Source organism: Melitaea cinxia, chromosome Z (genome assembly GCF_905220565.1).
Source record: "Melitaea cinxia chromosome Z, ilMelCinx1.1, whole genome shotgun sequence".
In the NCBI taxonomy this organism is placed as follows: Eukaryota; Metazoa; Arthropoda; class Insecta; order Lepidoptera; family Nymphalidae; genus Melitaea; species Melitaea cinxia.
Genome location: NC_059424.1, coordinates 10,664,803 through 10,808,981, shown reverse-complemented (window position 1 = coordinate 10,808,981; position 144,179 = coordinate 10,664,803). Strand labels below are relative to the sequence as shown.

At 33.4% G+C, this 144,179-nt stretch overlaps 3 protein-coding genes, 1 long non-coding RNA gene and 1 pseudogene across 4 annotated transcripts in view; 2 read left to right on the top strand and 3 right to left on the bottom strand.

The window, feature by feature from the left end:
• Nucleotides 1-36,205: 36,205 nt before the first annotated feature.
• LOC123668967 (neurocalcin homolog) lies at nt 36,206-116,538 on the bottom strand. The gene is made up of 5 exons (XM_045602655.1): nt 116,356-116,538; nt 37,701-37,854; nt 37,200-37,318; nt 36,506-36,694; nt 36,206-36,400 (listed from the first exon to the last, which is right to left on the bottom strand). Exons 2-5 carry the CDS (start codon nt 37,768-37,770, stop codon nt 36,206-36,208), a joined length of 573 nt encoding a protein of 190 aa, XP_045458611.1. The 5' UTR covers nt 37,771-37,854; nt 116,356-116,538.
• On the bottom strand, nt 42,189-68,961 carry LOC123668968 (neuronal calcium sensor 2). The gene is made up of 5 exons (XM_045602656.1): nt 68,743-68,961; nt 43,273-43,391; nt 43,046-43,189; nt 42,643-42,771; nt 42,189-42,533 (listed from the first exon to the last, which is right to left on the bottom strand). Exons 2-5 carry the CDS (start codon nt 43,381-43,383, stop codon nt 42,357-42,359), a joined length of 561 nt encoding a protein of 186 aa, XP_045458612.1. The 5' UTR covers nt 43,384-43,391; nt 68,743-68,961; the 3' UTR covers nt 42,189-42,356.
• LOC123668969 lies at nt 75,409-77,302 on the top strand. The gene is made up of 4 exons (XR_006745649.1): nt 75,409-75,545; nt 75,780-75,970; nt 76,148-76,322; nt 76,882-77,302. It is a non-coding gene; the product is annotated as an uncharacterized LOC123668969 (long non-coding RNA).
• LOC123668783 lies at nt 98,174-99,046 on the bottom strand (annotated as a pseudogene).
• Nucleotides 116,539-126,936: 10,398 nt separating the features above from the next.
• Nucleotides 126,937-144,179, top strand: part of LOC123668966 (activated Cdc42 kinase-like) — a 25,693-nt gene continuing 8,450 nt past the window's right edge. Inside the window, exons 1-17 of the mRNA XM_045602654.1 lie at nt 126,937-127,138; nt 127,213-127,291; nt 130,059-130,250; nt 130,474-130,642; nt 131,766-131,915; nt 133,733-133,881; nt 134,573-134,713; nt 134,870-135,029; nt 135,207-135,338; nt 136,171-136,268; nt 136,356-136,452; nt 137,223-137,432; nt 139,567-139,735; nt 140,682-140,761; nt 141,360-141,455; nt 142,070-142,126; nt 142,851-142,931. Of these exons, the coding sequence (XP_045458610.1) occupies nt 127,135-127,138; nt 127,213-127,291; nt 130,059-130,250; nt 130,474-130,642; nt 131,766-131,915; nt 133,733-133,881; nt 134,573-134,713; nt 134,870-135,029; nt 135,207-135,338; nt 136,171-136,268; nt 136,356-136,452; nt 137,223-137,432; nt 139,567-139,735; nt 140,682-140,761; nt 141,360-141,455; nt 142,070-142,126; nt 142,851-142,931 (2,064 nt within the window). The 5' untranslated portion in view covers nt 126,937-127,134. The remainder of the gene's footprint in view (nt 127,139-127,212; nt 127,292-130,058; nt 130,251-130,473; nt 130,643-131,765; nt 131,916-133,732; nt 133,882-134,572; nt 134,714-134,869; nt 135,030-135,206; nt 135,339-136,170; nt 136,269-136,355; nt 136,453-137,222; nt 137,433-139,566; nt 139,736-140,681; nt 140,762-141,359; nt 141,456-142,069; nt 142,127-142,850; nt 142,932-144,179) is intronic.

Sequence of the window (144,179 nt, the reverse complement as noted above, 5' to 3'; positions counted from 1 at the left end):
TCACTCTCCTTTTGTACTATGCTACAATAAAAAAAACAACCGTTGTAAATACTATAAAGCTTTCATTGGGCGACTAATTCAAAAATGATGAATATAAAATACATACGTAGCCACTATTTCAGATATAAAAAATGTGTACAAATTATTAGAGATATAGTTTAAATCTGTCTTGATAATATCCAACTATCACAAAGTCTCAATTATTATCTTTATTTTTAAATTTATGGTGTCTCATCGAGAGCACATTAATCGAAGAAATAAAGTTTAATTTTCACGATAAAACTGACGATTTTTTGCTTTATTCCTGTACCTATACGATATACGTATTTTGTTTGATAAAATTATTAACAACTAAATTTTGACAAACCTATATTCTTCGTAACTCGAACGCCGTATATGAGTACCTTAATAAATAAATTCCTATATCATATCTTTTGAGAGATAGTAACGAGTATTCAATACATAACCCCACAACCGTTCAAACGGCGGGTTCCTACAACTGTCGGTTATAAATATGAATTTTAATAATAAAATTTGTTAATTTTTTAAGCCGACATTTTAAAGTAGTATTTTTTAATTTAATATTTCCATTACTATTCTCCCATAACTTATTCTTTTTACTTAATAAAATTTAAAACTATAGAACGAAAAACTTAAAAAAAAAAACAATAAAACTTGAAAAAACTATTGACAGTGGAAAGAAAGAAACTATTTCTTAAATGGCTCTACAGCTATTTAAGAAATAACTTTTTTTATTTTCAGTTATATCAAATAATAGAATTTATAGAAAAAAAAATCAGAAATGATTAGTACGTTGGAAATAATTTAGATAAGCAAAATGAAAGTGTTGATAAGGCAGGAAATAAGCAATAACAATTATTTGACAGAGATAAAATCTATGTATGTATACAATGATTCACTTAATCACTTTACTATCTACACTATCATTTTATGGCGATAAACTACACATAACTCTTTGCTATAGTTTATCTCACGAGTTGAATGTTTTATCACCAGCTATTATTGTATTTCTTTCGTTTAGCGAGAACTAATAACAAACAAGTTTTTGTGATTTAAAATAAATAAGTATTTTATTTTTGATTGGTGTACTTACTCGACACAAAGTTGTTTGTTCTACCCGTATGTTTTTTATTATTATGTGACTGGATGTCACTCCACCCGCTTAATATATAATAGATAAATATCATCATCATCATCATATCAGCTAACAACGCCCACTACTGAGCATAATAATGCTTTCCACGACGATCGGTCCTGCGCAGCACGCATCCAGCGCCCGCGACCCTGACCAGATCGTCGGTCCACCTCGTGGAGGGCCTGCCAACGCTGCGGTGCCCGGTACGCGGTCGCCACTCGAGAACCTTTCTGCCCCATCGGCCATCTGTGAGAGGTCTCGTTCTCGAAGTTGGACTCACCTAGCTGTATTGATTGTCCTAGATATATGTATTGGTCAACAACTTCGAGAACTGTGTTCCTAATGCGAACTGGAGCGGGTGCGACATGGACGTTCGACATAATTTTCGTCTTGTCCATATTCAGCTTAAGACCCACTCTTTGGGAGACACTGTTGAGATGCTCGAGCATTGTGCTCAGGTCTTCCAAGGTCTCAGCCCTAAGGACGACGTCATCGGCAAAACGGAGGTAGGTAAGGTACTCGCCATTGATGTTAATGCCGAATCCTTTCCAGCCCAGAAGCTTGAAAGCGTCCTCCAACGCAGCGGTAAACAGCTTCGGGGATATAACATCCCCTTGCCTCACGCCTCGCTGAAGTGGTATTGGCTTCGAGCTCTGGTCTTGTAATCTGACCGACATTGTGGCATTAGAGTATAAGTACCTCAGTACCTCAACGTACCTGCAGTCCACTTGGCATCTCTGGAGAGCCTGCAGCACAGCCCATGTCTCCATCGAATCAAAGGCCTTCTCATAGTCCACAAACGCTAAGCGTAATGACAAGTTATACTCCTCGGTCTTCTGTATACCCTGCCGAAGCGTATGTATGTAGTCTATGGTGCTAAAACCTTTACGGTACCCGGCTTGTTCGGGAGGCTGGAAGTCGTCAAACCTACGTGCGAGACGGTTTGTAATGGCTCTCGAAAACAATTTGTAAACATGTCTTAGAAGCGAGATCGGCCTATAGTTTTTAGTAGGGTTTTATCGTCCTTTTTGGAGAACAGCACCACGTCGCTTCTACTCCATGCCGTTGGCGTTTTGCCCTCGAGGATGACGGAATTGAAGAGTCTTTGGAGGACCTCGAGTACTGCCTTACCAAGCACTTACAAAAGCTCAGTTGCGATTCCGTCATCACCCGTTGTCATTGTTTTTAAGACGTTTGAGAGCACTACTAATCTTGTACAGGCTGACGTCTGGGATTTCTTCAGTTTCGTGCCTTGTTAGTTAGGCTCTGGGGTCGTTTGCCTTGATGTTGACGGGTTTCCGTCTGGTGTATAACTGGCCGTAGAAGCTCTCGATCTCCCTCAGGGTTTTAGGCTTTGATGAGATGACGCTGCCATTGTCGGCTCTCAGCTGCGCTAATTGGCATTGTCCAGTAGACCGATCTCGTGTTAACACTTTCGAGCCTTTGTTCCGCTCTACGGCCTCTTCAATACGGTCAGTATTAAAGCGGCGAAGGTCGTTTGTCAAGGACTTGGAAATCTGTCTATTCAACGGTAACGGGTAGCATCCGCCGAGGACTACAGCCGCATGTCATGCCTTTCTGCCATGAGTCGGAGTGTCTGGTTGGAGATCTTCTTTATTTTTTGGAGGCGGGTCTTGAAAAACTTGGACCCCACCGCGCGGACAATTTCCACCAGCCCGTCGTTGAGCTCGTCCACACCTACGCAGTCGGCCAGGCTTTCAAAGCGATTTTGGAGTTCGAGTTGAAAGCTCTCAGAGTTTTGAATATGATCAGGCACAGGTCTGAGCGCAAACCCTATCACCCGACCCCTCTCAAGCTTGACATCGATATTCAATGTGCCTTGGATAAGTCGGTGATCACTACCTGTTTTCACAGCATTGATCACTGAGACATCATTAAATATATGCTTTTTCGTCGACATGATAAAGTCCATCTCGTTCCTCACGGTGCCGTCGGAACTTAACCAGGTCCATTTGCGCTGTTCCGGCTTCCCGAAGAAGGAGTTCATCATAAAGAGTCCCTCCTTCTCCATGAAGTCAGCCAGTAGCCAGCCCCTGGAGTTCCGTTGCCCGTATCCAAATTGCCCCACTCTCAACTTATCACTGCATCGTCTGCCCAGCTTTGCGTTGAAGTCCCCCATCACCATAGTGTAGTGGCATTTAGAGCTATGTATGGCTGTAGAGATTTTCTCATACATAGCTTCCACATCGTCATCTGGATGTGTCGAAGTCGGTGCGTAAACTTATATGACCTTCAGCGAATACCGCTTGGATATTCTGAGTGTAAGGTACCCCACCGCCACCCTACTCGATACGCTCCTGACGACGTTGATGCTGTTGACGAGATACTTGCGGACGATAAACCCGACACCATCTGGGACTGTTGGTCGCCCTCCCGGTAGTACAGCAGGTTGCCAGACTTGAGGGTTATCGAGTCCTCTCCCTCTCTTCGGACTTCAGATAACCCTATAATATCCCAGCGCAACCTGCTAAGAGCTTCTTCCAGCTCAATGAGCTTCGCGTTGGTTCTCAGCGTCCTAGCATTATATGTTGCCAGGGCCAAGTGTCGTCGTTGGGTGTGGTGGCCTGGCTTCTGCCGGAGATTATGACAAGCGCAAGGACAACCCGAAAGCACATGCCTGAGTGATTCGCTGGGATGACGACAGGCTCATCAGAAGCCGGGAGTGTCATCCTTCAGGATGTGTTTTCGGTAATTGTTCGTCTTAACCACCTGTTCCTGTATTGCACAGGCAAAACCTTCGGTTTTCCTAAAGAGGTCGCCGAAACGCAGTCACTGCACGGAGACTTTACTGTCCACGTGAGGCGCGTGAAGCGCCTTGCAGAACCGTTCATGCAGCTCCTTCTCCATCCATACGGTTTCCCGGTCAGAGGTACTCAGTAGGACCGGTTTCTGCCAATTTTCTTTGACCAAGGACAGGAGAGGTCAGTACATTGTCACACACTACAACGTCATCGTTTTAAAGAAGGCCCTGAAGCTGAACACCTTGCGGTTATGCATGGTCTTAGCACTTAACATGCCCCGACCACCACACTTCCGCGGGATGTACAGTCTCATGCTTCATATTTGTACGGACTCTTCTGTCCAGGGCGTCAAGTTCAGTCTGAGTCCATCTGAGAATGTCAAAGGTGTATAAGAGAGTGGGCATGACCCAGGCGTTATAGGCCTTGTTGACTCCAGACAAATAGCTCCGAAGAACTTTTGTCAGCCGTCCAAAAAAGATTTCGCAAACTGCCTGTTTCATGTCCACTTCCTTCACCCCTATGCATTGTTACATATCCAGATACCGGTAAGATTCAGCTTCGGAAAGGGTCTGGAATAATGTTAATTCGCGAGTAAGCTGCGATTATTATTATTAATATTATTATTTTTATCGGGCGACAAAAAAACGTACGACTCACCTAAAGGTAAGCGATTGCCGTAGCTTTTAGATGTCTGCACCCCTTTTTTTACCGTGGGTGTCGTAAGAGGCGACTAAGGGATAACACAGTTCCACTACCACCTTTTAACTTAAAAAGCCGACCTATGGCGATATAACCATCCAACTACTAGCTTTGAAATACACAGGCCGAAGACGGGCAGCAACGTCTTCGGTGCGACAAAGCCAGCCCTGCGGTCACCAACCCGCCTGCCCAGCGTCGTGACTATGGGCAACAAACGTGAGTTGAGAGTTCACGCCATTTTTGGCGCGAACTTGTGGAGTCCTATGTCCAGCAATGAACTGCAATAGGCTGAAGTATGCGTGTGTGTGTGTATGTGTGTTTGTGTGTGCGTGTGTGTGTATTTGTGTGTTTGTACGAGCGCGCACGTGTGCCTGTGTGTGTTTGTGTGTGTGTGTGTGTGTGTGTGAAAAACGCTAGCGAACACATATCTATTCTTTTTTTTCGTGTACGTTATTAGTGAGGTCAAATTCGTACAAAAAAAAACACCAATAGCCAGTATTACGGATTTTAATTCAAAGATTTTAGTTCAAATTATTTTAGCTTTCTTTACTTCATCGTGTTCGGTATATATAATAAAAAGCAGCTAAAATCATTTGGATCACCTAAACAAATTAAAAAAAAATACTTCTTGTCTATGTGTCTATATTATAAAACGTTTTCATACTGATATAGTCATCATACTGAGAAATGTTTACGGCTTTAAAACTTTCATTCAGTCTATAACATTCCACTGCAGGGCATGGGTCCTTTTCTCTATGTGAGAGAATGATCGAAGCGTAACATACAACCCTATTTCACATAGTGAACATCTTATTTTACATACTAAGCACAGCCTAATTAAATGTAGTAACGATCGCTATCAGGTGTATAAGATACAAATAAATAATAAAAACAACAGGAACAACAACAGGAAGTTTAACGCGCTCTCTGAGACACAGCGGGTAGACCCACAAGGGTAGACATCCAGACCGGAAACTTATTTGTGTAAATACAATTATCCACTCCGAGCGGGAATCGAACCCGCGACCGCTCGTGTTCATGTGCGTACAAGTCCACACCACCAGTCCACAGCTACTAACTGTTTAAAAGCATTTTATATCGGGAAATGAATAATAAAAATCTGTCCAGTTTTTCACAGTTCTTCTGATAACAACAAAGAAAACAATCCTCTTCAAATTACTAACGCAGATACACATGTTAAACTCATTACCCATTCCTTGATACAGTTGGAAAAAATTAACAGGTCTGTATGGCGTCGTAATACAACAAATCGCCGACAGTTTTGAGCACTAATTAGATTCAGTCTCCGCTTTGACTTTAGTGTTGAGGTCACATTGATGGAACAAATTCTAAGAACGCTCCCGTTCAGTATAACACGAATTGACCAGACATGTTATTATTTAGTGATTACTAATAACTATTTATATTAAGCTTTTAACATGGCTGGTATTCATATAAGGTATATAAAACTTGTTACGTATAGACGCGTCGAACATTTTCCTCTTTCTTTATTAACATGTTATAGAATCAAGGCTATTTAGATTATTATTTATATAATAAGGATTTAAAACAGAACACATAATATTAATGTTGAAATACATGTAAGATCTATAAACAACGATTATTCTACTTCTTTTACATCTAACGATTACACGCTAAACTCATTATAAATCAAACTTAATTTATGTCAAAGAAAATAGTACACACATATATATGTAATTGAAAACAATAAAACAGTGTATGTTTCAACTCCGACACGCGACTGGAGTCTCGTGATATATAAAAATTATAATGTTCTATTAAATTTACCATATTAATAACAGGAAATACCATGATCAATTTGGAGCAGCCCGATAGAGGAAATACTTCAGTCTTGCAGAACATCATCGGTAAATAATACTGCTCTCGTCCCTGTCGCCAGAAAGGTAGCCAGAGCTCCCACGAACGGTAAGGGGTTAGGATCTACAACGTACTAGTAATGCAACTAGTATTAAGAATGCCTATGGGCCTAATTCCTAAGCCTATATTCCTACTCCTAGGCTACGGTATGCGCTTACCGCCAGTTGAACCGTTATATTCCAAATTAAAAAATTCAATTAAATAAATTAAATTATAATTCATTTAATATAATAAAACTCTAAAATAAAAACACAAATTGAGGCTGGCTATTCGCATCGGTACTACTGTAAATTTACTAATACCGATATGTATATTTACAGTAGATATATCTATACCTTACTTAAACACCTAAAAGCGCTGTAAAAAATCACTTTCAGCGTCTCTGGGTCAACGTCGCTGTGTATTCGTCAGCGTTATCGTTGTTTTACACGATTTTACTTACCGTATTATTTCATACAATTAGCCCCATATCGTTTCTTAAGGATTAAACTTAAAAACACTTAAAATATTATACAACTTATTATACTTTAATCGAGCTATGATCACTAGTGTAAAACGAAATAATTGTGGTATTATAACATTACTGTTTGCGCACAAACGAAAAAAAACACCGACCAATTACATCGACAAATAACGCAAAGTAGGTGAAAAAATAGTAAAGTAAAAACGCATTATTAGAGATGGCTCAAAAAGCTCTTATTAAATCTCGATCAAATTTATAAGAATCATTAAAATCGGTACACCTAGTAAAAATTTCTGAGGTAAAACACAGAAAAAATACAGTTGAATTGAGAATCTCTCCCTGCTTTTAAGTCGGCTAAAAACGTTGAGAATAAGATTGGAAATGATTAATTTGACCAATTTGACAATTTCGTTTGCTTTGAATTATTCGCACTGAACAAGTATATGTTCCATGTCAGTGTATAGGTACGAACTTATTATCTGAACATATAACAACATAATAAGTTTCTTATAAATTACATCCACCATTTTGTACTTATTCTATTTAATCGTGTTATACTTTAAACTAAAATCGCTTTAATAACACTTTTTTGTTCTATATATTTTGCGTTACATTAGGTACTAATAACAGTAGATACTAGTAGTAAATGCAAATGTGCTAAAATCGGGAATGAGTTTTGTAAACCTGTTCAAACAAAAGAGCATAGAACTTTGAATCATAAGAAACACAAATGCTACGAAACAAAAATTGCGACGTTGTCAAATTTACTAGAGTGCACCAAAAAAATGCAGCTAGCAACATCGCACGGCCTCCTACACCACGCACACAAGTGCAATAGCAGGTGTGATATAGTAAAGAAACTCACACAACCACAAAACTTGCACCCCTTATTGAAGTTTTCTAAGAAATGCTTTCACACACAAATGTAGCTGCGTTAGTGTGCATTTATCTATTAAAAAAATCCTAGCTCGGCCACCCGGCGCCCGAAGAATAATAATAATAGATTTGGACGTCGACATTTGCCAAGAATTTAAAGTTCGTAAGAATACGTGGTATATTGTGTTGCACCAGCTAATACATACTCTTTTATCTGTTATTGAATATTGCGTATCATCATTTGTTAGGATATCAAAAATATAGGTTTTAGGAATTGGATCATATGTAATCATAGATGCGTCATCAATCAAAGCGGTGCATTTTTTCTTTAATCATAATCAAAGTTAATTAACACAAGCATGTATATAATGTACACATATTGTTTTTAAGCTTTGATTATGTAGACTACATTAACAAGCCACATATTTTTAATTAGGTAAAATTTATCGCATTGATTAAAAATACGAAGAAAATCTAAGAATTAACCATTCGAATCGTGTCAGCGTCACTGTATTTATTCAATGTTGAATCAGTTGAAATATTCACGAAACGGACAAAGGGATGGGGTGCAGAGGAATGCAGCGGAGGTAAAAAAACGATTTACAGTTAGCGGCGGGGGTGGCTGCTACAACCGGTTTCCTAACTTCGAGGTACTGTCAAGTTAAACAACAATGTTATGTTTAACATTATTAATTATTAACGATAAATTCGTTTCATACTCATTACAAAATGTTTTAATTTTACTGGTTAAAGCCAACATTCAATTAAGGGAATTAGGCAAGGCATGGCTTTTTTTTGTATAAAATATGATGCAGCAAACAGTATCAGAAATTTGTAAAATTTATAAAAATATATTTTAAGTTATAAAGTTTTTGGATTATTAGTATATTTATTAAGTATTTATTACTCTAAAGGATCTTCCTTCTAGCTATGCTCGTATTATTTATTTATTTATTTATTACTTACATTACTTTGATCCTAGACTTAAAAAAACACTACGACTTATCACTATTGAGTGCCTACTTAAAACAAAATTAGAAATATTAGCGATTAGTTAACAGCGTTAGTTATTAAATATGTAAAGGCGAAGAGACTTTTAAATGTTTGCTCAAGCTCACCAAAATCTAATTATATAATTTTAAAAATTATTATTTTGTAGTTCCGTTTATCGGTGGAGTGGGGATTAGCATCAAAGCATTTTGGTACAATGCATAGACGCAGAAGTGTGCGCCATTAAAATCGTGTTTATTGTCAGGCAGCTAAAGCAAAATTCTAAATGGCTTAAGCTTTCTAAGTTATAATATTTTCCGTTAAGTAATTAACCACTAATAATTATCCGTCCAGTCAAAATGTTTTCATCATTAATTTTACCTTAATATAAAATTTAAATAGTTTTAAACTTGAAAAAGTAGTTGTAGTACAAGTATATGGCGAGTTAATTCATAAGATTCACACCAAGACTGATACACAGAGATCCATCTTATATCAGATTAGAGATGTTTAAATAGACTTTAGACGTTTTTTAACTTTTTGTTTAAAATACGTAGTACTTAAAAGCAGCTACTATTGCTAAAACCAAAAGTAAATTAATGAAAAAGTAATTAATATTTTTTGTTCTTGTGACGCAAAAAACGCAAGCAAAAATATTTCTGTAAAGTTGTTTTTTTTAATTGTCTGTTTGATTCATAATTCGTCAAATGTTTCATTAAATTGGGAGGCCAGTCCATCAAAACATGTTTAATGGTTATATTAATAAATGTACCGCACATCTAGATACTACGTACATACACGTATACGCCTGTTTTATATATAACATAATATAGGTATATACCATTCATCATTACTTTTAATTAATTATAAGATTTTTTTTAATATCTTGTAAACGTGTGATTACACAACTCAAATAAGAGAACAAAACTTCGGTTTCATGATTTCTTTCCTTTTAAAATTAATTTTAAAAAAATCTATATCCTTTTTTAAGTTGTTTGCAAAGTTATATTAAAAACTTCCGATTGGTTTTTTTTTCTGTAAAGTATTATACATTTTAGACGAGAGTTTAAACTTAGTCAATTTGCTACGCTTTATTGAGATAGTGATTGTGCGCTTAATTCATGAAAAGATAAAGTATTGTACTGAAAAAAAGTTAAAGCATTAAAATAAGTAAAATATACAAGTAAATATTTCAAATTTTTTTATAACCATAATTACTGACAGATATAGAATACTCTTATGTCATAATTTATTACTATTTACAACTATTCTAGCATATCAAACCTTCAATAATATCATTTAACCTAAAATAATTCAATGATTTTAAAATATGCATTGTGTATAATATAACTAAATAACGTGCTAAAATAAAATCGCGAACACAATGTGTTAATTACAAATCCGCAAACAGGATAAATCTGTTTTAACACACACTGCAATGTAACAGCTCGACTGCTGGTTACAGAATATACCTACATATTAGTATTTCTCCACAAACAGGCAATTTTTATATCTAACAATAAGCTGAACACATATGAATTTATATGTCAAAGTACTATTTCAGATGAAATCGAGTACAAGGTTGACGTCGTCTGGTATTATACATTCACGTGTGCTGCCCTCTGAACCAATTCAGGTTTCATGTAAAATATAGAAATTAAGTTTACATATTCATGACTTTTATACAACTAAAAGACTATATATATATTATCTCATAAAGTATATTATATAGATAAGTACTTTGTTTCTTGACAGTTTAACGTTTGCGTGGCTTTAAGAACTATGCCAGGACCTATTGCAACGTGAAAAGTTATAAAAATAGTAGTTATATGCCGATGATTACTCACGGCAAGGAAATTTATTTTCCAACATACAGTTGAGCATCGTGGTGTCTCTGAAGTTCCGATGTTTCTCCTATGTGGATAACTAGCCTAATAAATACGTTATGCCAATTTAAAGAATCACGTTGAATATGTAAAGTATTGTAAAGTAACCATTCCACGCGGACGAAGTCGCGAGCACTGCTAGTTTCTAAAATAATCTTAGTTACTAAATGTGTGTAATTCGACTGGTGTAAAATGTGTATTTTTTACAGAACGCCAATTTCACATGCGTGGACAAGAATTACCAAAAGTATATATTATACGTATATGTTACTATGATAGAAAATAATATTGCAATCCTAAGTCATTGAGGTAAGGCTGAATATATGTTCATCGAAATCTTGAGCAGCCAGACTTGGGATGTACTTCAACCTTAAAAGAGATCACACTTAAATTTATTCTCAAGTGGTACTGTGTTCCTGTAAGGCGGGGCTGATTAAGGTGGGGAGGGTTGGGGGTAGGGTCGGCAACGTGCTTGCTATGTTCAGGATAATGCAGGCATCCATAGGCTATAACAACTACTAACCATCGCTCTGGTGTAGTGCTGTGTGTAGTGGCCTAAAACACCGATGGTTTGCGGGTTCGATTCCCGCTACGGATGGATATTTGTATTTGTACAAATATTTCTTTCCTGTTTGGATGTCTGTCCTTGCAGGTCTCCAACATCGTGCTTCGGAGAGCACATTAAGACATCCATCCCGGCTATTATCGTAAATAACTGGTAGCGATCGTTATAGTTAGGGACATTTCCGCTAACCTGCGATTGAGCAGCGTGGTAGATTAAGCTCCAATTATTCTTTTACTTCGGGAAAGAGGTATATGGCCAGCGGCGGAATGTTACATTGTAGCTAATAGTGAGTGGGAATAAAAACTACATAATTATGTTAGTCATCCGACGGGAAAAATTAAGTAACTTTTTACAGGTGTCTTCGAATATCAAATCCAACAATTTGACTCCATCCATCGCCAGCTAGTTTGCACCGTCGACGATTCCAAACTCACGGACGGCTTAGAACCTTTAAGTGTAAGAAGAGAAGTTGGCTCTCTGTATGTTTTCTCGTCCGTATGGGGGTTGTTCTGAAGAACTCTTTGATATGAAGCTACCGTCACGTTTCTACCATTACACCCTTCGCCGCAGGATACCATTCACACCACATACCTGGTTTACGTTCAATCCGTAGCGTGCATTTCATATAAGTAGAAAGGCAGTGCTTACTTTGGCATGTTACTAAAAATGATATACGAGTATAAAACATGAACATTACATATTTTTGAAAAAGACATAAACCATAGTTCAATTTAAATCCCGCCGTCATATATGTGATATCAGCGCTTCGCGCTAATCGACGACGGGCCTTTTATGAAACTTCTGTCTACAATCGCTAACAAAATGTTAGTAATGCTATATAATCCTACAATTTTATAATGTCGTGCGTCATATACGAACAAAGTATTGTGTTTTTAACATTGGTCTATTTAACAATGACAGGAGGCACAGCATGGAGGCATGAATAACCTGTCAAAACAAATTGTCTTTAATTCGATGCCATTTCTACCAATAATTATAATTTTTGACATGGTCGCATAATCGCATCCGCCATCCGAATCATTCCATAGCCTAACATTGTGACAATTCACTTTGAATTTTTCGTTTGTGCGTTTTTGTTTTCAATGAAAATGTTAATATATTAGTGATGAATAAGTTTACTTGTGAAATATGTTACCGAGATGTGTGTCTGATGAAAGTAAATAGTGCATCCCAATCCAACACGTTCGATTTTAGGGATAAATTTAAAATTGTTCAGGCGTATCGATTTAACATATAAATAACAATGACTTTATAATTTTTCATTTATTAATAAATAAACAAGTACTTTCATTAAGCATACAATTTCGTAACTAATAAATAGAATTGTCAATGATTTCCACACACACGTTTGACACAAACGAAATTATCAGAGTACCTTATGAGGTCACTATGTCTATCCAGTAACTGATTCGTTTGATAAGTATCAGTTGGTTGCTGTATTTATGCCTGTTTGTATGCCTCCATTATTAGTATAAATGCACTTTATGTGTCCAATAATTTACTTGTCTGTTCTTGAAATTATCTAAAAGCCTCTTTTCCCAACAAAATTGAAATAAATTAAGAAAAAATTACGAAAAAGTAAGTGCAGTGTGGCTGATCATATTTTTTTTACTGGCTACCCTCTCTCAAAACTTTATGCACGCCACTGCGTTCAATATAGGTGTTCATAAAAACTGTATAGTTACCTTCCTCCTGGGTTTTTCCATGAGCGCCGTATTTTGGGGATTTACAAGGGTCAACTGTACATTTCATCATGTAAAAAAACTAATGGATTAGTGAAGTTGCTAATAAGTACTAAAGGCTAAGCGTCCCTGGGACAAGGAAAAGGAAGAAATCACGAAAGGCGCACGAGTTTACGTTTTAGTGCGAAGTACATCTGACTACTAATTGTATGACAAATACTGCGAAGTACATCTGACTACTAATTGTATGACAATACTTTGCACCAGTGCCTCACTTCTACAATAAAGAAATCAAAATTCTTTTCTGCGCGGGTTAAAGGTTAGCGCTTAATATTCGTACCGTCTACTAACCATACCTTAAGACAAAATAAATTTCGCCTTCACACCAATAGATGGTGACACTATTATCCGTAATAGTCCGCATCAATTCTATTTAGATTAGAATATTATTTTTTTTTATTTAATACTTAAAATGTAGTTATGTATAGTATATGCTGTGTGGTTACGGCACTAAAGAATATAGTCACCCCTCTTTTCCCGTGGGTGTCGTAAGAGACGACTAAGGGATAATACAGTTCCACTACCACCATGGAAACCTTAAAAAGGCATATCCAACTGCTACCAAGTAGCTTTGAAATACACATATCGAAAACGGGCAGCAGCGTTCTTGGCGCGACAAAGCCTCATATGATGACTATATCACAGTCCACTGTTGGACAAAGGCCTCCACAAGTTCATCCCAAAAACGGAGTGAACTCATGTGTTTTGCCCATAGTCACCACGCTGGGCAGGCGGGTTGGTTTTGTCGCACCGAAGACGCTGCTGCCCGTCTTCGGCCTGTATATTTCAAAGCAAGCAGTTGGATGTCTATCCCACCATCAGGCGATTTAAGTTCCAAGGTGGTCGTGGAACTGTATTATCTCTTAGTAGCCTCTTACGACACCCACGGGAAGAGACGGGGTAGCTATATTCGTTGCTGCCATAGCCACACAGTCTATATATCTGATACATCTGTTACGAATAGACTTAAACAACAGGAGGTAGTTTACGCCATTACGACCTGTTTCTCTTTTGTTAAGGAGCTACAACTTTTAGATTTACCTTTGCGAATAGCAATACTGTGAAAAATATTATAAAGTTAAAGAGTTTGTTGGTTTGGACGCGCTTATCTCATGAACTACTGGTTCGCATTGAAAAATCTTTTTCTATTGGATAGTTCATAATCCCAGGCAGGCTAGGCTGTAAAATAATCGCGGGGCACAACAAGTACTTAAAATAGTGGAATATAAATGTAGTGGAATTCCCTAGGCGAAAAGAATAATATAAAATAAACTTTTATCTGTTGGATAACGTTATCCGTCAGATAAAATTATCCACAACTGGTAAAACAGGCATCGTATTATTTAAGACGCCTCGCTTCATTCGCATACCATTATTAAACATATCGTTAATTCTGACCAAAGTTGGTAATAAGTTTGTTCTGTCGGAATTTAGTTACATTAAAATTTGTTATAAAATAACTAACGTTTATTTCTATTTAAAGTGCAGTTTTATTTCAAAACGAAATTAATTATACTTATAAAATATAGTCGGAATTGAAAACGAAACAAATATTTAGATTTTTGGTAATATAAGGATATTAATAAGAAAGAATAAGGCTTGGAAATGTTTTACTTTTAAATACGATATATGTTAAATTTGAACCGATCTCCCTGCGGGTGGACGGTCATCAATTTGGCAAGGGGGGTGCGGGCTGGGTGAGCTCAGCCTCGACTAACCCCTTATTTTACATTTCACACTCCGGGAAAATCGTTAGAGAAATCTGCGTAACGTGCATGTCCGAGACATACGCACACAGACTTACGCACTGTAGGCGCGCGTCCGAGCCACCCCGACCCATCCTCTGCGATATCGACTAAACTTCAAGAAATCCTCTTACCTATACGCACATGTGTGTAAATCGAAATTAGATACGGATGCGTCCATTTAAAATTTAAATTTCGCGTATTGCTATATATTTTACATTTTATTTTGTATAAATATGAGAATGTTAGTTTTACTTTACTGGCATAGTATAGTAAGAATTTTATGACTTAAATTCCCAACCTACTTTTAATACTACGGTCGTTATTATTATTATTAGATAGAAAAAGTAAGGCAACGATAGAGTTCATTTTTATTGCTGTTACTAAAAATAGACAGTTGTTTGTTTATTTTAAATACAGAGGAGTTAGGATAAGAACGAGCAATATTACGAATCGCTTCGCTTCTAAATGTGAATCGTGACAATCTATTGAAAGATGTCGTTAGGACGTTAGGAGGCGGCGTGTAGAGTGGTCACATACAATATTACCATACAATGTCACTATGCAAATGTATGTAGGAAGGCTTTGTGCGTACACACTTACGAACACGGGAGGCAGGAGTCTTCTCCACATAATCCTGGCTTCCCCCTGCAGCCTCGCGCCTGCCGGTTCTTGCCAAAGATGATTCTACGCATGTGAGTGTACACACGCGGCACTTTCTCTTGAAACTCGCCACTGGCTTTTAAAGAGGGTGGCAGGCGTTCGAGGAAGGGGGAAGCGGGCGAGTCGTTCCAAGCGGGTGACTACGGTGGGCGGCGAGCGGACGCTACGCGGACCAACGTGCGTCTCTAGCGCCGGCAGAGCACGCTACCTGTGCCAAAGACATCGCAATTCCTACAGCACTCCATTCTCTTCGTGACTGTCATGTGCCACAGGTAGTCAGCACTCTCATTCTTTATTAACGTTTAGCCGCAAACTTCGAGAAATTAAGGCAGCGTCATGTTAATTATCACCCAACCTGTATTTGGATAGCGTGGCGGAAAAAGTCCCAACCCTAAGCCGTAATAAAAACAACGAAGAAGTTGACCAACAGTACGCTGTGCGGCGTTTACAGGCAGTTACCCTAAAGTATAACATATTTTTAATTAATATTCGTCTTGTTGGTCCTGACATCTGCACGTACACAACGAGTTAGTTGCCAATGCTACCGCACAACCCATACATTTTTCTTAGGTGTTTTCCCAAGAATTAAGTAAGGAACTTCTATTACTGGAATTTTATAAAATTATAATATACTTAAAATTTCATCAATCGCCAAATGTACAGTACATAAGCTATTAAATAGCACAAACTATTTTGTGTAATAACAAATGTATTGTATTCGCTTACATTAGTATTAATACATAGTGTACCACCTTACATACATTGACCGATATCTTACCAACATTATGTTAGCTGTTCATAACAAAACATTTATTTTATTTAGTAACAAACTGTAACCGCGTCTTCGTTCCTTTTAACACACTTTGAATCTATTTCGTATGTATGGACTTAAATAGTGCCGTAAAGTTCTAAAATATATTCAGTAGTTTTGACGTGATATTTGGTCTAAATACAGACAGACAAATAAATAGCTAGATAGATAGACAGACAAAAAACAAAAAAAAAACAATAGACTATGTAGGAAACTGTCGGATAAAGAGTAACTAAAAAAAAACTATTGTAATTATCAACACAAAAATATATGTACTTAAGAAGTCAGTAAAATGAGTCAAATTATGTACAACATTTAATTTGCAATAATAAATATTAAGATCAATAATTGAGATAAAAACTACCTTATCTTCCAAGTTGGACCAAATTACAGATGCTTAAAAAAATTGATAAAAATTGGTTCAGAAGTTTCAAAGTGTATCGCTAACATACATCGTGACACGAAATTATATATATAGATTTCAGAAGAGTGTAGCACCGTCAGTGCACATGCTATGCCTGATGCAGAACGAGACACAGATCAATGTGGCTCGACAGTGAAAAATGACTGCTGGCACTTTCCACAATGGCACTGTCTAAAGTATTTCTGCATTTATTCATTTACCTACAAAGTTTCAAAGAAAAGGCAGTTTACTAAAAGAAATTCGATGGAGATTAGAAAACCGCAGAGTCAACGGGTTCCCAGTATAAATTAAAGTAATAACTACAACCGTAATTTTTAATATGGAATACATAGACGGGTAATATTTATCTATGGAGTCGCTGGTATATGAACCTCAGAAAGGTTACTGAGCTATTTCAAGTGGAAAATATGCTATATATACTGTAGTAAGAATTCAAATATAAGTCATGTAAAAGGGAGTTATGAAATCATTTTAATTTCTTATATTTCTCGTCCTTTAAAAAAACAGGAGCAGTAGTGGCTGCGCGCAGAGAACCAGACGGGTCTCGTTTAAATGAGTGTACTCAGCGCCCTCGCTAAATGATAATCCCCTGGTCCCGAAATACCTGCAATAGATGTTAATTAGAGCTCTACTCTGTAGGGCGCAAAGAAAAAATAATTTAAACAGGTAATTAAAGATGTTTACATAACAGTAAAACAAATATTTTCTTGATTTTTTTCCGGCATAGGGTCGGGTTTAGGTATATTTATCTTTCTCCAAAGATAAAACAAAAACTAATATTACATTTAAAACGGGAATAATCATTATACAAAGGAGGAGAAAAAAATATCGAATACTTTGAAATACTATTTGAAAATATGAAATTTTGTTATGATGATTCAATTTCTCGTTTTAAATATGTCCGATTTGGATACAATTAGTGTGCATATAGTAACTAAATGTATAGACTTGAATAATAAAATCGAACGGGGTCGTGATGGGAGGCTACGGCTCGTTTAAATCGAACGCACGTCCGGGCGCTCCACCCGTGGGGTGTGTAGTGGACTTTTCGCTCAGCTTGATATATATATTATTTTCCATTTCTCCCAATGTAGGCAACTGCGGCTGTAAGGATCCAGAGCGCGGCAGTGCGTCCGAATTTACATGCGTCGTCCGCGCGCCCCCTTCCTTGTCAACGCCGCATCGCAAGGATCTCAACGATATGGGTACGAAAACCAAATTAATCAATCGTAGCTCTCGCTATATTATAGTTTACATTCTACCTTAGAGCTAATATAAACTTTCGTTAATTTTATTATTCGGTTATAAGAGTTTGTAGTGTAAAAAACTGATAACATTTTAAATTTAAGTAATTAGTAGTTTAATAAATTATACAAAAATAATTCTATAATATCATTTTATTTGAAGAATCCCTAATATTTAGTAGGTATAAAATACTTTTAAAATTTTATAAAAGATAAGAAAGAGCGTAGGAATCATAATAATGAAATAGACCGACATTTCCATATTCAGTTTTACGAAATATGTTTAAATATATTATAACTGTTTTCGGTCATAATAAAACTAAACTTCTATTATTTTGCTAATAGTCGTAGGGTATAATAATCGACACTTCATGTCCGAAAATTCCCCCTCGTCATAGGTAATTCCATCAAGAGGCAAAACTGTAATTAATTTGAACTATAAATATTTTATAGATAATAACTCTAAAAAAGCACTAGATAACAATTAAAATAATTCATAATTATGTATACTAAGCTATACGATAAATGATAAAAGACATTCAAAAAAGATCAAATACAAGAACAAATGAGAGTAACAAGCTTTTTAATTTAAAGTATCTTTAACAGAAACGATTCGACATCCAATATATTTGAGCAAATTCCCAACCTGTTCCATTTCCTATGTCTGCATAATAGACAAGTTTATATACGCACATATGTAAATAAGTACTCTACATTACATAGTATAGGGACCGATATATAGTTTAAAGCTATAGTTATACATTCACTTGACAATACTAGGCTCCCCCATACCAGGATATTTTACTTTCTCTGGACGAGGCCCTTTAGGCGCGTTGAACACCTCCCAGTAAGGAGAGCCACCCACCCCCCTTCGCTTCCTCGGACCCACCTCGCGCATAGTACACACCATACAGAGAGAACTAATTCCGCTAACCTCCATAAACTCATATGTGTATATAGACTTATTTAAATACGCAATTTGGAACGTACCTCTACTTAAACACGGAGGCTCGCACAAAGCTAAAATCAATTTAGCATGGGTTTCAGTCCAAGTGAATAAATTCATATAATTTACAATTACAATGTATTTTGTTTAATACGATAATTACGTAAGGAATATTTCTTCACTAAGTATAAGAAGTATGTTATACTCTCAATGCTAAAATTGAATTAGCAATTTTAGTATAGGTACTGTATATGGAATTGTATAAGGTCCGAAGAGAGGAGGAAGACTTGATAATCCTTCAATCCGACAAGTTGTTCTACTGGGTTGAATAGGGATCGCTTTCGTCATTCACGCATTGGGCATTAACAACGATGTTCAAAAAATATCGTTAAAAAATTAAGACATTCGTACTGAGAAATACCGAAATTTATTCTTTTAATATACATTTATATATAATTATATATATACATAACGTGTTATCAAACTGGCGTCCTTCCGTTTAGGGACATATATAGATACATATCATTACTAAGTTAAAAAATGTTAAGCTGTAATTTCCTACCTTTTTAATATCTTTTTTTTTTACATAATAATTTCGGTTTTGTTATACCTACATGCATCTATATACGTCCCTAATCGGAAGGATATGTGTAGGTTTCGGGCCAATATCAGCAACTGCGATTATAAGGATATATCTAATGCCAAACAAGCCTTGAATACCTTTAATCTCTAGCAGTTGCTTATACCTTCCGAGACTTTAATAAGATCTATAAATTCCAGGCTTGCAGTTTGCACAGCTTTACTATTAGCACATTTAAAAAATGTTTTGAGGTTATTATCTAGATTTTCTTTATTAAAAAAGCCAACACATAACGATTGTTTTATCTTTTCTGACAACAGATTAAGAAAATTCGTTAACTGTTTGTAGCTGAGCATATAGCAAAAAACTTAGTGACGACTGACTAGTTGACTTCAATTATTTATTCAATTATACTATTTACTACGTGATATGTCATCAGACCCTGCCCTGCCCTGCGGTCACCAACCCGCCTGCCCAGCGTGGTGACTATGGGCAAAACACATGAGTTCACGCTATTTTTGGCGTAAACTTGTGGAGGCCTATGTCCAGCAGTGGACTGTGATAGGCTGTAATGATGATGAAGATGATGATGTCATCAGAAACATGACCCATTTATAATAATTTGACTTTTTTAACAATCACTTAAAAAATATGAAATAATTTGTTAACAAATCATACGCCCAAATCGTTCATTGAAGTGTCTGTAAGTTATCTTAGGGCCACTTGCAGCAAAATTACAAAAATCTCGATTTTATTAAAACTAGATTTTACCCTAAACTCGATTTAACTTAAGTCTCATCGAAGTTGCGTTGCTCATAATAAAATTATGTCCAGTTTAACTAAATCGAGATTTTGCGTATCTTTCAGTCGCCGTTCGTTCTTTACGTTCCGTTTTAGATACAATAATGTACACCAAAGCAATATCGCGTACACAGAAACGTATATTTATCAGTGTCAATCACAGAGTACATTGTAATAGTAGGTGTCAATTTGTTATAATATAATTTTTATAACAATTTGTTATTATACAACTAAAAGCCATTTAAGCAAAGAAGTGAACTGAACAATTTGTTAATTTGTTATATTCATAGGTTATGTTTCCGCGCATATTTTAAGTCAAGCAGTTTTGTTTCGTGTTGTGTTTTTGTTATAGTTGATTTTGTGTTTTTCGAGTTTTCTGATTTTCCGTTTGCAACATTAGAATGAAAAAATCCAGGGCGCCTAATTTTACTAATGATGAAATAATGCATCTTTTGATACTTGTTGAAAAATATCCTGTCATAGAAAATAAAAAAACAATAACGTCGCGTAGGTATTCGCAAATGATGGTTAACAAAATCGAGATTTAATTACGCTAAACCGACTCTGGTGCCGATTTAACTTTGACGTTTATTTGAATCGAGATTTAAGCTAAATCGATGACGTGCAAGACATTCAATCTGATTTAAGGCAAAATCGAGTTTTAAATCTAGATTTAACACACGCTGCAAGCCGCCCTTAGAAACTTACTAACGTACTTCGTAAGGCGAGATAAAGAAGTATCGATTTTAAAAACCTTAAACTTAGTGATTTTTTTTAAACGCAAATCATATCTAAACGCTTACCTATATTAAAAATTTTAGTTCGTAGTTACCTTGTAACTCTGACACGGGTTAACCAATTTTGACGAATGAAACATTACTAATTTTATTTTCGTTGGTCGAGTAGGGTATTGTTTTGTATATTTAGGACTGATAGCTACATTCGACCTACGTTAGTTTTAACCTAATTATAAATTTATCAGAAAATAATATTACATATACACAAAGAAAAATTTAAACTTTATTCCAAAACCAACAAATGTTAATGGAACGATTTTTTTTTTAATTTATTATCCATAAGCCTCTAAGTTGCCCATGACATTTCTTAACATCATGCATTGCGCTTATCCTAATAACAATTTGGCCAATGGATTGGACCTGTTGCGCTGGCGGTTGCGGGTTCGATCCCCGCACATGACAAACATTTGTATAGGTGTTTGCAGTGATCTGGGTGTTTGTGCAGTCCTGGTCGTTCTCCCCACTGTGTCTCGGAGAGCACGTTAAGCCATCGGCCCCGATTGTTATCATCTACACCTGGTAGCGATAGTTACTCATAGTAGGGAATATATCCGCCAACCCGCATTGGAGCAGCGTGGTGAATTGAGCTCTGCTTAGTTATTTATTTATTGAGCTCTGCTTAGTTATTTATTTATTTATTTATTTTTAATTATCGTTATTATATATGACTGCCTGAGCATCCTCAGCTTATAGCACTTTATACTCGTAGATAGAAGTATAATAAAGAAAAACGAATTATGTGGATCTTTGGTAAGAAACGAAATCCTCCCTTCTTCTAATCTACGAGCCAATCACCTAAAAATTATGTTTTTAAACTGGTCTCTACGTCTATTCCTGACAATAATTACGACATAGTAAACTACGTAACAGTAGATAGGACCTAATATTCCTGTTAAGTGATAAACTGCTGGAGTCCCCAAAATTATAAAAAGGAAATCAGGAAATTAGCATACACTGCGATTAGAGGCTAGATAAACCACGGTCAGCAGTTGGATAAAGAGATATACGGTTTAAGTTTTCATCGCCAGATTAAATAAATAATAATAATAATAAATAGTAAAAGTAACAAAATTAATTATAAATTTAGAAAAAATAAATAAAATAAGCCTATATTTCGGATACCTTACATAGTTTAATAATTCTTACAAGTTACACCTTTTACCCGTTTCATTCCGGAACATAATAGTTTCACAAAAAGAGACAATAGCCTTCCGCGCCAAATCTCTGAGAAGCCTTGCTGACACAACTACTCGTAGGGATAGATCTCAATCTCACAGACCAGAATCCCATAATCAGTATCCCAAACCGAAAGCACGTCCAATCTCACACAGCTACTCGCCAACGACAGTGACTGGTCATTACCTATGTTGGAAAGTGACTTGTCGCAGATTTCGAAGCCTGTGACTGTATACAGTCATTCAGTTTTCGCGGAGACGAGATGTTCCTCCGATGCCACTGAAAAACTATTTTATTTGTTTTTCGCTACTCAGACGAAGGACACGGATCGGGTCGTCAACCCTTGTACCCATTTCTATACAAGTTTAGAAAGCGCGACAGGATGTTTGCCGCCTCAAACGATATCGTGAGATATCCCCGCACTATATAGACATTTGAATCACCAAGGCGATGTTGATGTGTTGAGGCGCTTCCCTGCTCTTTGGCAGACCATGCAACCATAGTTCCTCGGTTTTAGAAGGCGCTATCTAAGATCTGTGAATATAACTTGAATAACTGCTCGTACGCAAAGAACCAAAAAAGCGGTTCTAGTAACGACCCCTGTGGCATCCAGTACACACCTCTCCTTAGCCCCGTACTGTTTGGAATGTGCCTGTCGCGCAAGTAATCACCAATGACCGCCTACAGGTAGACAGGCACACGATGATGTGACAATGCCTCTCTAATAGCGGCCCAGTGCAGAGCGTTAAAGGCGATGACGATGTCCAAGTTTGCACCAATGTTACGCAACCCCGGTTAATCACATCATCTGAAAAAGACAAGACGCACACAATAGCGTCAAAACTAAACTGCCTGTCGGTCATATCAGGGCTTATGCGTGCTGTGTTTTGTTTTGCAATTTTTCTAATATCAAGAAAGTAATAAAGTTAATTTTGGTGCTTATTTTGGGTCCCTACCTTTTATGATCATCGCAGATTATCAGGCAGGCTTAATTTTTTTTTTTATGTGCGTGTTGGTAAGGGCCCGAGTTTGACAACCATATGTTAACTCAGGTTTCGTTGGCTGTATATGAAATAAAATTCTCGGTTTTTGTGCGAAAATTTTCTAGTTCTTGTTTCCTGTGTTATATTTCCTTATTTTATATCATTCGGTGGTTTCTTTTGAAATTTAAAATTTTGACTGCATTTTGACTTAATTTTGACTGCAGCAGCAGTCTTCAAAAGCTTTGTTTTGGTTACTAAATGTAATCAAACACGTTTTTCTGTAATCCGTCCGGTGACATACATATCCCTCTATTTTTAAATATTAGTAACTTACATAATTAAAATTGTCGCGCAAAACAACGCAACAACACATATGCGAGAGTCAATTGTAATGTGCAGAAGTCGCCTGTGGCTACGTCAAGTGATTTTCGAACGAAGACTAAAGTTCATTCGATCACCCAAAAAAATGTGAGCCATCACGTGACGGCTGGCAGATGTGAAACATCGAAATTATTTTGTACGTGTAAGTAATAGGCATAAAAATACAGATTATGATAGGAACTAAACATGGCATGATGAAAAAATACAATGTTACGAATTTTCTCCTAATACTGTTTTAAGTTTATTATTATATTATAGTACATTATTTAAGAGTTAATGTGTAATCCAGTCTGAATAAAGCTTACTCTCTTTATTATTATTTTTTCTTTATATACATGGCTTTTTAATTAAAAAATCTCTTTAAAATTGCAACCACGCGATTATTATATAGTATCACAAACATCACTGCAGCCTATCGCAATCAACAGCTGGACATAGGCCTCAGCAAGTTCGCGCCAAAAATGGCGTGAACTCGTGTTTTGCCCATATTATACTCGTATTATATCCCATATATATGAACATTTAGTTTTCTACAACTTATTGAGTTTTTACATATACTAAATTCTGGGTACGCCCATCGATGAATGGGGTACCAGGTGTAAGAAGACAACTCATGTAGTCAGAAACTTTGAAAATATAGAAATAGTAGCCATAGCCACAATCGAAAGTGCCAAAGTTTTAAAAAGAACTCTCTCTTTTCGAAAATGATAAGTACGTGGTGTGCTGTGATCTTAATTGAAATAAAAGAAGATAAGTGTTCTATAAAATTCAAACACAGGTCTTCATTCTCATCGGAAACGCAAATCAGCAGCTTTTTACATCGACAAAGTCTATAATATTTTCTATGTGAAATACTGTATACCTTACCTGGCAACGAAGAGCTAATATTTCGCATATTTGCAGTAGCCGCCATAAAAATGTTCTTAATAACTACTTCTATACAACACCTTTAATACCTGTTGTCACTGATCTCATCAATCAGCCAATGTTAAAGTAATTTAACACATTTAAACTATATGATATACGCACTAAGTGATTCGCTAGTACATTCTTGATCCGTACGGTCAAAGAATGGAACTCTCTACCAGCGTCTGTGTTTCCAGCAAACTATAACTTAGGGCGGCTTGCAGCGTGTGTTAAATCTAGATTTAAAACTCGATTTTGCCTTAAATCAGATTGAATGTCTTGCACGTCATCGATTTAGCTTAAATCTCGATTCAAATAAACGTCAAAGTTAAATCGGCACCAGAGTCGGTTTAGCGTAATTAAATCTCGATTTTGTTAATATTTCTATGACAGGATATTTTTCAACAAGTATCAAAAGATGCATTATTTCATCATTAGTAAAATTAGGCGCCCTGGATTTTTTCATTCTAATGTTGCAAACGGAAAATCAGAAAACTCGAAAAACACAAAATCAACTATAACAAAAACACAACACGAAACAAAACTGCTTGACTTAAAATATGCGCGGAAACATAACCTATGAATATAACAAATTAACAAATTGTTCAGTTCACTTCTTTGCTTAAATGGCTTTTAGTTGTGTTATAACAAATTGTTATAAAAATTATATTATAACAAATTGACACCTACTATTACAATGTACTCTGTGATTGACACTGATAAATATACGTTTCTGTGTACGCGATATTGCTTTGGTGTACATTATTGTATCTAAAACGGAACGTAAAGAACGAACGGCGACTGAAAGATACGCAAAATCTCGATTTAGTTAAACTGGACATCATTTTATTATGAGCAACGCAACTTCGATGAGACTTAAGTTAAATCGAGTTTAGGGTAAAATCTAGTTTTAATAAAATCGAGATTTTTATAATTTTGCTGCAAGTGGCCCTTAGGGATCTTTAAGTCGCGAGTGAATAGGTTACTTCTAGGTAAGCGCTCTCCATCTTAGACCGCATTTTCACTTATCATCAGGTGAAATAATGATCAAACGCAAGCATATCGTTGTATAAAAAAAAGTATATATATAATTGCACTCATTTCTTTTTAACATTATTAAAGAGAAATTTCCGTGAAATTTACTAAGTTATTTTCGAACTGTAAGTTATGCTTCATGTATTTACAAAATTTTAGTCAAAAGATTTTTAAACAATAGCTATTGTGTTTCACTAGTCAGGACAAAAACTAGCTAAGCGTATACTTGATAATTATAAATTGAATAGTAACTATTGAAGACCACAAGAAAGTCTGTATAAGCCTGATAGCATACATTTTGAGTTTGAAGACAGAAAAAAGTGACAGAAGAGATAATCCTCTTGAAGTAAAGCGACATAGGTATTCTGCGAAATATTCGGATATTTCTTTTAAATATTACGTATCTATTGAATGCATAGACTAGTCATTATAAGAATATTCAGTTCTACTCTAAGTTTTCCGTTATACTTTTTCTTTTGTTACTTTAATCGTAGGTATATGAATGATAATAATACGATTATCAATTTTTTCTTTCATCTGTGTTAATTTATACAGTACAATCTTGTCTCCTTAAGGAACATGTATATGAACAAGATCTCTGACTTTTCTTTACTTATACGAAAAAAATAATCTGATAAGACGTATCGGCAAGCAACTAAGGTTTACTAATTTTAAACATGGTCATTACTTTACTCAACCCATATAAACTCAATCATATGTTCTGTACTACAGACAACGGCGTTAAAAACACTCACTTTTATAATTACAGCAGTATTGTACCGAATATTTCGATCTATACTTTAGTCATTCGTTATATGCGAGTACCATAGTCATGGAAACAATGAAGTTACTTTCATGCCTTTTGATGTTTATATCACTTTTAGCGACAACGTAATCGTTTTTCTTTGAATTTACCTAATAGATACCTTTAAATATACTGACACAATTACAATTACGCTATCTTATTAAAAACATTCCGAGAGAGAACTAAGCTCCAAAGCCAAAAAGTAAGTAGCGCGAGTAAAACACAAACAAAACATACGTAGCCTTACGCAATAGTACATAACGTTCTAAAAAATGCTATTATAACTTATCTTTTAGACAACTAGGTCGGCAAACAAGGTACAGTGGTACCTGATGGTAAGTGATTACCGCAGCTTATAGATTCCGGCAACACCAGAAGAATCTCAAGCGCGTTGCCGAACCCCCAATCCCTCCCAAGGAGCTCTGGTCACCTTACTCACCACAGGAATACAACACTGCTTGAAAGCAGTATTATTTAGCTTCGATCTTCTGTAATGTCGAGGAACTTCTCCAGTCGGGCTGCTTCAGATTTCGAGCAGAATATTTCCTGCTGTGCCCCAACTAAAATATATTTAAATATTAACTGTGTATAAACATAGGTCAGTTGACGAACTTTTCAAACATCTAGTGCTACCGATCTAATTCTAATAGTCTCATAAAAAGAATTTAGATAAACATGTAGTTCATCGAAATTCATCGGTACTTCAAAATGTGCATTTCCTTAGAATATCTTTTAAGGCGACATTTTATTCTTTCAAAATACAGTACATACCTACATAAATACACATCAATATACAAATTCTGTTCAGAAAAAAATATTTTTGAGTAACAGGAATAAATTTGATTTTACATTTTGTAAGATAATCCCCTTACTAATATGATTTTAATTACTATACATAGTTTGACCATAAATACTGTTACAATTTAAAATAAACAAAAATTACATTTGTGTTGATTTTTAGGTTGTGATGGTTTGCTGTTTGGTGTGAGTGAATGAGAATGAGTGACTGAGCCATTTTTGTTTTTTTTTTGTTCCAAAGGTACCTTTCTTGATAAGGTAGTTAAGCCTCTTAAAGTAAAACACCATGTTCAATAACGAAGAATGATACTTTCAGCAAGACTCGGCGCCTGGTCATAAAGCACGATCCATCCAATCTTGGTTAGAAACCAACGTCCCGGACTTCATCAGAGCTGAAGAATGGCCGTCATAATTTTCCCATGGTAAGAATTTTCCCATTGGAGTGCGTGCCTCTAGTGATAACTGGCCTCAACGTTTAAAGGATTGTATTGTAGACAATGAAGACAACTTCAAATAAACTTCATATATTTTTAATGGTTTTATATCCATGTATTAAACTAACACACTGTAATCTTCTATATATTAATACGCGAAGCAAAAACTTTGTACCCCTTTTTACGAAAATTGCGCGGACAGATTAGGTATAAACTTTCCTACACTTATAGTTTTTATATAGAGGAGTGAAGTGTGCTAATATTTTTTTTTAATTCTGCATAAAATATATTAAATTAATAAAAAAAACTTTACACACACTACCATGTATTTGACACACACACACATATCATACTCATTTGTTGATTGTCAGTCTGTAGTCAAACTGATTTTTTTAAGGGTTCTTTATTTTCGTATTTTTTCTTTTTTATTTTCTTTAATTTAAATTTTTAATTTTGGTCGAATTTCGACCTCTGGACGACCACAGTAGTAATAAATGTTACGTGCAATAAAAAAAATGTTAATTTCTTTGTAACAATATTTAAGGCAAAACTATGTATACCATGTATGTAAATAATCTAAAACAAAATAATGACAACAAAAATCAGGATAGGAACGTAGAAAATTTAGGATTGTAATAAAAGACCACTGAGAGAAGAAAGATTTAATAAATAGATATATTAACTTTAATCTAAAACAGTATCAGAACTAGATCGATATTAAATTAAATACACGGAATTATAAATTGACTATACAGAGTAATTTTATGACATCATATATTTGAGCCAAACATTTATTATAGGCGCAATTTTAATCTGAAAATACAATAATGGTCTCAAATATTTTGGACTAGGGTGCTATTATTTAAGGTGCTATTGGTAATAAGTGTTACACGGAAAATTCAACAATTATATTAAAATATTACCGAGAACATACATCTATTCATTATCATTATCATATTATATCATTTAAGCAATGATATGTAGCGCATAACATTCTAGTAGTTCGATTAAGAACTTGAAGAGATAAAATTAAGTTTTACAAATGTCGCATTAAGTTTCTCGTCGTTGGTGGCAGGTACGTCATGTGAAAAATAATACAAAAAAGCAAACGCTTTCTGTTACAAAACTGACATGTCCCACGTAGCACTATATAAATTCAGGGCTCGAAAAATCTCACCATTAGATATAGCAATCCATTAGATTATATTTTTACCATAAACTTATTTTTATTGTTAACAAAATTTACAACATTGAAATTAAAAAAAAATATTTACAACAGGTTCATTTTCAATTGCAAAAATTTATTTATTTTAAAAGCATTATAAATCGTATACGAAATAAACACAATTGAAAATTTTCTATTGCCGTTATCTCACCTAATAGGCTGCTGCATCAATGGCTCATTCAAAGCAATAGCACCCTTCATTAAATTATAATAAGGCATTATATTTCTAATCATATAACTATAAAGTTACCTGAAACTTACAAAACATAATTACAGATTATTAAATTACTTTAGTATTTTAATCTCATAGAACATTTATGCACCATAGGTTATAAGTGATTAATTACATTAAAATGTAAAAAGGTTAGAAGCAGAGGGGCTAATAGGTATTTAACTACGTGTAAAGGGAAAATGTGTATCATATATAGTTAGAAGGTACAGTTAAAGTTTGAAAGTAGCGCATATACAACGTATGAAACACCAATCAGCTAACACCATCGTTGAATAATCAAAGTAATTATTCAAAGGTATGCAAAGGATACCGAATAAAATCTAGAAAGTCTAATCCCAGTGCCATATTTGGGTCCGAAGAAGTAGAATAATATTATTATTATCTCGTTTATTATTTCGCTACTGCTTAATATAGTGGAAGACCGTAAACAAACTTATGAAATTAAAAAATTCAACCAATAATTTTTTTGTTAAAATTGTGAATTTTGTATAAAAAAGTAAATGTCAAGAGGTGGAAAGATAAAGTTTATACAAACGGACTTGAGAAAGATACAAAGCGTTCGCAACAGGGATGTGCGACGTTGCCGCTTGGACTAAGAATACGACTTGTGTGCCACGATTACCGTGCCGGCCAGTTAAAATCCCGATTATTGTTTACCTCAATAATAATGGGTAAGGAGTTTTGAAAGATGTCTTTACAATAAGGTGAAACATTTGTTAACAATTAGGACATCATGTAATGTAGGTATGTAATTAGACAAAATCTTCTCTTTTTTCAGATTAAAATATTAAATACTACGTTTACCTAAAAGTAACACTGAGAGACACATTAAACTTATTCGAAATTTTTTAATAATAAGAATATTAACGACAATAAGAAAGTATTCGTCATACGTGAAAGTCGTTGTTGGAAGATTCTATTTTCGCTAAAATTCCATTAAATTTTACGAACATCTAACAATCGATATGCGTTTAAAATTATTTATTAAAATATTTTTCTCTTTTACATTACAACACTGAAGTGTTTAAGGAGGTTTCATTTATTGCAGAACTTTCACAAGTATCGTATTAAACATTAAACACTATTTAAATCCTAAAGTTCGTAACCGTTTAAGTCTGTCTATTGCTTAACAAAAAATAATACCGCCGAACACGCCATCTTTGCCAATCATAGTATGTAGACGATAGCCACAGCTGGGCATAAGCCTCTTTCCCCGTGGCTCGATAGCCCGAAAAACGAATATACCGTTACTGTAAAAAACGTATGACAATTTTGACAACGTTTGTTAAACAGAAATCAGTTGTCATTAACTGATGAAAGAAATTAGTAGTTTTGATAATAGCCTTGAATTTGTCACAATTTTTACATGAAATTTGTATTTCATGGATAAAACGAAAATTACATAACTTACTTTACTTGTAATACAAGAATATTACGTGAACTTTGTACTGCAAATTATTTTTATATTAATTTTATAATTAAGAAAAAAATGTTAGCATTGTTCGATATGAAAAGCTAACCATTATGATATGTTATACTTTTTCTACGTAAATTTAATTTAAAGACGAAAGTTATTCTATGACTTATTTAAAACATTTACTTCGATGTCACAAATGTATTTAGATTGATACAATTTTTATGGAAGTAAGCGAAAATAAGCTAGAACACAATTACAATAATTAAGGTCGTACTAAAACATAGGTCAAATGCTCGAAAAATTTAAAGTATGAAATCAAAGTGGTCAATAATACACTGGCTAAAAATCCGGATAATTAAGTTAACCAAAAAAAAAGAACGATCGAGCAAAGCTGGCGTACTTGACGGTATTTTTTTTAATTTACATTTATCTATTCTCTTTGAAACAGTACTTTAACAACATCCATTAACAACTGCAGTCTCTGAATATTTTTGTACTAGTCGTATTTGCACAAATTGCGCAAATATCGCGCGCTACGAAGACTAACATTTTGATATTATTTATTTTAGACACAGACGTAGTGATCACAATAAAACTTGAATACGTTTTCAGTACCTACAGTATTGCTTTGTCTTTAGAACTTGTTACATAAATAATGAACACTTAATGTAGCCAATTACATTTATTTGAACGCACTTAAAAGTGTTCACCTTTAATTGAGTTCAAAAAAATAAGACTGCTTCAGCACGTCTAATCCGAAGGTAGAATTTATCAATACAAATACATTCGTAATTTTGTACATATGACTACAAAATTATATGTGCTATTACGATTCGCTTAATATAACTTAAATGTGGATGGACCTTACATTTTACAATAGGTAAAAAAATAATTGAATTTATATTTCGCTCCTGACTGACTTGAGAAATTGGTGTATAATTTATTGTACTCTATAAATTATTTATAGTCATTATGATACGCCATTTCACTGTTTTAGACCTACATTTTAATATAATTACGCGATTGCTGATATTAGGATATTTATACACCTTAGAAAAAAATAGTCTCTCGAATAGAATTCCTTTCAGGTTAGATTAAAAATTAAAACATATTACAACAGTATTTTTTCGAATGTAATGAAAATGAAGGTAGAATAGAAAGAATGGAAAGAGGTTCATGATCATTTAGCGCAGTTATTTTGTCTACTAAGCGAACTACATATTTAGCACTTACACCACACGACTGTTAGGGCCTGTTTCACCAATTGTGGATAACTTATTTTTGACAGATGACGATATCCGACAACTAAGTTTTTGATTCATTATTCTTTATAATCATCGAATTCTACTATGTTTATTAGATATGTCTATTCGCATATATTGTCTTGAAGTTGTAGTTTCTTAATTAAGGAAAAATCGGTGCTAATGGACTACTTATTGTGCCTCCCACTGTTAAAGTCTATTTGTATCATAACAAGTTTAGCTGAGGTAGGGTTTTGAGCAGATTCCTCCGGATTTTGAGCAGGATATTTCCTGTTCAAAAGCTCGACTAGGAAAGTATCTTGATCATACAGAAGAATACAGCTAAATAATACTACTCACAAGCGGGTGTTCCTGTGGTGAGTAAGGTGAACAAGAGCAACATGCTTGCAATGCTTTATTGTTACAGGCGTCTATAGGATATGGTAATCGCTTACCATCAGTTGTGCCGTACGCTTGTTTGCCGACCTAGTTGTATACAAAAACGTCATCCGTCAAATAGCCAACACTATTGTCCACAATTGGTGAAACAGGTCCTTATTCTACAATTCATCTTACGAATAACTTAATTTTCTCTTGTTGTCAAAAATTGTTTCATTCAATAATTATAAATCAAATATTAGGACTAAAAGTCACGTTACTGTTCCAATAATCATAAAAATTATTTGTAAAATATATCAATATTTATTCTATCTCCAAGATTGCTTTAAATATAAATCATATAGTAACGAGGGAAAAATCCATGTAGTCATTTATTTACTTCGATCTCCTTACATCATAATCGTGTGGACCAATTAAATTTAAACAATATTATTCTTACTGGGAAACACGGCATCATAAGTCCTATAGTAATATAATGATCAACGATCGATATTTACGTTGGTGCAATTGTCTTACACGTTTTAGTGCAAAGAAAATAAGCTTCAAGTCTTAAAATTATGTATAAATATTACAAAAAATTCGTAAATTGTGTTGCTATATGGCATTACTCGCGTAAAAAATATTATCAATCAACAAATTTTCTTACAATAACATGGTATATTTCTAAACATTACACTTAATTCAAGTTCACTGTCGGCTCGCTCCAATAATTTGTCAATTTCAAATTGAATATTTTCTAACGACTTGACGTAAATTTTATATAAACTACGTAATTTTTTTACGATTATAGCGGTAAAGTGCACATAGACAAGTTATTGAAGCTGACGACAGCCATAATTAATTATTGTATCGTCAATTATAAAGTACTATTATTTATTAAGGAAAATTATTATCATGTCGTTCACTACACATAAGACGTTTACAATATTAATTTTTGAAACATTGAATTTTATGAAAAAACTTTTAATATCCCGATTACCCAAAAGTTTGCGTTGCAATTGCCATAAAAACCGTTACAAAGAAAAAATATATATTTAAATATAAATAGGCATAAAACACATATTTTATTGTGCGGGGAATTATTCTTGTGCATTTGATTAAAATATTAATAAAATGAGAGACACTGATGCATACAAAATTATATAGTTACTATTTAAAAACTCAGAACACACAAGCGTTGATAATAAGCTTGTTAGTTAGTCTTACTTACACGTTAAAAATGATCAATAAAATAATTATTTTGTATTAATAAATACATGAAAGTTGCCAAGAATAAAATATTAATACTGCAAAATGACGCAAAAAAGAACGGAATACATTTTAATTAAAATAATTAAATCAAACGCGAAATAAAAGTACTTAACATATTTGGTACGAAATTGTATATATGTCAATTAATAAATTAAAAATAAAGATCATAAATAAAAATGTCTGTAAAAAAAAATTGAAACAATGTTTGAGTCGACAAGTTGCAACGTGTAGCACCGTCATACTATCATGAGGAGTTTTATTAATGTCGTTTTACTTTACTGGTTTCTCTTTACTGGATATAAATATGCAAATATTTTTTCTCGATTAAAACCACTAATTATATCATTAGACAGCTGTCAATCTGAAAGGGTATCAATAAAATTAATAACGCATACCTACTATTCGATCTAGTTTAACACCTAATTTTTAGAATATATTTTCGTCGGCGAAGTGTGGAATTGTATCGAATACACACTAATATTATCTGTTAGTACATCATATAAACGTTTACTTATTTAAATACATCGATTTGATATCCTATGATATACGTTTCATAAGTTGTATTCCAACCACTAGGTTGCGTAAATGTAATAAGGCGTTGGCTTTTGGTACTATGGACTGTATTCTACTGGGCTCAATAACACGTCGATAAACGTTTCGTTATATATACTACAAACAATTACTTACAATAATTTATAGTTCATTAGTCTTTTTGTTTATATTACAATTCAGATACTGCAAACCGCCGTCGTGTGCGTGACTCAATGACGACAGATGTTCGAACTGTACCTAGCTTCGAGCTGCACAATTGTCGACTCCTAACTACTAGCAATTATACTCTAATCATCAATATATTATTCGTAATATAATTTCCACAAACCATTTTAAATAAAGTAATTGAATAATACTTAGATTGACTTGACTACATTTAAGTATAGAACATTAAGTATAGAACATTTTTTATTAAAAACTAAATCTTAATAATATCAGTTATGCAACCATAACTAGATCATTAACGCTATTTTGCTAAATTATTATATCTGTTTGTTGCGTATATTACGTTAAAATTGTGCAAGTGAATTCACTGTCCTGCTTTCATAAATGCCTAAACAACCTTTGTTTTGCTTGACATGTATCATAAAATAAAATAAAAAAATTTAATATGTATAAAATTACTTTATACTTTTAAAAGGGTAGTACCGAATTGATTTATTAATTAAATATGAAAATTAAAAAAAAAAGAGATTTATCAGTTTTCAAACTCCACACTTGGAAGCGACGCCATCTCTTGGTGATAATTTTCGGTAATAATTTATTTTGCTATACGCATTTTTTTTAATTTTTAATACAAGTAGTTGTTAAAATGTTGGAGTTAAATTTAGGAAGACACACGATAGTGGAGATGACGCCAAATACGTCTGTGTGTGACTAGCGGGTATCGGGACAAAGGGATTCATATGCAGAAGGCACCGAATTCTATATATATAAATTGTATATGTAAGTAACATACAAAATCATGGATATAATGGTCAAAAGGGTCCAATGCATTTTTCAAGAAGTTAATTTGTATCTTTGGATGTTATCCAACATCAGGAGTTCTCGCATAACTCAACATCCTAAGATTGTTATTCGTGTACCGATCATTCGTATACCATATCATGTACGTTGATTAACCGATATTCCTGCATCTACATAATAAACCTAGCTACGCAAATATGCATCTTAACTATATAATGTCGCTTTAGAATAATATTTCAAAGTCACTAACATGTTTATTGTATATAATATGATTATCGCTCATAAGTAAAAGCTAAATCAGATCTTTTTATATAGTTAATCGAGGGATGATTTTAAGCAAACCCACATCGAGGAATACTGTACAGTTATAATAAATTCAATGAATTACATAATTACCATAAATCGGTTGTAAAAGTGATTGTTTTTATAGATTTTTGAATTTATTTTTTATATAAATAACTAGTTCAGTAGCGGTCAATAAAATTTAAGTAGATAACGGTATATAATTATATTCGATGTGTGATATTGGATAACTGGCCTTCTCTCGGATTTTCTGAACATGCAGTGTAGTTAATCTTAACCCTAAAATTGATGTGCTCTTTCCGAATAAATTCTCTCACAGCCCTTTCCCATATTTTACGTTTAAATTTGTGAAGAATACATACTGTACCAATTTGTCCACAGATGTGGACATCAAAAACTGTCCTATACTTTCTAATTAAAACATTATAACGATTTATTAAATTACATGTAGCGATTTAGAAGTAACGCAAAAGCAGGCTTCAAAACTAAAGCACAAATTCATCGTATTCCACGCTTCAGTGATATATATATATATATATATATATATATATATATATATATATATATATATATATATATATATATGTGTGTGTGTAATGGACTTACACTTATTTGTAAGTATAATAATCAAATAAAATGCATTGACTCAATAAATTATTATCATGTCTACGGAAACACTTAACATTAACTAATAGAAAATATAGAATACAATAATGTAATCTTATATACTAACGAAAAACCTGCCTTTGCACCTAAGTCTAAATCACCGTGCAATTAATCGCAACATGCCATCACAATTAATACATCAAATAGATACGATATGGATAGAGAAGGCTGTATAAAAAGAAAGTGGAAATATTCATCGAGAGCTAAGCAACGGGACAATCTATAGATTTCTCGTGCAATAGCGCTTAACAGCGCGCACTAGCTCTTATAAGCATTTTACGAGTGTGACAATATACAAATTAGGTATCTAGATTGGATTTAGTTAAGTGGTTCTTGAACGCTGAAGCTGTTTAGTATTTTAGGTATCACTGAGACTGAGGGTCACATTGGAGCAGCCGGACGATTGATGGATCGCTCTTAGCACCCTCTATGAACTCTTCGAGCGACAACTTCCCGTCTTTGTTTCGGTCCATTTGACGGAATATTTTATCCGTTCGTTTCTCGGGTGTCGATTCATCTTCGGGCATCTTCATAACCGAACCGACCATCTTGTAGATTGCCTAGAATTCAATAGAAGTCAATTTTTATATCTGTTACTTCACTTACTTGAAAATACCAACAGAAACGTTAAATATTAGTCGAATCAATCATATAGAATGTCTTACAGTCACGATTTCAAGCATTTCTTGGCGGGAAATGTATCCGTTCCCATCTAGATCATACATTGAAAACGCCCATTTCAGTTTCTGCTCGAGTTTTCCGCGAGATGTGACGCTAAGAGCACAGAGAAACTCTCGGAAATCTATGGTGCCGTCCCCGTTCGCATCAAACGTTCGAAACACGTGTTCTGCAAACTGTAAAAACAAAAACATTCAAACAACTTCTGTTTAAAAACAGGCTATAGGGACATCCATTAATTACGTGAGTTCAGAATGGGCGGAGGGTTCCAATGAAATCTCACCAAATCTCCTTTACACCGAGGGGTAATAATTTTAAAATATTTTGAGTGTTCATTTTGCTCGTTAAAATAAATCTCATGGCTATAAAAATTCTATCTCTATTTTATTCAACTTCAATCTCACGTAAGGGGAGGGGGGGTCCAGGTGAATCTAACTTAATCTCACCTAAGAGGTGGGGGGTTCTAAACTGATCGAAAAATAGCTCACGTAATTAATGGATGTCCCCTATACGGTATTATCTAAAAAAATGTAGTCATAAAAAAAACGTGGCCAGTTTAATCAAACCTACGTTTCTAATGTTTATAATTAAAATCAAACACCTTAAATACTATTGTATTTGATAAAAGATTATTATATGTTACTTTTTTACCAGAACTGTAATTTTCAGCCCTTGACTTACCTTACTAGCGTCTCCATACGGGAAAAAATTTCCATATATTTTTTTAAATTCTTCTACTGATAAATGTCCACTAGGACAGTCCTTCAAAAACCCTTTGTACCACTCTTGTATTTCAGCATCTGCAAACACAAAATAAAACAATATTATCTTACACTAATATGTATAGGAAAATTTTGATCAATTGATATTTATTACTCGCGGCTAGAACGGTTAAATTGATTTGTATGAAATTCTTCACGGGAAGAATATAACTTGGAAGAGCACAAGATATTTTTTATGCCAACAAACGCACGATTCCCCAAAGAAAAATGTTTTTTTCACAGACATCAAAAAATGACACAGACATACAAGATATTTCTATCCAGAAAACCTGCACAGCTCCTGTGGATCAGAATACCTTATAGTATAACAAAATTTCAAAGCCAACAAGGGCGAAGGCAACTGCAAGTGTAATATAATAATAATTTACACAGATATTAACATATGCAATAGGTTTTATACCTGAAAATTCCGTATTTTGCTTCAGATCTTCTAACACTTCTGGTTTTAGTTTGCTATTTTGTTTACCCATTTTTGTTATATTATACCCACTTCAATTGAACTTTTCGACAGTTAACACAGTTGTTTTATCTCTTAGTAAGTCAATTCTTGTTCCCTAAAATATTTAAAAAATGTACTTAATAAAATATAACATATTTTTTCCCATTTACTCGAACGTCTAAATACAACGCAAACAGTTAAAGAAAACGTTACCTCTTTTTTCGCTTAAAAAAAAAAAAAGAAATAATTATAAAAAAAAATGGGTGAATTTACAAAATAACGAGACAAATTTAGAACTTTTTCGTAATTTGTATATTATACATGAATAGGCAAAACGTGAATCATTAAAAATATGTATTCATAGAAATACAACATAGAATTCATAGGGACAGTGGTTATTTTTCCATCTATGTAAGTGCCTATCTATTATTCTAATGACGCTGGTAACACGTTATCTTGTTGGGTAAACTGCAAAATTGATATCTTTGTAAATGACTGCACGCACGACAAGTGCATGGTAAATGTTTAAAAATTTTTCTCAGACTTGCGATTTATCAAAAACGAGAATACTGAGCGCCTAAACTTTTGTCAAGACATTCTATATAATATTTTTTCACTATACGAATCGCAATATTTCAGCTTAAATATAAAAATAATGCGTTACAATGTGTATTTGATTTTACCATTTCTAATTTTACATAAAATTACTAAAAATCGTTCAGTTACACTTTTTTGCAGATTCATCGTGTCACCTAATAATATAACAGAAAGAGTAAATGCAGCAGTTACAAACGCGTACGAAAGTTGACGACTATTCTTTCATATACTAAAACTGACATTCTAGCGAAGGGCGATGAAAGATGCTTCACTACGTTCGCTAATAAATAGAAAATGGAAATATTCATTGAGAGCTAATCCAATAGAAGAATGATCGATATCGATCAATCTTCAATTTTATTTAGCAACATCACTAGGTGACAACGAGTCCTGCTTTTACAGTCCGTTAAATTACAGTTTAGTTGTAATGTGTCGCATCGAATACTATAGAAATAATTACAAGCCCGCAAATAAATACGTATTTACTGCAAATAATTACTAACATACAACATAAAACGTGATGCTTTTTGCACAGTACTCGAGAAATCTAGATTTTTGAATTTTAGAAAATACTAAGACTAAATAGTATCGAATGCAACTACATAAGTACATATCTTAAATTGTATTTAATCAATTATTCTATAACACGAACTACAAGGGAAATAGGTCGATAAAGTGATTTGCGTCTGAAGTTACAAGTATTATTTCATTTGAATAAATTTAACAAAAGTTCGTTTCATATAATCTAAAATACAAAAAAAAAATAAAACAGGGAATGTACCTTTGTTGTACAAATTTTACATAAAATTAATACAGTTTTAAAATGTTAATGACAACTGCAAATATATGCTATAAAAAAAAACATTTTCAGTTAAACACAAATAATTAAATCTTAAATATAAACTTAACGCTAAAACAATAAAATGAACAACGCCTACTGCCACTGCGTGCAGAAAACCTAACATTATTCACATACATGTGTTTCATTGTGAAACTGTAATTCGCTTCTTTTCTTAATCTATAAACATGACAAACTTAGTACAAAATTGACAGTAGGTTTAAATATCTTCAGGTTCAGCACAAAAACGCATAACTATACAGAAACTCCAATATTCAATCTTTTTTTCAAAAGCTTTTTGGAAATTTCAAATACGTTTCTTTTATAGATACGTATATCTGTACCGCGCCTGACGATATGTATATGTAATAAGAATTATTATTTTACAGAGAAACTATTCCTCGGAGAAATTAAACATTGCTGTAATACCTAGACGTATAAAGAAGCAGTACAATACTTGGCATTAGTGAATTATACACGTAGTAATGTTTTACTTATCTTTATACATATTCGAAAATAATATATTACAAAGTGGATTGGCCTTATGTTATTTTATCGAGATATATACGGATGTATATAAAAATAACGTACTCTATATAAAAACGTATAATAGATATGTATAAAACTATTACATAATGTTTATAAAGCTAGAATATTAACTTTAGTACATTACTAAATAATTCAAATACCAACTACTGTACTGCCAAATCCTCAAAACGAGTATCGTAGAACCGTCATACTGTCAACGGCATAATGGAAATATTTATGTATCGTTTATAATAAGTAGCAGCATCATGATGTTGACACTTTACAATTATAAATAAGAAAGATATCTCTTAATACAACTTCGTTGTATGATAGTTCTTACGTCTCGGTTATGAGTACATAAATAATTGTAACCTTACAAGCATATTAGGAATAAACATTTGAGCCGATACTATAATATATCGCAAAAATATTGCTCGTGTCCTAAAAATTGAAATAGAATTGTGCATAAGCATTTAATATAGAAATCTAGTAAATTGTTTAAATATATTAAGTTTTATTTAATATCGCAAATATAGCAAGTGACACAAAAGCTTGGGTCGCTTCGCTAACGTAGTTTGATATCGAGTACTTTCTCATTACTATGGAATATAACAATTTTACTTCCGATCTTAGATCCATAAGTGACCCCTATGAAGTTTATTTGTGCCTAGAAATATTAATACCGTGTTAAAATGAATGATTTTAAAACATTTTTGTTTAAATTAATTTTTTGTTTTATTTATTAACTTTCTATGAATAATCCAAAATGTGTTTTAGATAGTAACTGTTATTTAAATAAATATTTAATGATAGATATATGTATGTTGCGAATGACAAAATATATACAGAAGCAAATTTGCATACATACCCTAACCTAACAACATAATCTTGTACGAATGGATATAACTTACGACTGCAAAACATGGAATGTATACCTAAGACAAGAGAAATAATTACCTTTTAGTTTTCAGTGCATTCATTGCCATCGGACAATATAAATCAAAATTGTAGTATATTCAATAATTCGAAAAGTTTTAATATAAACTTTTGAAAACATTTTATTACAAAATAACCAATTATTTAAAACTTTACTAGCAACAAAACCTGCTTTATTTTGTTCTTCTTACCCAGTTTATTTTTATACGAAATTATTTGATTTAATTGTATGACAAGCTTTTACTGCTGCTTTTTTTACTTCTTATTAATTTATTTTGATAATTCATGCACTGAAAACTAAGGACATAACAATTATATAACGAACCTTTGATAACAAAATCATAATTCGCGACCCCGTCAAATTATATAAATAAACTTAAATATATAAAATAATTAACAGCAGTTTTATAATTTTAATTATTCTACCATCTAGTAAATATACAATCTAAAAGATATGAGGACTAGGATACACTAGAAATTTGGTTCCTTAACTACATTGGAAGGAGATTTGTGCATGAATTTGGCGTTATTTTTAATTGAAAAGAAAAAAAAGAAGTCGTAGTCAAGAATGCGTGGATTAAAGCTTATAAATAGATGAAATAAAAAGAAGTGAGTAAAATTCTATTTTACCGAGAACTAGAAGGCACAGTATTAGAGGAATGTAAAATCGAAAAAGATGAAAACAAAACAGCGACAGAAATATTTACCTAGAAGTCTACAGTAAGCTCAAGTCGAACAGTGTCGTGTATCAAAAACAACAAACGTTAGAAACGTAGGGGACAGCTTACTAGATAATATTGATTACTGAGTCGATAAGATGAGAGTCCCTTATTACGTGATTAAGAAAATATAAAACACCGAATATGAAAGATTTACAACACCGATGTCCGACATTAGATCAATAAATACTTATTAATATGAATATATAATAGTAAAACTTACATATAATTCGACTTAACACACACACAGAAGCGATCAGATTGTCGTGATCGTTGCCTATGGATGCATGAATATGTTTTGCGGTTTCTATCAATCTGATCTTTTCTGTTCATCATCACTATACTAATTGTTGCCTTAGTAATTTAAGATTGACTTTTGTTTATACTTGTGCAGCACATTAATTAACCATCGATAAATTTATTTACGAATAGTATATTTGAGAACGTTTGCCTATTAATTGTACGGACATAATACTTATTAATTCGAGGTGTTCCGACGGCGACATCGAAACAAAAACATCATTACTTTTACAAAGTTACGTTCGCTTCGAGTACACCTTACACTTGGGTATAATCTAGGCGTGTCTATAATGACGCAAACAATACTATCCGGCTTTCGATAAACACGAACCGATCGTGCTTGTTTTAGAATTGAGATTTAGGTTGATCGAATGCAAGAGCCGCAGATCAAACGCACCGCAGACTGTAATACGTATCGCTTTAATACGATTAGCGACATTACAGACGCTCGACGCAGTTCCGACGCTAGAATAATGGTTGCGAAAATTTAAGTGCATCAAACGATTACGAAAAACACAATACAAATCTTCCTTACTTGAACTATTTAAGTTATTTTATTTTATTTTTTTATTATAATTCAGACAAATAGATTACTAATTAGTCTTTTAAAAAGCATATGATTTAAAAAAAATAACGCCGTCGGTAGATACTGAGGTATTCGGGAGAAAGGGCGGGTATATCTGGCTAAAAATAAGGGTTTTAAGGTGCAAGCATTTTGGAAAGCTCTTCGTCTTGAAGACAACCCTTAAGGAATTCCTCCTGTGTAAGTTGACCATCGTTGTTTTCATCCATTTTCGCGAAAATGTTCTTAGCGCGCTCCTCGGCAGAATCAGCGGGTCTGTTACTTGAACACGCTCCCAGCATATCATATATAGCCTGAAATTATAATACAATCTTGTACTCATAGTCATATTTTTTACTTCACTTTATATTTTCATTTTAGACTACTACTAAATTGATATGCGATAAATATCATCTTCCTTACTTGAACTATTTTGGTCATCTCCTGAATATCGATCACTCCATTTCCGTCTACGTCGTACATGCGAAAAGCCCATTTTAACTTCTCTTCGGGAGTTCCGCTGGATGTCACGTGAATAGCTTGTAGGAATTCCTAAAACAAATATTGATTCTCGATACACAGTAACATCCCCGTAAAATACAATACGAGTCAACAAGGGAAGTACATTGTTCGGAACATATTGGATATAAATCACATTAGTAGCAAAATAGCAATTTTAATTAGTACGGTAATGTCGTAACATCGCAATATCAATATGTAATGAAACAATTCGCAAATGCATGCACGGACAGAATAATAAACACAGCAACATTAAACATTCGCATAATTCGCATAGTAAGATTCACATTTTACGCATATCAGTTACCTTAAAATCTATGTATCCGTTCTTGTCCATGTCGAATGTTCGGAATACATGGTCACAAAATTCGACGGCGTTACCAGATGGGAAAAACATCTTATACATGTCGACGAATTTAGCCGGGGTCAACCTTCCATTAGGACAATCTTGCTGCGAATGCACAACGTAAAAAACATTAAAGCACCGTTTGAATTTAAAATTATCGAGTTAGCGGTAATGTCGCGCTTATTTACCTTGAATCCTTTATACCACTCCTTGATAGTAGTTTCGTCATACGACGTGTGCGTTTTGAGGAAATCCATGTCCTCCTTCGTAAGTTTATCTTTGCTAACGAAGCAACCCATGTTGATTTCTAGAACAAAAGAAACTAAGTCTTAGTCGAAAACACTTTAAGTATTATATATTTCATGTAATGATAAATTCTTAAAATAGTACTATAAAATCTTATCGCGTTACACCTTTTGTAGCGGTTCTGCTTGCAAACTAGTTATAGAAATCATGTCTAGTAGTAGCTAGTAGAAATAGCAAACAATGACGACGAGTGTCAGGAAGTTGGGACATATAAAGCTTAGAAACGTATTCTCTTTTTCTTGAATAGCACTTGTGTACTGTGGTGTTTTATATCAAAGCAACGATGAAGCCTTTTAAACGGATTTCTCTTGAAATTTTAATGTTAAGGTAAATATATTTGTAGGTTATAAAAGGATAAATATAGACAGTCATTACTACGAGTCGCGGTGAATTAAAAGGAAAATACTTTGGAAGAAGTCCTACATTATTTGAAAATATTACACACAAGTATTAATCAGTAAAGACAAGTACAATTATATTCTATACATATTGAAACGGCTGGATAGATTTTGACGGATCTTTCACTGGCAGATAGCTGATGTAATAAGGAGTAACTTAGGCTACTTTTATTTTAGATTTTTTTTTAAACTCTGCGAACTGAACAATAACTTTTTTGTTAAATTCCACGCCGATGAAGTCGCGGGCACGGCTAGTAATAAATATATGACGTCACTCTACCGAGTACTCTATTTTTTAGCAGTAGTAAAGTTTTGTAGCAGTAGGACTACAGGAAAATGTATGTATTTATATTACGCAAACTCATAAAAACTATTTTTACTCCGGTTCCGTAACGAGATCATTTTTTATTTACAAATCACAACGAATGGGATATCGTTGCAGAATTTTTAAAATGCATTCATAAATATTTGTAACGTTCCTTTGTGAGATATCGAATGTGATGAATTTCAAAGGACTGTGTATTATTCACGACGATTTATTATGTTTCGAATTACGTCGACGACGCCAACAAATAAATTTAGTAAAAAAAATTACAGGCTGTATTTGTATAGCCAAGATGGCTTGTGAGTTACAAAAATAAGTACATGTAAAATAAACAGACATATAGTTAATAATGATATAGAGCAGTACACAATAATAATCTTCAACATTACAGTACTTGCAAATGTTAGCCAATATGTAACGGTAAAATTGCGTAGGATGTATTTGTTTCTGTACACGAGAATTTTTAGTAAGACCGAATAATAAATATTAAAGCTGTCGAAATATCGCAAATTATTATAATCGCGAGAAACAAAAATAATATTAACGAGTGTTCCAACAACTACTTTGTTACAAACGTACGTTAAATTTATATTCAATATTTATTTTTATATTTGAGTATTCGAAGATCTCTTTATCACGTATGAGAGGACACGTTACGCTCTACTCGTTGTTTTGATTAAAATTACATAACATCACCGGTATTAAGAGAAAATACTAAATCAGGTAGCAGAATTTGCATAATAAAGCAATAAAAAATTATATATTTTTCAATTTTCAATTAAGTACAGGCCAGGACTTTTTAGTCAACCTTTTCAGAATTTTTCTAATGTACTAAAATAAACATAAAATAACTTTCTTCCCTTAAGGAGATGGGTGAAGTTTGTCTCTAGTTAGGATCTCCTACTGACACAAAATTATAGTAATGAAATTATCATATATATTAAATACGCTAAGGTTAAGACGTTTGCCTCCTTTTTTAGAAAAAACCTCACAATTACTCCACATAAATTATATATATCATTTTTTAGATAGTTGCTTGCTCTACCGGCATCAACAGCTAAAAAAAATATTATTGCTTTCGTTTTTGTAAATTAATTAATTATTAAAATTATATATACGACGGCTATAATTTTGAAACAACGTCAACATGATGGACGGTCGGTAATTTTTTGTTCAATTTTAAATCAACTCACGTATAAATACTTTTTTTTTGTAATTTTGTAAAGTGATAATTATTTACTTATTTAGTGTTATTCAGACGGGTATAGCTTATTTAATATAATGAAGAACGATAGGAATCTGACAAAGCATAGAGTGTGAAAATGTCACGAACTCAGTGGCGTTACAGATAAGCGAGCCTTGCGCTCGAGGTATGAATAAAGAAGGGTAGCGGGAGGACATTGTAGCCGACTTATTATATAAAAATTTGATAACGATACTTGTTTGAGATATATGTATATATATATATATATATACTTATATATATATAAATGCAATTGTCATTTGTAAGAGATATGTGTTGTGATTCAGAGTATTGAATGTTGTTTTAGTTATCAAAGATGCGGCAAAGATTTGTATATGCAATAGAAGTCTTATGAGTTAAACATATTATAATAAACGATAAAAGTTTATACTATATCCTTATTCCCTGTCGTATTAACACAGAAAAGACCAGTAGACCGTGTGATGAACCATCTACTTTCCAGTTTCTCAAGGTTATGTGTTCAAGCTAATAGTTAAGAGAATTGCCTATAACTTGTTTTTATCACTAAAGATACAGTTTGAATCATAAAATGGGAGATATTATTACAACATAACGTTAACGTTTATAGATATTATTAAATCGTTTAGACACAAAACTGATAGAGTAAACAAGGTCACCGAAGCATACGGGTTAATACTTAATATACACTTATTAACTCAAGTAATGGAAATGAAATTTTTCTAGTAACACGATATTTCCTTTAGCAGAAGCTTATGGTTTAACAAATTTTCCACATGAACTAGTTGCTACATCTAACGTTAAGTTATACACAAAACGTTGTGCTCGTCGAGTCGGTACTTTAAAGGCAATATGTATGATATAATGAGATAAAACATTAATACGCTTCACCCTATAATATCTCACTGCTAGGCATAGACCACTTACCCCATGTAGAAGGATCAGAGCTTAATCCACCACGCTGCTCCAATGCGTTTGGGCATCCGCCAACCCGCAGTTATTCCCTACTATGAGGAACGATCGCTCTAAGGTGTACATGATAACAACCGGGACCGACGGCTTAACGTGCTCTCTGAAGCACGGTGGAGAGACAAGGACTGCACGAACACCCAGACCACGGCAAGATCTGTATGGCCCATACAAATGTTTGTCATGTGCGGAAATCGAACTCGCAACCGCCAGTGCATCAGTCACAAACTAGTGCTGAGACCATTATTATATCTATTAATCCGATATTAAATCTATTAAATATACTGTAAACTTGTAGTTCAACAATTTTACTGGTTAAATATGCCCTATATTTAAAAATCTATAATTAACAGTTTACAATAAACAGCCCTCAATAGGGTATAAAACCTTGTGGGTGTCCGAAAACACATACAACGGAATCGCGAACAACCTGACCAAGAGAAATATCTTATTGCCTATATATTTGCGAGGATAGAAATCATGACGACTACTGATGACCATTAAGCCCACATGTCGTCAAGTTGCATAAACTTTGATATACTATAATAATAATACCTATATTTTAACACAACGATGTAAATAAAGGATTTTATACATTAAGCATTTAACACTATACCTATAACTAGTAAGAATCCAAAATCCTTACGAACGTTATTCGAATCGACTTCACGCCCCTCTGTGAATTGAATATAATTGAAAGAGGGTAAACACGTATATAAGACTGTCACTATTAACATAACATACTTTTTCGTAATTCTATATAAGTCTAGAATTTCGTAATTCCACCACAACTTAAAGGAGCTTACATTTTCTATTTGTTGATATTTAAAAGATTAGACGATAGACGTCAAACTAAGAAATATTTGCACAAAAGGTAAAAAATATTAAAATTTAATTTTATGCTTTTCTTTATGTTCAGTCTAACTACTCTAGATCAGGAAAATGCGGACATATAAATAATATTGTATCGGTTTTGATTACGTTTACAAAATGATATTATTTCGGATTATCTATTACTTTACATTACGAATACTAAGAGTCAAAATTGTTTTCAAAATAAAACTTATTTCTTCGGTTATAATTGGTTACCTCAAGTATTCATGTAAGTAATTATAAACATTTATTAATTGACTACATATTAGAGTAACTAGTTTAACTAAGCTAGGGCATAGCAGGAAATTTCCTGCTCAAAATAAGCTACGGTAATCGCTTACCATTAGATGAGCCGTACGCTTGTTTGCCGATCTAGTTACATAAAAAGGAGCAGTTATAATCATTGACACCAGTCTTTGACAACTTTTTATAAAAAAGTACTCGACAAACTTTAATGTAAGCCTTCAAAAACTCTTGTACTTATGAATAAATAATGGAGCAAGGGACGCGCTCGATTTGTGCGTAAATACAAACACCATATCAAAACATGCATTTGTTAACCTGTATCCGAAATTAATTGAAATTTTTATATGAGCTTCGCTTACGGTTACGAATAAGATTTAATTTCGGATTAAGCTGCCAAAATGAAAACCTATCTGTAACGTAAGGCGTTAAAAATAATTTAGCGGTTTTATCATAAAAACACATTTTACACAAAAAAAATCCTCTTTATTTATCATCGTATATTTCATCAAATTCCCTAACCATAGCTATCACTTACAATCAACCTTTCCACTTAATGATTTTATTTGTGTAAAAAATATACTAAGATTATAATTACATTGTAAAAAAATTCTGAGTTTTGTAGATTCTTTAACGTCATAAGCATTCATATTTTAATAGGCCTACGCTTGAATTATTATGAATAGGAAATTCGATCAGTGTACATCCGATCGGTGGGGGAAAAAGTGCAATTTCACCGTACCTATTACACTATGGTCGAAATACTATAACAACACTTTAAAAGATTTAAATTATAGCAAAACATTTGGATTATTTATCACTATATATATAACTATTATAATATTAAGTTATCGACTAAAAATAATCCTAAACATATTATTTTTTTCAAACGTTCATAATCTTTTTTAAAACGTTCTTTGTTGTAATCAAAATAATATTCCATTCTTACCGTACTTAAGCGGTATTCAAATAATTTTAAGGTAATGTCACCGGACTAGTTCATAAATAAATGATAACAAAGTTACGTAACAAACTTGAATTAATTTAAAATATAAATCTCATAAAGCAAAGTTTTGCTTGTTTGAACGCGCTAATTCGAAAACTTACAACCCGATTAAAAATGTATTAGGTGTTTGTTATTTATTTATTTATTTGCCAACGAGGTTAACGAAATACAATGCAACAGTTTAAAAGAACACAACAAATAAATTTGTCATGAATCGATCATTTTGGTTATTTTGTATATAAAACGTCATCTAAGAGTTCTAGAAGTTCAAATTGCCTCAAACACTTATGAGCCGATTTCTAGTGTTTAGAATTTTTTCCCTAAAGTGTGAAATGAAATAGGTATACCCTTATAGGTATTACCTTGGTACATCATTCTATGGCTAGGCTGACGTCTTCTCTTAGGAGAGCTGTACCACTGTTATTATTGTTATTATATGAAATAGAAACCTACAAATTGTTCTTGTAGTGAATGTGTTTATTATTACCGAACAAATGTCTAAAAACGTTTACGTGGCAACCCGTAGCAATATCAGGTACGTCATGTAACAAACGAAGCGCAAATCAATATCTAAAGAGATTTATATATTATTCGAACGATGAGTTGCGATTCACGGAAATAGTTTAAAGAGAAATCTTAGGGTAATACTAGGCACAATTAAAATCAAATAGGCGATACGTCAGTGAAGCGAAACGTGGCTCTGCATATTAAATCAAAATTTGCATTTGATGCTTTAAGTAGACGCTTTCCAACATTTCGCAACATGACAGATATAACTCAATTTATTTCTTGGCAGCTATTACTCGTATTTTTGTTCCATTCATATTTGTATTATTGACAATATAAACGTAATAATAAAAGTATTTAATTATTAAGACGACCTGTACTAAAGTAATTTACATCTAATTTGTCTTAAAATTTTCTGAATATCATTTTAAAAGATACGACAGTAGAACCGTAACTTTAAAATTGTACTCCGTTAAAATAGCGGTTAATAGCGTAACCGCAAGCGCCTTGTAAAATACAATTTGTTCCTTTGTTTCGCCTTGAAGCATTAAGAACAATGCATTGAAACTATATTTTTGAAAAAGATTTCTAGATGTGTAAAATTAATGTGACATTATGATACAATATTAAATAAGTATTGACAGTTGATACACGTACAAACGTTGACGGCCACCATTTTTTAGAGAGGTCATACTTACTAATGATACTCACGTCTGGCTCAGTTGGCTACAGCTACATCAATACTTGCTATTATGCTGCAATTAACAGACATTTGAGCTTCATTTCACGACTGTTTAAGCTAGGAGGTAATCTCAATGTTTTAACCGACATTTTTTTTTTCAAAAATATAGAGGTTGCAATTTTATAACTAGAAATTTTTCCTATCTCTGTATATCAAAATAACATTTTAGTAATATTTTTAAAAATTATTTACTTCCTAGCTGAGCATAAAGTACAAGTACTACTACACTGTAGTTATTTTTCAAAATGTTTTTTACTGTTGGCCCTACTGGCCTTTACAGCGTCACCGGTGAGAGGGGCCGGATACTCTCCGTCCGCGAAGAAAGATGGGAGCCCTTTTAGAGGGCTCGGGGGAGACACTCGTCCTAAGGGTGTCCCTAAGGAAATCGCACCTCAACTTAAAACGTCGTCGGAATGGAGTACTACACTGTACAAGTTACAATAATTATCTTTTTTTCATTAATAAAGCTCTTGGAGTTGTCACAACAACGGTGGGTAGCACAGTAAAAGCTAACAATATTAAATAACCATTTAAATAAAAATAATAATTGATATTTTCAAAATATATTTATTTATTTAACACTATATTACGCATTTGAAATAACATAATGATAATGACAATAGTCTAAATTCAATAAAAGAACAAATATTATTGTGATTTACAATAATAACTAATATCAAATTGCGTAAATCAATAGTAAATGAAAATATTATCAGTGCTGCAACATCGTCGTACTTTGTTCGTCGCCTTCATTCTCTTATACCATACATATCAATCAATGGCCCAAAACGAATTGTGTAGGTTACTCCATCATGAAATTTTCGAAAAAACATTTCTGCGTTTAAATTTTTTTCTCATAGTTTAAATCTCAAAAGATATTAACGGAGATTTTTTTTTACTTTTGAAATTTTCGAAACACCGTTTTAGTCGTTTTTATATTCCTTTTCGTTTCAATTTTTTTCTCATGTTCAAAATATAAAATATAAAACTCTCAAATCTTAATATATAAAATTCTCGTGTCACAGTTTTCGTTGCCATATCTACTCCTCCGAAACGGCTTGACCGATTTTGATGAAATTTTTTGTGCTTATCCGGTATCTATGAGAATCGGCCAACATTTATTTTTCATCCCCCTAAATGTTAGGGGTAGTCCACCCCTAAATTTTTATTTTTTTATTTTTTAGACAAAATTTTTAAGTTCTATATTTTTATGATACAACATTAAAAAATACATACAACCCTAAATTTTCACCCTTCTACCACCAACCCCTATTTCTTAATAGCGTTTAGCGGCAAGACAACGTTTGCCGGGTCAGCTAGTAATAAAATATAAAAACCAAGCAAAGCAAATTATTGAAATGAGCGTTATAAGGCTATAATAATTAAGCAATTTAAAGTAGCAGGTACCCACCCGGGTGTATTTTAAATAACATGTACGTAATAAAATAAAAAGACTACTTGTATATCTCTGTACACTTAAGAGACAACTTAAACGCTATCCAGAGTTGCCTAAAATTGAGAGATGTGGAAGTAACATAAAAGTAAAAAACAATGTCAGAACACATTTTAAGAAACTAAATTCTAACTTTTCGAAGCCATAGGAAAAAAGTTAAAAACGCGCTCATCATCATCATCGTGAGTACATCTCTCGTTTAAAACATACGATAGTCTTTTTTGAAAATGTATTTGTTTGATATTTTAAATACAATATTTGCAAGGACTCCCAACGACTGAACAGAAGTATGTTGCACGATTATTATAAAACCTTGTTATCTGCTCAATAATTATTTTCTTTAAATAAAATATTTGACCATTTAACAATGCAATAGGTACAAAAAAAGCAAATTATTCAGATCGTTGACAATGCGATTCAATTATACAATTACGATGGATTTTGTCCAATAATATTATGTCAAGCGACTCTCAGGACGCAACAATAAATATTTAAACTCCGTCAAATTAATCTAGTACGGAGTACGTATTTTGAAATTGATTAATCTATAACCATATTCTTCTTCTTCTTTCTCACGAAGTTCCGCGATCATTTTGGCCACTTAGCCTTGATACCGGGGCCCTAACTAACGAACGGGTGCTTTTCCCAAACCATTGACGTAGATTTTTTAGCCAAGGTGTTCTTCTATAACCCACACTGCGCTTGCCTTGGATCTTACTCTGCTAAATAATTCGAAGCAGCTGGTGTTTTGAATTTCTCATAATGTGGCCGAAGTAGGTATTCAAGCTTTCTTTTCTTAACCGCGTACACAACTTCTGCTTTCTTCTTCACACGAGCACAGTTACGTTATACATATACATAAGCATGTGTATGCAAACAATATCAGGAGCATCAAGCGCGTTGACGATCCCACCTCTGCTATCGCGACAGCGCACCCCCGAGAACTTCACTCACAAAAGCAAGACAAATACTGTAGTGTGAGGGTTTAATTGCTATAACCTTCTAATGGTTATGGGTACATCCAAGGTTGCCCTAGATTTTAAGGAATATACATATTTCCCATATATATTGCCCTACATCGTGTGATATTTAGTTGTAAGTTGTATTAATTAAAAACTATTAAATATAAATCTACATATACATTATCGTATGAGTAAAACGTCTTCAAGGTTTTAAATTGCGTGCCTATAGTCATTAAGGTATAATTACAAACATTTCTTGTAAAAACTAAATCACTGCATTATTTCATGAGCGTTATATTTAGATGACTTCCATTGTTATATTAATATTTGATCGGGTTTATAACGATAAAGGGTTGGTCACATATGACTGATTAAAGTTGCATATTGATTGTTGTGACAATTTATCGAAAATTGAGACTAGACACTTTCGAACTACTATTCTGTTTTTTTTTTCAAAAATATTCATTATTTTAACATGCGTATCTATACGAGTATGCTATCAATGTACAACAACATTAAACATCGCTGACATATCTTTTGACCTTATGTAAATTGAAAGTGTCACCCACATAGTGGATTCAAAATTATCGACGGTAAAACGTTCACGTGTAACGTGTTTAAATGTCAGCAAACACATGGAGAAAATCTGTCTGTTGATACAGCAAGTAAGCTTATAAACGTCAGTAAAAAAATTGTATAAAACGCGCACATAAAATATATAGTAAATCAAAACGAATTTTTGTCAAAAACACTAAACACTTTAACATCACAAATCATTAGATTATATTTATCAAAACACCTAAAATAAATAATCGGTAATTTGGAGTAAAATTTTAAATGACTGATGTTTAAGTAGTAAATGAGACTAACTTACTTCACTGTTCTTTCTTACATAGAGGCAAAAAAAGTGAAGTGACCCTTAAACCTTTAAGCGTTGTACACTATTAAGGACGACTGCCTCGAGTTGAGCCGCAGGTAATTAATTACACGTACTATCACTGCCAGCCCAACACGGACGAGATACGTAAGCTTCACTTTAGCAATCCAATTATAGTCGTCACACCCACATCGGAGAGTTAAATTTCAAATGTATAGCATATAAAATGAAATAACATTTAGACCAGTTATGCAGTCTAAAAACTTTAGAAATTAATCAATAGATAATCGCCTCACACTTAGCGACCCCAGTAGCATTCGAAACCTGGGTCGGTATGCAAAAACACATACAGTACCAGTGCCACCGCAACAAACATTGTACGTCCAACACAAATATTTGTCATGTTGTGGATCTAACAAAAAACTAGCGATCGCATTAGCTAGTTACCGTGACCACTACACTAATGGATCATCAATTATGTTTTCATGGTTTTACTATACCATATTTAAAACAATTAAAATTCGTAATTGTATTTCCACGCAAACGATAAAAAAAAACAGACTTCAATTACATCGACAAGTAATACAACGTAGGTAGACGAAAAAAATAGTCAAGTAAAATTAGAGATTAGAGGGATTAAAAAGGAACGATGTACCCTTTACTATTAGATTACGTATAACACCTTATTTAAACTTCAAGACTAAATAAAAAATTCATAATCGAATCCAATCATTCAAAAATTTAATTCTAACGACTGTCAAATATTTTTTGATCGAGGCGCACGTGTAACGTTTTAGTTCTACCATGTAAGTTGAGCCCGTGCCCCAGTATACGACGGGCGTCTGAACTAGGGTAGGCCCCGCTACTTCTCAACGCACCTCATATAATACGTCAAACGGCCGAGTAAACTTACTTTATTTTATTACAGTACTGTTAGTAGAGATAGTTATATGTTAACGATATATATTTGCCAAATGGATTGGCAAGGTCGCTCAATGCTTTTCGCACCACGCATCGCATCAAAACCACGGTTCGATTTCCGCCCAAAGTGTGAGTGTGTTATCGAAGTATAACTTCTTTAGGCAAGCTTGACTTGGGGAGTAAGCTGGTGAATGCAGAACGAGGACATTAATAAAAGTGTAATCGAACGTAGCGAAAGCAGCAAGAGAGAGAGGTGCGAGAACACATTTTCTTTCTCTCTTTCTCTCATAGCCAGTTACATTTCGTATATCTAAAACACAGTGCAGGGCTTTTGTGCTGGCCTATTGGTAAAGAAGTTTTACTTCATTCATTGTGTGGTCTAAAGCACACTCGTTTTTTGTTTTATATATTTAGGTATTATGTAAATGCACATATATCAATGGATTTTTATCGAAAACACAGGCATTAAGCTGTTTACTTTAGAAACAAACCATGTCGGGGCGTACCTACCGGTTTTTAAATTTTTTCGATTGTATTCAATAAAATAACTATGAGACTCCTTATAAGAAAACTCGTGACTTAATAGGTCACATACAGATAGCTTTATAGTCAAAAGAACTCATTATTTTTTCAATATAAAATTGACACTGTGAAAACACTAAATCAATAAAATACTATGAGTAGTAGATAATAATATGAGGGGCGGGGCACCTATTATACCTCTGTTGCCGCCAAATCCAAATATAAACACAATTTCGGATGCTATGTTTTTGGTTGGTTAATTATTAATTTAGTATCAGAGCTAAGCATTTCATTAAAATTAATTGATGTACATTCGTGTCGGTGGTGTATGTGTTAATTTAAACAGGTAATAAAATGTAAATTTCTCATGTGTATAGATTACGTATCTTTATCACTACATAGTATAAAACAACGTCGCTACCCGCTGTCTGTATGCTTAGATCTTTAAAAGTACGCAACGGATTTTAGTGCGGTTTTCTTTAGTGAATAGAGTGAGTGAATGAGTGACAGAGGAAGGTTTATATGTATAATATAGTAGAGGAACACTGATAGTTTTAGAGGTTTCTATGCGAATTATTATGCGAATACTAAGCAAATATTTTTTTGCGCTTACATTGCAAATATTTTATTTTATATTTAGTATCAACATTGCACCCGTGCGAAGCCGGGGCGGGTCGCTAGTTAAGGATATGATTCACAATACAGATTATAAACGTTATTATTATAAATGATGGCGCTAAATAAAGCCATTCATATTTAAGAGTGGGGAGAGTTAATATCGTAATTTTTTTATTAACACACTCGTGTAAGAAATATTTAGGTATTTTTTGTATTTTAACTTCGATTAAAAATATTGGCATTACTTTTTACTAACACTCGTACCATTTGGTAACTGTGTCTTTCTCTTTAGGTTTCATTTTAGTTATATATCTTACTCTTTGATTTAATTTTTTTTTTTTTTACAGACTTGGTTCGACGTCCTTAGACAGCAGATCCTCCAGACCGATACGTCTAATATTATCGTAGTTTAACCCGCAAACTAAAATTGCGAAACTAATAATAACTTGTTTCTATATTCAGCTTTACTTTCTCTACTATTTTAGAATATCCTATTATGTAGTTTTGGGCAGCGATCATTTTAACATTATTTTCTATCTACAAAAATCTCCACAGTTTATCACTCCAAGATCTACTTTTAAATATATAAATTCCTTAACCTAGATTGATGCCTTTACTTTGCTGTTATTTATCGCTACCAATGTTATAATGCTTTTTACTTCTTTTTTAATAAAAAAAACTATTGGAGTATGTTCTGTGCGTCCCTTAGTCTCTTAGCTTAGGTTTACCACATATATATAGTCCAGTTAAATCTTTAGAAATGCAATGATCTCTATATATATCTTAACGTAACAACCTTTCTAACTTTCACAATAGCACCTATGTTTTATAAGATGGATGTTTCTTGTTTCTATAATATAGGTATAGAATAAACTGTCATTATATGCTGTTAAAAAATCAATTCTTGGGCAAGCCAGCACGTCTACTCTCACGTTTTATGTTAAATATGTTAGGCTTTTTGAACATTATTAAAATTGTCTGGTAGGGAATTTCACAGAGCTGTGAAAAATTTAATTACTCTTATAACTTCACTCTTTCTTCTAGCATTTTCCATCATTCGTAAAGCATCTTCCTGCACCATAGATATAATTCTAACTACTTCACTAATAACATTTCGACTACATGACGCTTTACTTTCTAGAAATCGAAGTTTTCCATGTTTTGATACGTAAACTGGGGATCTACAATTCCTCTGACCTCGTGGTTATTTCGTTAAAATAAAGATGTGAGACAACTCTATGCGCGAATATAGCGTCATAAAAGATCAGCATTCTATATCCTTAACAGATTTTCTGTCCTATTTACTTCCTAATCCTATTTAAGATCTACATTTTTCCTCTAATATCTTGTTTTCTGTATCTTTTCATCATCATCACTTCAGCCTATCGCAGTTCACTGCTGGAAATATGCCTCTACAAGTTCGCGCGTAAAATATCGTGAACTCATGTGCGTCGCCCATAGTCACCACGCTGGACAGGCGGGTTGGTGACCGATATCTTTTATGTTAGAAAAATTAAAAAACTACGAATAAAACATACTATTTTTAATAATAATAATAATAATAATAATCGTTTATTTTAAGAACATGGTGTTGAAGTTGTAAAAAGTTAACATTAGTATAATACAAACATATTCAACCTTACGGTGTGCAAATATGAAATATCAATGAGGTTCAATGCAAGATTGTCAATATCATGTTAGTATACCAGTGGCACCTTACATCAAGTTTTATAAGGAATTGACATAGATATAGAATATGAATAAAACTTATTTTCATTAACTTGCCGATATACTTATTCAAATTCTTAGGTCAAATTTTCCTATATATAAACAAAGTGAAGCAGTATTTATCAGCAATTTCTGCTGCTTAAATTTCTAAGTAATTTGGTTTTTCTAAAAAAATGTCCATGTTTGAAACGTCATTTCCACTAAACAGTGCTAGTAGTACTTTACAATTCCACTGATTTCACATTTCCTATGGATACCGTATTGACTAATCAATGGAAAATGCAACTCCATTTTCCGTTACATAATAGACAAGGGATGAAGATTAGTCGAAAGCATACGATTCAGTTACTATAATTACTGATCAAATTACTGCATGCATGTCACTTTTCAATTTTTATTTATAGTTGACATTTTGTTTTTGTTTTTACTTATATTTTTAGTACCATTATTCCTTCTCTGCATCTAAATGTATAGAGGAGACGAGACGAGAAGAAATAAGTTAATTTTTTATTTTCCATTCCTTCGTCCAATTATCTCCCTAATATATGCAACACAAGAGTCGCTTAAAAATAAAAAGAAATAGTAAAAATTCGCTAATTACAGAAGATTTTACCACAAAAAATTTGGACATTTTTGAATTTTATGTTAAATCTGAAATGTTTAAAATTTCAAGGTAGTACAGAATCCTGTGAGTACGACGAGCACTACTGAGACTCGCAATATACCTTACCGACGTTTTCTAAGCCTTTGTAATATTTAGGTATTTTTGCAATAGATAATATTTGTAAGATATTACAGGAACAAAATAGATAAATGATACACTATTTAAAAATTGGTCAAATAACTTCCAATTTTTGGCGATTCTGAAAAAAACTACACTTTTCTTCGAAAGCTTTTTGTTTTCAGTTTAAATTCAATTTAGACGGATTTAAAATTAAGTAATACTTCCACGCCGATGTTACAAATATGTATAATATATATTTTACGGTCCGTAAAGGACAGTTAAAATAGGTTCAATTTATTTCATTTTACGTAAATGTGCTATTTACTCAGAAAAGTTAAATTAAAACCGAATACATTTTTAATAATAGACTTGTAAAATGTAAACTAGAGTTTCCAAAACTAATTGGATGAAACAGGTTTTGAGGCATGTCATTTTCTAGCTATACAAATAAATAAAATTGGAGTTTCTGTTTATAATATTAAAATAACCACTTTTTACTAAATGCATATATGGATGTATATCGGTACATATACCAAAATAATATTTTTTACAATGTTTGTCTGTCTGTTTGTTAAATAATAAATTTAAATTAATAAATAAAAATAAAAAACGCTTTTTACAAAGCATAGGAGTGTGTGTATTTCCGATGTGGTCCTCGTTTAATCGAGCCAGAAAACCAGCAACCTGCAAGCCTCGGCTGAAAACACCTTAGCGGCCGTACAGGACTGGGGTAAAACTTGGGGGCAGTAGGTGGTGATATGATATAATATTAAAATATGTATTTTTAAGAAAACGTTAACGCATGTAAATAATGTAAGATTATGTTAGATATAAGTATACTCGTATTATTAGGAAAATGTGTTATTCTTTTAGATAACGTAAAATATAATTATATAACATAACTTTAACAAAAAAAGATAAAAAATTAAAAAATAGGAAAAAAATTGTTAAAAAAAAACAAAAAATAATAAAAAAATCAAAGATAAATTTATACTTCTAGAATAAATAAAAGAATAGTTACAAAAAAAAATTGTATCATACGTTAGAATAAGAAACGGTCGGTGGACTCACATCTCTGTTTAGTCTAACTTAAACAATGATGTTGTTGAATAACGCCTACCTTGATTAAAAAAATAGCATGTTTTAGAAATAAATAGACATGGGTTTCAAATGCCCGTGGATTTATATAAATTATATAAAAATAATAATAATAATAATAATAAACGCTTCACACTCAACGGCCCCCAGTAGGATTTTCTCCTGTGTCGGGGGTCCGGAAACACACCCAATACACAAGCACAAACGCCCAGACCACGTCAAACATATAAATGGCCAATACAAAAATCTAGTCGGGGATCGAACCAGCGACCGCCAGCGCAAGTCGGTACTGTGACCGCTGCGCCAACGCGTCGTCAAAAAAAATTATTATTATTATTATAAAATGATTTCATTAGAAAATATTAGAACAATAAATTTAGTATTATTGTGAAATAAATAATCTAAAAAATAATAAACAAAATTAATATATTCCATTGTTTGCATTCTAGGTCTGGTATATATGCTAAGGTTACGCGGTGGATACGCTAACAATCGTCATGCAGTTAATACGAGTTTCATATAGATTGCGGCCTACAGCGATAGCGTGTATAAGAAGTAAGATTTTCCATTCAAACAATAGAAAATCACAGATATGTATAAATTTTAATTATTCTAGGTACCAGGTACCTACAGATTATTTCCATCTTTTTTTTATTGTGAAATAAGTAATGATATTACATGATATGCCTTACCACCATATTTCATCTATTGCGAAATTAAACATTACCTATAAGCAAATTAATTTTATTTTTCATTAAAAATATACCATGTTGATAGACCATCAAGTTGTAAGCTGAACGAACGAACATTAAAATGATATCTCTCTGTCGACTCGACATTATCGATCATCACAAAGCTCTCACCGGTCGAGATAGTAAATTAAATTGATGATCGTAATATTTATACGGATACATATGAGAGAACAACGTACAGCGCTGTTCCAGTTATCTATTACCCGTAAAACAACTCTATTGCGTCAACACAATCAAATATCCTAATAGTTTTATGATTAACTAGCTGTGCCCGCGACTTCGTCTGCGTGGAATTCTATCAATAGTTATTATTGATTTTGCAGTTGTAAAAAAAAAAACTAAAATAAAACTAGCCTTAGTTACTCCTTATTACATCAGCTATCTGCCAGTGAAAGTTTCATCAAATCGGTTCAGCCAAATATAGATAAACCGATATAGCGAAAATTAAACATGGATGATACTTATAACAGAGGCAAACAAATGTTAAGCGAAAAAGAGATGTAACCATCTCTAAAATATTTTTTTTAGCTTTATACCTAAGGTTTACGGAACCTGTAATGTAATGTTTTTTTCTACCCGAATTTCTTTGTTACATTTGGCAGTGTAAATTTCAACTATACTTAGAAAACCAACATTAAACAAAACTTTCAAAAATACTGCATACATCAAAGTTTAAAGTTTTAATCTAACGGTAATCAGTCAAATCAACGTTAATAAAAATACCAATGATAACATAAACTCTTGCAAAACGGCAAACACGATATATTTTATATGCCTCAAATATAGCGTTACATTATTTAACTGAAACTAGTTGTACTAAATTAAATTAATAATTCAAGTTTTTGCTTAGCTTCACATAAAGGTAGAAATTGTTCTGAGTAAATTCATATATATTAAGGTAAAACACAAACGTTAATACGTAGAACTTGTTAAACAAGAAACCTAAATTTATGATCAACAAAAGAAAAGGTCTATGAGAAGGAGAAGGTCGATGTTTATAATTGAAAGTAACGTATTGTATGAATTTGGAATGATATTTAGAAACATTACAGAAAGCAAATCCTATATTAAAAAATTAGGAAGATAATGCTAGAAATGAAGCGATCAGCGGGATTTACTCTACAATCGTATAACCGAACACTGAATTTGATTTTTTGAAAGTTCTTTTCTTACTGGTTTGAAGAAATTTTAAAACTCTTTTTTAATTGAAAACTAGCTATTTCTAATTTCTAAGGTAAGTTACGAATGTCACAAACAAGCCAAGGGGTAAAATACGTTGGAAAAGAAATTGTTAGCCGCGTACAACTGATTGTACACAGTTTCGACCGATGTTACTTGCTTAATCGTTGATACTAATACTTAAATAAATAAATAAATAAAAGCTTCATACTCAATGGTCGCCACTAAGATTTGAATAAACAGCCTAGACGGACAAAAGATCCTAGACGACCTATAAAAATATTTAATAAAAGTGCGTGAATAGAATGTGTGACCGTTTGTTCATCAGTCAGTTGCTGTGACCACTGCGTCAATGCATCTTCAAACTGTTGATAATAATATTGAGAGATTTATATTTTTTAAGCATTGAATAGTCTTGAGAGCTTACTCGTTTTAAACTAGCGACCTGACCTGGCTCTGCACAGCACACATATAAGTCAAACGTTTGCAGCAGCATTTAGATCGTCTTTTTTTACACTCAAAATTATTTTAAACTAGTGCCCCCCCCCCCCCCCCCGCTTCGCACGGTCGCTAAAACTATCAGTGTTTCTCTACTATATTACGCATGTATTATACTTTAAACATACCTCTGGAATCACTCTATTTTCTGAAGAAAACCGCATCAAAATCCGTTGCCTAGTTTTAATAATCAAAGCATACCAGACGGCGGGAAGCGACTTTGTTTTATACTATATAATGATGATTTCAATCACAATTACATTATATAAATATATGTACTAGCTGACCCCGCAAACGTTGTTTTGCCATATATCTTAATAACCCCCTTAATTCCCCTCCGTATAACTTAGGGGCACAAAAAATAGATATTGGCCGATTCTCAAACCTACCCGATATGCACACAAAATTTAATAAAAATCGGTCCAGCCGTTTCGGAGGCGTATTCTAACTAACATTGTGATACGAGAATTTCCTATATAAGAAAATACATTTATTATTACAGCGAGGATTATTTTCAATTGACTAAATGTGTTATTTGACTATTAATCTATGAGATGGCATAAAGAGGAATAATGAAATTGGCTTTTCTACTCTATCATCATCTTGAAATTATTTTCTCGATCTCATTTATGAAACTAGTGCGTGAAAACAGTTGCGTAATTTGTGAGATAAACATAACTTGCGCAACTTAATGTAAATGAAAAAACTTTTAAGAGATATTTATTAATTACAATTTTCGATACTATTTATTTAGTACTCACAAGTCTTGAATTAATACCAAATTTAGTTATTCGTTATTATATAATTAAAAATTAGACAACCTGCGCATATAGACAACCCACGGAAACCAGTCAATCTGGGAACCGCACGGCACCAATATCCATAACCCGATATTTAATAACCTTTAATATTTTTTCATAAAAAGGGTTTCTTATTAGTAATTGTATATTGTTATGTACAATTTTATTTTTGTGTTACCCACACATTAGGAATTCTAAACATTTTTGAATATCATATCAAAACGTTACGGGTCTCTGTAAAGAACTCACTATAGACGGCACCACGGTTCGCTTAAACCGAAAATAAAAATCATCATTTCAAAAATTTCGATCTAGCGGGTACATCGTTCCATAGCTTAATTGGCTAGAGCGCCGACACGGTCAGTCGGAGACGCGGGTTCGATCCCCGCTGGAGCCGTCAATTATTGATATGATATTCAAAAATTGTATATTGATCAAAGCGACAAATCCTGAGATATCAACAAACAATATATATATTTATATATATGTTCGGGGATAACTCCGTCGTTTATAAACCGATTTTGATAATTCTTTGTTTGTTGGAAAGGAGATATCCGTAGTTTGGTACCATGATAAGGAAACCAGGATCTGATGATGGGATCCCAGAGAAATCGGGAGGAATTCTCGAAAATCCGCATAGCTTTTTACTGGGTGTACCGATTTTAATGATTTTTAATTTAATCGAAAGCCGATGTTTATCATGTGGATATTTAAATTTCTTCGAGATCTGATTACAACTTTTAGAGTAATCTTTAATAATGCGTATTTACTTGACTATTTTTTTGTCTACCTACGTTGTATTACTTGTCGATATAATTGAAGTCGGTTTTTCTTCGTTTGCCTGCAAACACAATTATATACAACAGATTTAACAAGTATTGAAAATCATTATAAGCAAGATTAATGTAGATCCTGCCTGTTAATATTTTCAATTGTTTGTATGAAAAGATATATTTTATAAAATATCTTTTATATTGATAATAATTCTTAGAAAAATAAAAAAGTTTAACGCTGTTGAACAATGTGATATTTAAATTGGAATTTTTAAACTCAAGTCAAGACTTAAAAAAGCAACTTAATTTTTTGGGTTTTGTCTGATTTTATTCACAAACCAAACCTTAACCTAACAATAAAGAAAATAAAAAGAAATCAGCGAAAACAGTCGTTCTTAAGTGTTAGTCTTTCAAATATTTAGCAATTATTCTTGCTTACATAGATTGATAGATTTAATTCTTAACATCATAGCTTTAGACTGTGGTCTTTATATACTTTAAAATTTATAATTATTGCGGTCATGTAGAATGGAACTACCAGAATCAGCACATTTCAGGAACCAAAAGCGAGAAGCTAAAAGTAACAAAATATTTCCATCCTTCAAGTATTTTTTGAGCTTACACTTCATTTTAGAAAAGGCTTGTTAGGCCCACGGATTTATCTATCTAACTTTGACATATTTAGATATACAGACATTATTCTAAATGAATTAAATAAACACAATGGATTTATATTTAACTCTGTGATATGTTTTTATACCAACATTCCTTTTTTATCGTCAATCCTATCTTCAATCAATCCTCTATAATTAAAATCGCGTAAGTTATTAGCTACATTAGCAAAACGCGATTGCTAGATTCTGTTTTAATTTGTAAATCCTGGCTCGCCAGCAATATGTTTGTCGAGAAGGACAAGACAATTTTGTACATTAAAAGTGAAACTATCCCAAGTTGTTTATCGTCATGTCATTTAATTTAAATTGTCATGTAGCCAAATTAAAATATATGAAATTTAATTTTTCAATCGAGCCCAATTGAGGATTCAAATAGGTTTTATAAAAGCGATGTCTTAATATTTTACTTATACTGTTATTGTTACTTATAATATTTGATATTTCTCGTATCGTTTGTGTACGACTCTAAAGGGGGTCATAGACGTGCGAGTAAGTTCGCGAACTTGTGGCTCGACGACCTTTTTCGCTGGTGTGTCACACTAAGTACGCGTACTTTAAAACCGCTGAGTCGTCTGTGTCATTGGCGATCCGACAAGTTTGAAATTTTGCTCGTAACCCGCCTCCGCTCGTACGTGTGGCAGCACTGAGCCGCAAGCCGCCATTTTAACCGACATCCAAAAAAGAAGGAGGTCTCAATTCGATTGTACTTTTTTATGTATGTTTTCTCAGCAGTTTTGAATGGGTGGACTGGTGTTCCATGATTTTTATTTTTATTGAAAGATGGTGTGTGTCGTTGGGTCAGTTTGATTGCGATCTAACAAGTGATTTTTGAGTTATATGTAATAATGCGTATATACTTGACTGTTTTTTCATAACTAGGATGTGTTTGTTTGTGTCGGTTTTTTTTTTCGTTTGCGAGCAAACACAATTATGTTTCGCCAGTCCGTGGAAGCGCGACGGTTATAGTTTGGGTATTTGTAATTTTTGTTACTTTTGATTGAGAAATTACTCAAAATGAATTATTTCCGAACTTCGACTCTTTTTTTGGTTTTTACAATTCCTAAATAACACAAAGCTTCTTCTGTCGACGACATCGGAATACAGAATGAGTAAGCTTCACGTGGATCACCGACGTCGAGCAGAATAAGTTCGCGATATTAAAAGCTGCGTACTTTAAGTTCGCACGTCTATCACCCCCCTAAAACGTAGCAGAGTTCGATTAAAATTTCATCCGGGACCTAGTTTCTACATAGAAACGTCAACGGCTTGGTTAAAAAAGAAACATGTCAGATATTTTTATTATTTATTGTACGACATACATAAATGCATATGTTTTAAGCGCTGTTTAAATGTTACTATAAAAATCCAACACATTTTAGAATTTTTTGGTAATGAAACATATTAATAAAACAAGTTATATGACATTGTTTGTTGGTGTGTTGGTTATGTGTTCTAAAGCTGCTAATGGTTACAAAAAATAATTTTATTAATTTTATTATGTTACATATTATATTACCAACAAAATGTGTTAAACAAAGTGAACTCCTTTATTTAGTTTGTACTTAGATGGGCTATACATCCAATTAAAACGAGGAGCTCGGGACACAAGCATTTTGTGATTACTTAGTCGTTCTATACAGAATTGAGACTTGCTGTATACCTACATGGTGTTATGTTTACGTTTACTGCATATATACATGATAAAGTACCTACTAGTTAAGGTCATGTATATTATATTTCGTATAAAAAAATATAATAAAATAATGACATTTACGTATGATTTGGGCACGTCGCGTCGGTACTTATCTATGTATATAAAAATGAATATTTGTTTGTATGTCCTTTATAGAATCGTAAACTATGCATTTGATCATGTCATGATTTTCAGCACACTGTGGTGCATGAGCCCACAAAGGTTGGTACGGCCAAAAATAAAAAATAAAAAAATAGCGTAGCAACGCGCGCTGGGTACAGCTAGTTCATTATATAGGTGACAAATGAAGTGCCAATCGCGTATCCTAATATATTTACCGTTACAAAATCTTAAAATTGTAAAGAAAATTAGATCCAAATAATTAACTCTTTTCTGGCACTTAGTAATATTGTATGATTGATACTTTGATAGCGATAGGATGCCAGTCATGTAAGTTGGTACGTTCTACTGTAACACAACAACAACATTGTATCCAAATCTGTACATTTACTTTTCTGCTAAGAAAGGAGTGCATAATACAATGTAGGCTGTATAGTTATAAACTATATATAACTAGGTATAACTTATTGAATGCCTTCACACTTGCACGTATATATTTAGCATTTGTCTTCTTGTTAGAAAAATATATGAAAACTAGAAAATAAATTATAGCATATTATGTTTTTACTTTAAATTTTTGTCACTGTTATCGCAGTAGCTAATTAAATACATAATAATTAGCAAAGTTAGCAAAAAAAGTGCACATTAGACCACACATCTGAAGCAAAACTTTCTATCTTCACTAACTTATATACTATTCACTCCCTCTAAACTTTCGTTCGCCTTACACTTTTCGTAACGCTCTCGTTACGCATTCACCAGCTTACACCCCAAGTCAAGCATGTTTTACTTCAAAAAACGAGTGTGCTATAAATCTGATCTATATGACTGAAGTAAAACCTCTTTAGCAATAGGCGCAATAGGCTTGCACTGTGTCTTAGACATACGAAACGTAGCTGGCTATGAGAGAATGGGAGAAAGAAAATGTGTGCTCGCACCTCTCTATCTTGTTTCGTTCGCCTCGCCCATTCACACTTTTCCAAAAAAATCCATTTATGTCCAAAATAATCTTATATATAAAATTCTCGTGTCGCGGGGTTTGTAGTTAAACTCCTCCGAAACGGCTTGAGCGATTCTCATGAAATTTTGTGTGCATATCGATAGGTCTGAGAATCGAACATCTATTTTTCATATCCCTAAGTTATAAAGAGGTGGGGGGGGGGGGGGAAGAAAGTTAATAAAATATTATGAAATTTTGTGTGCATATCGGGTAAATCTGAGAATCGGCCAACATCTATTTTTCATTCCCCTAAGTTATAAGGAGGGGGAGGGGTTGGGAAGGTTAATAAAATATATGGCAAAACAACGTTTGCGGGGTCAGCTAGACGTATTATATAAAATTCTCGTGTCGCGGTGTTTGTAGTTAACTCCTTCGAAACGGCTATACCGATTCTCATGAAATTTTGAGTGCATATTGGGTAGGTCTGAGAATCGAACAAGATCTATTTTTCATCCCCCTAAATGTTAAGGGTAGTCCACCCCTAAATTTTTTTTATTAATTTTTAGACAAATTATTTATTCTTTATTTTATTATGATTCAGCGTTGTAAAAGACATACAACCCTAAATTGTCACCCTTCTACCACAAACCCCTATTTTTAAATAGCGTTTAGCGGCAAGACGACGTTTGCCGAGTCAGCTAGTATTTTATATAAATTACGTGTCAATATGAAGAGATACATTAAATATGTTTGGAAATCGAATGCAGCTGGACTTTTAACGTCAACATATTAACCAAAAGTCAGACTCAAGCCAATAATAAATAATTAAGGTGAGCATATTTTATGCTAAATCTATTCTAGAGTAGTGGTTCAGTGAGCGTGGATTTCAGGGCAGATATTCCGAATTTACACAAATATTTCTTCAGGGTTTGAGAGTATGCCCTCGTGGTATCCCCCACTGTGCCGCGACAATCACGTAAACCGTCAATCCCAGTTTTTATCAGAAAAATCAGACCTCGATCATTACTAAATGTGGGCAAATTATCCGCAACGTCGGAGTAGAATATCGTGAGAGATTAAGTTAAACCCTTTCAACCATGTGATGAGGTAACACTACTATTAGAAGGATGTTTAAAGGCTAGTTCATTCCAGTTCATAGCCAATTTTTAAACGTTTTGATTGCTCAAGAGCTCATAATACAATGACTACAGTCATACAGTATTTAATAAAATGTTATGTTGCGATAACTATTATCACATATCATATTATATTAATAGTACAATATCAATATAATAATAGTACCACATAGGTAAACGATTTAAAAATTTCTGCAGCCAGGTCAAAAAGCAATAACAGAAAAGCTTAACTGGTATGTCGTACATCAATTAAAATTCCAATAATTAATATTGGTCACAGTGCCATTCAAATTATTTCAATACTAATTTTCCTCTACCGCATAATTTTGATGACAGGCTTTGTGTTACATTAAAATATAATACGTATTCTGAAAATCAAAGTATATTTAATAAATTGATATAGTATAATGTATAGAATTTTTAATCCAACGTTTGTTACAATGAAAGAGATGTATAAGCATTTAGGTGCAAGTAGTCAAATATAGGAGATAGGTGAAACATACAAAATTACAGTTTTCTGGATTAAATATTCAATCAACGTTAGCAAAATTCGATTTCATAGTATTTTTATTGTAATAATTATGTGAATATAAACTTCGCCCACGGCTTCGCATGCAATTATTTATTTAATAGTTCCCATCTAATCACCTTAGAGTAAAATATGAAACAAAGCTTGATAACAACTTGTTGGAGACTGACCTAAAAGCTATGTAAAGAAACTAATTTGTATTTTCTCATAGTAACGTAGAAAACAAGAATCTTTATTACGCGTGAGGCGACTTTAAGTATATAAAATGTTTATAATGAATGTATAATAGGATGTAGATTTGCTATTATACATGTTATTACTTACATTAATCATCAGTTACATCTAACTATAAAGTAGATAAGATAATTTTAAATTTGTACTGTTTATCAATACAAACTTAGAGTAATGTTTGAGAACATAAATTTTTACGCATTATGTCGTTGTTCTTTATGATTTAAGAATGATTTCGAGGATCTAATTTTTTAAAGCATTTTTTGCTATATGTATCGAAATAATCTATATACAAAAATTTATCGTTTTTAAAATTATATTAAAAACTAATGAATTTTGTAACAAAAGCAAAATTATAATCCTAAATCTCTATAACATGACAATATATTTAAATTTTGTCATGCGCAGTGAATAAAAAATCATGTACTTACAAATGTTTAGTGTTTTTTTTTCTATGACTACATAAAAAATATACACATTTTAGGAATTTACTATCCGTCTTTCAATCAGAAAAGCTATTGAAAATCTCTGCATGCCACATCGAATTAAACCGATCCACAAATACCTAGATGATTCCTTGCGGTTTACGATATCACAATCTAACTTTAGCTTTATAAACCAGATGGCTCACTAACACTCAATCGGAACATTTAACACATTTATAGTAAGAAATATAATCAAAAATCATATTTTAATATTTAAAAGCAATTTTAATATAAATAAATATAAAAAATTGACACGGTAAAAAATACCATCAATAAAAAATTCGCTCAGATAGCTTACATCGTTGATAAGTTTGAAGTATTACAAGAAAGTTGTTATAGATGAAATACACTTACCTAAATATCGCCGCTTAAGATAGGATACAAATTCAAGTTCAGCTCACTACAGCTTCCACGTACACGTGCAAATGTGAGTACCACGTTATCAATTAGCTCAAGCGAACATGGTCGCGCGAACAAAATAGGTATATATACGCCGCGTAAACAGTGCAGCAAGGCCGGCGCCGACGGCGACCGCTAGGCGAATATCCCGAGAGAACGTCGTGCTCGAGCGGCCACACGAAATGCTCAGATCGATACCGCTGCTGCCGCGCTCCCTTTTAAGTGCTTCACTAAATGGGCCCGAACAAACGCCCGTTCAATGTCTCTGACACCTAAAGGGACATGGCGAAACTTTCTGGAATATTACTTTTTTCCCCACAATATTTTAAAACTGGCAAAGAAATAAAAAATAGTATTTATTTTAGATTTTATATGACAATTTCTAAGGTGTAACATGAATCGTACGGAGCATGCGCAGTTTGCGGTAGGCGCGGCGGTGCGGGGCGAATGGTGGTGACGCGGACGGCGAGGAACAAAGCGAATGTCCACCGCACCACCGCCGACGACGAAACCCGCAGCCAAGCCGTACCTTACGCGAGACTACCACTACCAAGAACACGCAATGCCATCGATCATCGAGGCCGCGACCTCAACAACATATTGCTAGCCCGTTTTCGATTTATAAAATTACTTGTAGCGCTAATAGAGAAAAATGTCAAATAATTTCAGAAAGACGTACACCCCCATTAGCAAAATCACATACAATAAGACAACCAGTTATATCCATATAAATAAAAATGAATGTTGCTAAGCGCATAACGCGAGTATGGCTTGACCAGGTTTTTTTTTTTTTTTTTGTATGTTCCTTAGGAACATGGAAGGTTTTCATAACAAAAAATAAATAAATAAATAAAAAATTAAAGTCATCACTCGGAAAATGTTACATTTATTTTACTATTAACTATTGCCAGAACGAAGTCTGTCCGGGCTGCTAGTATACTAATATTTTGAACATCTAACGAATGCGTGTTGAAGCTTTGGAAATATCGGACTAACTAGACCAATTTTTGCACTACATTGACCTATTTTTAGGGAACTATAATATTTTATAATATCACCTTACATCAAAAATACGAACAAATCTTCATATCATCACTAAAAAATCAACGTAAAATAAAACATAATTTATGTAAACTTAACACCAATACAGAAGAAATTCTTAAAGCGATACCTAATAAATACGATTAATAAGATGAAATAATAAGAAACGTATCGTAAAGTTCACAAATCAAACATTCTATTAAATAATAACCAAGTCGAACTTGGAGTGCAAGCCTATTTAGTGGCACTCACGTATCTACACAATAGCTTCATTAGTATCAATCGAATAAATCAAGAGCATACGGCATTTTACATAATTGACATACTCAATTAATTTGTTTCGTTAATGTTGCTGTCACAATTTAAAAAGAATCAAGCTGTTTTACTTTAATTATACATACTTTTTTACACATATATTTTAAAAATTAACAAAATGACAAGAACATGCTTGCATATGGGTCCAGACACAAACTAAGTAAAACATAAAATAAAACACTACTATCAAAAACTAAAATAAAACGGAGAGAAAAAGGTATGTCAAAGGTATTGAATTTTTTTTTAAAATCCCTATTGAGTTTTTCTTTACAGTACAATAACTTCTATTGCTTGAGCGTTTGTATGCAACGGAAAAAAGAATTTTTAATGGGAGAGCTGAGCAATGTTAAGAGTTGGTTATAAGAGGTGGAATAAAATATATATGTACACTTGTCACGCGATTACTTTTCTTATATGTATTTTTTTAATACTACTTAGTTATAAAAACAATAAAAATGCATTTGTGACATATATATTTATGACATTCAAGTATTTTTTTATATCTACGTTAATCATTTAGTCAGTCATTTAAAAACTCAAAAACTTCTGGGACGATTTTAAAAATTCTTTCACCAGGAATGGTACGTTTTCACTGTGTATCGTAAAATTAAGCTTGTAACATCCCACTAGCGGCATAGGTCTCTTTTCCCATGTAGCAGAAGGATTAGAGCTTAATTCACCACGCTGCTCTAATGCGGGTTGGCGGATATATTCCCTACTATGAGTAACAATCGCTATCAGGTGTACATGATAACAACTGGGACCGACGGCTTAACGTGCTCTCCGAGGCACTGTGGGGAGACCCACAAAGACAGACATCTAAACCGGAACGAAATATTTGTACAAATCTTATATCAATCCCGAGCGGGAATCGAATCCGCAATCCATTGGCATTTAGACGACTACTAGGACCATTACATCAGAGCGAATGTTAAAAAAAATATAGGGTATTCTAAGCACTTGAATGAATTAAAGTTCTCGTTGCGTCTGAACAACGGCGTTTTGCGGGTTCTATTTCCGCAAACGCAATGGAGCAGCGTGGTGGATTAAGCTCCGATCCTTCTCCTCTAGGAGAAAGAGACCTATTCTCAGCAGTGGGATGCTACAGGCTAAATGTATATATTTTTTTAAATTTTGCAATTAATTTTTAATAGGTACTCAAAAAAAAAATATTCTGTGGGACTAGATTAGTAGGCGTAAAATACGAGTATGTGTAATTTGATTGCGGTTAACTCAAATTAATATTAATTTTCTTGATTATATTGTAATAAGCAGTGCCCGCGACTTCGTCTGCGTCGAATTTACAAAATAATTATTGTTCAGTTCGCAGACTTATATAATAAAAAAAAACTTAAATAAAAGTAGCCTAAGTAACTCCTGATTACATCTGCTATCGGCCAATGTAAGTGCCGTCAAAATCGGTCTAGCTGTTTCAGAGATTAGCCGGAGCAAACAGAGAGACAATTGTAAAAAATGTTATTTTGGTATATGTGCCGTGTATATATATATATACATATGGGGTGTAAATGTATATACATCCATATACATTTACACCCCAATTTTATTTATTTGTATAGATGAATATATATATTTGATTAATGACATAAAATAACTAAAGCAGCCTATACTCTATCGGAAAAAAATATAAAAAATGTATTTTGTATATGTACTGTGTATACATACAATATGAATTTAGTTAAAAGCGGTTATTTTAATATTCAAACAGACACTCTAAACTATTATGCTAAATGAAATAACTATTTTGCTGTTTACTTTAGTACTTATACGTCGTAATACGTTACAAGTATACCGTTGCGAAGCTTAAATAGACACCTACCTAAATTTCAACCAAGTACATAGATTTATTGTAATGGTGTCTTTAAAAATTATTGTTAAGTTTAATTTTCGTGAAATTTGCGAAACCGTAGAATGATTAAGAAGCCATATAAAACTTTAAAACATTATCTAAATCTTCTTAAAGACATTTCCGGTATATCGCGAACTGGCGTTTGAGCGATTGCAATGATTTTCTTATCACGGAAATTATATTGCTAAAGCTTATTTTGCTTGCTAGAATAATAATTCTGGCAGTTTCTATCGCAATTTATTAGATTTATATGTCGAATTGTAAACATTTATGTTTTGATTAATTTTTTAATTGTAACTGATTCTTCATAATTATTTTAAACTAGCTGTGCCTGCGATTTTGTCCGCGTGTAATTTAACAAAATAGTTATTGTTCAGTTCGCACATCGCGGAGCTAAAAAATAATTAATTTCTAAAATATAGGTAGCCTAAGTAACTCCTGATTACATCAGCTATCTGCCAGTGTAAATGCCGTCAAAACCGGTCCAGCTGTTTCAGAGATTAGCCGGAACAAAGAGACAGACAGACAACAATTGTAAAAAATGATATTTTTGTATATGTGTTTACATCCATATGCATTTAGTAAAAAGCTGTTATTTTAATATTACAAATAGACACTCCAATTTAATTTTTTTTTTGTATAAATGAATATATATATTTGATTAATGACATAAAATAACTTAAGCAGCCTATATTCTATCGATATATTTTTGCGTGTCATATCTTGAACTAAATACAGGACCAACCCAAGCAGGAAACCCCCAGAGTTGACAAAGGGGCCAGGCTTGGGCCAGTACTGGGAAACCTAGCTTCGGCGTACCAGTATTGGCCCATGCCTGGGCCAGGCTGCTTAACCCAGCCTCGGCCATGCCAATGATTATCCAACCTTGGGCCAAGACTGGCTGACCCAGCCTCGGCCATGCCAGTGATCACCCAACCTTGGCCCAAGACTGGGTTACCCAGCCTTGGCCATTCATTGGAGATCCAAGCGTGGGCCAAGACTGGTTAACCCACCCTCGGCCATGCAAATGATCACCCATCCTTGGGCCAAGACTGGCTAACCCAGCCTTGGCCATTCATTGGAGATCCAAGCGTGGGCCAAGACTGGTTAACCCAGCCTCGGCCATGCCAATGATCACCCAACCTTGGCCCAAGACTGGGTTACCCAGCCTTGGCCATTCATTGGAGATCCAAGCGTGGGCCAAGACTGGTTAACCCAGCCTCGGCCATGCCAATGATCACCCATCCTTGGGTCAAGACTGGCTAACCCAGCCTTGGCCATTCATTGGAGATCCAAGCGTGGGCTAAGACTGGTTAACCCAGCCTCGGCCATGCCAATAATCAGCCAACCTTGGGCCAACACTGGCTAACCCAGCCTTGGCCATTCATTGGAGATCCAAGCGTGGGCCAAGACTGGTTAACCCAGCCTCGGCCATGCCAATGATCAGCCAACCTTGGGCCAACACTGGCTAACCTAGTCTTGGCCATTCATTGGAGATCCAAGCGTGGGTCAAGACTGGTTAAACTAGCCTCGGCCATACCAATGAATACCCAACTTTGGACCAAAACACATTGTAACGAAATTCGAATAATAAATGTTTACAACACCAAGCAATGTAAAAAGGTTAATAATATAACCGAAAAAAAGGAATAATTTTAAAATAAAGAAAGACTATTGTTATATTTGTTTGTTGTTTTATATATAACTTTAAGAACTAATGAATTAATTAAGTATGCGAATCAAACATTATAAAAATAAAAATATAGTTTTGAAACTCGTGTCATCATAGCTTATAGTAGATTACGAATACCTGTTGTGCGAACAGATAAAGTTGTATATTCTATTGTTGAGTTTGTGTCGTATGAAACTATATGAAAAAATAATTTAATTGAAAAAATTAGCTAACATTATAAAAATAAAGTTTTGGAAGATCCGAAAAAAAAACAATCTAGTATTAAATACTTATTGTTGTGGAATGTTAATTAAAGTAAAAACTAAATAAAAAATGAAAACAAAAAAGGAATGTCGGAACTATTAATATCTGTGTAAGAAATAAACCTGAACCGATATAGGTATAGGTATAATATAATATTATAAAAATAAAATCAAAGCTTTGTAACTTATAATATATTAAAATAGATATATGAGCATTATAATAATAAATAAAAGTAATATAATATTAGACTATTGTTGTACATATTTAAGTTTATTTGCAAAGTAATCGATAAAATAGTTTTCACGTCTTAATTACTTCAAAACTTAATATAATTATTTAAAACTTTAAATTGAGTTTTTTTCCATAAATTGATAATCTACAATTTAACTATGAGCTAAATAAATTAACTGTATAATTTAAAATACTGAAATGATTTAATTTTTAATTGATAGAAAAAAAATATTAATTTTTACAGTCAGTCAGACACGTTTATTTTTCTTTATTATTATTATTTAAGAATTACTAGAAGCCGTAAATTGATATACTTAATATAAATATGTCTATACACGGAGACAATAGAAAGTGTAGCAAGTAGCAAAGCAACTGTTCACGTGTCGCGTCGTGTTTGACCTTGAATGCGCAAAACCTTGCGTAGTAACAGATTTTCGGGTCTGCGTAAGCGCGCACTGTCGCCTTGCGTCCCTCTCCACCCTCGCACACGCTTCTCGTGCCCTAGAGTACAATAACGAACGAAATGGATTCGTTTGTCTATTTTATTAACGTTTAATTTTGTGTCAAAATAATGCATCAACTTCAGCCAACTTTAAGACGAGAGAAAAATTATTTATTTGTTTATTTATTTAAATTCTTTGTTGTACAATAAATACACTAAAACAAATGTGTACAAAAGGCGGGCTTAACGCTAATGCATTTTCTACCAGTCAACCTTGGTATGTGCAAGAATGTGTAGTGTGTAGGAGTACAATCAAAAAATAATACAAATAATATAATATAATATATGCAATTTTTGATGTCTTTACATATTTTTCAAAAGAAAATAATAATCGAGAGTTTCTTTATTATTAATACACGATTCAATTATTCATTTGCTGACAAACTTATACTAGTATATATTTTATAATATATTTTGAATTTCACGGGCAACCGCAGAGGTTCGTGGAGCATTTGCCTTAGCACTTTTGTCTACAATAGTACCTGCGCAAACGGTGAAACGACAGCCATATTTTTTCATAATTATTTGCTGCGGCCTGCGACATACGCTACGCTACTGTTGTGTTGATGTTGAATCAGTCGAGCAACGTGCTTGCTTCACTCAACGTTTTTAATTTCTTTTAGGTTATTATTAATTTTTTTTTACTTGTATAATGACGGAAATTGTTATAAATAAATTTAAATTGTTAAATTAAACAATAAAAAAATTATAGAGTTAGTACTAACTTCTTGGTTTACTGAGAACGAAACTATGTGTTTGTGGCCACCAAAAAAAGATGAAGACAAAAGGTGAATAAATGGGTTGAACTTGAAATCGTGCCTTTCATGACATGGTTAAAATAACCAATCAGATTATCAGCTAAGCTAGTGAGTATTTACGCACATTAATTATTTTATTTATAGTATTAAAATTATCTCGAGACAATACCTTGTAATTAACCTTTTAATAGATATCAAAATCGAATTATACTTTTAGAAGTTTTAAATTGTACAACGTAAATTTGTTTTCGCTAATGTTATTGAATTTCAATTCTAATAATAAAAGTAATGGTGCTCGGTGTAGTAGTAATCGTGTAGTAACATAATTTATTGGCGTTTCAGAGAATTATAATCAAGGATCACGCCGATTAAAAAATCCTTTAAAACAAATGATGTTGAGAGCACTGAGAGTGAATCTATGATTGATCTAAATACTGAGCCTATGCTCTTGTAGTAATTCCTTCCAACGACAATTTAGAAGGAACCTGATAAGAGCGATGAAGCTGCGTGTGAAAGTATAATGGAACCTAAAGGTATTACTTACTTAATATTTCCTGAATTAGTTATCATGTAATAATAATTGAAAAATGATACGCGTTTTAGAAATTACACATGATAATTACAAATTGACATTGAACAAACATATTAATAATTAAGGATTATGTTGTTGTTGTTTTTATTAATATTGTTATTATTATATTTACTTATAGACCAGTACATTTAGCTTTTGAAACCTAAAAAATTATAGTAGGATGAAACCCATTGGAAAAGAAAGAGAATACAACGAAAATGAAAGGAAAAATAAATGTCGGGAAGTGAGGGGTTATGGGGATAAAAACGGCTTATGTCGATTTCTGGCTAAACTACAAGTCTTACGGAAATAAGGTAAATGGCAAGTTGTAGGTAATAAAAAGATATACCTATACATTTTTCATTTACACTTTTTTCTTATAACCTCAAAATTTATCATTTAGGCAATTAATTAATTTATCAAAGTTGGTGTGGTGGTCGAAGCGCGCGGTCTTCGACGCGCTATTACTTTTATTATTATTTACGGGCACGCGCCCGCGCCGCCCGGCCGGTACCGCCGCAACCGCTATATCCCTGCATTTTAAATTTGTAATATCTTTGAAACTATTCATTTAAATTACATGCTGTGAGCTGAGGGCCATATTGATCTATATTAAATGCATAACCTATTTAAGGTGCTTAATTGGATAAGGGTTAATACTGTATTGTTTAAAATCTCTTCGTTAGTGAGCTATAATTTCACGTAAAAAGTAAAGAAATAAAAAACGGTTATATACTACTATAATGTATTTTTTTTTACTTTTTACCATTATCAAAGGCTAAAAGCACTGGTCAATTATTGTACGAAAATATTATACATTTTTAATTTTAAAATAATACATATTACCACGATCATTTATTGTACAATTTCCAGGCATCACAAACTACCTACGAACATCTTGCGAAATATTTGCAGCGTATTATTTGCACTGAAATGTCTAAAGTAAAAAAAAGCGTCAATTACACCATTGGACAACAAGTTAAAAAAATATTAGAAGTCGTCCAGCAGTCAGGAGATGCACCGAGTAAACAAAGAGCTTGGAATATTATCGGTGACGCCTTGCCATACAAAGACATTGCGACATTTGTAGTTTTATAAATCTTTAAAAGATAACGAGGAAAAACGCAAAGCATTGGTATTTAAAAACTATCCAAATATTATTCACAAAGATTTACAAATTATTAAAATATTGTTAGCAAAAGATTGAAAAATTATAGGTTGTCACCGGTAGAACAAGCAATTATTTATATTAATATATGATGATGATTTATATTGTATTGTTAATTACAGTCAGTGAAGTATTTTAATGTAATTTAACTAGTGCATCATTATAATAAAAATATAGTTACTATCAACATGTGTTTACAATTATTAATCCCATTTTTTTATAAATGGAAAATATTCGGCATTTAATTTTTTGGGCAGTAATAGCAGTTAAGCGAGGTCTAATATTGGCAATAAAGCATGGCCTAGTCCTGGGAATTAGGCATGGCCCGATCTTGCCAACCAACTCAGGCCCGGTCCCGGCAACCAACCCTGGTCAAGTCCCGGCACCCAAGCCTGGCCCATCGTTATCCTTCCAGACTTCTACCGAGACTGGGCCAAGCCCGGCTCAGTCCCGGCAACCAAACCTGGCCCAGTCCCGGTAACCAAACCTGGCCCAGTACCGGCACCCAAGCCTGGCCCATCGTTATCATTCCAGACTTCTACCAAGACTGGACCAAGCCTGGCTTACAAGTCTGGCCCAGTCTCGACAACCAAGCCTGGCCCAGTCCCGGCAACCTAGCCTGGCCCAGTCCCGGCGACCAAACCTGGCCCAGGCCTGGCCCATCGTTATCATCCCAGACTTCTACCAATACTGGGACAAGCCTGGCTTGCAGGCTTGGCCCAGTCCTGGCGATCAAGCCTGGCCCAGTCCCGGTGACCATGCCTGGCCCAGTCCCGGCGACCAAGCCTGGCCCAGGCTTGGCCCATCGTTATCATCCCAGACTTCTACCAATACTGGGACAAGCCTGGCTTGCAGGCTTGGCCCAGAGTTTTACATAGTTGGGCCAAGCCTGGGTCAGGCTTGGCCCCGTGGTACTTTCCTGTATGGGAAATTCTTTACTGCTAATTATGATCCCTTTCTCGTGAAAGGGTAATGAATACGAATATGAGGATGACACTACTTTACTTATGGTAAAGATATGAGCAATTTTTGAATAAAAGCGACAAAGACACAATTGTGTTATGAAATAATGCTTAGATAATAAAATTTTATCATTATAATGAGTGAAATTCGCGTAAACATTACAAAACTTTTTATCAATTAAAATTAAGAAAAATACGACCTAGTGTTTGAATGTTGCTTTAATTTTTAACCGCATTCGGGCTTTTGTATTTCTTTTTTAATTATACTTTGTTTTCAACATAAAAACGTTTAATCAGCAAAATGACTTTCCCGGGGTATCTTGTATATGAGTTTTTGTCATCTGCGCAGAAATTTTTCAGAATTTTTTCTCTCACTAATTAAAATATAATAAACATAAAAATTACGTAATAATTAAGTAACTAAAAACAAATAAAAACTTTCGAAATGCAGCCATCGTGCTTGTGTGGTAATGTTATTTTTACGGAGAAAATGAAGCACTAAGAACATTGTTGACGTCATTGTCAAATTTATACAATTTGGTAAATTTAAAACAAAAAGTTAATCAAACTTATTTGACAATATAATTAACCAAAAAATCCTCTTCTAATTCAATAAAAATGGTGAGTTGAAATTGTGTAAATAAATTAAAAAAGATAAAGCATATTTTTCAAAAATATATAAAGGTGTTTTCAAAAACTTAAAAAGGTGCTTTCCAAAAATTCAAAAAGGTGCTTTCAAAAAATTCAAAAAGATGCTTTTCTCATCATCTTATAGTAGAGCATTTGACCATAGCTTATCCCCATAGAAAACAGAGACAAGGTATATGTTGAAATGTACTTGCTATGAAATCAGTATTCACTCTTACTTTAAAGATTATACTGTAAAGGCCCTTCGAATATCGAATTTGTTTTGAAGCTTACTTGAGTACACACTAGTAAAATCCTTACAATGCGACGGCACATAACCATGTTAAAAAAAATTATGTCAATACCTTCACCTGACTAAAAATAACAACAAAATTAATACAACTGACACAACGGCCTATAACCTTTGAAAGCACCAAGTCATGTGTGGCAGAGATGGTGCAAGGTGATGAGAAACGTTACGTGAAAGAGGGTCGAATGTCGAACCAATAGAAAGAGAATTTTTTAGAGATTCGCTGTTATAAAACTCTTGAGCATAAACTTTAAAACAACAAAATATTGTGAAAAAAGATATGAATACAAAAAGGATTATTTTTTTAATTAGTAATTTTCTTGTGTAGTTTTTTCGTTAAAATATTCATATCCTTTCCGTTAAAAAAAAAAATAAAATACAATGAATCCAGCATACCTAAACTATATAGTTATACAATACATTTAAGTTTTATAAATATACTAACTGTGCCCACGACTTCGTCCGTGTGGAATAGTGACTTTGGACAGCATTTTTGGATATGTCTTTTGGTTTATTTTGGATTAACCACATCTAAATCGGATAAGCCGTTTCTGAGATTAGCGTGCACAAAAATATATTATTGACATTTTTATTATTATATGTATTGATGATTGATAAGTACACCCTACCATTCCACATATAGATATATCTTTTAACAACTGACAATTATCACCAAAGAGGAGAAACAGAATTCATTGCCCTATAAATATATTAATTTTATCGAAAATAAGTTCAAATCAAAAATATCTGTGTAAAGTGTAAATAAAAACTACGACTCAACTAATACCTGCTAAGTTAACATTTATAGAAAACGTTCCAACTGATACTTTGATACAAACAAGGGCTAACATCGTGTGAAACTTTGAATAGCGTATTGGGGCGCTTTTCTCGAGATATCGATTTGGTCTGAATCGCAGTAAGTCCGCTTAACTGACTAGAGTAAAGTTGGACTTGTATAGCGATAGCCTCATTTTATCCATTTGAAAGAAGTCATTTTAGTTATTTTCTAACTTGTGACTTTCTTTGTTATAAACAAAGCTTCTCATCGGGTATGGAATTAAAAATAAACAAAGTATGTATATATTGGGTATTCCATGCCAAATCGAACACTTTGAAACCCGACCCTTTTCAATTTCGACAAATACGAGTAAGTTTTGATTAACAAAAGAATTATCCAAATCGGTCCTGAGTGGAAAGTCGTGAGGTGACATACTTTTAAAAAATACAGTCGATTTGAGAACCTCCTCCTTTTTTGGGAGTCGGTAAAAAAAACGACAAATGGGGACCAAAAATTCGAAAAGAATTATGAAATAGATTAAAAATCGATAAACTTGTAAACAAGAAAACCCTTGCTTAAAAAAAATCATAAATACTGCTTAAACTTAACTGAGTATTAAAAAAGGTCATTACTTTATCACGTGTATAAAATTGAATTTATCATTAATAAAACTAATTTTTCGAGGATTGTTGTTCCCGTCAATAGGAGCGTAACACCGATATCATCGACGTACATACATACCGTAATTATTGTCACAGGTTTTAAGTTTTTACATAAATAACTTTTACTATTAAAAAGTTCTACTAATAAATATTTTCGAAATTAGCATGCATAGCATATCATGGTTGGAATAGCGTGGTTGGTTAAACTAGTAAATTATGGTAGTGTAACTGTATGAAATATTATGTTGTAGTTGAGTACTCAAATCAATTTGATAACCTGATAATTGGAAGACACTAGTGTTCATATCGTGTTCCAATTTTCGATATATATTGTGTCATTGCCACACCATCTGTGCCAAAAAATTCTACGTTACCAACAATTTAACAATATGAGTGACTTACAAACTGCAAATTTGTATTCCACCAGAATATTATTGGGTTCTTATGGTTATAGAACATATAAGGTTACACGATATGTAATTTTTCAATAAATAACTTAATAATTTAATTTAAAAAATATGAATATAAGTGCACAAAATTGTTCCCGTGTCTGTTTGCACATTATATCATCATGATTCCATTTATAATGCATGATTTTTAGAAAATTTGTCTCGAACTTTTTGTTTTATTTAATTATTTATAATAATTAATAACGTGATTACTGAAGCGTCGCCATGACGAAAAACTAATTATTAAAAAATATATATTAAAGAAAACATGTTGAACAAGGCTATCATAATATAAAAAAGTACACAGGTAATAAATAAGTTTATCTAGATTTGAGAATTTAATAAACATCAAAAAAAACTTAAAAATTTGATATTCAAAAATACTTACTAACCGAGCTTTGATCTGCTTTTATGATTTGAAAGCGTGACTTGATATAAATCTACTTAAAGAAGACGTTTATATTAAGACTTCAAACCGAATTACTAACTTTCCTTTATTATGTATATGTTGAATTTATTTAATAATTATATTTATAAATATATATTGATTTTAAACTTGACTTCCTTGGTATGTTTTATTTGTGTTAAATTGAAACGGTTATTCTTTACAGCTTTGTATTGATACAACTTTTTTATGAAAAACAATATTGGATAGCTAATAATATAGTTTTTATTTTGTCTGCAAGATTTTAATAATAGATTTGATAATAACAAAGAAATGTTTAAATTCAGAACGTTTTGAGGCAAAAAGGTATACTGAAATTAAAAACTGTATTGTACATATCAGTTGCAGCGCACCTACCGTAAATTGAAGCTTCATTGGAAATAAGCGCCGTCAAATGAAAATTGCTACGAAATACAAAGAGAAAAATAAATGATTGTAAACTTGCGAATCTCCAATTAATTATTGAAATTCATCTAATTGGGAAAACGAAAAAAGGGATCTTTTCTGTTTTACCTTAACAAAAAGAAGCAGCACGTTATAAATTGAAATACCTACAGTCTGTACTAATCAATAGCCACTAGCTTTAGACCTTGCAGGCATTATTTTCATTACGTACCTTTCCTACGTGTGAAGGAATAATTAATTGTTAACGAAAAATAAGAATTAAATTTTTTTTGTAAAAATTTCATACGGAAATTTATTTTACAATAGAATACAGTAAGGCAGTCAAAAATATCTATACTTATTGAAGGACTAAATTCGGTATTAGTTTTGTCTTAAGAAACAGATACGATTTGAGTAATACGGTTCGCTTGATAGAAAGCGGCTACCATAATCTATGTACGCTTCCATTACCACTACACTACCCCCACTATTATACCACAGCATAAATCCAGCTGGCTACGTTACTCACTACCAGGAATACCACACTTTTTGAGAGTGGCATCGATTTCTGTAAATTTAAAAAGGTACTAGTATAATTATTATATTATAGCATTCAGCCGTCCTCGGGAAATGGATTGTCCAACACAATTTTTTTTTTGTTTGAACCTACTCTCAGAGATTTGCATTCACACAAACAAACTCTTAAGGTTTATAATATTAGTATAGATAAAAAATATTTCACAACTAATCAAAGCTATTTCTAAATGTGTTATTTCATTGAATAAGCTTTCAGTAATTAGCATTATATAGAAATACTCTATCTCCTACTTCAAACTTTATAAATACAAAACTAATAGCAAACTAATACCTCCAATATGATTCTTGAAATATGTAAGTCTTTTACAATTTATATATATTAACGCAAATAACAATGGGATCGCAATACAATACGGACGATCTAAATACTTGAGTTTGCTACGATTTCGGGATGGAACATTTTTTTCACCCTCGTAAAATGAAAAAATATTCTACAAAAATTTTCGTAAGCCCTGGTTCAAGTTTCTATCGAGTTTCGTAAACAAATAATGTAAAATTTCTTACTAAAATTGTAATTAAAAAAAGTTTCATTTATTTGTACGAGCTTGTTCATGACAAACATTTTTTTTTTATTATTTAGGGAATCGAACTCATGAGTTTTGTGAATCTGTGAAATGTGTCTTGGTGAAATGAAAGGTATAGATAGATTTCAAAAACTTGTATCGTGTTTCGATACACATATCTGTTTTTGTAAATACACAGTGTGCCCTAAATGGCACAAAACTGAAATCATAAAAATAGACTGTGGCTAAGGGGATTTCAAATCCAATCTAATTCTACTTTTTTAACCGACTTCAAAAAAAGGAGGAGGTTCTCAATTCGACTGTTTTTTTTATGTATGATAACATCAGAACTTTTGACCGGGAGGACCGATTTCGACAATTTTTTTTTTTTAAATCGAAAGGTGGTGTGTGTCAATTGGTCCCATTTAAATTTATTTCAGATCTAACAATTACTTTTCGAGTAATATCTAATAATGCGTTTTTACTTGACGCTTTTTTCGTCGACCTACGTTGTATTATACCGCATAACTTTCTACTGGATGTACCGATTTTGATAATTCTTTTTTTGATGGAAAGGAGATATCTCTAGTTTGGTACCATGATAAGGAAACCAGGATCTGATGATAGAATCCCAGAGAAATCGAGGGAAACTCTCGAAAATCCGCAATAACTTTTTACTAGGTGTACCGATTTTGATAAATTTAAATTTTATCGAAAGCTGATGTTTATCATGTGGTCACATTGAAATTTTATCGAGATCTGATAACTACTTTTTGAGTAATCTTTGATAACGCGTAGTTACTTGACTATTTTTACGTCGATCTACGCTGTATTACTCGTCGATGTAATTGAAGTCGGTTTTTTTTTCGTTTGCAAGCAAACACAATTATCAATATGTAACCAAATAACTTTGCAGGCTATAAAGTAAATAAGCTAATAATTATATAATATAATTCTGTTTTATTATTAAGTGAATGGTAATATATTTTTTTAAATTATGCATAAAAAATACGTTAAATCAATAAAAAAAAATATCACACACTACCATATATTTGACAAACACGGGTTTATCAAATGTGAATAGATTATAGACTATAGATTAATACTATTTGTCTTTGCTAAATGTCAAACATAATAACTAATGTGTTCAAACTTAAAATTTAAATTAATTTTGGTCGAATTTCGACCACTGGGCGACCACTAGAAATAGTAAAGTAATCAGAGGCGGAGTGTCGAATTTATTTACAACTAAAACTACTTTTCTATATTAATAATTTCAAAGGAGCCAAAGGCCAGCGCAACCTACAACTGCGTTTCGCAACTTAACAAAATGAGCACTTTGAAAATTGATTTAAATAGAATTTTCGATGAAATTTCAAGAAAATATTTATTTCGTTATTTTTGTATAAAATAATCACATAATAATAAAATAAATATATTAGTATGATCTTAAAAGTATATTTTGATCAAATATTATAGACGAAAATAGAAACGGTACGTTTATGTTTCTTTCGAAACAGAAGAAAATTTTCCGATAAAGGTAGGCGTAATTAAATGATCGATTTTTAAATAATAACTTTTCCTCAATTGGTCTATTAGACGGTTTAGAAAAATATTTATGACGGATTTCATCCGATTAGCATGAATTTTATACATAAAAATTTCCAAAAAAATATAGATGACAAAATTAAAACAAGGTAATATAAATGGCAAGGCATAATAAATTCACGTCGCGTTGGCGCAACAGTCAAAGCACTGGTTTATGGCTGTTACGCTGGCGGTTGCGAGTTCGACCCCCGCATATGACAAACATTTGTATTGGCTATACAGATGTTTGTCGTAGTCTGGGTTTTTGTGCAGTCCTTGTGGATCTCCCCTCCGTGCCTCGGAGAGCACGTTAAGCCGTCGGTCCCAGTTGTTTTATCATGAACACCTGATAGCGATCGTTACTCTTAGTAGGGAATATATCCGCCAACCCGCATTGGAGCAGCGTGGTGAATTAAGCTCTGATCCTTCTCCTACATGGGGAAAGAAGCCTATGCCGAGGGGTAGAATATTACAGGCTGAAGCTTAAGCGTAATATAAAATGGAATTAAATATATCAAAATATGGTATACCTGCAATAATTGTCACTAGATGAAAATCTGTGGGACAAGCAACAAATAATACAAATTCAGACATAGTTGCTGGTTTATTTTGATGTGAAAGCGATCCTGTGACGTCTCGCCATGACGATGAGGGCACCCTGCGTTTTAGAGGGTATTCTGGGTTGTTCTTAGGCCAAGAGTCCCACACTTGCTCCGGCCTCGTCGGCGAAGTGCGTAAATGGGTGCCCCCAGCGAAAAAAAAACGGTTGTCTAGTTGTTTTCTTTCCTTCTAAGCATGATGTGTATAACGACGCTGTGGTGGATTAAAAAACATTTTGAAAGAAGTTACCGGTAATTCAGTAAATAAAATGTCCTGTATATACATATATATATTTAGCATCATGTTTAGACATGTATAGACAGTGGTTGGACCCTAAATGAACTTAATTATAATACCATTACATGTATGTTTTCTTGAAAAAGGTGACGTAATAAATGAATTTGTAAAAGCAGGCATGCTTAAATTTACTGTGTCAAGTACGACAAAACACGTACCGACCTCGGCAAGCCGAAAATCAATATTCGATGAAAAATAATCTTTGCTTTGATTTGTTTTTAACATGAGGTCTTTTTAATCTAAATACGAAAATTCGTTAATGTTTCTCTCGCTATATATATATATCACACGTACAAATGTTTATGATTTCTTTTCTTTTTATTGCAAACAGTTAATTACAAAAATTACATAAGTAATTAAGAAAATAAAAAAAATAAAAAGCTTAAGCTGTCTAGTTTATACTTTTATACTGAGCATTAACCCATACTTTTATTAATGACATATAAAAGACCGGTTTTTTGTAATAAAAGATTTTTTTTAATCGATAAAGCCTAAAATAGTGTAAATAAGATTGCAAATTTAGAAAACTACACTATCCAGAACTAACATAGGCTGTAAAGATAAATTTGTCACTAAAATTATTATTAGATATACAAAAAAATGTGTACTAATATAACTTTTACTAACTTAAAATAGAATATTTGTCAAACAACAACTTTACGTGTACTTAATGGTTTAGCTAATTAAATAGTAATTATATATTATTTCTCACGTCTTTAAATCGATGCCATGAGTCACCGGGAAGACCACTATCCAGGAATTTTCATAACAAACACATTTCTTTGTAACTTCATTATTCATCAAAAACTTTAAAAAATATTTTTAGAGCTGTGGATACGTAAAAATCTAGGTTATATAAGATAATATATAAAACTTGTGTGGAAAGTGGAATATTAGAATATATTATAAGTACTAACACAAAAATTTAAAAAAAAAAACCTAACTAACTATACTAACTTTACCATTTTGTCGACTTTACTTTTTAATGAAACGTTATGTACAATTCTAATTTAGTTTTAATAGTACGTCCTTGATTATGAAACAAAAATAAATGTAATTATTCCAAGGGCGGCATTAAGTTACTTAATGGACCTTCACTTTAAAATATGATTTCAAGACTAAATATAGAAATGTAGTCGCCTTTGACTATAAAATTGTTAATTCTTTCACTAAGAGGTTGAAGAAATATACGATAATGTAGAAAATGACCAGATTCTTATTGTTGTAAAAAGTTTTTGTTTAAAACAGTTAAGTACCTTATATTGTTATTATTTCACGGTAAGGTTTTATGTTACTGGTATTTCAGTCATAACAAGACTAGAAGTAGTTTTTAACTTTACGTATTTAAGTTTCATTTAGATGTACAAAACGCGGAATACCATTAATTTAACGATTGCAATCCGGTAAACGGGATCCGGTAATTCATCATTTTGCACCTACCGGATCCGGTGCCAAATTGCCGGATCCGATGACCGGATTCGGTAATGGCATTTTTAGAGAAAATAACCGCTCTATTGAAAGATAGAGCATTATTCTTAAGTATACGAGTTCTTTGGCTTTGAGGTAAAAGACGATATTTCTCAAACTTTTTTAGCTATAGACGCGTAATGATGAAGATATTCAACTATATTTACAGCTACATCAACACAGAAGTTGCTAACATTGTAGTTACTTGCAGAATGCCAAGAAATATTAAGATGCAAGCGAGGGATGTCTTAAAGCCTCACAATCGTAACTAAAACTATCGGATATCCGAAATAAAAATCTATCCGTAACCTTCACAAAAACAGACAGAAAAGATTCGGATGATTTTATAGCGATGTATCGCAGAAGGAATTAATACATGTTGCGCTATGTTTTTATGTTTACCCGGTCAAATAACACAAGCCGGCCGAAAAAAAAACATGTCTCGCCCTCTCTTCCCGTGGGTTCGTAAGAGGCGACTAAAGGATAACACAGTTCTACTACAACCTTAGAACTTAAAAAACCGGCTGATGGCGTGATAATCATCCCACTGCTGGCTTTGAAATACACGGGCCGTAGACGGGCAGCAGCGTATTTAGTGCGACTAAACCAGTCCTGCAATCACCAACCCGCCTGCCTAGCGTGGTGACTATGAGCAAAAGTTTTGCCGCAAAACACATGAGTTCACGCCATTTTTGGCGCGAACTTGTGGAGTCCTATGACCAACAGTGGACTGCGATAGGCTGAAGTGATGACCCGTTACAGTGAGAGAGCACAATGCTTGGTTTGTTACGTAATTTTGTATATATATTGTTAGCATAATCTCGATTATTTTAATACGTTTCGTGACGTCATGCAACAGTGTTAATAAAAATAGTTCCCTACCCGCTAATACGTTTTGTAACGTCATTGCAACAACGTCAATAAAAGCAGTCCCTACCCGTTCAGAGGGCTCTTTTGCTTCTCAGCTTTTGGAACGATAGGTCGTTGTTTCATGACGAGTGCGTTGATCATTTTTATATTCAAAGAAACGGTTGTTTGCTTGGTTAATTTAAATTGTAATTCTCGATCATTATTTTCGATTAAGTTAGTGGTTAAGGTTAATTTTTGTGATAATTGTTATATTTGTAAAAATGAGTAATAAATAGAAGTTAAGTGTTCGGTTTTCTGTCTTTTTTTTAAATAAATAAGTTTGTTTCTCCTAAAATCAGAAGTGGGATTGCTCCTTACGACACCACTTCACAAGCAAACAACCGTTAATTTGAAGTCGTCATGCCGCGTTCACGATCGTGCGGTTCGTGTTCACATAGTCGATCAGGCAGGACTCCTAGCCGTGAAAATAGGCAGTCCCGCGGTAAATCTATAAGGAACGAACAAACGAGCAATAGGCCGTCACTAATCGCCGTCGTCATAGATCGCGAAGTGAATCTGACGATGAAAGGTTATCTCAGGTGTGTGCAATCGTCGCGAGTGGGCGCCGTGTCAACTTACTGAACGTTCCCTGTGACCACGCAGGCTGTGTTCGGAGAATCGCGAATGGTTATCACGCAGTAGCAGTGAGTATTCGTTACTTTGGGTAGATCTCGTTCGCGCAGATGTAGTAGTTCGATTAAGATATACGATAGATGCGATTATGACTCGTCTGTCTACTATCGAACAATCGACAGTCAACTCATCACGAAATTCATTGCTTAAACTAAGCCGCAGAGTTATTATGTCTCCAATTTTGATCCGGCTGTGCACGATTTTGGAGTGTGGAAGTAAATAGAACGAAGTGAATTAATAATTGGGACGATTTAGTGCTTATCGCGAGTCACTAATTGTTTTAAGGGCGATGCCAAAATTTGATTAAACGAATGGACCAGTAATGATCGTTCGTCGTTCAATTTCTGTCGCGAGTTTAGGTCGTGTGGGTAGTTGTTTACGGGATGAAGCGCAGTCGTGGTTAAATGATTGTGTGATGCAGGATAGAACGTGAAGTAGCTTTAAGTCGAGTATCTTTTTAGAAACAGGTAGAATATCTTGGTTGATTAATTTACCAAGGTCAGGTGAGGCCGAGCTTTAGTAAAATTGAGGCACTTATTCAGTCACCGAAGCCTACCAACGCAAGACAGGTTAGCCAATTTCTAGATCTTACAGGCTATATCCGCCATTATATTGCGTCCTATTCAACCAAAACTGCTTGTATTGCCAAATTATTAAGAAACGGCGAATCTTTGCTGTAGAGGACCTTGTCTTTGTGATTAAAATCTAGCAAGCACTTACAGTGTGCTTAGCGCACTCCCGCATAACCGATACGAGTTGAAGTTGCTGGCAGGCTCCTATGGTAAGACGATACGAGCAGCCTCTGAACACAAGGTTCAGTGGCTCGGCGAGTGGACGCCGGACACGTGATTCGTATTCTTCGATAGCGGTTGGTATACACCGCCATGGTAGCAGTACGGGTAAGCAAGCGTGAAGCCTCTGCTATCATTATCATTACAGCCTATACAGTCCACTGCTGGACATGGGCCTCCACAAGTTTGCGCCAAGCGTGGCGTGAACTCGTGTGTTTTGCCCGTGGTCGCCACGCTGGACAGGCGGGTTCGTGGCCGCGGGACTGGCTTTGTCACGCCGGGGGCGCTGATGCCCATCTTCGGCCTGTGTATTTCGGGGCCAGTGGTTGAATAGTTGTCCCGCCACCGGTCGGCTTTTTGGGTTCCATGGTGGTGGCGGAACTGTGTTGTCCCTTGGTCGCTTCTTACGACACACGTGGAAAAAGAGGGGGTGGCTATGTTCCTTAGTGCCGTAGCCACACTGCTATATTTTTCATGAATTAGCAAGCTAACCAATTGCCGTATTTTACAGAAATGTACATGAATCATGTATGTGAGATGTCTTTACGTGTGGACACGCGTGTCGGCGTAGTCATGCGTGTGGTGGCTCCGTGTACGGTGTGGTACGGAGCTGTACACGTGCGATGGCACCTGCACGTTGGTGGCACGACGTGACAAAATGACCGTTTTGTTATTTGAGACAAGCGTAATACTGCCTCTGCCCGTAAGGTAAAGTAAATGTTGTGTGAAGGGTATTGCGTAATACAGCCTCTGCCCAAGGGATATCGCGTAATACTGCCTCTGTCCCTGGATCACATCGTGGGTATCGCGTAATACTGCCTCTGCCCGTAAGATAAAGTAAATGTTGTGTGATGGGTATTGCGTAATACAGCCTCTGCCCAAGGGATATCGCGTAATACTGCCTCTGTCCCTGGATCACATAGTAGGTATCGCGTAATACTGCCTCTGCCCGTAAGGTAAAGTAAATGTTGTGTGATGGGTATTGCGTAATACAGCCTCTGCCCAAGGGATATCGCGTAATACTGCCTCTGTCCCTGGATCACATGATGGATATCGCGTAATACTGCCTCTGTCCGTTGATTACATAGTGGATATCGCGTAATACTGCCTCTGTCCCTGGATCACATAAGTCTGCTACAGACGATGAATGTGACAATGCTCAGCTTGGGCATTCGACGGCTCCCGCTACTGCTTCCCCAGGAGTTCTCCCTGGAGACGGCGAGCTCGAGTCCTTATCAGCGTCCACCGACGGCGTTCGTGGTGAAAATGTGCACCGGGGACGGCGCACGGTCAGGAGAGGCCGTGTTAGCATAATCTCGATTATTTTAATACGTTTCGTGACGTCATGCAACAGTGTTAATAAAAATAGTTCCCTACCCGCTAATACGTTTTGTAACGTCATGCAACAACGTCAATAAAAGCAGTCCCTACCCGTTCAGAGGGCTCTTTTGCTTCTCGGCTTTCGGAACGATAGGTCGTTGTTTCATGACGAGTGCGTTGATCATTTTTATATTCAAAGAAACGGTTGTTTGCTTGGTTAATTTAAATTGTAATTCTCGGTCATTATTTTCGATTAAGTTAGTGGTTAAGGTTAATTTTTGTGATAATTGTTATATTTGTAAAAATGAGTAATAAATAGAAGTTAAGTGTTCGGTTTTCTGTCTTTTTTTTTAAATAAATAAGTTTGTTTCTCCTAAAAATATATATAAAGTGTGTATTATAAATAATAAATAAAGTGTCGAAAAATAATAATAGGTAAACGATTAAAATATATAGTACTAGTACGTTTTAGAATACATAAAATGGCTTTTCAGAAAAAAATATTTGGATAAACAAAATAACGTTTAAAATCAAATAAACATCACGGAACAATAACAGCACGTTATCATTATAAATAATAATCAATGATGATGATGAATTACATTTGCAGCTGTCCTTTATAGATATAGTTTATAATTAATTTTAGACGTTTATTTGCTTTGGTAACTTGGTATCTAAAACTACATCTAAAAGCTGCACTCCTGTGCTTTTGCAAATGACAACACTGGAAGAATAGTCCGACATGTACCGTAGCCTTCGTTAAATAATGGAAATGTTAATTTATTATATAGATATTCAAGATTTTTAAATGTCATTAGCTCAAACATCAGATTAGCCAGATGCAACTGTCTTCTGGCTTCCATTCTTAACATTGAAGCCTCATTTAAAAATGGTGTTATGTGGGTGCGTTGAGCAACATTAAAGTAAAAGCGACAACATGCGTTCTGTATTCTTTGAATCACCGTTATTTAGCCGAGATAATATAAGGCTTTCACAGAGGGTGATACGAGCCCTTTCCGTCAGCACATCACGGATTTTATATAGTACTTACTAGCCGTGCCCGCGACTTCGTTCGCGTAGAATTTAACATATAAGTGATTGTTTAGTTCGCAGACTAATAAAATAAATGAAATTCTAAAATAAAGCTGTAATAAGTTACTTCTCATTACATCAGCTATCTGCCAGGGAAATTCCCGTCAAAATTGATCCAGCCGTTTCAGAGATTAGCCGGAACAAACAAACAGACAGACAGATAGACGGACAAATGTGTAGAAAAATGTTATTTTGGTATATTTATTATTTACCGTGTAAGTATACCAAAAACCGTGTAAAAAATAACTAATTTCTAAAATATAAATAGCCTAAGTAACTCCTGATTACATTAGCTATCTGCCAGTGTAAATGCCGTCAAAACCGGTCCAGATGTTTCAGAGATTAGCCGGAACAAACAGACAGACGGACAACAATTGTAAAAAATGTTATTTTGGTATATGTGCCGTGTTTACATCCAAATGCATTTAGTAAAAAACGGTAATTTTAATATTACACAGACACCAATTTTATTTATTTGTATAGATTTAAAACACAGCGATTGTTCCTTTTACGTTCAGCAAATTATTTATCTAGGCAATAATACAATGAATACTAAATTAAACTTTTTTGCCTTTAATGCAATACATTTACAATGAAGAAGTATATTTTCTATTGAACTTATAGAAAGATTGGAAATAAATTAACGTTAAATATGTAATTTCGCTGCCTTTTTAATTTAGCAAACATTTATTATGGCAATAAAATAAATAAAAAGAAAGAATGTGAATTTCATCATTATAAACACAGGAAACCAAATTTAAATATACAGTCACTGCACATTTGCATAACATATTTTCAAACGAGAAAATAGATTAATTACATTCGCATGAAAATGCAAATCCTTTAATCATGTACAACGGCAAACTGAATTTAAAATAATTGTATTAGTCTGAATGTAAAATATTAGAAATGACAGTAAACGGAGTCTAAAACGTGTAACGTATTTAACATGTAACGAGTATAGCTCATACACAAGAGAATGGTAACTAACAATTATAGTCCAGTCATTTTTGGATTTTAAACACCAACCTGCGGAAAAAATTTTAGTGAGCTGGATTTTTGTATACACTTTTATTACGACGTTGTAATGAAGATGTGAAAAATCGACATTGATATCGTGGTGGCTAAAAAGGTTATAAGGGTCAAGAGGTCACGAATCAGTTTTTTGCAAATATCTCGCGACCTATTGCTCGCAGTTCAATAGAGGTATACTCGTAGTATTATATATCCGTAACCTAGAAAAAAAAAAACGTCTTAATCCAAAATTATGAGAAAGGTATCACATATATCTTTACTGCAATAACATAAACAAAAATTTGGCCACGAATTATACACATACAAAGTATACACATATCTGAAAACTAATTAAAATTTATAGACCCTTATATCATTTTTAAAGGCTCAAGTCAGCTTCAGTTTATAAACTAGAACCCTAACATTTAATGGCTAAATAAAGATTACTTAAATGATTCATAGATTTAAAATAAATTTGTCTACAAATTTATAAGTTTTTAAGAGAAAATCGAGGAACTACTATAAATTTAAATAAATATTTTAATTGATTTCCTTCTGACAGATAAAACTGAAGTCAATTTTTTTACTTATAAAATGTACAGTAAACATGTTCAATAAAGTTAAGATACAGCTACCGTTGAATCTATATACACAATCATGTAATTAAAATAAACTCTTGTTTCTCGAAATCAATGAAAACTACACAATTTCTAAAAAAACGCAGACGGCTAATTTATCAATATTAAAACAAAAACCTAATATCATAACAGAGATAACATCTTTTGAATAAAATCAAAATAAAGTTTTATTTATTTATTTTATTTATTTATTTACTGATACACCAACAGCATAACATACTAAACATTACAATATCACGTTCATGTACATAGTCCGGTATGCATGCCAGTTACGGGTGCATACATCACTCGCCTTAGAAGACATTAATTAACAATTTTAGAGTTGCAGCAAATCGTAAAAATATAGCAGAAGTATAACAATTAAAAAAAAAAGAATAGTATAAATATCAAATTAAACATTATATTTATGAGCAGAAATGTGCGAAAAGTTTGTTAAAGTAATTAATAAAAACGTTAATTATTTAAGTTTTCCTTGTGTTTATACTTTGATAAGTTTAGCGACACACAGACCGACGATGCCTGTTGCATAGCATAACAAAATAAAGAAAATGTACAAATATCAAACTTTGCCCTACACACATATACAAAGTTTTAACGAGCCGATGTCTGTAGAAGGGAGATATTTAAGAAAAGCGATTAATAGGGTTTCTTTTTAATAGTCATAGAAGCAGAAACAATAATGTTTAGAATTTTTGTCCGTTTGTTATTGTTTGTTATGTCTGTTTTTGTTTTTAAATCATGTAAAATCTTTACGAAACTGTATGCGAGCTCTATATGCGTATTCTAAAGGTAAAGACTTGGATCAAAACTAGTATATACACATATAGATAATAAGAAAAAAACATTTAAGTAGTTGCAGTCAGGGTAAACGTTTACGGTACAAAAGATGTTTTATCATTAGGTACTGCCTGTTTAACCGATCAGACGGCAAATTAGGTTGTAAGTAGTTAGTAAGTTAATGTAAAATGTAAGTACATGTTACAACATGTACTTACATTTTACATTGGACCAAGACTGCGTCAACAGCGCTTAATTTTTTAATGGGTTGGAGTTTTAACATTTTTTTTAAATGGAGGATAATAAGCAATCTATATTATACTACGTAATATAATTTCAAAGCAAATAGGAAGACACTAATATCTGTTAAGGTCCCATCAAAAACTTTTGACTGGGATTAATTTTCTTCTTAGTAAACTTTACACGTTTTCATTAGAAGGCACTTAGTAACAAACTTGCTTAATTTTAGTCATCTTTCCCTCAAATTCATGTAATGGTAGATAAGGCAGATAGTACAAGAAACAAAAAAAATAAGTCAGAAACCACCAGTCCACAGAGGGCTGAAACAATCAATCACAAAAATAAGAACTAAAAACAAATTATTGGAACGAAGTTTTGGAACGAAGTTCCTTACGGCACGCTTGACATTTGGCTGGGCGACGGAACTGAAAAAAATGTGATACTAAAACCGTAAGAAAAATATATAACGGAACACGACTGTATAATATGACGTTTGTAAAACTAAAATATTACTAGTAAACTTTTTTTAAATTATTTATGTAATTTTATACTGTCGACAAAATAAATAAAGACATAGGTATGTTTGTTTATTTTACTTAATAGTTTGAATTATTATTATTTTCTTTGATTTATTTTATTTTACGGTATTTGTTATTTTCTAAAATACTAAATTTCATAAATATAATATGTATTTATTTAAAAACCAATCAACAAAATTTAAAAAAAAAATCAAGAATTAGAAAATATATATAAAATTCAAAAATTTTTTTTTTTTTTCAAATTCTGTTGCTTCTATACTATCCGAAGGAACTTCGTTCCTACCTAGTGTCCCATGACACCACATAATTTTTAGTATTGTAGACTTAAATAATCTTTATTTAATATTTTTCTAAACATTACTTTAATTAGAAAAGATTTAAAGTCAACTCTATATTTTATGTAGCTTTTAAAGAAAAAAAGAAAATGTATTACTTTTCGCACTCCTAGCGACATCTTGCGAAGTATACGAGTATCTCTAGGTGCGACCAGTGTCTACATTTCGTCACAGATGGCGCTACTACATCTTTAGTATTAGTATATTTTCACAAAAAAAGGCCTATTGAAATTCTTGTACTTATATATCTATAGACGTCTTTACCGTTGACTTACCCAAAATCTGGACTAGCTTTACTATATAACTCAATTTAATTTAATCAAACAAGTATTGAGCGCCATCTATTAATCTAATGCTATAAGTAAAGACTTGAACTTTTCATGTCATAAAATCTGTCAACAAACTACAATTTTATAAGCTATTTTACGCAAACCTCAGCTTTTCGTCAATATTATTACAATAATCTGCTCTTTCAATATATATAGTAAATTATAAAACACAAACCCATGAAATATTTAAAAATCATGAATACAAATAACAACAATATATATATATATATATATATGTATATATTAATAACCAGCTGCCCAGACAGACTTCGATCAAAATGTTCAAATGTATGTCAAAATGTAATAGTAGTTTTTTTTTGTATAAAAACCTTCCGTGGGCCTTAAGGAACATAAAAAAATAGCTGAATTTGTCGAGCCATTCTCGAGTTATGCGCTTAGCAACATTCATTTTTATTTATATAGATTACATGTATTAATATATTAGTTTATAATTAATGTTTTATACTGAGGATAAAATGAAAATGTATTTATGCAACACGTACTTATGCTTCGCGAAGCGGACAAGTAAGCGTTTAAAATAATAGCACGTATTTTTATCGATTGCTAAAGGTTAAAAATAGTACATATCACCACCACACGTGTGTTGACAACGCTTAACACAAATAAAAATGAAGTAAAATTAAAAAAGGGCTCAATGCGGGTGATAATAAGAAGTGGCATATAACGTGTTAATAATAGGTGGTAACCTATGTCTCGGAGAGTCTTTTTAGGAATGATAATGATTATAGCAAGTGAAACACGTGTAAATACATAGTCTGGCCATAAATACTATTACAATGAAAAATAATCAAAATATTATATTTGAATTTGGAATCTGTCCTTTTTATATGATTATTCATTGTATTTTCTCATTTTCGCGCCAATACATTCTAAAATATTTTGTGATATTAAAATGGAGTGGGGTGATAAAAAAAACCGAATCGCTGTGATTGCATTACACAAAGTAGGTATGGAGGCAAACACAATTTTTAAAACTCTCCATACGCTTGGTAATAGTCAAATGTTTGTGTACCAAGCTATTGATAGGTAGAATTGAAACCTCCTCTGTTTGTAAGAGAAAAAAATCTGGCCGTCCACAAAGTGTTCGTATAAAAAGGCGATCAAAGGAGTAAGGGAAAGAATTCGAAGAAATCCCTACCGAAAGTAAAAGATTTTATAAAAAACCTTCCAATTACTCCACATAAATTATATATCATTTTATAAATAATTGCTTACTCTACCGGCATCCACAGCTAAAAAAATATAATTGCTCTTGTTTTTGTAAATTAATTAATTATTAAAATATAAATAAAATAATATATATGACGCTTTAGTTTTAAAATAACTCTGACATGATTGACAGTCGGTAAATTTTTGTTCAATTTCAAATCACCTCACGTATTAAATACTTTTGGTATAGCGGCGCTTTAGCTCAACGTTTTTGATTCTTGCGCCTCTGTGTGTCCATTTTAGTAAAGTATTTCTTCGATCCTCACCTGAGATTCATAATATAATAAAACATAAAGAAGAACGTTATAAGCAGTGTGCAAAATCAGAAACGAATTTAATACTATTTTGGTTTATTAAATTGAGATGAATGATTTCTCTTCATAATAATTACAAAAACGATTTAAAAAATGTTTAGGCGACGAACATTGGAAAATCAAGCAAAAGATGTCGAAGTAAGTCAGCCCGTAGTCATGAAACACCTGAGAAACGAAATTTAAAACTATATTAGTATAAACTAAGGAAAATGTTTTAAGCTACTTAAAAATACAACAAATGACTTAATAGAAAAAAATAATTGTGTTTGCTCGCAAACGAAAAAAAAAACCGACTTCAATTACATCGACGAGTAATAACAACGTAGATCGACGAAAAAATAGTCAAGTAACAACGCATTATCAAAGATTACTCAAAAAGTAGTCATCAGATCTCGATAAAATTTAAATGTGACCACATGATAAACATCGGCTTTCGATTAAATTAAAAATCATTAAAATCGGTACACCTAATAAATAGTTATTGCGGATTTTCAAGAAGTTCCCTCGATTTCTCGATGTAACATACATAAAAAAAAAAAAAAAATACAGTCGAATTGAGAACCTCCTCCTTTTTTGGAAGTCGGTTAAAAAAAAAGTTAAATCGATTGATCTCGCTTAATCATTACAGATTATTCTTTCAACCCAGTCAGTCAGTATATTATACAACTTTTACGTCGCGAAAGTGTAAAAGACATGTTTTATATATCTTAATCTGTACCATTCTATACTAATATTATAAACCTGAAAAGTTTGTTTGTTTGTTTGTTTAAATGCACTAATCTCAGGTGCTACTGGTTCGAATTGAAAAATTCTTCGGAGTTGGATACCCTATTTAAAAAGGAAGGTTACGAAAAGAAGCTATTTTCTCCTTCAAATCAACGCGGGTGAAACCGCGGGCGCCAGCTAGGCTTGTTTATTTTTAATTGTAACGGTATTTATGGCCACACTATGTATAGATTTTGCAATCTACGAGCGCGCGGCGCCCTTAGTTGTATGTGACATATCGGTATACGCGTCAATGTATTCAGGCGTGAGGATGACCGTTCATACAGTAAGCAAAAAAAATATATGAGTTCAAGTCATGGATTTCACCCACTTTCATGTATTTTAAGTATTTTTTATTTATTTACTTATTAGGAGTGGTTACAATAAAAAATGAACAACATCGTTAAAGTTACTACTAATTTACTTACAGGTACAAAATCAAAATAAACACAAAAGAAATTTCATCCTAGTTGTTGTTAAAGTTGAATTTTATGTCTTTCTTGTAAAGCTTCTCTGTTCCCAATTTTTCTAAAGGCGCCTAATTTATTTAGTATCGAACGTAATGTGTTTACGCAACCCCAATATTTTGTCTCAAAACTAATCGCAATTTTGCCAATGTTGATATTTGCTTTTCCCCAATATGAATATTTTGCACAGTAGTACGAATGATTTCTAGGTTCATGTTATCTAAATCAAATTTATTATTTCTCTTACGTCGTTTTTTCATAGGTGAAGTAAAACTTGCAGAAGAAGATGGCAGCTCATTTTCTTCTTTTAAAATGTAGTTACAGCTCGTTCAATGATCCCTGTAGCTTCAGCGGTACGTTTCCGTATATTAGCTAAATGACTCAAATCACAATTATCTATATTGTTCGTTTTCACAAAATTAACATTATATATTATACTCTTCTTGAAGAAAGTGGTACAGACGGGCAATAATGGTGCGTCCCTGGAAACAGTAAATAATTTTAATTCATGGTTATTTTTTTAAACATTTGTTTTCAAACTTTTATGACACGACTTATAGATTTCGAGAAAAAATTGAACATACCACACGCGATCCATGAACCAAATTTTATCGAACCCGAAATCTACGCAAAGGCGTTCCCTCCGCTGCGGGAATGGTTTTTTTAGTCTATATATGTATAAGTTATATATTAGTAATTACATAGATATCTAGGGACAAGTTTGAAAAAAAAAATCTTACCTTGCTATGAATTACTTTTCGTTTTCTCTCACTTTTGGGATTTGATATATTTGTTGACCGTAATTCATATATGGAATTTAAGATTATGGTTTAGTTCGCAGATACAAAACATATAAATTTCTAAAATAAAAATAGTCTAAGTTACTCCTTATTAAATCAGCTATCTCTCAGTGAAAGTCCCGTCAAAATCGGTTCAGCCGATTCAGAGATTAGCCGGAATAAGAAGACAGATAAATTTTTAAAAAAATGTTAATTTGGTATAATTATGTACCGTGTTACATCCGTGTTCATTTACTAAAAAGTGGTTATTCCTATATTACAAACAGACACTCCAATTTTATTTATTTGTAGAGATATACCACCAATGAATTATTTTGTTGAAAAATTAATCAAATGCCGATTAAATTTAGAAAATTATGTAGTTACAGAAACAAATCTTACTAGAAAATTTCCTACTGTTTATTCTTTTTCGTTGTTCCTTTATTACTTTCCATCCAGCAGATTGAGCACTGAGTCAACCCCAGACAATCACAATGCTATCATAAGTCTAGCTAAAACTCTAAAACTAATTGAAGAAAGTAATTCAAGTTTGGAATTGTTAGCCTAAAATCTTTTTGAAACAAATTTTAGTTCCTTCTCAATGGGTCTTGAGCAAGCTCAAGTATAAATACAACTGTTTGATGATAACTTTATAGGTTATAAAAAAAAAGATAATTAAAGGTTTCAAGAATATTATCGACATCCATGTAGTCGTTTTTTTCTAACTTTAAAAAAAAACCATCGTATACCAACCTCAACCCCATAATTAGATTGACTGAAATTTTTGGAGTATATTGTAAAAGATTAACGAAAAATAACTACTTCGATACGTGATGTACAGTTATGCTAATATTAAATAATCTATATTAATATTAGTTATGTTGTTGTTATAAGTTATGTTGTTGTTTGTTTGTTTAAACGCGCTAATCTTAGGAACTACTGGCTCGAATTGAAAAATTATTTTTGTTCGATAGTCCATTTATTGAGAAAGGATATATTATAATATAGGCTATATAACATTACGCTACGACCAATAGGAGCTGAACATTTATAAGAATAGTTATGAAAACGGGAAAAAATATTCTTTTTTGAAATCTTCTGTTGCGTTCGCTACTTTAACGGTTAAACGGCTACCCAAAAATTGTCTATGATGGTATTGATCGCAATTAAAAGTTCTCAAAAAAATCGCGACAGTGTATGTGTTATAAGGAGGGGGGGGGGGAATAAATAGGGTAAAAAACATACATGGCAAAAGAACGTTTGTGGTGTCAGCTATATAATGATTGTATAAATTTGAACAGTCTAAAAGGTCCAAATTGATTATTTTGAGTCTGGGTGTAATATTAATATATATTTATATATGTATTATTTATATATGTATTATTTATAAGTATGTTTATCGAAAAAAATGTAGCTGTACCAGTCGGCTGTTACCTATAACACAAGCATTAAGTTGCTTACTTTAGGAACAGACGACCGTGTGTGTATTGTGTAGATATTTATTTATTTATTATTTATTTTTAACAATCAGTTAAGGTCATTCCAATGCTACTGTGGCGACATCTATGGCGCGAAATACGAACGACTACAAAACTACGTAATTAGAGAAAACTGACGTATGCTACATCGCGCTATCAGAGTTTTCAAAGTAATTAAGTATATATACAAGAACCCGACAACAACCATTGGGGGCGTTAGCCCGCCAGACACAACTTCCGTCTGGTTGGAGGATCCTCCCTTTTCGTTGGTTGATGAGGAATTCCATCACCATGTTCCTCATACTTCCAAACTACTTTGCGAAATGGCAGTATAATGAGATACTAGGTATAAATTACTGCATTATAGAATTTTTAATCAACGAAAAAGTCGTATTTCTTTAACATTGCGAATATATTTCATGCATCATTAACAATTCAACAGCACCGTTGTTAAACAAAACCTCTACATCACAAGAGAAGTGGTGATAAAAGTACACTGTACCGTTTCAAATGTAATAATAGTAATTTTCAGCTTGTGTACTTTACATTTGTGTGAAATAAAAACAGAAATTAATAAAGACAATCAAGTTATTTATTCTTTATGCATAAGTTAATAATGGACCGAATTATTATAACCCTTTCGCCCCTTTCCCCTGGTATGTACCGTATACCAGTAAATACTATAGTACTACCAGTAAATGTAAAAAAACGTCTTTAAAGAGTTAAGCAGATAAACAACATATCACTGCCGGTTTTAGAACTGTCAGCGCCTTGGACGAGATTTCTACGACGCCCCATGATTGCAATTCAATCGCATACTCAAGGAAAGCAATGGATGTAACGACATAACTATTAAAATACTAAAAAATTTAAATTGTACTTTTACAGTCTTTCTATCGGCGAACTCTTTTATTGTGTTATTAAATTTTAGGTTGTTTGGAAGAAATGGTTAATTAGGATTAAAGTCCGCCCATTTTACATCATAATATGTAATTATCTGAAGGCTTTGTATGTAATGTATTTGTGATTTACAATGAAGTATAAAATAAACTAGTGGTCGCTCAGAGGTCGATCGATCGAACATACTGTTCGGCAGATTATACTAAAGAATGAAAAGTATCATCAGCTAATGTAGTATGTATTAGTAGAAATTCTAACTTGTTCTAAAAAAATAACAATTGAGTTTTCAAAACTCATAGATGTTCGGTTGTTTTATGTATATAAATTTCAGTTGATATTTTTATGAAGCGAATTTTCTTTTCAATATTCATATTAATTTCGGCGCCAGTCTTGCAAGACTTCAAATATCAAAACAAATATTTAATAAAATATTTGTTACCATATAAACGCACATCTATGAAATTTCTGAATTTATATGAATGTTTATCTGTATGTCCTTTATACAATCGTAAACTATGCATTTGATAATGTCATGATCTTCAGCAGTGTTATGCCAAACAGCCAGCACAAAACTTACGAGTATTAAATTGCAATATCGTCTTTTATAACAAGAAATCGCCTAACTGAGGACCAATCTCTACAAACATATTTCAAACTAGCTGTGCATTCGTCCGAGTTTAATAGTGACTACATGTTCAACGTGATTCTTTAAATTGGCATAACTTTTTATTTATGAACCAATTGACTTTAAACAAACATTAAATTTTAAGCTTGCCACAATATATTGGTAAAAACCAGATCTAAATCGGATAAGCCGTGTCTGAGGTTAGCGTGCACAAACGCATAGACAAACAGACAGAAATTCAAAAAATCATTGTTTGGGTTCTTTTTGCGTTGATAAAGGTTGCGTTGGCGCAACAGACACAGCCATCGATTGTACCTGTTGCGCTGGCGGTTGCGGGTTCGATCCCCGCATATGACAAACATTGTATTGGCCATACAGGTGTTTGCCGTGGTCTGGGTGTTTGTGCAGTCCTTGTGGGTCTCCTCACCGTGCCTCGGAGAGCTAATTAAGCCATCGGTCCCGGTTGTTATCATGTACACCTGATAGCAATCGTTACTCATAGTAGGGAATATATCCGCCAACCCGTATTGGAGCAGCGTGGTGGATTAAGCTCTGATCCTTCACCTACATGAGAAAAGAGGCCTGTGCCCAGTAGTGGGATATTGCAGTTAGAAGCGTAAAGGTCCCAATAATACTTTATCTCATATATGTTAAGTGTGCAGACAGTGACCCGTTACATTTTTATTATATATATTGATGACGCGACAGTTGACGTGATGGACAATATATATTTGTCTAAATGCTATGGGTACGAGCGATGGCTACGTGGACAATCGCTACAATCGGAGTGTAGTGTAAAAACAAGTTTAACATACGTAGACTTTACATACAAATAGTATACACATATATGTGTATACTAGACGTGATATAGCGATAGCGATCTTCGCTACTGTTCGCAAGTCGCAACTTCGATTCGAACCGCGCAAATTGTCGCCACGCCCGCCAAGTCTCTTATCGCATTGCCTTTTCTGTAGACTCGCTGTATATATAAACGATATTACATGTAGCTAGATTACATCTCTTTCCTATCTAACTAATTTTACAGTAGATATAAATAAATAAATAAAGTTAAGGCTAATGTTAATGTAGCTCATTTTTTACGCGGACGCATACACAGGACACAAATGACGCATACTTCTCCTAAGCTAGTGCTAAAAACGGACAGTTGACAAGTTAATGAGCCAAATGAGTTAAACGTTAGACTAAATATGAAGCAATCATCTAAAAATGTTCTTCACTCTTTGAATACAATCCTTTGAAAGCAAAATAGTTAGAGAGGTACCATGTAGGTAATGCAACACGAAGCAAGATAATCTAAATGTGCAAGAAACTTCTTAATCTAATATCTATAAAAATAAATAAAATTGGAGTGTCTGTTTGTTTTATTAAAATAACGCTTTTTACTAAATGCATATAGATGTATACACGGTACATATACCAAAATCTCATTTTTTACAATTTTTGTCTGTCTGTGTCTGATCGTTCCAGCTAATCTCTGAAACGAGTGGACCGATTTTAATAGGACTTTCGCTGGCTGAGCTGATGTAATAAGGAGTAACTTAGACTACTTTTTTTTAGAAACTAGCTGCCCGGACAGACTTCGTTCTGTCAAAATAGTATTTTTTTTTTCTATATTAAAACCTTCGGTCGAGCCATTTTCAAGTAATGCGCTTAGCAACATTTATTTTTATTTATATAGAAGATTTATTTATTTTAGAACTCTGAAAACTGAAAAATATCTTTTTTGTTAAATTCCACGCATACGAAGTGACAAGCACAGCTAGTTTGGTAATATATGTATAGAAAAAGTCTAAGCTCTTAAAACGGTCGATTTCAAACTTTTGTTTTCATTATAGCCATTTTACTTATTATTTTTTTATTATAATTTATATAATTTCAATATACGTACTAACTAAAACTTTAAATTAAATGTTTTGAATTTTATTTTATTTTTTTAGTGATTACAATATATATATATATATATATATATCAACTATTTCAAACAAGTTCCTTAACAAAAATATACCTATACCCAAAAAAATAAAAATCTATCTATTGACTCACTTATTTTATTTAGAGTTAAATCCTATTAAATAGTAATAGTTATAATAGTTAGAAGCATTTTTGCATACTGAAAGCAAGACAGCTAAAACTGCTTCCTAAGAACAGATGCCATGATACTGTTTGCCACTTGGAAACCAACGCATATTCGAGCAATACCCAACAAACAGCGAGCTTGTATTGATATAAAATACGATGACATAAGGCGTTATTATTTACATCGCCTGTCTTTTTGCCAAACTAACGTAAGTGAACTTTAGATTTGGCACAAGAGCGTGTCTGCGCTGTTACGTTAAATATATACGGCGTCATAGTCGAGTCACAGTAGCTACACGTCTTAACAAGCTGGCTGAAATCCAGATTAAACGCATCATTATCTACTAAATACGATACAAACTGAGAATGCCACCAATGCGTATACTATCTGCAATTAATTGCTAACATCTAATGAGTGTATAACACTATAACAATTATCACCAAATTCCTCGTAAATATTCAAAGTATAGACTATAGAGTAGAAATGTATTTGTAAAAAATCGTTCTAAATATAAATGTCTCTTTATTAACGCTCATTATTATTTTTTGTTTAACGTATATGCTGATTATTATTATTATTATTCGATCTTTTTTTTTCTCGTTCATTTTTTATATACACACCACTACATCTCTATTTCTTGACCGTTAAAACTAAAAGTTATTATGTATTTCATATGTAATCTATTTTCATATGCGTCATACCAAAGATTTCTATGAACAATATAAAATAAAGCAATTTATTTAAAGTGAATCGTAACGTGGGACAGTAAATGGTCCACATGTAGGCAATGTTGTGATTCATTTTACTGTCACAGTTATTGGCACCACCAGACTTAGCATAAAGTGACGCACTTTGCGACGTAATAAGAGCAAATAGTCATCGTAGCAACGTGAGAATCATCTTCTTTATTACTGAATACAAACACGACGTATATTTTTAATCTGTTATGTAACAAATCATGAAATTAACATTTTAAAATTATTAATACATTTGTTTTTATTGTAATATCCGTGACATGTACAATATATACATTAAAAATACTAAAGATTTCCTTTTCAAAAAAATAATATGATATACCTATAGTACTTACTATCGATCCACGTACATCAACAAAAAAAAAGTAGTTTTAGTACAATAATGATTCATTTACAGGATGATGTACAATCAACAATGAAAAATAAGTTGGAAAATATATTCGTAATGCTACGATATATAGCGATAGTTAGATTTTCAACTGAAAAATTCTTCAAATACATATAACAATAGGTAGAGTATTCGACCTATGAACTTTCTTTTATTCCAACTACCTAAAAATAACCGTAGTAAGTTGTATTGGCAAGTATGCTATACGTATACTATTTAGGAAATTGGGCAATTTTCTGTCCATCGACTGTCAATCAAATTACTGTTTTAATCTCAATGCTATTTACGAATAATTAATGTAAGAATGTCGTGACGTGCTCAGACACGCCGAAGCGCTAAGTAACGTCACGACATCTGATCACGCGTAGCTAAAAGAAACAAGGTACGGAGAGTAATTTTACTTTGAACAATTTTAATTACATGGTAATGTAATAATGTTAATACTAAACAGTGGCGTAGGGTGGGTGGTTCCGGGTGGCAATGGCGCAGGGCGGCACACGAAAGGGAGGCGGCAAAATCAACACAATTTTTTTTCAATTCACAAAATAAAAAAAAAACAAATCGCATTCGCAATGTAACACACAAAAAATACACTATAATTAAGAACCTAATTCTTTAATGAAGTCGGTTAATGAACATAATGAAAATTGTACTTACACTGAGTGTCTTGGGCGGCAAATTTTCGGAAGACCCGGGTGGCAAAAAACCACGCTACGCCACTGTCACTTACATGTTTATATGTAATATGGCTTTGGATGTGGGTTATAGTATCATAGTGCACATAGTATGATACCAAAGTAATGTAGCAAAGATGGTCCAGACAAGCTTGCGTCCCTACTAACCATCGGTTCAGCATCCTGTAAGACACGTAATGAAAGTAGTGTAGCGAAAGCGTGATTATTCTGTATACTTATTGTTTTCTTATGTTTACGCGAAATTCACTCATTATAATGAAACGATTTTCTCGGATTTTATCGCAGTGTATTAAGTTTTTTAAATGCCCGACAATTCGGATACTTCTTTCTGTATACTTCTTTTGTAAGAAATAGTCTAGAATACAATATAACACCTTACAATGACAAAAATAATATAAACGAAAAAAATAGTAATAGTTAAAAAATAGTAATAGGTTAGGTTGGGTCTCACTTAAATACCGCGATGCTCGGCAACGACGAGTCCTGGAAGGCGATGGTCTCCTTCTGCGTGACAGTAATGTTCCAAAAGGAGAATGACGAGCGGGTAAGAGAGGAGGCCGCCGACAAGGCCTCCCTCCGCAGGCGACGAACGGGGGTGCGTAGGAGGCGCTACTTATTGCGCCTCCAGTAACGCCCCTGTGCCCGTGTCGGGCCGGGATGGGAACACGGCGTCGTCCGGATTGTTCAGAGGTGCGCCGGACAGTCCCCATGGAGAAGTCTAGCCTTTTCGCCGAGGCCAGCCTGTCGCTGGAGGGATCCTGTTGTCTGCAGATCCGGGACCCTCCAATTAAAGCGGCTCAAGGCTACCGCAGGGGTTTTAGTCGGTATTGCACCCCCAAGTGCTCAAGTCAACATACGGTCTAGGAATGCCTACCCGGGAATCCCGGATATCACCCGTACTGACCGTAATAACCCCTGCGATACCAAAAACATATATAATAATAATAATTGTATTACTGAATTAACATCATCATTATCATCACCACTTCAGCTCAGCCTATCGCAGTCCACTGCTGGATATAGGCCTCCACAAGTTCTCGCCCAAAATGGCGTGAACTCATGTTTTGCAGCAAAACTTTTGCCCACAGTCACCACGCTGGGCAGGCGGGTTGGTGATCGCAGGGCTGGCTTTGTCGCACTGAATACGCTGCTGCCCGTCTTCGGCCTGTGTATTTCATAGCCAGCAGTTGGATGATTAATCCGCCATTAGCCGGCTTTTTAAGTTCCAAGGTGGTAGTGGAACTGTGTTATCCCTTAGTCGCCTCTTACGAACCCACGGGAAGAGAGGAGGAGCCTATATTCTTTACTGCCGAAACCGCACAGCAGATTAGAAAAATAGGCAGAAAAATAGCTTCTCCTTAATACAGATAGCTTAGCTACCTAGCAAGGAGATTAAGAAATCGTCTACGTGAAGCAAAAACTTTGTACCCCTTTTTTAAGAAAATTGCGCGGACAGAGGAGTATGAAATTTCGCACACTTATAGTTTATATAGAGAAGAAGTGCAGAATACTAATATATATATATATATATATATATATATATTTTTTTTTTTTTTTTTAATTATGCATAAAAATACATTGAATCAATAAGAAAACATTACTCACACTACCATGTATTTGACACACATGCATATACACTCTTTTGTTTAATAGTCATACTTATAATTTAAATTCATTATGGTCGTTCTTCGACCACTATTACACATAATAGCTTTCAAACTACACCTAACGAAACTAATTCTTCCTTTTTTGTCACTTGGAACTTTGAAAGTAAATATAAATAAATACTTGTAGCAAAAATACTTATGAAATTGTGTTATGACAATAATATAATTTGTTTTGTTTGTTATTTTTATTTCATTGAAAATAGGTTAAGTTTGGAAATATGTCTTTGAGCCTTTTATATATATATATATATATATATATATATATAAGCATGAGTTTCCCTGTAACGTACGCCGTAATTTTTAATACTATTAAAAATTAAAAATTAATAATAAACAAACAAACAAACGCATCGCCGAAAAAAGAATTCTAGAATACTGTTGCACTATTTGGTCGCCATTTTGTGACAATCGTGTCAATACATAGTCTGACAATAAATACTGTTACAATGAAAAATAAACGAAAGATTACATTTGAATTTGGAATCTGTCCTTTTTTTATGATACATTCTAAAATATTTTGTGATATTAGAATGGAGTGGGGTGATAAAGAGAACCGAATCGCTGTAATTGCATTACAAAGTAGGTATAGAGCTAAATTCAATTTTTAAAACTCTCCATACGCTTGGTACTAGTCAAATATTTATGTACCGGGCTATTGATAGGTGCAAACCTTCTCTGTAACAGAAAAAGATCTGGCCGTCCACGTAGTGTTCGTAAGAAGATTAAAGACAATCAAAGCGGCAAAATTTTTATACATAAGTTTTGACTGAATCTAAAAATCTCTGGGCAAATCTAAAATAATAGATTAAAAGCAAATTTGACATTTGAGTAATTCGTAAGGATTGGATAGGAGGACTAATCGTCATCAACATAATATGTAAGACATCAAGGAGCAAATGATCTTATAAATTATTATTCTGCAAGTCGGAACAAGGAATTTTATTTATTTTCTTTCAGTATCAGAAGAAAGTTTTCTTTGATTTTTGCAGTAAAATCTTTTAAAAAAAGACCATAAATTTTATATTCAGAACGTAAGGCAGAACATTTAAATAAAAGAAAATCAAAGAAGATTTTGGTGATAAACAATTTACCTAAAACACAAAAATTAGGTTTCTTACCATAGGAAAAGACGACTGTGTGTATATGATATTTATTTGTTATCAAAAAAATATATTGCCTCGTACAGAAAAATAAGTATATTTTTTTTTAATCAGCTACAAAGAACAAATTCAACTTGTTTTTGATTGCATAATTTATATAAAAACATGTCTAAGGCCAAGAACAAAAGGACGTATATTCAGTATCAGACAATATTTGTCGCGATATCAATAAAAAAAAAAGGTTTTTTTTTTCATTTGCCATATTTCCCTTGGAGATCATCTATAAATTACGTCACACTATTTTCACGATTTTTTTACCCCGTCAGTCACATTTACAAGATACCTATAGTGACGTTACATATTTTGCAATATTACACTTCATTTTTTACATTTTCAACAAATTATTTTTCAATAAAATCATCATCAATCCAACATAAGTATGTAAAATTTATAAAAAAAAAATACTCAAAAGAAAAAGTCCCGTCATAATGCTAGTACAGCGAGTAGCAAATTAAAAATAATGGTTTTACCTTTTTTCAAAATTTTTGGACCCCTCCCGTTGTCACACAATGACACACTTCGTCCACCCCATACCCCCTTGACGTTTGAAAATGCTAAACAAAGACAATAATCTCGATCAAATTAAAAAAATTATAACGATATGAAAATTTTATTGAATCATGATCAAATTTTAACATTTATCTAGAACGTGAAAGAAATGTCACGAAGTTATTCTCGGGCTTTTTCCTTCGAGAAAAACGAGAAGTAATAATTGTTAGATTACGAATAATTTATACTCGATAGATAATGGGCGGACAAACTGATGTCATTCTTAGTTGCGTATTTATTGTGTACCACTTGTTATATTACATCACACGTGACTTTATTTTTAGAGTGAGCTCTCTTGTATGGAGCTTATTTATAAATTAATTTGTAGTCTTGATGTACAAAAATACTTTATTTTTTATGATCGTACATCACAAACATTGACAAACAAGACGTACCACAATTTTTTAACTAAATGTGCCTCTTTTGTTTTAAATATAAATTTACTATACTTTATACAACATAATTATGCATTTATACAGCCTACTTGACGCAAAACCGAATAAGGTTACCTCTATATCGGAAATTACGAGAAAGGTCAAATGTGCGATAATCACGCGACCGGAGCGGCGCGGGCAATGGTAGGAATTTAGTGAATAGAAGTTACTAATAAGAAAAAAAACGAGCGTGTATAATACATATTGTTACAAAGAAAGATATTGTCACAAAGAAAAAAAAAACACTTTTTCTTTTGCACGTAACATTTATTACTATTACAGTGTGTGTTTACGACGCATTGGCGCAACGGTTACAGCAATGGTTTATGGCTGTTGCGCTGGCTGTTACGGGTTCGATCCCAACACGTGATAAACATTTGTATTGGCCATACTAATGTTTACCATGGTCTGGGTATTTGTGCAGTCATTGTGGCTCTCCCCACCGACAGTAATGACGAATTATTAAGTGTTAAAATAAAATTAGCTTATTCTTATATGAACATAATCTTGCCCTACATATTATTACAAAGAATAAAACATTTTTTCTATTGCATGTAACATTTATAACTATTACAGTGTTAGTTTAATCTATAAAAATAAATAAAATTGGAGTGTCTGTATGTAATATTAAAATAATCGATTTTTGGTAAATGCATATGGATGTATACACCATACATAATTATAACCTTTTTATAACCTCTTTTACAATTTTTGTCTGTCTGTCTGTTTGTTCCGGCTAATCTCTGAAACGGCTGGACCGATTTTGACGGGACTTTCACTGGCAGAGAGCTGATGTAGTAGCTTAGGCTACATTTATTATAGAAATTTATTCATTTTATAACTCTACAAACTGAACAATAACTTTTTTGTTAAATTTCACGCGAACAAAGTCGCGGGTACAGCTATTATACTAACATAAAACTTCGAAATGATCCCCATTGGCTGCAATACAGTCCTTTAAATCAATATAGCACGCACTTTTTCCATGGGCAAATTGTTCACTGCCTATCGTATGGATTGTTTTAGGGACTCCCAAAATATCATGGCATTTAGAGCAAGCCAAACTCACTAAAACTGACCACATATTATAATCCAGCGGATTAAAATCGAGACTAGATGACGGCCAGTCGTCAGCTCTGATGAAGACTGGCCGGAACGTTGGTTTCTAACCATGATTGGGTGGAGCTTTATGACCCAGCGCCGAGTCTAACTGAAAGGACTATTATTGGTTTTTGAAGATGGTGTTGTTAAGGGGCTTAGCTACCTTCTCAAGAATGGTATCTTGATACACTTGTGCCGATGTTTTGATACCTTTTTCACAAAAAAATGTGGCACAGTCACTCCTTCATATAACTATGAAGCCATATATACACCCAACCAAATAATCACTGAAGTCGGATGATGCCCGCTAACGCTTTACTGACTAATTGGGAAGCTTCCTTAGAACTTTGAGCATAAATACGGTAATTTTGTTTAGTTTACCACCCTATTCTTTTTTAAATTATCCGTTAAGAAATGACCAGTGCGTCTCTTATAGGCTACATATACTAAATCATCTTTTAAAATACGCGACATGGTTCTAGATGCTATCTTCATCTCTCGAGATAAATTTTTTTGTTTTCGGGCAGGATTTCTTCGAGATCTTTCAAGTACTGCTTTGATCGCCTTTTTCGTATGAACACTACATACTATACGAGTGCAATTACATCAAGAAGCTGCGAAATGAATAATATATTATACCATATGTTACACATATTGCGAAGTCGTACTCAATGTGAAAGAAAAAAACTCCATTAATATCTAAAGCTCTGTAACGTAATTGGCAACAGCAAGTCATTTATATTAATTACACATTTAAAATAATTAGTAGTCTTATTAATCATAGTTAAGGAATTTAAAATATTTAGTGAATTTTCATCATAATCTAAAATAACAGTGTAAGTCACACTAGTTTTATAACTATATGGAAAAATTTGCGAAAAATTTTTTGGGGTAAGCTGTTTCAGATAAGATAACTTTCTGATATGAAAAGCTTTATGTTTGTTAAGATAAACATTTCATTTACCCTGAAAATACTCGGTACTTGATAAATATTTTCATACAGGCAAGTTTGTAATATGTATCATGACTTTTAGAACTAACATTGCGTGATATTCATCTCTCTCGTCCTATAAGTTCTAACAAACAAACTTTTCAGCGCTATGTAAACATACTAAAATCAGAGTGTAAAGTTTCCTTTAAAGTCTCGCGAAATGTCACATCATGTTTCCATAGGGTTGTAAACATTTATTTTTGTTTATTTACGCAGTCATTCATTTAATTAATTGAACTGAACTGAAACAGCCTGTAAATAGAACATCGTGGTCAAAGGCCAGGTCTCCTAAACGTTTCCATAACAACTCGGACCGACGACGTTTTAACGCGCTCTCTTTAGTAGGAAGGTAACAAAAGCGTATACGACCACGGATAAAAATTTGACGTAAATCGAAGTCACGATCATCAACATTAATGGAACTTTCGCCAACACTACACTAGAACACTTGACGAAGTCTAACGGAACTTAAAATATATTTATACAAAGGACTCTTCTTATACTGTGCTGATGTAACCAAATGTTTATATAGCGCGGGGCGGACTTATTATATTTTGGTAGCAGAAATCATAAATATTAAATTAATTATTTTTATACTGATAAAATAAGTACATAGTATGCATGTAATTGATAGGGATTTTCAATACATAATTCTGCATAACTTTGTGTAAATGCTGTGACTACATAGTTGCTTGGTATAAGATGCTTCAAGCCCTTATTTGCATGTCTCTAGTCGGTGTATTGCCGTTTAAGCTCTCATTTCTGTTTTAACAAAACATGTACATGCTACATACAAGGCTAGAGCTACAAATAACAAACACATTAAAATAATTAATAAAGTTTGGGTTATATAGCAACAAATTATATCTTGCTTAGAGAACTTTAAGACAAACAACTAAAGGACCCTTTCTATTTATTTCGTGTTTCGAGCGTATATATAAGTCTTAAATATTTATTTATTTATACTTTACTAGCGACCCGCCCCGGCTTCGCACGGGTGCAATGCTGATACTAAATATATTACAGAATGTCTTTATTTATAGTGAGAAGCTAGTTTAAAGCATGGTTATTAAAATAATAACAACAACATTCAAATATGTGTCGTTAGATTACGCGTTGTTACAGTATGTATTGAAGAAATAAAGGTTCACTGTTCGTTCCCCGTAGGTGATAGCGTAATAATAGTAGCCATGCCACATATGTAGCCTATATGTTGAAACGACTTCTTAATAATATTTGCGCCAAATTTGAAGTAAATCCATGCAGTACTTTTGGAGTTTATCCCAGACATACATACAGACATACAGACAAACAGGCAAAAATTTTAAAAACCATATTTTTAGTTTCCGTATCGATTGTAGATCACACTCCAAGTATTCTTTTAAAAAAATATTCAATGTACATTCTTGACTTTCCTACCATTTTATTATATGTATGTATAGTTTATACACAACAACATCATACACATTAAACATAGTATTAAGATAGTTACAGATTGTGTTGTACAATGAGTAGACTTATGGCTATTTAGCCATTTTTTTTTTTTGTAAAATTAATATGTATTATTATAGCTATATACTAGTGGTCGAAATTCGACCATAATTAATTTAAATTATTATAAGTTTGAACATTATTAATGTTCTGTTGTCAAAGGCTATACTTCTATAAGAATAAACAAAAGAGTACCTATAGACACATGTGTGTGTCAAATACATTATAGTGTGTGTAGTGTTTGTTATTGATTTAATGTATTAAAAATAAATCATAATAAGAAAAAGTTTAAAGATGACACAAATTTTTAAAAAAATCTTAGATGAAAACTCACACTTTTATATGTACTTATAATGACTAGTGGTCGCCTAGTAGTCGAAATTTGACAATAATTAATCTGGGGGCACGGTAGTGCACCCGCCAAGACGAGCCAATAAAAAAAACGAAAAGCACTACCTATCTCTTCTCGAAGCGCTTTGTCCTGGGGATTTGATGTCAATAGTGGACTTATTAAACGTATAAAGTTTCAATTGCATAGCTCTTATACTTTAGATTTTATTGATATCTAAAAAACCCCGATTTCGTCACTCACTGATGATCATCAAAATTCTTAGAGTACTTCCTGAAGTCCCAGAAAGCTGAAATTTGGTACGTAAGCTAGTATTAGTACACAAACAACAAAAAAATTCTAAAACTTTGAACTTTTACCCCCCAACCCCTCAAACTAGGGGATGGAAGTTTGTATGAGACTTCCGCAAATTTTGATGCTAGAGGTCTGAAAATTGATATAGGGACTCCTTGTTACTCCTTGTTATAAATAATAATAATAAAATATATAAAAAATAAAAATCGGTTATTAGTTTATGTCGAAAATTTACATTTTGTAATTTTGGTATTTAAGTTTTAGCGGAGGTCACCGTTTGCCCATCAGTTCAACATAAAATCAAAAACAGCGTGGTTAAACCGAATATGGTGAAGATTGGATGATATTTATGGTATAAAATGTATCGGAGGTAAAATGCAGCTATAATATTGTCATAAGCAACTTACAAAAAGAAGTGAAATCCCACCAAAAACATTTTCATGTAAAATGTTGCCAAGACGAGATCATATGGCTTGCACTGTCAAAAAGTTATCAGATCTCATGTAGAGCCAAGCTTCTAACTCTACACGCCCTAACTCTACAAGCCCTAACTTCACAAACTCTACACCTTAGTCAAAATATACTAATAATAAAATAACTTAACCTATAGGGGGATGAAAAATGGATGTTATTCGATTCTCAGACCTACCCAATAAGCACACAAAATTTCATAAGAATCGGTCAAGCCGTTTCGGAGGAGTTTAACTACAAACACCGCTGTACGAGAATTTTATATATTAGATAAGTTAAATAAAAAAGAATATTTAAAAATCTATATGTATATAATTGTCACCCAAACATAAAAATATTGATACTGAAACAATAAAAATTACTTCATTTGAGACAAATATCACTTTTACTTCAACGAAAGTAAGTACATAATCTAGAAACATGTTACATCATTCCTTATTAATGCATTAATTTTATTTCAATATTTATAGTGTTAATAATAGTTTATATTGCATAACAATGACAGCATGGTCTATCAGTGCATTGATGCTGCTCAGCGATAATTACTTGTTTGAGACTAACTTTTCGAAAACATTAATGTGATTGTATTTGGCATGCAGACACCAAGTTAGTGCTGCAAACACAGCACCGGCTTAATACTAGGGTAAATCTTAATTGCGACAGCGAGTAGATTTTTTTTTTATCTATTTGTATTTGGGAAACTAACTAAATATCTACTCGACGTTATGTAAACTTGATTTGTATGTACTAATAGTACATACATGTTAAGTTTCCACTAAAAACACTTTTTGAAGGGTATGGTTATAAATGTGATTAATTTTCATGCTAATCATTAATAGTTTAAAAAAAAAACTAAATAAGGCTTTTATAAATAAACCAAACTAAAAAGGAATAATCTTATCAAATTAGTGTATTGTAAATAGCCCTCGATAAGTCTACTATGTTTAAATGAAACTGAAACATTTGAAGTGGGTCAAAATGAAGTCCAAAGGAGTCAGTTACAAATATAAAGGTGAAGCTAGTAAAAAACGTATAAAAATATATCATATGATCAAACAATTTATTAACAAATGAAATTAACATCAAATAAAATAAATTTTATATTTTGCAATAATTATGTGTTGCATTTAGTATTTTGCCAATCTAATATTAACATGTAAGTGTAGATTAGTATTATAATGATTTCATACAATTAATATTCGTAAAATATTTACTTAGTTGAATATACATTTCTGATAAAACAAGATTATATTCTTATAAAAATTAACACTTACTTGACATTTCATCAAGCAAAAATGTTGATTAACCAGCATACAATATAAAAGAATTTGTAATAAGCTTAGAATTTAAATACAACTTAAATTCTTAAATTATCTGACAATAATGATCATAATTTAAGTTTGGAAATAATGAAAAAAATCATTGTAGGTAAAACTTATAATGTGTATGTAAATGTAAATTTCAATAATAAACTCACCTGCTTATCCATTTTCTGTATCTGGCACTCCTTGCTCTTCAAGATTACTTGATGTTACTTGGTTGATTATACTTAACTAGTTACTTCATATGTAAATACATAATATTATGATATATAAACCGAACATATCCTTAGCCTTTTATATTTAAAAACTAATAATAAAAACTTGAAACTTAAATCTAAATATTTCTGATAGTTAAATACTAGTACTATTAGCTTAAAATAGAAGTATTAAATTATATACGATATTTGTACGTCTTGACAAAGTAGGTACTCAGTAAACAAAAGATTCGATAATATGAATGAAATGGAAAGAAAACAGTTGACAATTTACTTAGATAATTACTGAAAATAAGCAAATCAATCATATAAAATTCTTATTTTGATTTTAAAAAGTAAATCATTTTTTCACCTACATTGCGAAAAATTCACATTTCACATTCAAACTTCCTTAATTCACTTTATTGTTTGGATTATATCTTATACTAAGTGCATGTCTTTTATTTTAAAATTCAGAATTGACAACTAATTATCTACCACTGCATTTTGTAGAAACCTACGCCATATTTGCAGAGCCGTATCAGTGCTGCCATAAAATAATAAACATTATTATATACTCTATGCCTCTAACTAGAAGAGAAAAAAAAACTTGAAATGACCAGATTCCTAGATAATTTTTGTTATTATGTTACTTCTACGTTGAATAAAAGTTAGAAAATAATAAACTCACAAAAAGACAAATTAATTTATGAATGTTTTCCTAATGCTAGCTCTACACATAGGAATATATACTCGTATATTATATCATATTAAATAATCTTAATTAATTTCCAACAACTGAAAACATTTAATAAATTCCTTCTGAAATGCACCTTAGTACCTCGTCTTAGTTAAAAAGCTTATTATCGTTGAAACTAGTGATGTTCCGGATATCCGTGTCCGTATCAGTATCGGAGAAACACCATTGTCTGTCACCATTCTCGCGAATCTTTCAAATTCAATTGATATGATGAAATGCTGCATAATAACTTAGATTATGTGATGTAGTATAAGATAAACTGTACTGCCCGTCGTTGCGGCGGGCGTGACGTCAACTATTTAACTATTTTATTAGGAAATCATACAATGATATATTTTAACAATTGTTTTAAAAATGAAATATCTAAGCATCATTTAGTTGCTTTCGCAAGTCCAAATCTATTATGTTTGAATGTTTTAAAACAATCACAAAAAATCCATCATAAAATTAACATAGGTACATAATATATTTATATATGAACATAAAATAAGGAATAAAAGTTTATGATATGTAGATCACGATTACATATTGAACCAGTGTCTTGCCAGTTTCGTTTTGATTGTTTTGACAGAAGTGTTAAATAGGTCAAAGTCGGGTAAGTCGTTCAGCTTATTGATTTGATCTTGTTTAAGCTCCTGTTGTCATAATAGATATTTAAATTTGACAGTATTAATTTCACGCGAGAATGTGATCGAAAAGCATTCCGCGACATTAATATCTAATTTATTTATTATATATTCTTTATTACACTTAAAATCACATACAAAAATATTAGTACAATGGCAGTTGGCAAGGGCGAAGTTATCTCTAAAAGAGATCTCTACCAGTTTACCAATGGGAATGAATGATGTTGTTATCGCAGGGTACAAATGTACGAGAGACCAAAATAAAAGACAAAAGACAAAAAAAAAATGTTAAATAATACATACACTCATAATATAATATTTACCTATATATTGTATAAGTACAAATTGCAAACAGATAAAATACATAGATACATGTTAAATACCTACATACATGAATAAACACATACATATAATATACATAAGTAACTTAATAGATACGTATATAATCTATGTCTTGTACACTAGGACTAACTTTAGAAAGTGGGTGATTTCTTAAGCTTTTCTTAAAAGTGTTTATGAATTTGATTTGTTGGATCGTTTTAGGAACTTTGTTCCAAAGAGTAGCAGCATGTACAGTAAAAGAGTTAAATAGAAAATTGATGTTATGCTTAGGGACCTGGAGTATCGTTGTAATGCAAGGATGCCTAGAGCGTGTTGAAGGGGGAAGTAACTGGAAGCGGGATCGAAGGTAGGAAGGTGAATTAGGATCATGGAGTATATTATAAAGTAAAGAAAGGGTGTGCAAGTCACGGCGAAACCGGATTGGGAGCCACTTAAGTTGAGTAAGAAATTGAGAGATACGATCGTAAACCAAAGAAAAAGCGTATTGCTAAATTTTGTAGACACACTAACCAATCAGATGAGCTAGAATCCGACGCTACACGCTGCTGGCATCCAAAAAGATATGAGTTAAACCAGTCAGAGGCAGAAGATTAAATATTTACTGAACGAAGAGTGGATAAAATAGGAAAGATGGATATGGGACGAAATTCTGCAGAGATGGAAGGGTTGGAGGTTTTAGGTAAAGATATGAAAATTGCTTTCTTCCATATTGATGGAAAAACAATGCATGACAGTGAGAAGTTAGTAAAGTGTGAGATCACAGATGCAATGTTCTCCAGCACCAGAAAAATCATCTCAAGACTGAGATTGTCACTACCTATGGACTTGGTGGAGATGGAACAGATATACTTCTTGAACTTTCTACGAGACTAATTTGAAGGAGAATTGAGGCATACCGGTTTGGGCTGAGTATTTAGAGAAGACACAGTAGACGTTTTAGCATGGGAGTCCAATGTTATAGGTAGAGTGATGGATAAAGATTTTCAAACATCGAGATCCACTGAGATTAGACAAGCTTCAGTGGATTTGCCCACCCCAAGCGACCGCAAAAATATTAATGTAACAATAATTTTCGAATCTCAAAAGATCCTGCTGTAGAAGATGACAATCCTTTTCCCTACGCACACTTTGAAAGATCTTCTTTTCTTGTCATTACCATAAAGTAGGAATTTTGAATGCTTGAAGCAAGGGACTACATCATTTATGAAGAGATTAAACCGCAAGGGACCTAGCAGTGAGTCCCACAGGACTCCAGAAGGTATCTGCGTACCTGAACCTTATTACCATATTATTTTGAAGATGATTTACTAAACCAAATGAAAGTTTACACGTTCAAGAATATGTTTAATTTTTTATTATCAAAAAATATAAGAAATATATGAAGACACCGCATGTTCCTTGTAGTGCAGTAAAAAAAATTGCATACACGATACCCACTGCCGTTTGTTCAAAAATCATAAGAAAAAAAAACAAAAAGATTATTAAACTAGATAATCTAGAAGATTCAGAGCTTAGTTAGAGTCAGAGCCGCTTTTGAACATATAGATTTATTAAAAAATGGCGAATGTTTGATCACAAGTAACGATTTTTGGGCCAAAAATTAACTATCATTTTATTTGTAAAAAAAAAAACTAAGCAACTAGAACTAGACAGAGACAGAGACTAGATAATAGTATGGCTGGTATGGATAATGGTAGGCACACCAAATTATAAGGCGGTTAATTGGTTTTTGAGAAATTTTGTGTACCTACCGATTCGAAAAAAGTGGTTTCGAAAAAAACGTGATTGAAAATTCAGGTATGAATAAATTGTTATTGTTTGTCGACTTACATGGAATCATCGATACCAGGCCTATAGTGCAGCAGGTCATTTACGGACAACGGAATGTTTATGGCTTCCAAATGTTGTAGCCGCCGTATTCTTTTATTTGTAACTGATATTGCAGCTCAGCTTTCGCTATGCGAGTTTCATCTTCTTGCTCACCGTATAAGTGCGCTCTTTTTTTACGTGGGGAAAATCCTGATGGATGGGTCCTCCAGCGTGGGGGCAATAGAGAGGTTATGTCAGTAGACTTTTACTGACCAATACGCCACTACGTGTGAGCAGTCATCCGCCTCGGTAGGGCGAGACGGGGTTGCGCTAGCATTTGCCACCTGTATAAGTGCGCTCCTGACCCAACCGATATTCCCAACTCGTTCATAATTTTGAGTAGAGAGGCGACACCATTATTGAATGTGTATGGTGCTAGAACAGCGATGTTAACAATTTTGGATCCACTGTTCATCGTTTTTAGAGCTATTTTCCAAATCAATTGATTGAAGCTCTCATCGTAATTTTTAGTATATCCGCCCGTTCTATCAATTTGTCATTGCTGATGTGAGGTAGTTTATTTTTTTATGGCTACGATTTTTGTGAAAAAATATGGATCCATGAGATTCTTGAGAACTTTTACTTCTCGGATCCATTGTTCTTTTCAATACTATATAAAAATTAGTATTTATTAATATTAAAGCTACAGCTTTAAGCTAAGCATATACATAACCAACAACAATAAGAAATTAAGAAAAATGTAAATTTGACGTTTCTATAGTAAATGAGTCTAACATAGACTCAAATCTATAATATAAAAATGAATCGCTGAATGTGTTGCTAAGCGCAAAACTCGAGAACGGTTGGACCGATTTCGCTAATTCTTTTTTTTTAAATATTCCTTGAAGTACGAGGTTCTTACGGAGAGAAAAATTCTAAAAAAAAAATTAATAAAATTAAAGAATCGACTGTTAGGCGATACGAAGTTCGCGGGGTCAGCTAGTTATTAAATAATTTATAATACCTGCAAACTGTTTAGTGATACTATACGTTAATTAACTCATAAAGAAATCTTATCATTGGACCCAGGTCTTCCTAGATCCTACCTAATCACAATACCTAATCACATTATCTAATCCCAATACCTAATCACAGTATTTGTGTTAACCACCAGCAGATATCATTAAACAGGTCTTCATACAACGGTGTAAATAAATAGCTACAAATATCTACACAATACACACACGGTCGTCTGTGCCTAAGGTAAGCAACTTAATGATTATAGGTAACAGCCGACTGGTATATAGCTACATTTTTTTTTCGATAAACATACTTATAAATAATACATATATAAATATGTATATATAAATAAATATTTATATTACACCCAGACTCAGGGTGGAAATCGAACCCACAACCCTCGGAGCAGAAAGCAGGGTCACTACAAACTAAATTACAATTTGTTTATGAAATGTTTTTTATTTAGAAATCATAATTATAAGTTAGACAATGGGGCTGATGAAATGAACTGAAAAGTATGTACTTCCTTAAAAAGTTTAACTCATTTTATTTAAGACGGCTTTAATGAAAAAAATGTCCATCACTGTGTATCTGTGTATATAATATAAAACAAAGTCACTTTCCGCTGTCTGTATGCTTAGATCTTTTAAACTACGCAACGGATTTTTATGCAGTTTTCTTTAGTAAATAAAGTGATTCCAGAGACAGGTGCGGGGATATTGAATAGGTCAAATGACGTCACAAGCAAATCAGAAACCACAGAAGTTCAGCACTAAAGTATATAAATTTCAATCATCCATTTCTAAGACATTTACTGATGGATCTCAAAAATTCTTAGTGATCGTTTAGTTTTGATTTATATTTTGAATTGAATATAATATTAAGTGGATCATGAAACTTCTCCAATTTTTAACCAATTTTTTACACTTCGCTTCGATATGTCGATATTTTATTAAATTTTCACTAGCTGACCCCGCAAACGTTGTTTTGCGATATATTTAATTAACCTTCTCAATCCCTCCTCCCCCTTATAACTTAGGGAAATGAAAAATAGATGTTGGCCGATTCTCAGACCTACCCGATATGCACACAAAATTTCATGAGAATCTGTCAAACCGTTTCGGAGGAGTTTAAATACAAATACCGCGACACGAGAATTTTATATATTAGATTAGTGATAAAAAGTGTGTACGCTTTCTCTGCTTCTGTTCTATCCTTTATCAAAAAGCTATATCCCTCGTCCTACCAAGAGTGGAAGGATAGTTAATTTTTTATTACGCTTCAAACTGTAATACCCCACTGCTGGGCAAAGGTTTCTTTCCCCATGTAAGAGAAGGATCAGAGCTTAATCCACCACGCTGATCCAATGCGGGTTGGCGGATATATTCCCATTATCAGGAACTATCGCTATCAGGTGTACACGATAACAATCGGGACCGACGGCTTAGCGTGCTCTCCGAGGCACGGTGGAGAGACCCACAAAGACAGACATCTAAACCGGAACGAAATATTTGTACAAATGAAATATTAATCCCGAGCGGGAATCGAATCCGCAAACCGTTGGTATTTTAAATGACTACTAAGACCACTACATCCGAGCGGATGTTAAAAAAAATATGGTGGCACGGGTAGGAAAACCTACAAGGGCTGCAGAAACACTCAGGCCTCGAGCGGGTTTTCTGTAAAGAACTCACTATAGATGGCGCCAAGGTTCGCTGAAACCGAAAATAAAATCATTTTGATCTAGCGGGTACATCGTTCCATAGCTTAATTGGCTAGAGCGTCGACACGGTCAGTCGGAGGCGCGGGTTCGAACCCCGCTGGAGCGGTCAATTTTTGATATGATATTCAAAAATGGTTAAAGTTTTGAGATTAGAGGAAGAATTTAAAGCTATTAAAATACCTTTGAGCTCCGCGTCTGACTTCACCTTAGCTCCGGCGCTGCAGGCAGTGCAATCCATGCGCCATTTCGCAACTTTATACGTTATTTTCGAACAGGAGTACGTAAAAACGATCTCGACTCAAAGATTAACAAAACGATACAACTTACGGTAACCATGCTTAGTTCCGTAGCTTTCACATGTTATATTCATATTTCGCACTTGATATTAATATTTCACCGTTGACGTTAATGCCTCGTTCCCCCCAATCTAAGGTCTTAAAGACATCCTCCAGCGCAGTGGTAAACAGTTTCGGTGATATTACATCTCCCTGTCTTACCCCACGCCGAAGGGAAATAGGTCCTCTTCTCTGGTCCTGGACCCGAACGGTCATCGTCGCCGCGTCGTACATACATTTAGTATCTCGATATATCGTGAATTCATCTCTCACCTTCGTTTCGCCGACGATATTGTCGTCTTCGTGGAGACGTTGGATGAGTTAAGCCGGATGCTGGCCGGCCTAAACGAGTCCTCCCAGCGTGTCGGTCTCTGTATGAACTTGGATAAAACGAAAGTTATTTTTAACAACCAAGTCATACCGAGACCGGTATCGGTTGATGGTGCCCTTCTCGAAGTTGTTCAGGTTATATTTACCTAGGCCATACTATCCAACTAGGCCGTAACAACTTCAAGAAGGAAGCCGACAGGAGGATTCGGTTGGGCTGGGCGGAGTTTGGCAGGCTTCGTCGAGTCTTCAATTCGAAGATTCCGCAATGCGTCCTGCCTGTGTTAACATACGCAGCTGTTAAGAAAAAGAAAGTAAAATATAAATAATAAACAATTTATAATATATTCATACTTTATTAATCTAAGAATTATTGTCTGATCAGTGAAATTAAATGCTTTTATCTTTAAGAAGCGTATAATGAATTAAATATATTGTAACAATTTATCACTAATATTATTACATAAGTACTTATTCATTATAATTATATGTAGAACATAACTAATACATAATAATACTTATCTTTTTCCCCGAGAGCTCCGCACCGGTCGACGTGTCAAACAAGAATCCCCAATCGAGTCCGAACACTCGTTTTATAGACGACGACAAAAAGTATAGTCCTACCCACATGTTATATTATCAAATATTACATTTCTTTATTTATACTTTAGTATACACCAAACAAGAAATAAAATAAACAAGCAACGTTAACAATAATAATGTGGAACAACTCTATAGACATACATACATTCCTATATAGATAGATACATTATAAATTAACTATTTCATTACTTAATATAAAATAACCTGACACAGCCGAGACGTGGACACTGACGAAGGGACTGGTCCACAAGTTTAGGGTCGCACAGCGTGCAATGTAACGGGCTATGCTTGGGGTTTCTCTCAAAGATAGGATTAGAAATGAGACTATCCACGAGAAAATGAAAGTAACTGACATAGCCCACAGAATTAGCAAGTTGAAGTGGCAGTGGGCTGGTCTCATCTGTTTCGCAGGACCGATGGCCGTTGGATTAGACGGGTCCTGGAATGAAGACCGCGTCTTGGCAAACGCAGTGTGAGACGTCCTACGGCCCGTTGGATCGACGATCTACGTAAGATTGCCGGTGTAGGCTGGATGAGGAATGCGGAAAACCGGGATGTCTGGCGCGAACTTGGGGAGGCCTATGTCCAGCAGTGGACTGCCATAGGCTGAAGTGATGATGATGACGATGAACGTATCTACCTATATACGTTCTGTATGGTCGTTTATAATATTATCTATATAATATTATAAACGACCATACAGAATTGTCATAAGGAACCTTCACTACAACTACTCCCATATGCGTGATAAAAGAGACCATAGCACAATGAGCACTTTAATCAGTCTCATGACTACGTTGGCTTCAAAGCTAGTAAAATGACATCTCTCAAGATAGTGGCTTGGAACTTAGATGGACTATCACCTAAAAAGCACGAAGTTGAAGTCCTCTTGTTTATACATAATGTTGACGTTCTTTTGGTCTCAGAAACACACTTTATAGCTGCTACCAGTGTCAACATCCAAAACTATAATATTTATACTGCCAACCATCCAGACGGAACTGCACATGCGGGTGCTGCAGTCATAGTGAGATCTAGCATTAGACATCATGAGCTCCCACAATTCAGAAAACCTTATATACAAGCGGCTAGCATCGCCATAGAGGATCAAAGCGGCATGTTTAACGTTTCTGCAATATACTGTCCTCCGAAATACGGAATAACTGTGGAGCAGTATGACGAGTTATTCGACTTATTGGGACCACGATTCGTTGTCAGAGGGGACTGGAATGCGAAAAATATCCATTGGGGTTCTAGACTTACTAATACTAGAGGTCCACAACTTAAGAAAAGTATAGACAAAAACCACCTGGACACTATTTCAACATCGGAGCCCGCCAACTAGCCCAATGATCATAATAGACTACCAGATGTCATAGATTTCTTTGTGGTAAAGGATCTGTCCCGACTTTTCTACAATATCAGCACATGCCTGGATGCTGAATCGAACCACGTGCCAGTCGTATTGATAATCGGTACCACAGTGGTTAGCATCAGGAAACCAGTCAAACTATATAATATCCGTACGGACCGGACCTCATTTCGAGAACTAGTCCATTGTAAGCTGGATCCAAGAGTAGTTTTGAAAACAGAAAATAATGTTGATATAGCTACAAAAATATTCACTGCAACTGTCCAGGAATGTTGTTTGTTTTGTACGCCGGAAGTTACTGAACGTCCATTTCAGTGCAAAGTACACTCTGAAGAAGTAAGGGCAAAAATAAAGGAGAAAGGGAGGCTACGGCGTGTATGGTATACAAGCAGACATACAAGTGACAAAAGAGCCCTCAATAGAGCAAGCAGAGAGTTAAAGGTCCTAATAGCGGAGGCCAATAATGTAACTGTGCAAACACTCTATTCTCTATTCGCTATGGAGAGCTTGCAAAAATTTTAATAGACCATTATACCACAAGCCTGCTCTACGGAAGGAAGACGGAAGTGTAGCCCACCCACTGGACCGCGCAAAGCAAAGCGGAAACCTTCGCAAAACATCTAAGCGAAGTATTTAAGCCGAATATTAGGGGTACTGATGCAGACGAGTCGGACATTGACTCTATTCTCAGCCAGGATTTCCAACTTGATCGTCATCTAAAGTTGGTTACACTGGGAGAGATAGCCCGGCAAATCAAATGTCTAGCGAACAACAAGGCATCAGGTTACGATCTCATTGATAAGAACCTTGAAGAACTGCCACGTAAATGAATAGCTACCTACCTCACCATGCTGTTTAACGCCAACATGAGAGTGGGACGCTTCCCGGAACTCTGGAAGGTCCTCTTTCCCCTCCATCCCTGATTACAATGATACACAAACCTGACAAACCTTCACACGAAGTCGCTTGTTACAGGCCTATTAGTTCATTGCCGACTATGTCAAAGCTCTTTGTAAAATGTTTTCTACAGAGACTTAGCAAGGTATTGTTGCAAAATCGTATCATTCCCAACCATCAGTTGCATCCGTGTTGTCAACCGTGGAACAGGTCCACAGAGTTTGCAAAAAAATAAGATCCTCATTTGAGAGGTGGGAATATTGTTCGACTGTATTCTTAGATATACAACAGGCCTTTGATAGAGTTTGGAATAAGGGGTTGCTGTGCATAATAAAATCATTGTTGCCTCACCCTTTCTTTGGAGTACTGAAATCATACATTTCCGATAAAATATTCCAAGTGAGAGAGAACGATTTCACATCGAAATTCTACGAGATATCTGCAGGCGTACCGCAAGGTTCCGTCCTAGGATCAGTTTTGTATACTATAACACGTCGGATTTACCAAAGGGCTCGTACGTTACTGTTGCAACCTTCGCTGACAAGACAGCTTTATTGGCTTCGAGTGAAAGTCCGATCGAGGCGTCATCTATACTCCAGAACTCTCTTAACGAGATAGAAGAATTGTTAGCCAAATGGAGAATGTCTGCTAGTGCCACCAAATTCATTCAGGTTACCTTCACGCTTCGCAAGGAGAACTGTCCACCGGTCACCCTGAATGGCACACAGCTCTCACATCGGGACACTGTCAGGTATCTAGCTTGACCGAAGACTCACCTAGAAGAAAAACATACTAACGAAAAGGGATGCAATCAACCTAAAGTTTACGGCATACAATTGTGGGGAGTAGCGAGCGCCTCTAATTTGATGGTACTACAAAGAGTTAAAAATGGACTACGGTCGATGTCAAACGAGCCATGATATATCATTTAGCGTAAAAAATGTAAAGTGCCTTTTTTCAATTTCGATATTATACGTATAATAGGGACAGTCGACTTATTAATTTTATATTATATGACGCTAGGACAGAGCCTAAATCGGTAGAAATACCGAAAAATCGGTAATCGGTAGCAGGTACAAAAATGTAGATTAAACTTTTGAAATCAATTTCAAAAAGTGACAACTGACACAAGCATCGCGTTTTAATTTAAGACATTACAAAAGTAGTCTGTGGATGCTGTCAGTGGTTCATTCTAATTTTATAACATGAACAGAAGTAAAATATTAAACATAATTTTTAAGTAATTCTCAATGCAGATAAATATTGCTATCATAAGATAATGTTTTAAAATTTAAACTATTTATATAGTATTTAGTAGAAAAAAATAATTATATTCGTAACAATGGGTAAACAATTACTTAAATTTTATGTGCTTTATTGTTTGGGCTATTAATATAATGTTTTTTTTTTTGTGTTTTAGATATTATAGTTGATGATCAAGAGAGTTTGAGGGATTTTCTTGAAGAAGCGGATCTCATGCAATATTTCGAACTGTTTAGGTAATGAAACCATTTTATTTACAAAGCGAAAGTATTGTTGATTAGTTTTAACGAAATTTCAATTGTCTGAATTCGTAGCGCATGTACAAAACTATTGATTTTTAATAGTAAATAATATTATTATAGATAATCCAGCCTTTTACTTGTTCAGTTATCATAAAATATCTTATAAATTTTTGTTCTTGCCTTTTGAAAAAATATATCTTGTTTTGTTTTTGTTTATTTTTTTTATCGCAGTTTATGTTAGTATATTGCTTGCGGTGTAGTAGATTAAATACAATTTAACATGTGTATTAAAGCCGTATTAATAAAATGCAGAAAAATATGCCTACTACATTAATCTGAGGCATATTATTAATCTTCACTAACTTTTATCTTCCTCTATTTCTGTTTGCCTCTCTCAATCACACTTTTTGTAATGCTCTCGTCATGTATTCACTAGCTTACTCCTCAAGTCAAGCGTGCGTAAAGAAGTTTTACTTCAAAAATCCACCACAATTAAAATGACAAACTAGTAATAGATTTGCCATACTAAAGTTTTAACCTTATGGTTCAAGAGTTGTGAGCTATGGTAATGTAGAGTAGGTAATATGATGCTCTGCTCAAAAATATAATAAGGTACAAGAAGAGCACCTACTGCTAGTTCTATTTACTAATGAACAGTAGAATAATATATGGTAAGCTTTCCAATATTTAGTAAAGACTTCTTCTCCTGTTACCTTGCTATGCATTGTTAGATTTACATGTCTCATATCTAAGAATATTATTCAAGTTTTCTCATATATTTTTTTGTGCTAAGCTTAAAATCCTTTTTTAAATATCCAACACTTGTAACTTTGTTACTCTAAGGCATAATTCAAACTTCAAACAGATCATGTTTATTGAAGCCTTTTTTAGTATGCCTACTAAAGCCATTTGCGAAAATGACTCAAATTTTCATATATTGTTTCTAAAAAGTGTGGCAGTTTTCTTTCATACATTTTAAATTACATCAAAGACACATTAAGGCAATCTTTATATTAGTTACATTAATATTCTAATTAATTTTGTGAACAAATTAACGTAAACATTTACAACAACTGTCGCAACAGTATCTTAATTAAAGCATTTAAATGTTAAAACTTCTGTCTTGACTTTTATCTTCTTTCTACTAGTGGTCACCCAGTGGTCAAAATTCGACCGTTATTAATTTAAATCATGAGTTTGAACATTATTAAGGTTTTGTTGTCAAAGACATCTCTGCAGAGAATCCAGGACAGCCCCCGTCTTAACAAAATCGTCTTGTTGAATTATACCTTCCTAAATGCTGTGTCGTTTCTAAGTCACATCGGGTGGAAATGACATTGCTTAACGTATGGTGTCAGGGTTGTGTCTTAGATATATAGGATATTACAGGCATTTGCATACAGCATTGCATGCATAGCGATAGTGTGTTTAAATTATCATTATACAATGAATGTTTTGTATATTAAACTCGAAAAATGAAATGCGTAGTATAATAGTTATTTATGCAACTGTTGTATAATAAGAGGTATTAAAACACGAATATGGGTGTGATAATAGTATCACATGAGTGTTTTAATACCTAATTTTCAATACAACACATACAAGACATTATCTACACCCATAATATGAATGATCTTCCATAAAAGATTCTGAAACAATTAGATAGCTTACTGCTAACATTAAAACAGTCAGTCCTAGTATAACCTAATATCCATTACTGAGTATAATATGCAAATAAACTAAGTATTAATAAAAGCATTATTTATTGTAGTACTATTTAACATTTTGCATTAGTGTGATTTATGTTCATATAATTGTTCTTTTTTTTTGAAGTTCATACAGATACCACACTTCGAGCAGTAAGAATGTGGCTGTCTGTTGAGTAAACCCTTTGCGCAGAAGGGATCGAAAAAAAGGAGCATTATTATGATATTCAGTACAACGTTATATCATCCGTTTGAATGATATAATGGTTATTAGGATATTGGGTGTTGTAATTTGGCAATAAGCTATGCTGTTTTAGAATATTTTTATAGAAGATTTAAAGCATGGGAGTAGATAAAGCACCTAAATGTGTTTTTAAATGTATTCTTTACTTATTATTACTAATGTAACATAATTATATACATGCTTGAGTTACAATGTTTATGTATTTTTAATTGTTTTTACTTTAGTAAACAGATAACATATAGGTAATTGGAAATTATTTTAGGTTGTCCATTTCACTAAGATTTTAAACAATTCATAAATTAATTCCTTTATGTTATTTTTTTCCCAAAATGCATGCAAATGAAGAGGAACTAGGATTATTTACTGTTTATACTACATTTACAACCAGCTGTGCCTGTGATTTCGTCCACGTAGAATTTAACAAAAAAGTTAATTTTCAGTTTGCAGAGTTATGAAATAAATAAATTTCTAAAATAAAAGTAGCCTAAGTTACTCCTTATCAAATGAGCTATCTGTCAGTGAAAGTCCCATCAAAATCGGTACAGCCGTTTCAGAGATTAGCCGGAATAAACAGACAGACAGACAAAAATTGTAAAAAATGTTATTTTGGTATATGTACCGTGTATACATCCATATGCATTTTTTAAAAAGCGGTTATTTTGAAACTACACCCAGACACTCAATTTTGTTTGTATCTATATTTATACACAAAAATTTTATTTACTAACAATTTATTAAAAATCTTCAATAATTTAATTGCATGTAATTACTACGAAGGTCATACTATAAGCACACTTTAATATTGTTGCAGAGATATTTTGAAAGTTAGTAAGTTATCACAATTAAAATTTGTCGCTCTTGAAGATTTAGCACAAATTGGTCTCTCTAAACCAGAACAAAGAAGATACAAAAAAATATACTCAAAGTACTTTCCTAATGCTTATATAAGTATGTTAAAAAAACTACTTCATGTAAATAAAAAGTCTGAACAGGTTAGTTACAGGTTCATTTTAAGTTTTTTTTTTTTTGTATTGATCTGGGGATTCTTTCTTAATCTTCTAGTTTGAGAAAGCAATAGTATTGTATGTCAGTTATTAAAATACGTATTCTAATTTTTAATGTAGCATTTTAGTAATTTTTGTATGCTATTATCGGCACTTCCTTTAAACAAACATTATGACGATATTTCTAAACTATTTCAAATGTGTATAATGTTTTCAGTCTAGACATGACCAGGTTATAATGCCTATTGACTTCCAATATTTTACGGATACTAGTGTTAAAGTTCCCACAAAACACATAATATCTATAGAGGATATTACTATCAACAAGGAACTCGGTATGGGCCAGTTTGGTGTTGTGCAACAAGGGACATGGATGACTGGAAATCAAAGAGTAATTGAGTTTTTTTTTTTTATAAATTAATTTTTAACCTACTACAAAAAGGAGGAGCTTACTCAATTCGACTGTATATATATCTCTAATATATAAAATCTCGTGTCGCGGTGTTTGTAGTCAAACTCCTCTGAAACAGCTTGACAGATTCTCATGAAATTTTGTGTGCATATTGGGTAGGTCTGAGAATCGAACAACATCTATTTTTCACTCCCCTAAATGTCAAAGGTAAGTCCTCCCCTAAATTTTATTTCTTTTATTTTTAGATAAATTATTTATTTTTTATTTTATTATGATTTAGCGTTGAAAAATACATACAATCCTAAATTTTCTCCCTTCTACCACCAACCCCTATTTTTAAATAGCGTTTAGCGGCAAGACAACGTTTGCCGAGTCAGCTAGTGTATGTATATACTCGTATATATTTTTAATGTATATTCAGAGATAACTCCATCGTTTATGAACTGATTTTGATAATTATTTTTTGTTAGAAAGGAGATATCCCTAGTTTGGTACCATGATAAGGAAACCAGGATCTGATGATTTGTTCCCAGAGAAATCGAGGAAAACTCGAAAATTCACATCACTTTTTACTGGGTGTACCGATTTTAATGATTTTTAATTTAATGGAAAGCCGATGTTTATCATGTGGTCACATTTAATTTTCATCGAGATATGGTTAAAACTTTTAGAGTAATCTTTGATAATGCGTATTTACTTGAATATTTTGTCGTCTACCTACGTTGTATTTCTTGTCGATATAATTGAAGTCGGTTTTTCTTCGTTTGCCTGCAAACACAATTATTATAATATTCAATATTAAAAGTTATTGAAAACTGAGTAATAAGTATGTGTAGTAATATATACTTTATTTGCTTAACATAAGAGTACATTTTATTATTAATTTTCATATTATAATATATTTGGTAGGTTTACAATGTAAGGCTATTTGCTTTATAGAGAGTGGTCGCCTGTAACAAAATAGAACCTTAGACCACATTTGCACTTTGTTCAGTTTGAATTTCACTTTTTTAATTTAATTAAAAATATGTAGCAAAGTAGCGATAAATAAATAATTACTTACATTACATAAAAATTATATTAAATAGTTTTATTTTTGCAGCTCCAAGTGGCCATAAAATGCTTGGGAAATGAACGAATGACATCAAATTCAACAGAATTTTTGAAGGAAGCGGCTGTGATGCACAGTATAGAACATCCTAATATTGTGCGTTTATATGGTGTTGTTCTGCATTTAGATTCCTTAATGTTGGTAAGTAACGTCGTATACTTCATTCCAAATGATTGTTTATCATTAAACTCTTTATCATAAAATCACATCATTGTCCCTAAAAGTTCTAAGTTTGCTTAGGTTAAATCTTTAGCAAATTTAGTCCACCACGTGGCCTGTCGTCTTCCTCTACCCTTTTTGGGTCCGGGATAGTCAGGGTAGTTTTAACGGCTTTAAATTCTTCCCGTCTCACATCACATGCTTGTACCATCGCAAACGACTTTCTACCATCTTGTTTACTATGGTTGATACCTTTAAAGATCCTCTAATGTACTCCATACTTTGTCCAGTCTTTTGACTTCCGTTGCCCATTATAGCATTTTCTTTTCGTTCGCGTGCATTTTTTTTTTCATGATGTTGGTTGACAGCTCAACATTTTAAACTGTACATCATAACTGGTCTTACTGCTCTTTTGTACATACCTCGGTACATTGAGTGGATAAGTGTACCGACTCATGTACCGACGTCTATTCTGAGCTGTATACATATTGGTGAGTTTAATATTTTGTCGGCAGCTTAGAAAGAATGGATGTCATGGAGGTGGTCGCGGTACAAAGGAGCTCCTTCTCATCGACTCTTTCGCGGGCCAGTTTTTCAGCCACAATATTGACTACAAAAAAGGCTTTTGACTTGATACTTCATTACGAGTCCTCCTCATTGATGATCGAATCAGGATACGGAGGGGTATTTTCTAGGGGAATTGCCTCTGCCCGTTATGGTTCTGCTTGGCCTTGAACCCTCTAAGCACCCTTTTTGAGCGTTCGGGGACAGGATTTCAGTTTCGGAGAGGAGGTACTAAAGTCTCCCATCTTCTCTACATAGATGGCCTCAAATTGCTGACACCTAATGCTGCACTCCAGCAGGAACTGCTGAAAATTAGCACGGAGTTCAATGGTTCTATTAGGATGCAGCTTAGGTGGATAAGTGTACGGTCGTTGATTTTTCATTTGTATATCTGACCACCAAAACTGATTAATACAACGAAGAAATTCGGTACAACTTAAATTTTTACTTTAAAAAAAACCAAAAACGCTACTTAAGGCGCGGAATAAAAATTGAGACGTTGACCTAATAAAGTGTCAGTAAGAGTAACACGAAATTGGTTTCAGCGTTTCAAGTCAGGTAATTTTTATTTCAAAGATGTATTTCACTCAGGTCGCCCAGTTACGGATAAACGTGACAGTATTTTTTAAAAACAGGAGTTAGATCGACATTTGAGTAGTTATGATATAGCTGATATATGGGTGCCACATGACTCACTGAAAGAAACCTAATGGACGGTGTACTCATTTGTGATTCTTTCTTAAGACGTAATGATATCGAATCATTTTTGTAGAGATTGATCACTGGTGACGAAAAGTGTATCATGGTCAAAGGTCGGCCGAGCTGCACAGACCATCGCGAAACCCGGACGAGATGTGTGACTTATATGTTTTACGGCCAGTTGTCACCTGACGTCAAGACTGTACTTTTATACTCAAGTGTTGGCGCTGCCGTTGATCCTGTTCAAGGTTCTTCCGCCACCATCCTTTCTGAGCGTTCCAGCTCGAACGTCTAGCACTGTAGAGACCACGCCTTCACATATTAAAAGAATTTCTTTGCAGGGATTTAACAACGAATTGTTCTCCTCCGGCCTGTTTGGTCCGCGGGAGGTATTTTATTTCCGTCCTATCCGGCATATCTGCCGACCATTCCCCTATCTGTCATCGTAGAGACACGTACCCTAGGGTTAAAGTTCCTCCGAGCAAAATTTTAAATATTTACTTATTAACTAAAGTAACTTTGTCTTTTATGTGCAGGTAACAGAATTAGCGCCTCTGCGTTCACTTTTAGAATGCTTGCGTGAAGTTACATTAAGGAGTAACTTTTCAGTAGCTGTACTCTGTGAGTTTGCTGAACAGATTTGTGATGGAATGACTTATTTGGAAAATAAAAGACTGATACACCGGTAACTTTCAGAATCACTTTATCTATAATGTAATAATGAGATCATAATGTATGTGTATAATCAATTGCAGCTTTGATGTGCGTCTGTACGTTAGCGTATACTTATAAATATGTAGCTTAATTTTTTATGAAAGTGATGCGGTAATCATCATCCAAATAACGAAATATAGTCAATAATAACAAAATATCAAACTTTAAATCAAAATCTGAATCATTCGAGAAACATTTTGAGCCTTTTGTTCTTTTTCAAATACAGTTATTAATTATTAGGGTTATTAGGGCATATACATTTTTTAGGTATAAAAATCAGTCGACTGTACCTTTTGACACGCCTACGTAGTTAGTGTACACACATTGATGTTCGTAAATCCTCGCGCGAAACTTGACTTGGAATGAATATATCTACACAATATCATATTGTATTCATAAAAGCTTCAGCCTGTAATATTCCATTCCACACGTAGGAGAAGGATCAGAATCTTTATCTCTCCAAGCCGGGTTGGCGGATATATTTCCCACTATGAGTAACGATCGCTATTAGGTGTGCATGACAACAACCGGGAACGACGGCTTACCGTGATCTCCGAGGCTTACCTACAAGGACTGCACATATATAATCATATACATGCACTCCTTATATGTATAAACATATACAAAGAGATAAAAGTAATAATAAAAAATAATTGTTTCAGAGATTTGGCAGCCAGGAATATTTTAGTTTTTAGTAAGGATAGGGTGAAAATTTCCGATTTTGGATTATCCCGAGCTTTAGGCGTAGGAAAGGATTACTATCAGACAAACTACAATGTGAATCTCAAATTACCTGTGGCCTGGTTAGTAATATAAAATTATATGATTATACTCTTTGTTTTATTATTAAGTCATGTCATATATTTTATGTAAGTATATTTTATTTAAATATAAAATGTCATTTTACTGTCTAAAAAGCTTTGAAGTCCTATCTCTATGTTTGTTCTATTTATTTAAAGGTGTGCGCCCGAATGCATTTTGTACTTACGATTTACATCAGCTAGTGATGTTTGGGCTTTTGGCGTGTGTCTATGGGAAATGTTTACGTATGGTTTCCAACCATGGGCGGCTTTTTCGGGTCAGCAAATCCTAGAAGCTATCGATGCGCCTAATTTTCAAGTATGTAATTTAATTCGGATTTTTTTTGTTTGAGTCTATTTTTGTACTTACACAAATAAAGTCTAAAAATTTGTGCTAAGACACAATGCCTTGTTAATGCTTGTTTGTAAATTAAATAATGTAAATTATAGATATATTAATACTTCACTTTTTTGTTATAAATTTTATTATCTGCAGCGACTCGAGCGTCCGGAGTGTTGTCCCGACGCATATTACTCATTGATTCTCAAGTGCTGGTCTCACGATCCAAATGACCGCCCAAAATTCAAAGAGTTAGGACCAAGGTTACTACAACTTAGACCTGAAGAAGTAAGACATAATTTTAATAATTAGAACTACATGTTAAGTAACCGAATTTTGAAAACTATAATATAATACCTAATACTTTGTACGATAAATATGCCTTGAAAATTTTAATCTAATATAAGGCTGTTAAATCTTATGAATCAGGGTATGCAATGTGGGGCTATCCATAAATTACGATACACTTAAAGACGGCGGGGTTGTCGACGTGCGACAAAGGTGGGGAGGGTTCCAAAATTAAGTGACATGACATTTTAAAATATAATATATCAAATTTTTAGTCAAATGGAAATATTAATAATGTCGAACCTGATGTTTTAATTTAATAAACAAGAATTCATAGTATAAAATTGAAAAATGTGTGACGTCACATTGGACGAGTGAGGGATCAAAAATCCAGAAAATCGTGTGATGGCATTTATGGATGGCCCCTAAGAAGTAGGTATGGATGATATCTTGCGTGACATACGATATTATATACAACATTAACATCATTTATTTTTTGTTTATTGAGTCCCAGTTATTAAAATTAAAAAGGTAATACTATTTCTTGTATCAAATTATTTCCGTGCCTACGTAAAATAGTTTAAGTTACACTTTATTTAAGTTTATACTAAACGGTGAATCCGCTTAATATTCTTTTCTTATTTTCATGCTTATAATAAATGGTAAATATATACTTATTGTATTTTACGCTTTGGACGTTGAAGATGTCTTCAGAGACTATTACTCACTCACTGCAATCCCATTCAATATTCAACAGCTCTTTCAGTTAGTTCATTAGTTTGATAAAGAAAAAATACTTGAAACTTAAACTATTTTATATAATGCGATACAGGTTCAGGCAATAGCTAGTTATAAGAAGACAGAAGAAGGTAGGCGCAGTAATTTCCTCGAATATAACGTCGGGCAAAGGATAACAGTACTTGGAAGAGAGTGAGTGTAGTATGATGCTTTTCCTTGAATCTTGCATATATTAACTTTGTGACCGTTTTCGTTGTCCTTTCACCCTAAACCTTTCAGAAATGACACTAAATCAGCTATGTGGTATGGCGTCCTACCCGGCGGTGCTTGCGGCATGTTTGATCCGAATCACACAAAACCCTATATAAAGCATGAGGTGAGAAATATCATATGTTCCTATCATTACTGCATACCCCCATTACCCCTTTGCTTACTTAATCATTGCCTTATTTTTTTTTAAATCTGTTTTGTAATCATATTTACATGGTGTTTATGTCTTATAGGGTATTTGAAACATCCATGCAATATTCTCAAATATCCCATATTCATCTTTTACTTATTAATAAAAGATACGCGTGTACAGGTTTAATAAAAACTAGCTGTGCTCCGCGGATTCACACGCGTTAATTTGAGAGAAAAAACGTAATAATTAATATGTACGATTTTTTTTTTTTTTTTTATTTTTTTATTTTTGTGTTACCCACAATTAGCGCCACGGTTCGCTTAAACCGAAAGTAAAAATCATCATATCAAAAGTTTCGCTCTAGCGGGTATATCGTTCCATAGCTTAATTGGCTAGAGCGTCGACACGGTATGTCGAAGACGCGGGTTCGAATCCCGCTGGAGCGGTCAATTTTTGATATGATATTCAAAAATGTTTAGAACGTAATAATTTTTATATACTTCCTCGGTAAATGGACTATCCAACATAAAAATAATTTTTCAAATCGAACCAGTACTCCACGTGAATAGCGCGTTCAAAAAATTGAACAATCTTTTCAGATTTATAATATTAGTATAGATATAAAGCGTTTGAAATACCCTATATTCATCATCTTTCAAAAAAAAATGCTTTTTACTACAAGCAAGCGAATCGAAATTACAAATATTCAATAGTAGAAAGCGTTTTAAAAAATTTTCCTCTAGCGTTCATTCGCATCACTGTCACCGCATCCGAATCGAAACAATCGTGCGATCCGCTCGCTATCGCGTTCGGATGTGAAACGTCACACGTACAAGCGTGCGATACAACGGAGCATGATATCGAGCCCGCAGGGTGACGTCAAACACACGGGTCACGTGGGGCTCGACGGTGCCTACTTCGGTGACCTCTCCTTCTTGGACGTGGCTGGTTGTGTGAGTATATGACGCTTGGCTGTCGATACGGATATTTGGCCAAATGTTTAATGAGGTAGCGCACAGCAGGATCCTGTTCACAATCTGGAGCAGTCCGACTGGGGATGTGGCCCGACCTTACAGAAGATAACACTAACACACTAGCTAAATAACACTGCTCTCAAGCCATATTGTGTTAACCACTACGGTGGCTAGAGCTACGAATAGAGCTAGAGATACGATAATTCAGTTTCAAACAGAATTCGTACTATTATAACTAGGCGATATCTGAGGTTAAAACACGCAAATATAAAAAAATTCAAGTATCGTAGTGTGTGTTTTTTACAGTTTCGTTAAATAATAATAATCTCATTAAATAATGTTTTATAACGACTAATATGATATAAAGGTGCTAAATTTGAATTTCAAATGAAAAAAAAAACGTTGATGAAACAATGTATCAACCGTTAATTAAGTATCAAAATTTATTGAGCGTAGTAACCGATTGTCGAGTGACTACTGAGAATATTAATATGTGACCATATGAAAGATTCGTTAGTGATTCAGGTAAAATTTTTGCGTCAAACTGTGCAGTACGCGTACTGTTTAAACGGATATAGTATTTTAGTAAAAAAAAAAACGATTTATTGATATTTATTAAAAGTTTATTATACTTATTCACATTAACTATATTTATTCACTTGAACTAGAATAGGATTTAGAAATGGAATATTATTGAATCCTTAGGCAGCCGATGCCTTCGGGAAATGGAATTAGACTGACTACCAAAGGTTCTAACAATGATCATATGACAATATTGCTGACGCGGTAGCGGTACAGGACTCAGCAATTCCTCTTGCATAACCCGGGTATACATTTAGTACGTTATATTGATAGATCGACTTATCTAGAATTGTGTAGATTTTGTCGGTCTCACTGAAAAAACCGCGTATACCAATAGCTACGAGATCCTTATTATGCTTATCTTGTCCCCGGCGACATATGTTTGTCGCTGCTCTATGAATTATTTTGAAGTTATGCGTCATCTCTACAAATCACGCTCAGTAACGCTTTTTCATTACGCACATTCGATAACATCATATCTAATTGTAAAACGACTTGTAAAACGCTTCAGCGCTATTTACATTGCTCTAATTTTTATTTTTATTATATTTAAATTAACAATTACTTTTTATTCCTTCTATAGCAATTCTATAGGAGTATAAATAATCTTCTATAGTAATTTTCCATTCACGATCCCAGATGTTCTAACAAGGTCTTTAGATTGTACATAATAATTAAAGTGTGTTTTATTTATAAATATGGTTTTACGCGGTTAGGTATAATCGGCTAGCGCAAAAGTTATTGTCTTATGTTATTGAGTTATTGTGTTTCCACCTGCTTTTCGCCAGGACAGAAAATATATAGTTTTTTTTTAAAAAATCAAGTTACCATTTGAATAATAATTGATGAAATTTAGGTTGTGACAGAGACCATCCAACTCATCACCAGAACATGTGCAACACACACACAAACATATTACACGTAATAGACATAACCAAGTAGTCAACATCATTCACCTAATGTTACGAATGTTAACACAAAAAATAAGTATATTGCATTTACTTGGTTTTGACCCGTAAATGCAGAATATCCAGCCAAAGACAGATAAATTATCGAGTATAAATTAAAAAAAAAAAAAAAAAAAAAAAATAACAATAAACGCTTCATACTCAACAGACCCCAGTAGGAGTTTTTCCTGTGTCGGGGGTTCGAAAACACACACTATATACAAGCACAAATGCGCAGACCACGACAAACATCTATATGGCCAATACAAATACTGTAGTGAGCGGGCATCGAACCCGCGACCGCCATCAGACAGTGCTGTTACCGCTGCGTCAACGTGTTGTCAGTAATTGTAATCAATTCATGACAAATATACTTTTAATTTGTAAAATTAATACTCTTTTGTACATTTGAATCCTATTAAATAAAGTAATTAATGATTTTGATTTTATGTCACTTACTATAATAATATAAACAGTATATGGTGAGCAACCTGACCTCGCTAAAAATTGACCTCACACAAGAATGGTAAAACATTGATGCCATTAATATTGTAGCAACGTTTATACCGAATTATATAACACAGCCTCCACGTCAGATCGTGAGCCCGTACAAACCGTCCGAAGACTTGGAACAAGTGCCGTTGATCAATCCCAACTCGCCTTCTCACCTCACTGCAACAACCAGTGGCTCACAGTACCCGTTGCTTAGTCCCGCCAGTCAGGGTAAGGAGTGCGATGAAGTTGATTTGTCATGTAAGTATATACTTGAAGTATAACGACTACTATAGGACTAGACTTGCTTTCTGTTCCGGGAGTTATGGGTTTGATTCCCTGTTCGAGTCTGGGTGTAATATGAATACGTTTATCGAAAAAATAATATACATACGTACCACTATTAGTCGCCTGTTACCTATAACACAAGCGTTGCTTACCTTGGGAACAGACGACCGTAAGTGTATGTTGTAGATTTGTATTTATTTATTTAACTTTGTAGAGGGATGGAATTATTAGTTAATAAATTGAATCACAAAAACTATATACCACATCTAAGCTATATACAAAAAGTTAATAAAACAGAAGCGGCGGCTTAGGCACAGTACAGGTTAATCTTCACTGTAATTTCCTTATTTGTGTATTTTTTCCGTTAGCGAAAATATTAAGACAAAGCTAAGTAAGAAAAGAAAGAAAGAAAAATTAAAAGAAAAAAAAAACGACTACTTAAAGAATTCAGGAATTTAAAATTCATAAGTATAGGTTTTTTTATACAATGATAGGCTTGCGTTTGATCACTATTTCACCTGATGATAAGTGAAAATGCGGTCTAAGATGGAGAGCGCTTACCTAGAAGTAATGTATTCACTCGCGACTTAAAGATCCCCAGGTTATAGTTTTCTGGAAACACAGATTCTGGTAGAGTTCCACTCTTTGGTAATATAATATAATATAATAGGTACTAATAACTACGATGTGTGTGTGTGTTTGTTTGTTTGTATGTCCCTTAGAGAATCTTAAACTATGCATTTGATCATGTCATCTTCAGCAAAGTGTTGTGTACATGAGCCCAACAAAGGTTTCTGAGTTGGTACAACCAAAAAAAAAAAAAAAAATATATATATATATATATATATATATATATATATATATATATATATATATATATATTGATTAATATTTATGTCTATATATTGTTTTTTCTTAGATGCTGATAAACCGAAGAATTCCAAAAAGCCGCTAAAGTTGATTTCGGAACCTACTACAAGCAAGAGTTTGCTGGACAAGGTAAGGGGCTTTCTAAAATTTTAAGTTTTCCATTAAATAAACGAAGCGTCAAAATTGTTATAAAGTTTAGGTCAAGTTCAATTTTATTAAAATAACTTCTGTTAACTACTGTGGTTTATTTTTATTTTATTTTTTAGTCCAGTCTGACAGACAGACTGACTGACTGACTACTCTAGTTTATAAAGTAAACATGTCAACGTTTTATTACTAATTTATTTATTATTTTATACTTTACGCCGTCTAGAATATTCTGTCTAACGGATTGGAAATCCCATACATGTAAATAATAAATATTACAGTAATCTATATGATCAAAATCGATCCCATTTGGGTCAATATTTTGAATATACTGACACATAGGATCATGAGCGGGAATAAAACCTTGGCAACGCTTGTAGAGTAGCGAGAGTGAGCCAACGCGTCGCCAAATAAAACTGAACGAACGAAATATTTATCTTTCAAATTAAAATCACACTTACAATGAGCAACCAGAAGTATTAAATAAGTTCTCGATAGGTTGTAATTCCAATGATGATTCCAATGTAAATATCATGCAGCTTAAATAGTTCTGCTGTTTTATGAATTCTATAAATTTCAGGTCAAAAATGCTACACTAGGCCGTTCTCATAAGAATGAAGACACATCTTCTAAGGATGAAGTTCATGAGTATCATGAAATATCGGATACAGATACGGTAATTTGTAATCATTTTATCTGCTAATATCCAAAAATAAAGTTCCAAATATTCTTTTTGGAACTGTAAACGGTAGATGCATGGAATGTAACTGAAAATCAATAGTCTAATATAGTAATAAGATTTTGTGCCTAATCATTATACTGACTAGCATATACATGTAAAAATAGAGCGAGTTTTGTTTAATCCGTCTCCCAATAACGGGCGTAAACTTTAACTTCATTTTGTATGGGAAATTCGGGATTTCAACCTAGTTCTCGCGTTTACCGCTAGATGACTCTGTATCGATTTTATCGTATACTATTCTTTATCGTCTAGGCTGCATTGTTTGATTTCCCGTACAAAATAATTTTCACGTATAAACGCGTTTCTGTCATGTTTCTGTGAATAAAACTCGCACTAGGCACTCTGATGACCTTGTGTGTATGGTAGATATTTATTTATTTATTTATTCATTCATTCATTTATTATCTTAAAATAAGCATGATAACAGGGATATATTGTCACGATAATATAAGCACTTTCGCGCAGTTCGGTCTTAAAAATACCATATAATGATATTACTATATATATAGATTTTTTTTGTTTTATCTGTATAAAAATAAATGTTTCAGGAGAGCATTGCTGCTGAGATGAAGGGAGATGTCTTTTCTGAGAGCCCTGCCTTGCTGGTGAGTATTTGTGATTGTTAAAAAAGAAATTCAAAATAAAGATTTTACAATACTAACACAGTCTATGTCGGGGCGTTTGTGGTTTGTGTTTTGCTCTATATATCTATTGTCAATGATTGTCAACGTTTGTATACCTATTTTCGTAAGTATAATATCCACTCTCGGACGCCATCTTTTGGGTCTGTGAATTATCGTCTCTCACAATGCTCTCTATTTTTTTTACTCTTGTTTGTCAAATTGTTGTGAATTGTTGGGTGATTCTCTGTCAAAAACATATTGCATCGTTCAATCTCAATAAGGCATTATCTGAAATAACCGGCATCAGTACGAAATGTATTTTTGTTTATTGCTATAAATTTAACTGTGGCACAGGGGAGAGAAACTTAAAAAACGTCGACTTTCTTCTACGATAATCTATACAAATAAATAAAATTGGAGTGTTTCTTTGTAATATTAAAATAACCGCTTTTTATCAAATGCATATGGATGTACATAACAAAATTACATGTTTTACAATTTTTGTCTGTCTGTCTGTTCGTTCCGGCTAATCTCTGAAACGGCTGGACCGATTTTCACTGACGGATAGCTGATGTAGTAAGGAGTAACTTAGGCTACTTTTATTATAGAAATCTTTTTATTAGAACTGAATTAAACTTTTTCGTTAAATTATTATTATACGGACGAAGTCGCGGGCATAGTTAATAATATATTTTAAATTTCATAGAAGGGTTGCACGGACTTCAGCCAGAGTTTGCTGGATGAAATGGAGTCCATATTCCGGAGTTTGGATAACAAACGTGACGATGTAAGTATTCTTTATAATTTATTTTTCTAATTCATAAGGAAATTAATGTTATAAAAATAAAAATGTGCAATTGTTTAACAGCTTTTAGACTCTATAAGTCTTTTTTCCCGGTTGCGGATATGGTAATAATGATTTTAAGATAGTCTTCTAGCGTATACCGGTATCGAAAACATAATAGTTTGTTATTTATTTTATCAGTTAAACCATCAAACTGCTTTTTATCTGTCAGATATTTCGATTATCAACCTGTGAAAACAAAAACTGCAGTTCAGTCATTGAGATTAAGCTATCTCTAAGGGCTTGCTTTTCTTACTAAGAAAGCTCTTCAAATAGCTTATCAGCTATTATTTAAGACACAATTATTATTATAAATATTATTAAATTTAATTTTTTTAATAAATAAATTAATAGATAAAGCTTTATTACTCGGTGCAGGATTACATAGTTGCTAAAGATGGGTGAACTTTGTGACGCTGTATTTTATGCAACATTAATTAATAATAATTTTGTATTAAAACACAGTTTAAAGTTTTAATTTGTAAAATGACGATTCGAAATTGCTCTTGGAGCCTATTTGAATAAAGCTGTTTTTAATTTTGATTTCGACAAACTGTCAGCAACCGTTGACTTTGGACCTAATAGTATTAAAATGTTACAATCACCAACATACTATATGTTAAGCGTATCACATTTTTATTAGACAGTATTGTCAATTGTAAACGTAAATCTAATATTGTTTTTAAGAGCGAAATATTACTGTTTTTACATTGCAGAGTTCGGATGAAGATTTATCGATATATGGATTCAAACCGTCCCATTACCAATTAGCTTATATATAAATATCGCGTTAAAACTGTAAACATGTAAAACGTACGTAATTGGCATTAACTGAAGTAATACTATTTTAAATTTCATTGTTCAGGTTCCTTTACATTAATTGGAGATCGGGTAAGAGTAGGCTTGTGTGTGATACAAAAAAAAATTATAGAAGCACTTGCTATACTTTAGTATCGAAAATTAGAGAAAATGTTAAATTTACAAGTACTAAAATAATGCGTGTTAACATTTTCGTATAAGCTTACGTAGGCTAATTTTGCTACTTTGATTAGATAGATTTACTTTATACAATTTTGACTGTAATATATTTTTGACTATACTATGTATATTGTAATGCTCACAGAATACTATATCATTGGCTTGTTTTGTAGCCAAAAGTACGAGTAAAGAGGACTTACAAACGTGTATGTA

Excerpts from the sequence above, each read along its gene's own strand:
- LOC123668967 (XM_045602655.1), bottom strand. The coding sequence starts at position 37,770 with ATGGGTAAACAAAATAGCAAACTAAAACCAGAAGTGTTAGAAGATCTG. Across the intron at positions 37,319-37,700 it reads GCAAAATACGGAATTTTCAG|ATGCTGAAATACAAGAGTGG; the intron begins GTATAAAACCTA and ends TTGTGTTTGCAG. Across the intron at positions 36,695-37,199 it reads CGTATGGAGACGCTAGTAAG|TTTGCAGAACACGTGTTTCG; the intron begins GTAAGTCAAGGG and ends TTGTTTTTACAG.
- LOC123668968 (XM_045602656.1), bottom strand. The coding sequence starts at position 43,383 with ATGGGTTGCTTCGTTAGCAAAGATAAACTTACGAAGGAGGACATGGAT. Across the intron at positions 42,772-43,045 it reads ACGGATACATAGATTTTAAG|GAATTCCTACAAGCTATTCA; the intron begins GTAACTGATATG and ends TATTTGTTTTAG. Across the intron at positions 42,534-42,642 it reads AGATGACCAAAATAGTTCAA|GCTATATATGATATGCTGGG; the intron begins GTAAGGAAGATG and ends TTATAATTTCAG.